A 144,179-nucleotide genomic window follows, 5' to 3' on the forward strand; every position below is an offset into this window, starting at 1 on the left:
GGCCGAGCCTGCCTTCCGTCTCTTAGACGCTTCATATCTCCAGTCGATTCTAGGGAGAAAATGCCTGTCGGTTAGAGCCTGCCTGTCTTAACTAGGAGTATTAATACCCTCCCCCTATCCTGCTTGAGCGGTGCGAGTAAGATGATGTTTACATTGGGTGTAAAACTTATCTTATCCCATAAGGGAATGTAAACGTAGCTTACGGTTTCGTGGGTCGCGCACCTTCCGGGGCGAGGACGTTACGGTAGCGCGCTACCGCAAGTGGCCCTTGCGGAGTCGGCAGGTCATTTGGGTCTCTCCAGCGTCGTTGGGTTCTCCTCGGGGTGGTCCACTCCGTGGAATGCCTTTAAGTCAGCTAAACTCGCTGTTTTCCTTTGTTTGCCATGATGAATCTGTAGTCGAACTATGTTGGGCGATAAGAATTGGGTTACCTTGTACGGTCCGTCGTACTTAGGGGCCAACTTTGCCGCGAAACCGTCTGCGGCTTTGGATAGGTGATACTGCCGGAGGAGGACTATGGTTCCTAGTTCGGGCCGCCACTCGCGCCGTCGAAGGTCGTATGTCCTCTTCTGCTCTTGGGATGCACGTTGGGTGTTCTCCTGACGACCTTGAATATTTCCTGTAGTCGTGTCGCCTTCTCGTGGGCAGGCTCCGGTTCACTTTCTAATCCTGGAGTCACTTCGTCGTACAAGGCTCCTGGTAGCCTTGGTTCTCGTCCGAGTACCAAGAAGGCCGGGCTGAAGCCCGTGGCGTCCGACGTGCTGCTGTTTATGGCCAAGCTCAACTCGGGGAGGAGATCGTCCCAGGTCCGTTGGTCCTCGTCAACGTATTGTGCAATCATTGTCTTGATGGTCCGGCTTGCCCTCTCAGTCGGATTTTGCTGAGGGGTATACGGCGCGGTGTGCTCGAGTTCCACTCCCGCCACCACGCAAAATTTCCGGAAGGACCGGCTAGTGAATTGTGTTCCGTTGTTGCACACAAACTTCCACGGGACCCCGAATCGGCAAAGTATCCTCTCTCGGAACGCCTTCTCCAAGTGGGCGGTTGTGGCCTTCCGGAGTGGCACAAGTTCTACCCATTTGCAGAATGAGTCGAAGAATACGAGGAGCATCGTGTTGCCGTGCGTTGAGCAGGGTAGTGGGCCTATGAAATCCGCGCAAAGGATGTCGAACGTGCCCTTAGCCTGGCGCGTATACATGTGTTCTGCGGGTTTTTTCTGGCTCACCTTAAATTTTTGGCAGCTTTCGCAATGTTTCACGTATCGGGCCACGTCTCTGTAGAGTCCTGGCCAGTAATATCGTTGGGTTACCCGAGTGGCGGTCTTCCGTATTCCTAGGTGTCCGGCGGTCGGGTGATCGTGGCATTCTTCCAACACTCGTCTACGACGGTCACGGGCGGCGCATAACTTCCACTGGTGAGATTCTTCCCCGATTGGTCGGTGTCCAGGCTGCCGGTTGATCTGTCCGTTCTCGATTATGAATTCTCTGCATTCCTCAGGTCGTGACTGGATAGGTTTAGACAACCTTTGTCAGGTGGGGCAGGTGGGCGGTTCTTCTAAGGTTCGCTGTATGGTGTCGATAGGTTGCCGGGAAAGAGCGTCTGCTAAGATGTTTTGGCTTCCGCGTCGGTAAAGCACGTCAAAGCGGTACTGTTGGAGTTCCAGAACCCAACGAGCGATGCGACGAGTCGGATTATTGATCGAGTTTAACCACTTCAAGGCGAGGTGGTCGGTGATGACGTCGAAGTGGTAGCCCTCCAGGTAGCATCGTAATTTCCTGATGGCCCAGACGATAGCTAAGCACTCCTTTTCCGTGGCCGAGTAGTTTTCTTCTGCTTTCAAGAGCCTTCGACTGGCGTAGGCTATGACCCTCTCCTCTCCGCTGATCTGTTGCGTCAGGGCTGCACCTAGACCGTAGTCGCTTGCGTCAGTTTGTAGAGCGAACCTCTCCGTGAAATCCGAGCAGGCTAAAACGGGGGCTTGGGTTAACTTCTCCTTCAGTTCCTCGAAAGCGGCCTGCTGTTCGTCACTCTAGATCCACCTTTTCTCCTTCTTCAGGAGGTTAGTCATTGGTTGTACAATCGTCGCGAAGTTTGGGACAAACCTCCGGTACCACGATGCCATCCCTAGGCAGCGTCGAAGCTCCTTTATTGAACTGGGTGGGGCCAACTTCCGGACGGCGACGATCTTATCTGGGTCGGTGTGTATACCCTGCTCACTAATGACATGTCCCAGGTATACGATGCTTTTCTGGAAGAAGCTGTATTTCTTTTGGTTCAATCTTAGGTTTGCTTCCCGTAGTCTTAGGAACACCTCTCGCAGATGGTCGACGTGTTCTTTCAACGCCGCTCCGATGACAATGATGTCATCGAGGTAAGCGAAGTAAGCGAAAGCGTTGGGTTCCATCTGTGGTCCGATGACGATGTCCAAGGCTCGCTGGAACGTGGCCGATGCTGAGTGCAGCCCGAACGGCTTACCTTCCAATGGAAGAGTCCTCTGCCCGGAACGGTGAAGGCGGTACATTCTCGGCTCCCCTCGGCCATAGGGATCTGCCCATACCCGTTCTTGAGGTCCAAAGTCGAGATGTAACGTGCGTTACGGAGGCTCTCGATGATGTGGTTGATCCTGGGCAGTGGGTAGGCGTCGGGTATCGATTGTGCGTTGAGTTGTCGGTAGTCTACGCACATCCGAATCTCGCCTATCTTCTTTCCCACCAGTACGATGGGTGCGCTGTGTGGGCTTTTTGAAGCTTCGATTCGCCCGTCTTGCAGCAACTCGTCGACCTGAGCATTGATGATTTTCTGCATGGCCGGATTTTTGGGGAAGTACCTCTGCTTTATCGGTGTGTCGACTTTCAGAGTGATGGTATGCTCAGCTACGTGTGACACGCCCTCCAATCCCTCGAACTTGGCCAATTCTTGCTTCAAGAACTCGGCTACCCACGGCGGGAATTCTTCGAGCAGGGCACATGTAATGATGGCGAGGTTCACGGTGACTGGGTTAGTCGAGTCTGATCTTCGAAAAGGGTTGCGTTGTCGACCGGCCGCGGCATCGGCTAACGGGGCGAGTTGATAATCCGTTGAAACCCGCCCATGTCCTTCGGGGCCGTGGTCTTCCAGGCGTAGCGGGTCGTGGTGTAGAGCGATGCTGGTTTCCCGTGGGGTCGTTCGCTCTGACTGAGCCGCACGGCTGGGCATGTCTGATTTGGCTCGCGTCGATCGTGTTATATTTTTAGCGCCGCCGGGTCCGTCTCGGTCGGGGCTTAGATGCGTTGTCCTTGTATTGCTGCTGGGTCTGGCGTGGTCGAGGCTTGGATACGTTGTCCTTGTGTTGCTGCTAGGTCTGGCGTGGTCGAGGCTTAGTTCCGTTGTCTTGGTAGGGATACTCTGTGTGGTTTTCGAGGCAGACGGACTGGCCCTGGGTGCGTCCAGCGGTGTCGCAGTCGTCTCCGTCGAATCTTCGTTGCTCTTGGTGTTCTTCGAGGCGGACGGACTGGCCCTGGGTGTGTCCAGCGGTGTCGCAGTCGTCTCCGTCGTAGCTTTGTTGATGAGTCCGGTGTGGTCGTATCGCATCGTGGGTTTGGTTCTGGTGGCGTCGCTGGGTCTGGCGTGGTCGAGGCTCAGATGCGACCTGGACGCCGCAAAGGAAATCGAGCCCCAGTATGATGTCGTCCACTACCGTGGGAAGGACTAATAGAACCACCCGCGTTTCCTGTTGATCCAGACGTACCTTGACTGACACTGCTTGCGTCACCTCCTTTGCTGTACCGTCCGCCAGGCGGATGGTAGTCCTTATATTCCGCGCATTCCCTCCGGTAGTTAATTCCTGGGCGATGCGTTGGCTGATGAACGACCGCGTTGCTGCCGTGTCGAGGGTGGCTGTCAGTGGTACTCCTTCGATGGCTACTAGCGCGGCAATCCTGCCTCCTTCCAGACTTAGGGGATGAGTTACTCCTGGGGGCCCTGGAGGTACATCTCCGATCGGTTCCCTGACGAGCGGAGACTTGATCCGTTTCCCGACTCTGATAGCCTACAGCAGTCGATCGTCCGGATGCCGCGGCGGCCGCACTCCCAACAGAATAACACTCGCCGATTCCTGCATGAACTGCTGAAATGACCTTCTTCCCCACAATTCCGGCAGGCCCGTCCTGCGTTCACCGGCCAGTCTCCGTCCGGGGTCGCCACGCGGCTTGCCGTCTCGGCGTTCCGGGAAGGCCCGGTGTCGTCTGGAGTAGCATGCTGCGGGGTGGATAATCTGGGTCCTTGGTATGATGGTGTTCTGGTTTTCGTATATGGGCGGTCGCTAGCGGGGTGGGCTTTTTCGCGGTCCCGCGTTGTCTCGTACGCCACTATCAACTGGGTCAGTTCTCGTAACGTCTCGAACTCACGCCTACGGGTGAACAGTTGGTATTCTGGCCGGAGGTTCTCGTAGATCCTATCCAGCTCCCTGTCCGGAGTATACCGAGCTTGTTGCATCATGAGTCGGAGGTCGATCAGGTAGTCCTGAAAGGCTTCTCGGGGTCGTTGGCGACGGCAGCGGATCGTGTCTTCCAAGCGCTGAAAGTATCGCGGGGGTAGAAAGAACTCCAAGAATTCTTACCGGAACTCAGTCCATGGTTTTCCTTGCATCTGGAACGTTCTAAACCATCCTTCTGCCTTGCCAGTTAGTAGCCCAGAGATGGCTCGCGGTAGTTGTGCCGTGCTTCCGCCGTACGAGTCCGCCCTTTCTTCCAACGGTTCGATGAAAGCCAGCGCATCCGAGTGTCCGTCGAACTTCAGGCCCCAATTGCGCAGTTTATCGGCCAGGGCAGCGAAGGAGATTTCCTTCCTTCCGGGTCACGGGGTTCCGACTTCCTCGGGGAAGCGGTGCTAGTGGTGATTGTCACCATGTCGCCGGTCAGTCGTGGTTTCGAGCCGGCCAGAGTCGCCGTACCCAAGACCTTGAGCTGTGCGTGGGAACTCGGGCATTATGATGGATAGGGGCTGTTCCGCACAGATCCCTTCCTTCTGCTCTCGCTGACTCGGTACCGGCGACGGGGACGTGTTCCTCGGGTTTCTCGGGCTGGGCGCGCTGTCGAAGACCATTCCGAGCTCTTTGATCCGTTTTTCGATCGCCGTCGGATGCTCACCGCGCGAGATGAAGGCCGAGATCCGGCTGCGCAGTTCGTCCACTGTACCGGTTTCACCGAGGCCAAATTCCGCGGAGATGGCTTGCAGTTCATCCTTACGCCGATACGAAATCCACTGTACACCCATGTCGACGCACGCATGTAGAACTGGCAGTTAGCGGTCTTTCGCGTTTCCGGCGGTAGTGTCACGTATTGACCCTCCGGTAGAGTCTTTACTTAGGTAACGCACTGGGTACCAGAGTCCTCGAGGTTAGTCACGGCGGCACGGCGTATGTACGGTTAACACGGTTGCCTCAGTGGAGGGCGCGTCCTGCTGTTGCGTCTTGGAGTCCTTGCTGCTTGGGGTCCTGGTCGATGGTCGTTGTTGTCGTTGGTCTTTATAGTAACATAGGCATCGACCCTTGCTAGGCAATGCTCCTTGCTGTAGTTGTCCTTGTAGTCATCCGGACTGTTGATCCTTGCTAGGCTCGTCAATAGTCCTTGCTATCGTTGTCCTTGTAATTGTCCTTGTGGTCTTGGTCGTGCTGGGCTCGTTTCTTTGCTATCGTTTTGCAGGCCAGGCATTGACTGACTGCTCTGAAGACCGGGCATTGACTGCTCGCGCTGAGGGCAGGGCATTGACTGATCGCGCTGAAGACCAGGCATTTACTGATCGCGCTGAAGACAGGGCATTTTTTGATCGCGCTGAAGACCGGGCATTTAGTGATCGCGCTGAAGACCGGGCATTTACTGACTGCTATCGTTTTGAAGGCCGGGCTTCTGGCTCTGAGTCCGAAATATATAGCCGGGACGGTCGGTCTTCGGGAGGTTTCCGATGCTCGCTCGGTTTCTGCAGCTCACAACTCGCTGCTCGCCGCGTGTCGCCCCCTTTTTGCAGCGATTTCTGCCCAGCCTCGGCTCGGTTCTCTTTCTCAGCCGTCTCGCTGCGGTGTTCTCCTCCTTGTGTGGGCGCGGCGGCCATGTGTTGACGCTATGGCTAGGGAGGTTAGGGTGGCCTCACGTGCGGTTTTACAGACACAGCTATTCCTTTGCCTTAATGATGTTGACCGGCCGCGCTTACGCGAGGTACAGTCCCGACGCCCTCTTCTATTCCCCAAAACATAACGGAATTCCGGAGTCCCTGCTCGGGCGCCATCTGAAAGGAAGCGATCTTGGCTGGGGTACATATCTCAATCTACTCCAGGGTCGAAATTTCAGCAATATTTATAATTTGCCGGGACTCCGAATTTCGGACCGACGATGGGGACGGGGAGGCAGCCCCGCAGACGGGAGCGATCGTAGTGGGGGAGAACCGTAGGGGACGTGGCATTCGGTTTCACCGAGAACGCTCAGGCTTTCGCCGGATAGCGCCTTCAGGACCCCATCGAACTCAAAATTAATACGAAGGTCTTTGCTAAGCGAAAATACCGACAGGTATCACCGAGAGTGCCTAGGCTATCGCCGGACAACACTTACGGGACCCTGTCGGACTAAGAATTACTACGAAGCGGGAGGTGTCTTTGCTATGCGGAGATGCCAACAAGTGTCGCCGAGAGCACCTAGGCTATCGCCAGACGGTACTTACGGGACCCTGTCGGCCTAAGAATTACTACGACGCGGAAAGGGGTTCTGCTATGCGGAGACGCCGACAGGTTTCGCCGAGAGTACCTAGGCTATCGCCGGACAGTACTTACGGGACCCCGTCGGCCTAAGAGTTACTACGAAGCGGAAGGGGGTTTTTCTATACAGAAATACCGACAGGTATCGCCGAGATCGTCTAGGCTATCGCCGGACAACACTCACGGGATCCCGTCGGCCTAAGAATTACTACGAAGCGGAAGGGGATCCTCGTGAGCGTGATGTGCTAGTGCGTGGCTGTGAGCATCACTACTGAGATGGTAGCTGTCTGTAATGACCCAACCAAAATTAGTATGAAGTGTAATAGGATATTCAGAACCAAACTCTTTGCGTTGTCCAGTGTAAATGTTCCAAGGCTGATCAGCTCCTAAAATCATGTCGATCTCGCCTGGTTTACCAAATGTAGGGTCCGCTAAGGGTAGATCACGAATCCTTTTCCACATCGGTGTGTTAAACTCGATCCTCTGGGCTGGAATCGAGGAGGTTAAAGTGTTAATAATCAGACCTGTTACCACCACTGAGGCTGAGCTTGCGCGGGAGAGCATCGGGATGTTACGCGATCTCTAGTAACCCCAGCAGGATTTGTGCCTAGACCAACCACTGGTATACGAGCATGCGTGCGCGGCAATCTAATTCGTTGAATAAATGATTAGGCGACCATCGTTATAGTTGAACCAGTATCCAGCAGTATCCTGCAGGTTGTCTCGTTGCCCCAGAAGTCGACTATAGTGGCCAAAATCGTTGGCAATATGGCCTGACTCTTGGCTACGAATTTCCTCTCCAATGTATGATGGCTGACCACGGCAGGATCAGCATCAGCAGGAAAACTGGACGAGCGGACGGTTGAGTCAGCGGATGTATTGACATCAGCGGAAGCCGTGACAGAGCGTATGTCCTCTGGATGAACAAGAGTGTGGTGCCTCAACTTACACAGACGGCACGTGTTTGTGGAATTACACTCTTTGACTTGATGAGATCGGCTTAGACAATTGAAGCACAAATTACCATCCCTTGCGAACTTGCGGCGGTCCACAACCTCCAGAGCCTTGAATTGAGTACACGCATAAAGACTGTGTTGCTCGTGACAATATACACAATCACGAGCAGGCGTATTTGGCACGTTAAAATGATGAGACATTGCACGACGTTTATTCAGCACCGTGTGTGTATCCTGGATTAGCTTTGGATATTGACAAGACTCAAGTGCATCGCAACGGGCGAAGACAAAGCCGAACAGGTCATTTATGGTCACATTTTCCTTGCACGATTCACTGGAGGTGGCCCAAGCTTCCTTGCATTCAGGGTCTAGCTTTGAGAGCAAGATATGGATCAGCCACACATCGTGGCTGTCGCAGCTCAGCGCATGTAGACCACGTATACCTTCGTCGGCGGTGTCGACTATTTTACGCAACTCGGCGATGTTTGAACCCTTTTCGGTTGGCAACGAAAGAAAGTTTTGAATGAACGAACGAGCAATCAGTGACTTTTTGTTATAGCGATTTTCGAGCCTCTCCCATGCGTCCTGGTAATTGGCATCCGATACGGGAATATGTTTTATCAGAGACAACGCTTCACCATCCAGATAGGATTTCAAATAATGAAACTTTTGGCACTTGGACAGACTACTCTTCTTGTCGACTGAGCCTAAGAACAAGTCACTAAACGGACACCAATCCTCGTATCTGCCCGAAAATGTCGGAATGCGTATTTTCTCGAACTGCAGCTCTGTGGTTCCCGATGAGTCCCGAATCCTCTCCAGAAGTTGAGTTTGTCCCTCAAATAGAGTGCCTCCCGAGAGTGCCTAGGCTATCGCCGGACACCACTTACGGGACCCTGTCGGACTAAGAATTACTACGAAGCGGGAGGGGCTTTGCTATGCGGAGATGCCAACAAGTGTCGCCGAGCGCACCTAGGCTATCGCCGGACGTTACTTACGGGATCCTGTCGGCCTAAGAATTACTACGACGCGGAAAGGGGTTCTGCTATGCGGAGACGCCGACAGGTTTCGCCGAGAGTACATAGGCTATCGCCGGACAGTACTTACGGGACCCTGTCAGCCTAAGAATTACTACGAAGCTCTTTGCTATGCGGAGACGCCGACAAGTATCGCCGAGAGTACCTAGGCTATCGCCGGACAGTACTTACGGGACCCTGCCGGCCTAAGAATTACTACGAAGCGGAAAGGGGTTTTTCTATACAGAAATACCGACAGGTATCGCCGAGAGCGTCTAGGCTCTCGCCGGACAACACTCACGGGATCCCGTCGGCCTTAGAATTACTACGAAGCGGAATATATAGCCGGGACGGTCGGTCTTCGGGAGGTTTCCGATGCTCGCTCGGTTTCTGCAGCTCACAACTCGCTGCTCGCCGCGTGTCGCCCCCTTTTTGCAGCGATTTCTGCCCAGCTTCGGCTCGGTTCTCTTTCTCAGCCGTCTCGCTGCGGTGTTCTCCTCCTTGTGTGGGCGCGGCGGCCATGTGTTGACGCTATGGCTAGGGAGGTTAGGGTGGCCTCACGTGCGGTTTTACAGACACAGCTATTCCTTTGCCTTAATGATGTTGACCGGCCGCGCTTACGCGAGGTACAGTCCCGACGCCCTCTTCTATTCCCCAAAACATAACGGAATTCCGGAGTCCCTGCTCGGGCGCCATCTGAAAGGAAGCGATCTTGGCTGGGGTACATATCTCAATCTACTCCAGGGTCGAAATTTCAGCAATATTTATAATTTGCCGGGACTCCGAATTTCGGACCGACGATGGGGACGGGGAGGCAGCCCCGCAGACGGGAGCGATCGTAGTGGGGGAGAACAGTATGGGACGTGGCAGTCGGTTTCACCGAGAACGCTCAGGCTTTCGCCGGATAGCGCCTTCAGGACCCCATCGAACTCAAAATTAATACGAAGGTCTTTGCTAAGCGAAAATACCGACAGGTATCACCGAGAGTGCCTAGGCTATCGCCGGACAACACTTACGGGACCCTGTCGGACTAAGAATTACTACGAAGCGGGAGGTGTCTTTGCTATGCGGAGATGCCAACAAGTGTCGCCGAGAGCACCTAGGCTATCGCCGGACGGTACTTACGGGACCCTGTCGGCCTAAGAATTACTACGACGCGGAAAGGGGTTTTGCTATGCGGAGACGCCGACAGGTTTCGCCGAGAGTACCTAGGCTATCGCCGGACAGTACTTACGGGACCCCGTCGGCCTAAGAGTTACTACAAAGCGGAAGGGGGTTTTTCTATACAGAAATACCGACAGGTATCGCCGAGATCGTCTAGGCTATCGCCGGACAACACTCACGGGATCCCGTCGGCCTAAGAATTACTACGAAGCGGAAGGGGATCCTCGTGAGCGTGATGTGCTAGTGCGTGGCTGTGAGCATCACTACTGAGATGGTAGCTGTCTGTAATGACCCAACCAAAATTAGTATGAAGTGCAATAGGATATTCAGAACCAAACTCTTTGCGTTGTCCAGTGTAAATGTTCCAAGGCTGATCAGCTCCTAAAATCATGTCGATCTCGCCTGGCTTACCAAATGTAGGGTCCGCTAAGGGTAGATCACGAATCCTTTTTCACATCGGTGTGTTAAACTCGATCCTCTGGGCTGGAATCGAGGAGGTTAAAGTGTTAATAATCAGACCTGTTACCACCACTGAGGCTGAGCTTGCGCGGGAGAGCATCGTTAATGTGACGCGATCTCTAGTAACCCCAGCAGGATTTGTGCCTAGACCAACCACTGGTATACGAGCATGCGTGCGTGGCAATCTAATTCGTTGAATAAATGATTAGGCGACCATCGTTATAGTTGAACCAGTATCCAGCAGTATCCTGCAGGTTGTCTCGTTGCCCCAGGAGTCGACTATAGTGGCCAAAATCGTTGGCAATATGGCCTGACTCTTGGCTACGAATTTCCTCTCCAATGTATGATGGCTGACCACGGCAGGATCAGCATCAGCATCAGCATCAGACGGTTGAGTCAGCGGATGTATTGACATCAGCGGAAGCCGTGACAGAGCGTATGTCCTCTGGATGAACAAGAGTGTGGTGCCTCAACTTACACAGACGGCACGTGTTTGTGGAATTACACTCTTTGACTTGATGAGATCGGCTTAGACAATTGAAGCACAAATTACCATCCCTTGCGAACTTGCGGCGGTCCACAACCTCCAGAGCCTTGAATTGAGTACACGCATAAAGACTGTGTTGCTCGTGACAATATACACAATCACGAGCAGGCGTATTTGGCACGTTAACATGATGAGACATTGCACGACGTTTATTTAGCACCGTGTGTGTATCCTGGATTAGCTTTGGATATTGACAAGACTCAAGTGCATCGCAACGGGCGAAGACAAAGCCGAACAGGTCATTTATGGTCACATTTTCCTTGCACGATTCACTGGAGGTGGCCCAAGCTTCCTTGCATTCAGGGTCTAGCTTTGAGAGCAAGATATGGATCAGCCACACATCGCAGCTGTCGCAGCTCAGCGCATGTAGACCACGTATACCTTCGTCGGCGGTGTCGACTATTTTACGCAACTCGGCGATGTTTGAACCCTTTTCGGTTGGCAACGAAAGAAAGTTTTGAATGAACGAACGAGCAATCAGTGACTTTTTGTTATAGCGATTTTCGAGCCTCTCCCATGCGTCCTGGTAATTGGCATCCTATACGGGAATATGTTTTATCAGAGACAACGCTTCACCATCCAGATAGGATTTCAAATAATGAAACTTTTGGCACTTGGACAGACTACTCTTCTTGTCGACTGAGCCTAAGAACAAGTCACTAAACGGACACCAATCCTCGTATCTGCCCGAAAATGTCGGAATGCGTATTTTCTCGAACTGCAGCTCTGTGGTTCCCGATGAGTCCCGAATCCTCTCCAGAAGGTGAGTTTGTCCCTCAAATAGAGTGCCTCCCGAGAGTGCCTAGGCTATCGCCGGACACCACTTACGGGACCCTGTCGGACTAAGAATTACTACGAAGCGGGAGGGGCTTTGCTATGCGGAGATGCCAACAAGTGTCGCCGAGCGCACCTAGGCTATCGCCGGACGGTACTTACGGGATCCTGTCGGCCTAAGAATTACTACGACGCGGAAAGGGGTTCTGCTATGCGGAGACGCCGACAGGTTTCGCCGAGAGTACATAGGCTATCGCCGGACAGTACTTACGGGACCCTGTCAGCCTAAGAATTACTACGAAGCTCTTTGCTATGCGGAGACGCCGACAAGTATCGCCGAGAGTACCTAGGCTATCGCCGGACAGTACTTACGGGACCCTGCCGGCCTAAGAATTACTACGAAGCGGAAAGGGGTTTTTCTATACAGAAATACCGACAGGTATCGCCGAGAGCGTCTAGGCTCTCGCCGGACAACACTCACGGGATCCCGTCGGCCTTAGAATTACTACGAAGCGGAAGGGGACTTTGCCATGCGGAGATGCCGACAAGTATCGCCGAGAGTACCTAGGCTATCGCCGGACAGTACTTACGGGACCCTGTCGGCCTAAGAATTACTACGAAGCTCTTTGCTATGCGGAGACACCGACAAGTATCGCCGAGAGTACCTAGGCTATCGCCGGACAGTACTTACGGGACCTTGCCGGCCTAAGAATTACTACGAAGCGGAAGGGGGTTTTTCTATACAGAAATACCGACAGGTATCGCCGAGAGCGTCTAGGCTATCGCCGGACAACACTCACGGGATCCCGTCGGCCTAAGAATTACTACGAGGCGGAAGGGGACTTTGCCATGCGGAGATGCCGAAAAGTATCGCCGAGAGTACCTAGGATATCGCCGGACAGTACTTACGGGACCCTGTCGGCCTAAGAATTACTACGAAGCTCTTTGCTATGCGGAGACACCGACAAGTATCGCCGAGAGTACTTAGGCTATCGCCGGACAGTACTTACGGGACATTGTCGGTCTACTGGGATCATACAGGGCGCCAACAGGTGTCACCGAGAGCGCCTAGGCAATCGCCGGACAGCGGCCTCGGGATCCTGCTGGGCCACAAACTATGGGAGGGGGATCACGCGGGAGCGCCAACAAGTATCCCTAAGGGCGCCTAGGCAGTCACCGGATAGCGGCCCTGGGATATTGTTGGGTAACGAACTACTGGAGGGAATCATACGGAGGCGGGGCCAACAGGTGTCGCCGAGAACGCCTAGGCTTTCGCCGGACAGCGGCCTCGGGATCCTGCTGGGCCACAAACTACGGGAGGGGATCATGCGGGAGTGCCGACAGGGGTCACGAGAGCGCTTAGGCGATCGCCGGACAGCGGCCTCGGGATCCTGCCGGGCTACGAACTACTGGAGGGGGCCCCGCGGGGTACCGGCGGGCATCTGTAACAAATACGGATCACCACGTGGGCGGGGCAAGAGGAGACTCGGGCCAGAGGCGTAAGGATGTGCAGAGAGGGCGAAGCCCCGGAAATCCAGTTTCCCTAGTGTATAGATTGTTGGTGACCAGGCTATGTTTTCGTTATATCCATTACATTTTCACTTTATTCTCTCATTTCCCTACCTATCGCACCGCTCAGCAGCCCGTATAGACGACTAGAGACTCGCTTACCCCTGAATTCCCACGCTTGTATTCGTCGAAAGCTTCTTCTCCTCCGTAAGTGCGGCGTCTGTGCATGATCTTTTCTCGTTCCACTGATCGCGTTGGCGTGGATCTCGTACGCCACGTGTTTTTACTTTTCGCGAACCACTCAAACTTTCCGCGGGCACGTCTGGCTCCTCTGGGCTTCTCCGATCGACTCCTCATCTCCTCGTTTTCCCAGCTCAGAACTCTGCGTTCTCTCGCTCTGCTGATCCAGCATCAGCGTGGGCGGCTGGCGTCGCCCTCGGCAGACGGCTGACGTCGCTGTTGCCCCTCTCCCCCCTAAGCGGTGCAATACACTCATGAGCGTATGAATAGGGCAGTTTTAATATACATGAACATATTCACGCCATCGTTTCTGCGGGCGTGCGTATGAACGAAGTGTTGCTCAGCGGGATCACTAGCATCAATGGTAGCGTCACTTGGTTGAACTCGTTCCATGTCCATAACCGATCGATCCAAAGTGTCCAGATCCTCGTGAGCGTGATGTGCTAGTGCGTGGCTGTGAGCATCACTACTGAGATGGTAGCTGTCTGTAATGACCCAACCAAAATTAGTATGAAGTGTAATAGGATATTCAGAACCAAACTCTTTGCGTTGTCCAGTGTAAATGTTCCAAGGCTGATCAGCTCCTAAAATCATGTCGATCTCGCCTGGTTTACCAAATGTAGGGTCTGCTAAGGGTAGATCACGAATCCTTTTCCACATCGGTGTGTTAAACTCGATCCTCTGGGCTGGAATCGAGGAGGTTAAAGTGTTAATAATCAGACCTGTTATCACCACTGAGGCTGAGCTTGCGCGGGAGAGCATCGGGATGTGACGCGATCTCTAGTAACCCTAGCAGGATTTGTGCCTAGACCAACCACTGGTATACGAGCATGCGTGCGCGGCAATCTAATTCGTTGAATAAATGATTAGGCGACCATCGTTATAGTTGAACCAGTATCCAGCAGTATCCTGCAGGTTGTCTCGTTGCCCCAGAAGTCGACTATAGTGGCCAAAATCGTTGGCAATATGGCCTGACTCTTGGCTACGAATTTCCTCTCCAATGTATGATGGCTGACCACGGCAGGATCAGCATCAGCAGGAAAACTGGACGAGCGGACGGTTGAGTCAGCGGATGTATTGACATCAGCGGAAGCCGTGACAGAGCGTATGTCCTCTGGATGAACAAGAGTGTGGTGCCTCAACTTACACAGACGGCACGTGTTTGTGGAATTACACTCTTTGACTTGATGAGATCGGCTTAGACAATTGAAGCACAAATTACCATCCCTTGCGAACTTGCGGCGGTCCACAACCTCCAGAGCCTTGAATTGAGTACACGCATAAAGACTGTGTTGCTCGTGACAATATACACAATCACGAGCAGGCGTATTTGGCACGTTAACATGATGAGACATTGCACGACGTTTATTTAGCACCGTGTGTGTATCCTGGATTAGCTTTGGATATTGACAAGACTCAAGTGCATCGCAACGGGCGAAGACAAAGCCGAACAGGTCATTTATGGTCACATTTTCCTTGCACGATTCACTGGAGGTGGCCCAAGCTTCCTTGCATTCAGGGTCTAGCTTTGAGAGCAAGATATGGATCAGCCACACATCGTGGCTGTCGCAGCTCAGCGCATGTAGACCACGTATACCTTCGTCGGCGGTGTCGACTATTTTACGCAACTCGGCGATGTTTGAACCCTTTTCGGTTGGCAACGAAAGAAAGTTTTGAATGAACGAACGAGCAATCAGTGACTTTTTGTTATAGCGATTTTCGAGCCTCTCCAATGCGTCCTGGTAATTGGCATCCGATACGGGAATATGTTTTATCAGAGACAACGCTTCACCATCCAGATAGGATTTCAAATAATGAAACTTTTGGCACTTGGACAGACTACTCTTCTTGTCGACTGAGCCTAAGAACAAGTCACTAAACGGACACCAATCCTCGTATCTGCCCGAAAATGTCGGAATGCGTATTTTCTCGAACTGCAGCTCTGTGGTTCCCGATGAGTCCCGAATCCTCTCCAGAAGTTGAGTTTGTCCCTCAAATAGAGTGCCTCCCGAGAGTGCCTAGGCTATCGCCGGACACCACTTACGGGACCCTGTCGGACTAAGAATTACTACGAAGCGGGAGGGGCTTTGCTATGCGGAGATGCCAACAAGTGTCGCCGAGCGCACCTAGGCTATCGCCGGACGGTACTTACGGGATCCTGTCGGCCTAAGAATTACTACGACGCGGAAAGGGGTTCTGCTATGCGGAGACGCCGACAGGTTTCGCCGAGAGTACATAGGCTATCGCCGGACAGTACTTACGGGACCCTGTCAGCCTAAGAATTACTACGAAGCTCTTTGCTATGCGGAGACGCCGACAAGTATCGCCGAGAGTACCTAGGCTATCGCCGGACAGTACTTACGGGACCCTGCCGGCCTAAGAATTACTACGAAGCGGAAAGGGGTTTTTCTATACAGAAATACCGACAGGTATCGCCGAGAGCGTCTAGGCTCTCGCCAGACAACACTCACGGGATCCCGTCGGCCTTAGAACTACTACGAAGCGGAAGGGGACTTTGCCATGCGGAGATGCCGACAAGTATCGCCGAGAGTACCTAGGCTATCGCCGGACAGTACTTACGGGACCCTGTCGGCCTAAGAATTACTACGAAGCTCTTTGCTATGTGGAGACACCGACAAGTATCGCCGAGAGTACCTAGGCTATCGCCGGACAGTACTTACGGGACCTTGCCGGCCTAAGAATTACTACGAAGCGGAAGGGGGTTTTTCTATACAGAAATACCGACAGGTATCGCCGAGAGCGTCTAGGCTATCGCCGGACAACACTCACGGGATCCCGTCGGCCTAAGAATTACTACGAGGCGGAAGGGGACTTTGCCATGCGGAGATGCCGAAAAGTATCGCCGAGAGTACCTAGGATATCGCCGGACAGTACTTACGGGACCCTGTCGGCCTAAGAATTACTACGAAGCTCTTTTCTATGCGGAGACACCGACAAGTATCGCCGAGAGTACTTAGGCTATCGCCGGACAGTACTTACGGGACATTGTCGGTCTACTGGGATCATACAGGGCGCCAACAGGTGTCACCGAGAGCGCCTAGGCAATCGCCGGACAGCGGCCTCGGGATCCTGCTGGGCCACAAACTATGGGAGGGGGATCACGCGGGAGCGCCAACAAGTATCCCTAAGGGCGCCTAGGCAGTCACCGGATAGCGGCCCTGGGATATTGTTGGGTAACGAACTACTGGAGGGAATCATACGGAGGGGGGGCCAACAGGTGTCGCCGAGAACGCCTAGGCTTTCGCCGGACAGCGGCCTCGGGATCCTGCTGGGCCACAAACTACGGGAGGGGATCATGCGGGAGTGCCGACAGGGGTCACGAGAGCGCTTAGGCGATCGCCGGACAGCGGCCTCGGGATCCTGCCGGGCTACGAACTACTGGAGGGGGCCCAGCGGGGTACCGGCGGGCATCTGTAACGAATACGGATCACCACGTGGGCGGGGCAAGAGGAGACTCGGGCCAGAGGCGTAAGGATGTGCAGAGAGGGCGAAGCCCCGGAAATCCAGTTTCCCTAGTGTATAGATTGTTGGTGACCAGGCTATGTTTTCGTTATATCCATTACATTTTCACTTTATTCTCTCATTTCCCTACCTATCGCACCGCTCAGCAGCCCGTATAGACGACTAGAGGACTCGCTTACCCCTGAATTCCCACGCTTGTATTCGTCGAAAGCTTCTTCTCCTCCGTAAGTGCGGCGTCTGTGCAGGATCTTTTCTCGTTCCACTGATCGCGTTGGCGTGGATCTCGTACGCCACGTGTTTTTACTTTTCGCGAACCACTCAAACTTTCCGCGGGCACGTCTGGCTCCTCTGGGCTTCTCCGATCGACTCCTCATCTCCTCGTTTTCCCAGCTCAGAACTCTGCGTTCTCTCGCTCTGCTGATCCAGCATCAGCGTGGGCGGCTGGCGTCGCCCTCGGCAGACGGCTGACGTCGCTGTTGCCCCTCTCCCCCCTAAGCGGTGCAATACACTCATGAGCGTATGAATAGGGCAGTTGTAATATACATGAACATATTCACGCCATCGTTTCTGCGGGCGTGCGTATGAACGAAGTGTTGCTCAGCGGGATCACTAGCATCAATGGTAGCGTCACTTGGTTGAACTCGTTCCATGTCCATAACCGATCGATCCAAAGTGTCCAGATCCTCGTGAGCGTGATGTGCTAGTGCGTGGCTGTGAGCATCACTACTGAGATGGTAGCTGTCTGTAATGACCCAACCAAAATTAGTATGAAGTGTAATAGGATATTCAGAACCAAACTCTTTGCGTTGTCCAGTGTAAATGTTCCAAGGCTGATCAGCTCCTAAAATCATGTCGATCTCGCCTGGTTTACCAAATGTAGGGTCCGCTAAGGGTAGATCACGAATCCTTTTCCACATCGGTGTGTTAAACTCGATCCTCTGGGCTGGAATCGAGGAGGTTAAAGAGTTAATAATCAGACCTGTTACCACCACTGAGGCTGAGCTTGCGCGGGAGAGCATCGGGATGTGACGCGATCTCTAGTAACCCCAGCAGGATTTGTGCCTAGACCAACCACTGGTATACGAGCATGCGTGCGCGGCAATCTAATTCGTTGAATAAATGATTAGGCGACCATCGTTATAGTTGAACCAGTATCCAGCAGTATCCTGCAGGTTGTCTCGTTGCCCCAGAAGTCGACTATAGTGGCCAAAATCGTTGGCAATATGGCCTGACTCTTGGCTACGAATTTCCTCTCCAATGTATGATGGCTGACCACGGCAGGATCAGCATCAGCAGGAAAACTGGACGAGCGGACGGTTGAGTCAGCGGATGTATTGACATCAGCGGAAGCCGTGACAGAGCGTATGTCCTCTGGATGAACAAGAGTGTGGTGCCTCAACTTACACAGACGGCACGTGTTTGTGGAATTACACTCTTTGACTTGATGAGATCGGCTTAGACAATTGAAGCACAAATTACCATCCCTTGCGAACTTGCGGCGGTCCACAACCTCCAGAGCCTTGAATTGAGTACACGCATAAAGACTGTGTTGCTCGTGACAATATACACAATCACGAGCAGGCGTATTTGGCACGTTAACATGATGAGACATTGCACGACGTTTATTTAGCACCGTGTGTGTATCCTGGATTAGCTTTGGATATTGACAAGACTCAAGTGCATCGCAACGGGCGAAGACAAAGCCGAACAGGTCATTTATGGTCACATTTTCCTTGCACGATTCACTGGAGGTGGCCCAAGCTTCCTTGCATTCAGGGTCTAGCTTTGAGAGCAAGATATGGATCAGCCACACATCGTGGCTGTCGCAGCTCAGCGCATGTAGACCACGTATACCTTCGTCGGCGGTGTCGACTATTTTACGCAACTCGGCGATGTTTGAACCCTTTTCGGTTGGCAACGAAAGAAAGTTTTGAATGAACGAACGAGCAATCAGTGACTTTTTGTTATAGCGATTTTCGAGCCTCTCCCATGCGTCCTGGTAATTGGCATCCGATACGGGAATATGTTTTATCAGAGACAACGCTTCACCATCCAGATAGGATTTCAAATAATGAAACTTTTGGCACTTGGACAGACTACTCTTCTTGTCGACTGAGCCTAAGAACAAGTCACTACACGGACTCCAATCCTCGTATCTGCCCGAAAACGTCGGAATGCGTATTTTCTCGAACTGCAGCTCTGTGGTTCCCGATGAGTCCCGAATCCTCTCCAGAAGTTAAGTTTGTCCCTCAAATAGAGTGCCTCCCGAGAGTGCCTAGGCTATCGCCGGACACCACTTACGGGACCCTGTCGGACTAAGAATTACTACGAAGGGCTTTGCTATGCGGAGATACCGACAAGTATCACCGAGAGTGCCTAGGTTATCGCCGGATAGCGCTCTCGGGACCCGGCCGGACTAAGAACTACTACGAAGCGGAAAAGTGCCGACAAGTATCGCCGAGAGTACCTAGGCTATCGCCGGACAGTACTTACGGGACATTGTCGGTCTACTGGGATCATACAGGGCGCCAACAGGTGTCACCGAGAGCGCCTAGGCAATCGCCGGACAGCGGCCTCGGGATCCTGCTGGGCCACAAACTATGGGAGGGGGATCACGCGGGAGCGCCAACAAGTATCCCTAAGGGCGCCTAGGCAGTCACCGGATAGCGGCCCTGGGATATTGTTGGGTAACGAACTACTGGAGGGAATCATACGGAGGCGGGGCCAACAGGTGTCGCCGAGAACGCCTAGGCTTTCGCCGGACAGCGGCCTCGGGATCCTGCTGGGCCACAAACTACGGGAGGGGATCATGCGGGAGTGCCGACAGGGGTCACGAGAGCGCTTAGGCGATCGCCGGACAGCGGCCTCGGGATCCTGCCGGGCTACGAACTACTGGAGGGTGCCCCGCGGGGTACCGGCGGGCATCTGTAACGAATACGGATCACCACGTGGGCGGGGCAAGAGGAGACTCGGGCCAGAGGCGTAAGGATGTGCAGAGAGGGCGAAGCCCCGGAAATCCAGTTTCCCTAGTGTATAGATTGTTGGTGACCAGGCTATGTTTTCGTTATATCCATTACATTTTCACTTTATTCTCTCATTTCCCTACCTATCGCACCGCTCAGCAGCCCGTATAGACGACTAGAGACTCACTTACCCCTGAATTCCCACGCTTGTATTCGTCGAAAGCTTCTTCTCCTCCGTAAGTGCGGCGTCTGTGCAGGATCTTTTCTCGTTCCACTGATCGCGTTGGCGTGGATCTCGTACGCCACGTGTTTTTACTTTTCGCGAACCACTCAAACTTTCCGCGGGCACGTCTGGCTCCTCTGGGCTTCTCCGATCTACTCCTCATCTCCTCGTTTTCCCAGCTCAGAACTCTGCGTTCTCTCGCTCTGCTGATCCAGCATCAGCGTGGGCGGCTGGCGTCGCCCTCGGCAGACGGCTGACGTCGCTGTTGCCCCTCTCCCCCTAAGCGGTGCAATACACTCATGAGCGTATGAATAGGGCAGTTGTAATATACATGAACATATTCACGCCATCGTTTCTGCGGGCGTGCGTATGAACGAAGTGTTGCTCAGCGGGATCACTAGCATCAATGGTAGCGTCACTTGGTTGAACTCGTTCCATGTCCATAACCGATCGATCCAAAGTGTCCAGATCCTCGTGAGCGTGATGTGCTAGTGCGTGGCTGTGAGCATCACTACTGAGATGGTAGCTGTCTGTAATGACCCAACCAAAATTAGTATGAAGTGTAATAGGATATTCAGAACCAAACTCTTTGCGTTGTCCAGTGTAAATGTTCCAAGGCTGATCAGCTCCTAAAATCATGTCGATCTCGGCTGGTTTACCAAATGTAGGGTCCGCTAAGGGTAGATCACGAATCCTTTTCCACATCGGTGTGTTAAACTCGATCCTCTGGGCTGGAATCGAGGAGGTTAAAGTGTTAATAATCAGACCTGTTACCACCACTGAGGCTGAGCTTGCGCGGGAGAGCATCGGGATGTGACGCGATCTCTAGTAACCCTAGCAGGATTTGTGCCTAGACCAACCACTGGTATACGAGCATGCGTGCGCGGCAATCTAATTCGTTGAATAAATGATTAGGCGACCATCGTTATAGTTGAACCAGTATCCAGCAGTATCCTGCAGGTTGTCTCGTTGCCCCAGAAGTCGACTATAGTGGCCAAAATCGTTGGCAATATGGCCTGACTCTTGGCTACGAATTTCCTCTTCAATGTATGATGGCTGACCACGGCAGGATCAGCATCAGCAGGAAAACTGGACGAGCGGACGGTTGAGTCAGCGGATGTATTGACATCAGCGGAAGCCGTGACAGAGCGTATGTCCTCTGGATGAACAAGAGTGTGGTGCCTCAACTTACACAGACGGCACGTGTTTGTGGAATTACACTCTTTGACTTGATGAGATCGGCTTAGACAATTGAAGCACAAATTACCATCCCTTGCGAACTTGCGGCGGTCCACAACCTCCAGAGCCTTGAATTGAGTACACGCATAAAGACTGTGTTGCTCGTGACAATATACACAATCACGAGCAGGCGTATTTGGCACGTTAACATGATGGGCGAAGACAAAGCCGAACAGGTCATTTATGGTCACATTTTCCTTGCACGATTCACTGGAGGTGGCCCAAGCTTCCTTGCATTCAGGGTCTAGCTTTGAGAGCAAGATATGGATCAGCCACACATCGTGGCTGTCGCAGCTCAGCGCATGTAGACCACGTATACCTTCGTCGGCGGTGTCGATTATTTTACGCAACTCGGCGATGTTTGAACCCTTTTCGGTTGGCAACGAAAGAAAGTTTTGAATGAACGAACGAGCAATCAGTGACTTTTTGTTATAGCGATTTTCGAGCCTCTCCCATGCGTCCTGGTAATTGGCATCCGATACGGGAATATGTTTTATCAGAGACAACGCTTCACCATCCAGATAGGATTTCAAATAATGAAACTTTTGGCACTTGGACAGACTACTCTTCTTGTCGACTGAGCCTAAGAACAAGTCACTAAACGGACACCAATCCTCGTATCTGCCCGAAAATGTCGGAATGCGTATTTTCTCGAACTGCAGCTCTGTGGTTCCCGATGAGTCCCGAATCCTCTCCAGAAGTTGAGTTTGTCCCTCAAATAGAGTGCCTCCCGAGAGTGCCTAGGCTATCGCCGGACACCACTTACGGGACCCTGTCGGACTAAGAATTACTACGAAGCGGGAGGGGCTTTGCTATGCGGAGATGCCAACAAGTGTCGCCGAGCGCACCTAGGCTATCGCCGGACGGTACTTACGGGATCCTGTCGGCCTAAGAATTACTACGACGCGGAAAGGGGTTCTGCTATGCGGAGACGCCGACAGGTTTCGCCGAGAGTACATAGGCTATCGCCGGACAGTACTTACGGGACCCTGTCAGCCTAAGAATTACTACGAAGCTCTTTGCTATGCGGAGACGCCGACAAGTATCGCCGAGAGTACCTAGGCTATCGCCGGACAGTACTTACGGGACCCTGCCGGCCTAAGAATAACTACGAAGCGGAAAGGGGTTTTTCTATACAGAAATACCGACAGGTATCGCCGAGAGCGTCTAGGCTCTCGCCGGACAACACTCACGGGATCCCGTCGGCCTTAGAATTACTACGAAGCGGAAGGGGACTTTGCCATGCGGAGATGCCGACAAGTATCGCCGAGAGTACCTAGGCTATCGCCGGACAGTACTTACGGGACCCTGTCGGCCTAAGAATTACTACGAAGCTCTTTGCTATGTGGAGACACCGACAAGTATCGCCGAGAGTACCTAGGCTATCGCCGGACAGTACTTACGGGACCTTGCCGGCCTAAGAATTACTACGAAGCGGAAGGGGGTTTTTCTATACAGAAATACCGACAGGTATCGCCGAGAGCGTCTAGGCTATCGCCGGACAACACTCACGGGATCCCGTCGGCCTAAGAATTACTACGAGGCGGAAGGGGACTTTGCCATGCGGAGATGCCGAAAAGTATCGCCGAGAGTACCTAGGATATCGCCGGACAGTACTTACGGGACCCTGTCGGCCTAAGAATTACTACGAAGCTCTTTGCTATGCGGAGACACCGACAAGTATCGCCGAGAGTACTTAGGCTATCGCCGGACAGTACTTACGGGACATTGTCGGTCTACTGGGATCATACAGGGCGCCAACAGGTGTCACCGAGAGCGCCAAGGCAATCGCCGGACAGCGGCCTCGGGATCCTGCTGGGCCACAAACTATGGGAGGGGGATCACGCGGGAGCGCCAACAAGTATCCCTAAGGGCGCCTAGGCAGTCACCGGATAGCGGCCCTGGGATATTGTTGGGTAACGAACTACTGGAGGGAATCATACGGAGGGGGGGCCAACAGGTGTCGCCGAGAACGCCTAGGCTTTCGCCGGACAGCGGCCTCGGGATCCTGCTGGGCCACAAACTACGGGAGGGGATCATGCGGGAGTGCCGACAGGGGTCACGAGAGCGCTTAGGCGATCGCCGGACAGCGGCCTCGGGATCCTGCCGGGCTACGAACTACTGGAGGGGGCCCAGCGGGGTACCGGCGGGCATCTGTAACGAATACGGATCACCACGTGGGCGGGGCAAGAGGAGACTCGGGCCAGAGGCGTAAGGATGTGCAGAGAGGGCGAAGCCCCGGAAATCCAGTTTCCCTAGTGTATAGATTGTTGGTGACCAGGCTATGTTTTCGTTATATCCATTACATTTTCACTTTATTCTCTCATTTCCCTACCTATCGCACCGCTCAGCAGCCCGTATAGACGACTAGAGACTCGCTTACCCCTGAATTCCCACGCTTGTATTCGTCGAAAGCTTCTTCTCCTCCGTAAGTGCGGCGTCTGTGCAGGATCTTTTCTCGTTCCACTGATCGCGTTGGCGTGGATCTCGTACGCAACGTGTTTTTACTTTTCGCGAACCACTCAAACTTTCCGCGGGCACGTCTGGCTCCTCTGGGCTTCTCCGATCGACTCCTCATCTCCTCGTTTTCCCAGCTCAGAACTCTGCGTTCTCTCGCTCTGCTGATCCAGCATCAGCGTGGGCGGCTGGCGTCGCCCTCGGCAGACGGCTGACGTCGCTGTTGCCCCTCTCCCCCCTAAGCGGTGCAATACACTCATGAGCGTATGTAATATACATGAACATATTCACGCCGTCGTTTCTGCGGGCGTGCGTATGAACGAAGTGTTGCTCAGCGGGATCACTAGCATCAATGGTAGCGTCACTTGGTTGAACTCGTTCCATGTCCATAACCGATCGATCCAAAGTGTCCAGATCCTCGTGAGCGTGATGTGCTAGTGCGTGGCTGTGAGCATCACTACTGAGATGGTAGCTGTCTGTAATGACCCAACCAAAATTAGTATGAAGTGTAATAGGATATTCAGAACCAAACTCTTTGCGTTGTCCAGTGTAAATGTTCCAAGGCTGATCAGCTCCTAAAATCATGTCGATCTCGCCTGGTTTACCAAATGTAGGGTCCGCTAAGGGTAGATCACGAATCCTTTTCCACATCGGTGTGTTAAACTCGATCCTCTGGGCTGGAATCGAGGAGGTTAAAGTGTTAATAATCAGACCTGTTACCACCACTGAGGCTGAGCTTGCGCGGGAGAGCATCGGGATGTTACGCGATCTCTAGTAACCCCAGCAGGATTTGTGCCTAGACCAACCACTGGTATACGAGCATGCGTGCGCGGCAATCTAATTCGTTGAATAAATGATTAGGCGACCATCGTTATAGTTGAACCAGTATCCAGCAGTATCCTGCAGGTTGTCTCGTTGCCCCAGAAGTCGACTATAGTGGCCAAAATCGTTGGCAATATGGCCTGACTCTTGGCTACGAATTTCCTCTCCAATGTATGATGGCTGACCACGGCAGGATCAGCATCAGCAGGAAAACTGGACGAGCGGACGGTTGAGTCAGCGGATGTATTGACATCAGCGGAAGCCGTGACAGAGCGTATGTCCTCTGGATGAACAAGAGTGTGGTGCCTCAACTTACACAGACGGCACGTGTTTGTGGAATTACACTCTTTGACTTGATGAGATCGGCTTAGACAATTGAAGCACAAATTACCATCCCTTGCGAACTTGCGGCGGTCCACAACCTCCAGAGCCTTGAATTGAGTACACGCATAAAGACTGTGTTGCTCGTGACAATATACACAATCACGAGCAGGCGTATTTGGCACGTTAAAATGATGAGACATTGCACGACGTTTATTCAGCACCGTGTGTGTATCCTGGATTAGCTTTGGATATTGACAAGACTCAAGTGCATCGCAACGGGCGAAGACAAAGCCGAACAGGTCATTTATGGTCACATTTTCCTTGCACGATTCACTGGAGGTGGCCCAAGCTTCCTTGCATTCAGGGTCTAGCTTTGAGAGCAAGATATGGATCAGCCACACATCGTGGCTGTCGCAGCTCAGCGCATGTAGACCACGTATACCTTCGTCGGCGGTGTCGACTATTTTACGCAACTCGGCGATGTTTGAACCCTTTTCGGTTGGCAACGAAAGAAAGTTTTGAATGAACGAACGAGCAATCAGTGACTTTTTGTTATAGCGATTTTCGAGCCTCTCCCATGCGTCCTGGTAATTGGCATCCGATACGGGAATATGTTTTATCAGAGACAACGCTTCACCATCCAGATAGGATTTCAAATAATGAAACTTTTGGCACTTGGACAGACTACTCTTCTTGTCGACTGAGCCTAAGAACAAGTCACTAAACTGACACCAATCCTCGTATCTGCCCGAAAACGTCGGAATGCGAATTTTCTCGAACTGCAGCTCTGTGGTTCCCGATGAGTCCCGAATCCTCTCCAGAAGTTGAGTTTGTCCCTCAAATAAGCGTTCCACAGTGTTTGATAGCAGTTGATTTGAGTTGTCGTGCTCATTATCGTGACTGCTCCGGTCACGTATGGCTTTAGTGAAAATACTATGCGCACTAAAGAACCTTTTCTCATATTCGGGGATATCCAAATCCGGATCCACGTATTCATCTTCATCATTATATTGGACCAGCTCTTCAGAGAGCTCCATAAAGCGGTTGAAAGTTGCAACCAGTTGGTCCAACTTGTGCTCTAATGTTTGCACAGAAGTACATGACTGTACAAACTCTTGAGCCTCCGTAGCCACGCGAGTTAGTTGGGATTTGCAGGCACCACGTTGCTGAATTAGACAATGCACTAGGGCCTTCATGTATATAAAATAAACTCAAACGCGGAAATCCGGCTCGAAGGACCAAAATTTGCTATGTTTATGAATTAGTGGACTGTATAATCTTTTAATATATTGAGCTTATTTATTTTCATATATTGGTTATTTAATATGGGTGGTTGTATATGTATATGAATAGCGGGGGGTGTCTATGATGCGGCTGTATAAACTATGCGTGCGGTTGGTTTCATCTAGAGATTTCGACTAACTTCCACTCCACAAAAGAAGTCGAGCCAAAAGGGAATAGAAAGATCAGGCGATGCGACGGTCCAATGCAAAACGGTACACATCGTTGTATGCGTGTGCAGCTACGTGCAGCTTTAGCTATACGTGTGAGAACATTACAGCTATGTTTTGGATACGAGCAATAACAACACAGCTATGCGCGTAAAAATAGTTACCTAAGCGGTGCAATACACACATGAGCGTATGAATAGGGCAGTTGTAATATACATGAACATTGAATTAAAAACTACGAGGCTCATTTCTCAACAGGAATCATTGGCCAAATATCGTATTTTTGAACTTTGATCTCAAGTCGCCACCTCTAAATGCTGTCGAATCGGACTAAAGCTTTATATTTTATTGTTTTATAACAAAAGGAACATTTTTAGACCTTGAGACTTTAAATTCCGAAACATTTTTTTCGCCCATACAAATAAGCGCAAGCCTAACTACCATGTTTTACTTTACAATCATTACTGGAGAACTCCATGGCCTAATGTATCCATTAGTCCATTTTACATAATGTGAATTTTTTGACTATAAATAAAACAACACCAATTACGTGAAGAAGCTTTAAAAGCTTTTAACGGTACTTTTGCTCTGACCACTGCATTAGAGGAAGCTGAAACTGTTTTTATGGACACCAATGTTGAAAATGTGTAAAATAAATTACAGGAATCTGAGCCCTCCCGGGAATCCGTAAAAAGGCTTGGATCGCCTTTGCTAACTATTGAAGATTCAACATGCATATCTTTGCCATCTTCTGGTGACTTCAATGGTTTTCGTAAGCGAACATAATTGCTATATGTTATACATGTGAGTAATTAATTTATGTATATATATATGTACATGTATTGAATCAATAACAAGGTTATGTTAGGTTAGGTTAACCCGCACGGCCTTCAGCGGGGCCCCACATGGGCCAATTTGGCCCTCTGTTATCCGGATAAGGGAGTATGAACCGTCGCGGTAGTGTTTATGAAATTTTATTTGGGATTCGATTAACCCAGGTTCATCACATTTCCTACAGCTGTCTCGGTTGGTGATGTCTGGCTTTGTTGCATGTGCAGCAGCCAGACAGTGACCTGTGAGTATTCCCACTAACAATCTGCAGTTCTTCCGTGGTAGTTTTAGTATGTAGTGACGTAGTCTCTGATTGCGTTCTTTGAACATGATTTTCGAGGTTCTGCATGTGGTGGTACTCCTTCACCTACTTTCGGCCTGTAGTCTGGCCTACATCTCTAAGTCGCTTAGTAGCGTTCTAAGGGAGAAAGGCACATTCTCGGCTCTCGCATTTGCCAACCCGACGCCTTCCTTAGCCAGGACATCCGCCGCTCCGTTTCCTTCGAAACGCCGCACTGACTTTGTCGTGCTTAGGGTATCTAGTGCCTTCCTGCTCGCCAAGACACTTCTGGAACTGACCGCGGACGACTGCATGGATCTTATCGCCGCTTGGCTGTTGACGAATAGGTTCAATAGGTGTGCTCGTTCTTATATGACAGCCTTATCTCAGGTTCTGTCCAGTATATGCCCGCTCCTACTCCGTCGTCCATCTTGGAGTCGTCTGTGTATATGTTGAGGTGTTCAACTTGGTCCCTTCCCTTTTTCAAGTTTTCGGGTCCCAGAGATGAGGCCGTCAGCATCAGCAATCCCAAGGCACGAATCAGTCCAACCAGAACCACCAGGGAAAAAATCACCATTGTAAAAGCAAAACGGCTACCATAACGCCGATAAAACTCAGGCCGGTGGTGAAGAATGCCCAGAACCTATGGAGAGAGATCCTTCGTCCTCGAAATACAGACAACCAACGAATTGGCAGAAATCTCAAAATAAGGGTCAAGGTCAAGGTAGCAAACGCTCCGCCGGTTCCGACCGTGCAACTGGCCAAAGGCGGCAAAAGATAAACCTCCTTAAGGCAGTCGCTGAACAAGAGGCAAACTACGCACATGTAGCACAGGAAGCGGTAGCCGAAATAGACGACGGCAACGACACAGATATCGAAAACGCTAATTTTTTAGGTCCCTGCTGCCGTTCATTCGGCGCAGAATAGTAGGGATAGACATGTGTTTTGTAAATAACGGCTAAAAAACGTTACCCCTGTCGAGTCCCCTTTCGCGGTGCACTACATCCATGGCTCAAACAACATCACGCAAATGCATGATACCCATGTTTGGACACGACACCTTCTTCTTCCTATTAGATTCCATGACTACATTCGATGGGATCATAGGACTTGACCTACTAAAACAAGTAGGAGCAGTATTATGTCTTGATGAAGGCACAATAAAAATAGGTAAAACTTCGGAGGCGCTGCAGTACCTCAAATTTACTAACGTCAACCACACTAAAAACGAAAATATACAAGCACCACCTGCGGTAAAAGCGGATTTTCTAAAAATGCTTGACCGCTACCAAAAGGCTTTCGCAGACTTTAACGAGTCGCTGCCCTATAATACAGCCGTAGTGGCTACAATCCGTACGACCGACGAAAACACGGTATATGTTACTCAAAGCTGCATCCATACCACAAAAGTGTCGAAGATTTTGTAACTTCAGAGGTCAACGATCTCCTACGAAACGGTATCATCAGAAAGTCCAGTTCCTTATACAACAATCCGGTATGGGTAGTGGACAAAAAGGGTACGGACGAGAAGGGCAATAGGAGGAAGCGCCTAGTAATCGATTTCAGGAAACTGAATATAAAAACCATCTGCGAAACATACCCCATGCCGAGCATCGCCATGATACTGACAAATTTTGGTAAAGCGAAGTACTTCACCACTCTTGATCTCAAATCAGGTTACCACCAGATCACTCTGGCAGAATCTGATCGAGAGAAATCGGCATTCTCAGTTAATGGGTGGAAGTACGAATTTTGTGACTCTCCTTCGATTTAAAAAATGCCGGAGGTATTTTTCAGCGCACGATCGATGATGTTCTACGGGAAAAAATCGTTTAAGTTGACGATTTCATCGTCTTTGGACCACGTCAATCACGTCGGCTGGGTATTTAAGAATCTTCATAGTGCAAACATGAGGGTGGCCCGCGAAAAGTCACAATTTTAAAGAGAGCGTCGAGTACCTCGCCTTTATCGTTACTCAACACGGCGCAAAAACGGACCCTGAAAAGATAAAAGCCATTCAGCACTACTGTTCGGGCGAATCCCGTCTGTAAATTTTGTACCATCTTTCTATTGCCTATCAATTCACTTCTTTCCATTTTGGTCATTATACTAAACTAACGCAACGTAAGCGTAGATTTATCTATGCTCGCTCAGCAGTATGCTCTCATTTAATTATATATTCTTTATCTATGCTCGCTCTTGTTATCTTTTCTTTAGTATGCCGTCGCTAAGCCGTCAGCAGCTGCGCCTGCTCTGGCAGTTACCGCTTGATATAGTTGGAGAACAGACCTTTTTGTCCCCAATCTATTACTTTGGCTCGAGATCGGCTCGCTTGCTTCATCCAAGTGTATCACTGTTTAATACTATTATAAAAGGCTCTGGCATCTGCGGCCACCCTCAACACACAAATCACCTATAATAAAATTTATAAAGTTTCTGAAATTATTAATTTGTGAAATTCTTGAACAATTATAGTCAGCGAAAAAGCTCGTTGTCTCATCATTTGGTGATCCCGACGGGATCGTGAATAAAAATTTGGAAATAAACAATTATAAACTGTGAAAATTATCCACTAAACATAATTGTTCGGACGCGAAACGGTTAATTCCCATTTCTTCGCGCGCTTGCTCACAAACACTAATACGAGCTCGTACAGCTACGTGCATTTGCGGCTTCGGGTTCGCTGCCCTTGCGTTTGCATACCAAAAACATCAAACGGTTGGTTCTTCGATTCTTCTTTGTACTTTGCTCGCTGCTGCCTGTCGAAAATGGATAAGTCCAATGACTTTCCGGAAAACAGGGTGTCTTTTTACAAACGAAAGGCACTCTCAATATACAACAAAGCCGTTTCACTTCGAGATACGGTATTGAGTGATGAAAACAACCCAATCAATGAAGATGCGCTAAGTGTTCATTTAAAATTCTTGGAAAAAATGTCTGACTCATTTAATGTTACTCATTCTAATTTAGAAGAGCTTGATGTGAACGAAATTGGAAGCGACCTAAGCAACAATTTTGAGGATTTGGCTATGCAAAACGAAGTTCGTATTCACTCAGCACTCCGCAGGACTACCCAGAACATGCCGCATCACTCAACGATACGACCCGAGCTCAACGTTGCTGCCTCAGGAAATGAACGGTCAAGATTTTATAGTGCTGACATTAAACTTCCCACTTTCCGTGGAGGTTATACTGAGTGGGCAGACTTTCACTCGATGTTTAGCACAGTAATAGATCAGGAGCTTGTTCTATCAAAGATTGAGAAGTTCCAGCACCTGCGCTTATGTTTGGATGGACCTGCCTTGGAGGCTGTTCGCTCTTTGGAAGTATCGGAGAGCAATTAGGATATTGCTTTAGACATTTTAAACAATCGTTTCAATAATAAACGTTTAATCTTTCAGGCACACGTCGCTGAGATTCTGAGGCATGAGAAGGTTGAAGATAGGTCAACTACAAAGCTGCGTACTTAATCGGACAAGCTTCATTCTCACATGAGAGCGCTTAGGTCGATGGGTACCATGGAGGAAATAGCAGGATGCATCATCGTTCACTCCACATACAAGTATCTCGACTCTGATACCAGGACCAAATGGGAGGAGCTGTCGCCCCCTATGTCATACCAACATGGGACCATTTCTAGGTTGTTTTGGAGAGAATATGTCAAGCCATGCAGACCATGGATCAAGCTATGTTGATTCAAACCCATAGCAGTCAGGTTGGAAAACATAAACGAATCACACATTCAAAACACAGTCTTGTTGCTACAAAAACAATCGTATTGAAATGCGTATTCTGTGATAATAAAAAGCTTAACATTTACAGCTGCACTCGCTTTGAACACCTTTCGCCACCTTTGCGTCTTAGAGAGGTTAGGAAGCTTAGAGTTTGCTTCAACTGTTAGAAGAAGGGACATCGAAATACCTCTTGCAGCTCAGGCTCTTATCGCACATGCGTTGAAAAACATCATACCCTTTTACATATCAACAATCCGCTGCCTACGTCAGTTAACACGGAACCTGCAAACGCTTCTACGTCTCCTATTCAGACAGACTCATGCTCAGGCCCCAATCTTCCAAGTTCTCTTGTTGCCGCTTTATCATCATGCTCGCCTCCTGCTCTGAATCTTAGCTCAGACGTAGTGCTTCTAGCCACGACAGTCATTATAGAGTCGATTTGGTGATCTTCCTCCTTGCCGGGCTCTTCTGGATTCAGGCTCTCAGATTAATTTAATAACATCTCGCTTTGCTCAGAAGCTTCAGCTGAAACGGGTCAGTATCAGTATCCGGTATCGGTGCTGATTCTGCATTTCACACGGAAGGTTCAGTTAATTTGGTCATTCGATCCAGGACTTCCGATTACTTCACGAGTCTCACAGCTCTCGTTTTTCCATGTATTACAGGAAACCAGCCTGCTTCTTCATTTGATGTATCCAAATGGAAAATGCCATCCAATATCAGCCTTGCTGATCCACACTTTAACAAATCTCAGCGCATCGATGTACTTATTGGAGTCAGCTTATTTTACGACATTTTATGCGTTGGACAGATCAAATTGGAGAGGGGACAAAAAATACAAAAAAACCCGTCTCGGCTGAGTTGTCACAGGTGGCGGTCATTACTCCCACAGCTCAGTGCTCCTAGCTGCCTCTAGTTCGGAATTTAGTCAAACGCCTACCGTTGGTTCTGATGAGCTATTGCGAAGGTTCTGGGAAATGGAAAACTCCCACGATCCCGCTACAGAAGCAACAAAGGAGGAAATTGCTTGCGAGGAACATTTTAAAAAACATTGCGGTCGGCTTCCAAGCGGCGAGTACTGCGTTCAATTGCCTTTGAAGCTGAGTGACAGTCTTCTTGGAGATTCATATCAATCTGCGATAGGCTTTGCAGATACCTCAATCTAGAGCGCAAGCTGGTTCGCAAACCACTTCTCAAGACCCAATACGCCGCATTTATAAAGGAATACGTCGATTTGAATCACATGTGCCCTGTCAAAGGTGGACAATGCAAATTTTTTTTTCCTCATCACTGCGTCTTAAGAGAAGACAAAACCAACAAAAAACTCCGAGTAGTTTTCGACGGATCCGCTTGTACATCTACAGGATATTCCCTCAACGATATATTGATGTCAGGCCCAAAAATTCAGCCGAAGTTAGTTGCGACTCTTCTTCGATTTCATACCGTTCGTATAGCATTGACTGGTGACATTTGTAAAAAGTATAGATGCGTCCGTGTCTCGCCCCAAGATAGTTTTCTGCAGTGCATACTGTGGCGTGACTCACCCCTCACCTCTAGGAAAACATTTGTTAAATTTACCGATGGCAGCGATGTAACCAAGACGCTAGGTTTAGCATGGAATCCCACTTCGGATGAGCTATTATTTTCATTCTGTCCCAATCAAGTCCCTTCGTATTGTCAACTATTGCACGATTTTATGATCCACTCGGACTTATAGGGCCAGTAATTACCAAAGCAAAAATATTTCTACAGCAGCTGAGGAAAGAAAAGCTTCATTGCCAGTCTCCTTACGCACAACTTGGATAAACTTTATTCAGCAGTTTGACTCTATGCAACGAATTTCTTTCCCGCGCCTATCGTTCCTTCAAAGCAGCAACCTTGAAATGCATGGATTTTGTGATGCTAGCATGAGTTCTTATGGAACTTGCATCTACGCTGTTTCGCAAGGCGACAATGGAGTCAAGGCAAATCTTCTATATTCCAGATCTCGTGTAGCGCCACTGAAGACTATCACAATACCCAAGTTGGAATTATGTGGTGCAGCGCTACTCGCCCGGCTTATGCATGAAGTGTCTTTGATGAACTTCAATTGCTCTTATTATTGCTGGTGTGACTCCACAGTCGTTTTGGCTTCGATCAAGAATCAACCATCCAACTTCAATGTATTTGTCGCTAATAAACTTTCTGTTATTCAGGAACTCACATCTGGAATGTCTTGGCTGCACGCGCCAACTGATCTAATCCCTGCCGATATGCTTTCTCGAGGATCATTACCAGCTGAGCTCATCAATTCTCATCTTTGGAAGTATGGACCTTCATACTTGACAGCCAGTCAGGATCAATGGCCAAGTACGCCTGCTCTTCCAGAGCCAGTTTTGGAGGCACGAAAAACCATACTAATTACAAACTGGGCGTCAAGATATTTGGTGGAAGAATAAAAGTTTGTAAATTCCTTCCCCAAAATGCAACGAATTTTTGCGTATGTGTGCAAATTCATTAATCGACGAAAGTATGGAATAACTGTGGAGGACTTGCGTTTGGGAACCGAACTATTCTTTGCCTTACTCAGCAATATCGTCTATCTACTGAAATAAGAGACCTGGAAACCCGAAAGGACATCAAAGCTTCAAGCTCGATCGCATCGCTTTCGCCATTTTTAGATGATTGCGGTTTGCTTCGAGTTAGAGGGCGTCTTAAAAACTCTACCTTGGACTTCGAAGCACGGCATCCCATAATATTGCCCAGGAATCATTCCATCACTTCTGCTCTGATACGGCACTTACACGAAAAACACCTTCACGCTGGACCCCAGTCGCTATTAGCCATCATTCGTCAAACGTACTGCCCAATCGGTGGCCGAAAGACCGTAACACACGTAATCAAAAAGTGTGTCAGATGCTTTAGAGTGAAGCCTTGCACTCTCGAGCAAATAGGGCAGATCTTCCGGTGGACAGAGTTAGCGAATCTCGTGCATTTTTAGTTAGCGGCGTTGACTATTGCGGTCCGTTCCTGTATAAATCAGAAGTTCGAAGCCGGCCCCACTAAAGTGCTACATAAGCATTTTTATATGTTTCTTCACTAAGGCGGTTCACATCGAGCTTGTGAAGGATCTTACAACGTCTGCGTTCCTCCCTGCTCTTCGCCGTTTTATTTGCACCCGTGGAAGACCGATTCGTATTTGGTCAGATATTGCCACAAATTTTGTTGGAGTGCGGAACGAACTAACGGAACTTAAGTCGCTATTCCTAAGCGACAGTCATCAAGAGGCCGTGCATCAAACTTGTCTCGACGATTGCATCGATTGGCGTTTCATTCCTCCTAGATCGCCTCATTTTGGAGGATTGTGGGAGGCGTTAGTCAAGATTGCTAAACATCATCTTCGACGTGCCCTTATATCCTCGCTTCTTGGATTTGATGAGCTGTATCATCTGTATCTGTGCAATCATTAATTCAAGGCCATTGTTTCCTCTTTCAGAGAACCCTGCAGATCTCGATGTACTCACGCCCAGCCATTTTCTGGTTGGCGCCCCTATCACAACCTTTTTGGAGCCGGACTTGGTTCATTTAAATGTCGATCGCTTGGACCGTTGGCAGAAGGTCACACAGCTTCAGCAAATCTTTTGGTCTCGCTGGCGCCAATCTTATTTAACCAATCTTCAAGAAAGAACGAAGTGGCGCCCCCGGAATCCTTAGCTTCACCTCAATGATGTCGTTCTTGTTAAGGACGAGAACTTCCCTCCTCTGAAGTGGCCTCTAGCGAGAATCCTCGAGCTCATCCCAGGATCTGATGGCACTTGCAAAATTATGTCTATTGCCTCTACGAGATGAGGTGAAAGGCATGGATCCTTCCACGGGGGAGTATGTTCGGGCGAAGCCCGACTGTAAATTTTGTACCATCTTTCTATTGCCTATCAATTCACTTCTTTCCATTTTGGTCATTATACTAAACTAACGTAACGTAAGCGAAGCTTTATCTATGCTCGCTCAGCAATATGCTCTCATTTAATCATATATTCTTTATCTATGCTCGCTCTTGTTATCCTTTCTTTCGTATGCCGTCGCTAAGCCGTCAGCAGCTGCGCCGGCTCTGGCAGTTACCGCTTGTTATAGTTGGAGAACAGACCTTTTTTGTCCCCAATCTATTACTTTGGCTCGAGATCGTCTCGCTTGCCTCATCCAAGTGTATCACTGTTTAATACTATTGTAAAAGGCTCTGGCATCCTCGGCCACCCTCAACACACAAATCACCTATAATAAAATTTATAACGTTTCTGAAATTATTAATTTGTGAAATTCTTGAACAATTATAGTCAGCGAAAAAGCTCGTTGTCTCAACAACTACGTTGAGCCTAAAACAATATTTAGCGTCGGATCATTCATGGGTCTAGCCAGTTATTACCGTTGTTTCATTAAGGATTTCGCAGCAATCGCTAAACCAATCTCCGACATTCTGAAAGGAGAAAACGGATCCGTCAGCAAGTACAGGTCAAAAAATATCCAGGTACATCCAGATCTACGGTGCGAAAAATATTAACATATTTACCGACCATCAGCCACTCACGTTCTCGGTATCCGAGAGAACTCCAAATATTGAAATCAAGCGCTGGAAAGAGCGAATAGACGAAACAGGGGCCAAGCTCTTTTACAAACCAGGCAAAGAAAACCACGTGGCCGATGCTCTATCGCGCCAAAACGTTAACGATCCACAGTGAGTTGTCCCTGACTTACACAATCGACACGACTGACAAACCGTTGAATTGCTTCCGTAACCAAACAGTGTTGGCAGTCTTATTCGGCGAAAAAACTCGCCACCTATAAACTTCACCGACAAAGAAACTTTAGTGGAGACAGTCAAGTCTGTCATCAACCGAGGCGTAGTAAATGCGATTCACTGCAGCCTGCCAACATTGGCCAAAACTTAACACGATGTGATAAAAGCCTTCCCAGCCAGAAAATTCTGGCACAGGAAGAATTTCGTGCCGAGCCAGAAGGGAAAGATTCACCGAAGAGCATAACAGAGCCCACAGTGCAGAGCAGAAAAATGTCAAACAAATAATGAAAGAATATTATTTCCCCAAAATGTCTAAATTAGCCAACGATTGTAAAGTTTGCGCAAGTGCAAAGTACGAGAGGCACCCAAAAAACCAAGAGCTCGGCCAAACGCCGATTCCCTCACAGGCTGGAGAGATTTTACATGTTGACATCTTCTCCACAGACAAAAATTCTTCCTCACCTGCGTAAACAAACTATCCAAGTTCGTAATGGTGCAACGCATTGCATCCAGGACAATAGAGGACCTACCGACCCCCTCTACTGATACTAATGAACGTCTTTCCCAGAGCAAAGCAAGTCTATTGCGATAATGAGCCTGCTCTTAAGTCCGAGACCATACAATTTTTTCTTTTGAACAATTATGATGTAAACATCGTAAACGCATCACCACTCCACAGCGAATCGAACGGCCAGGTGGAACGGTTCCACAGTACCCTGTTAGAAATAGCCAGGTGCCTGAAACTCCAAAGAGGAATCGTAGACACAGTCGACCTTATCTTTCTTACTTATCTTGCTGTCGAATATAACAGCTCCATTCATTCGGTAACCGAGCAAAGGCCCACGGATGTCGTAGGCACCACTTCGCCGGAATGCATCCAGGGCATTGTAAAAAAGATAGAGGAAGCTCAGATCGAGCAAAATACCAGACTAAATAAAAACCAAATGAACAGGGTCTTCGAAGTAGGCGAAGGAGTCCTAGTGAAAACCAACCGCAGGTTAGGGAACAAACTTTTGCCCCTCTGCGATGAAAAAACGGTTGAAGCGGACTTGGTGACAACGGTCCCCATCAAGGGGAGGGTGGTCCACAAGGACAACCTCCGTCGGTAATTTGTAATTTTAATCATTTTTTCCTTACAAAATTGTAGTCTTGTAATTTGGACACTTTCACTCACTCACATTGGGACCAGTTCCTCATCACGTTCCGTTCATATTCCACCGTCGACAACGCTCGATTTCTAAACCGAAACAGTATTCGGAATCCAGCCCCCGCCGTAGCGGCGTCCGCCCGTCTAAACATCAGCGGCCACGACATGACACTTAGCCTACCCTATATCCACCGGCTGAGCGAGGAGAATCTGAACTTCATCAATGAAGTTAGAGACAACGATATCACTCAGCCTAGTTATAGTGATATGCGCCTTAGGCTCGGGAATATACTACTTCGCAAGAAGACGTCGCATCGCTCTACAAGTCTTCGAAATAGTCCAGAACTATGACGCGACCGAGGGCGGTCGATCTTGAGAGGGAAAGTAGTTAACCACCGACACTGGACGTGTGCTGACCTAGCATATTAGCGTGCTCCACGACCAGAAAAACAGGTGCGGCGGATGTGTCGCAACCATATTGGCAGCCGCTACACCAATCCAACACCACCCACAATGCGCAAGTCAGCAGCTCCCACGGGTGCCGAACAGCTGCCAGCGACGTTGGAGTTCCTGGAACAGCGGTGACGGTTCTACGCCGCTGCAGCACTGACCGCGAAGCCGGCTGCAATCATAGCTTTTAATTTTATTAATGATCTTTCATAAGTTTTAATCTAAATAAATCGCAGCGTATCGCTCGCAGTAGATAACTAGTTCTCATTCATCATATCGGCCAGCTACCGCTACCGAGTTTGATATCAATTACAAACCAATTAATTACATTACTTAGCTAGCTAACGCTTCTATGGAATTGTAACTAACGTAATCAATAAAGAACTTAATACATAAACGCGTTGAGTTTATATAAGTAAACATTTTTTGTAATAGATTACTATATTTAGTTTGATCCATAATTATTTCTCTTGTCTGTGCATAAGATAGAGGCTCTACTCTAGTTATATTTTTTATTAACATATACATTTTGTGCAAAGTCCAGCATGGTATTTGATATTGTAAATTCGTTTAGTTGGATTGAGCAGTTGTACATTTTTATAATGGTATGATTTTTTGGTTTAAATAATTCTGGTTTAGCGTTGTTTTTGGAAGGTTCCATGTGATTAGTATATTACGTTTAATATAGTTTATTTGAACATTTTTGAATATGGACATTTCTTTTATACATTCATCGGTTATTTTCTGTTTAGTTTCCTTAATGTATAAATTATATTTTGACGTTTTTCGGTTGATTCTATTTTTCTTTAGCTTTCTTTGCAGTTTCTCAATCTCTCTCTATGCATTTATCTCTCTTTGGCCGCTTGCAACTTTGACAGTTTTTCTTGCACTGTTTGCCCTGGAAGCGGGTACACTCGTTTTGAGAGAGGCAACAACCAGCACAAAAATGAGAGAAAGAGAGCGCTAGGTGCTTAAGTATTTTTATGTCTTTCTAAAATCGAGTAAACGTTGGTTTTCGATTCAATGAATGCGTTCTTTATTTCATTATTTCATCAATAAGGTAATCGAAGTTCTGCAATTTAATGTTTGTTTTTCACTTTTATACTTTGATATTTAAGTGCACGATGTTTCGCACTGAGTTATTAAGAGTGGCATGGCTACGGTCGACGCGGTTGACTTCTCTAAAATAACTCTTCTCAAGACCTTTTATTATTACAAGTAAGCTAGCCCCAGCATTCCAGACGCTGACGCTACACATTCTGCAACATTGTTGCGCACCCAAGCCTCCGGTGTCGTTGGGCAACATCCGCTGCATAACAGCTGATCGTACGTTTGTTATTTCATTGCGATTCTCTATACGCTCGGCTACTTCTGTTTTGCCGATCGATTGTGTTAACTTATACTTCTTCAACTTGAATATAATATTTGTCATATGTTACATCTGTTAATATATTATTTAGCTCATCCGGATATGGAACCATTTTATAGATAGGGATATTTTTATTTTCTCTAGGAATGTTGGAAATTATTAAGATTTGTTAGTTTCTGATTTTAGCCACGTAGAAGTTTTGATATATAGCATTTTCTCGGAATTAATGTGTTTTAGGCAATCATTTTTTTAAAAATTGCGGATTGAATATGTCGAGTCTAGTTTACTGCATTCCTAGATCTATGTCTTCGATATATTATGTGAAATGTTGTAAGTTGAATTTCAGAATTTTTATTTGTTTGTTCCTATATTTTTCTTTGTTTAATTTTTTAATAATATCTATTCCCTTATTCACGGAATCTACTACCAAATTTAAATTATTCCTTTGAAAACTTTGATTTGCAAGGAGTTCTTACTTGTTTTTATCTTCCTGCTCCAATGTTCCGATAAGATATTTATATGCTGTTCCTACTATATTTGATAGGCCTCGTTTGTTTCGTTTGGCTATTTTAAACTACTCATCTCTCTTTGGAGTTTTTCTACTAAATATTGTAGCTGGTTTATGTCTTTAAATTTAGTAGCTTGTATTATTAATTTTTGGTAAGCTTCTTTTGTTTTTGTTACATTTACTGTGAGATAATGATATTCGTAATTACTGGATATATTAATGGTTCCCGTTTGAAGTATAAGATATCCGTTTTGCGGGTTAATGGGGTTTGTCTCGATGTTTTGTCCATGTGTGATCAGAACAGAAAACGTTAGTAAGATGATAGTTCTAGTTATGTTGAGGTTCGCTGATCCCATTAACTTCCTCCGTTCCTTGGGAATTATTATATTTAGATTAGGTTAGGTTAAGGCGGTAGTCGGGGAGAGAGGATAAAACCCTCGCCCCCCAAGCTCACTGTGACCTATAAAAAGTTTATTGTGTTGCCGCATGGGCGCGTGCCCCTTCTCGTTGCCTGAACCGTGAGAGCAAGCTACTGCAGGTTAAGAGCAGTCCCATACGGAGGCTTGGATGAATTTGGACAAGGTCCACGGTTTGATTTTGGACAGGTAAGAAATGTCCGTGAGGAAAGGGGCCCCCGAGAAGCCGAAGACGACGATTTCCAAGGGCCGGGCAATGGCAGAAGAAGTGGGGGACTGATTCCTCCTCTTCCTCGTCGCGACAACTCCTGTAGAAGTCGTTATGAAGGATTGACAGTCTAGAGGCATGAGTGCCGATCTGCCAGTGTCTCGTGATGGCTCGAGTAACTGCAGAGCACTGTGCTCTGCTGAGGCTATACAGCTCTGCTGAGTCTCGAGCCTTTACAGGAAACGGATTGCTGCCATCTCCTATTTACATCTTGCTCGAACAATTCGTGCGAGAGAAGCCTGCACGTAGCTAACGGCATCGCTACCTGCTCCTATCGGAGAGGAGTCGTAGTACCCTGCCTGGCCAGCTCGTCGGCGGCGTCGTGCCCCTCGATGTCCCTGTGGCTGGGGACCCATATAAGAAAGAGATCTTACTGCTCTGCGATCTCATGCAGCGACCTGCGGCAGTCATTTACAGTCGCTGAGTTCGACGATATTCACGCCAAAGCTTTAATAGCTGCTTGGCTGTCCGAGAAAACGCACACTAAGTGCGTGTTTAGAAGTAGTTTGGAAACGATAGAAATGGCCTCCTTGATGGCTACAACCTCCGCTTGGAACACACTGCAGTGGTCTGGGAGCCTGAAGCAGTGACTGATGTTTAGTTCGCTGCAATAGACTCCGCCTCCCACGCGGCCGCCTAACTTTGAGCCATCAGTGAAGTGAACCGCATTTGCGGGTTCTGGTTCGCCCATCTCCCAGTCCTCCCTAGGTGGGATTGATACCTGGAAAGGCGTCGAGAGGTGATCACTAGGTGTTTGTAGTGGGGCGGATCGAAGCTCAACTCTCCCACAACGCAATTGATGATCCATTGAACCTCCGAGTAGCCGTCATAAGAAATGAAAGCCGTTGTGTTTCGTGGTATATATATAATTATGTGTGTGTATTTGGTTTGGGGGTCGCGCGGTAGATCGGCCGTCTGAAGCGGGGCTGAAATCGTAACTAACTCACACTATGCCTGCCGTGAGCGCCGTGTGGATCCGAGCGTCCCTCCGAGCGCGCGAGAGCGAGTTGGGGCCGGGGCGCACGGAGTTGGCACAGTGCGCGGAAATTGTTTACTGCTGGCCTGAACATCATCCCCCCCCCCTTCCATGATTGCAAAGTATAATGGGGTGGCCTATAGCTGGGCGTACGCCCCGGACCCGATTCATCCAAAAACAACGCTCTGGACTTGACAAGGACGTCGACTCACGGTCGGATAGACGTGCGGATGCGCAAAACGGGGCTTGCTCTTGAGGAATCTATGGATAGCGCCGTGGGTCCTACGACGGGGCGGCTCGCGGGGAGACGAATGTGTCGTTCGTCGTGGGCCGATGTAGATGGCGACGGACCGTTCGTAAAAAGACCCCGAGTCTTCTACCAGTTTGATAGGTCGTCTGGAAATTTAACTCGAAAACGATGAGATTTGATTCATCACCTGAGGCACTGGACCTGTGAGTACCCAGCCGAAAATGGTTTCCTGCCCGAGGAGAGAGCCACAGATGTTTGTCAGTGAGCCACTTAACTGTATGGACGGAAGGATATCCGCTCCAATCAGAACATCTATTTGTGAACTCTCATAGAACGTCGGATCCGCCCATGAGAGGTTCGGCAGGTCTCTCAAGAACCCTTGCGAGATCGGATGCGATGGAATATTCGCGGCCAATTCCGGAATAACGTAGGCTGTGGCATTTAGTTTTAAGCCCGGCTTAGTCGGAGAACGGATGGAAAAACTGCAGAGCTTCTTTGACTGAGCGGATACGGCATTATTTAAGCCGGAGACCTGTGCCTGGATACGTTGGCATGGCAATTTGATCATGACCACAAGACGTTCTGTAATGAACGTCGCCTCTGAGCCAGAGTGGATCAGAGCACGGGCGTGGAAAGTTTTTCCCAGGTGGCAAATATTAACGATGGCCGTGCCTAGAAGGACAGCACTCGTGCCGGAGGCGAAATACGATTGAGCGTTTGGCTGGGCTTCGGACGAACTTGGATTTTGTACGCTTGGTACTCGTAGATGTAGCTCGGGCCACGCTGATTAATTTTGTGCCGTTGTGGAAATCGCCTCGCTGGAGTTTGCTGGATTGCTATGCTGTAGAAGCGTATGGTGCCGGTCTCCACAAGTGATACAATTGTGGGCGCTTTTGCATGCTCGTATCTGGTGGCCCCTTGCAAAGCAGTTCAAACAAAGCTGCTTTTGCTTAATGTAGTCGGAGCGAGCGTCAGCGGGCATTTGAAGGAAGTACGGGCATAAACGGATTGGATGATACTCCTTGGAGCAGAGATCGTTTGATTCACTGTGGTCTCGAACGAGTGGGCACTCCTAGGATAAGGACTTCCTTGAGACCGAAACGGATTGCTTCTGGAATTGTCTGAAGTGCGTATGCTAGCCCCTGGAGTGGGCCTGAGTCTCCATGCCTGGATGGCCGTCCTCGGTCACTTCGAGAGACAGGTACCGCTCAGCCAGGAACTTGTCCATGGCGTGCCAGGTGGGAATTTCGGACTTGTGCGTCACGGATTGCTCCCAAAGCTCTAAGGTCGTCTTTGGCAGCTTAGCGGAAATGAGGTACACTAAAACTCCGTCAGCGAAAACGCTGTCTGTGGATACCTCGGAGTGGGTGAGTGTCGTGAGGCACTTGTGGACGGCCCTCTGGAGCTCTTTTAGCGCTGCTGCTGACTCGGTACGGATTTGGGGCAGACTGAAAAGGATCTTCAGCTGGGCCTTGAGTATCAGCCTCTTGTTTTGGAAACGCTCACGGAGGGCGTTCCATACGGACGCGAAACCCTCGTTCGTAAGTGGAGCCTGTGCCACTATGTCGTGGGCTTCACTGCTTGTCTTTTTGTTGAGGTGGAACAGTTTTTCCACTGGAGCCAAAATTGGGTTTTCTATGTAGATGGCGGTGAACAGGTCTCAGAACGTGGGCCACTGCTGGTAGTCCCCACTGAAAACTTCAGTGTCTCATGGAGGGAGGCGGCAACCGCCGGAAGTCGGGACTTGAACGGCCAGTTGCGGCGTGTGAGGTGGCTCGGCCAGGCATTGCGCGTAGACCGCGAAGCAGTCATCGTACATCTCTTGGACATCAGCTACACCCTCTGGATCCTCTTCCACCATCGTCACCGAACAGGCCTCGAACTCCGCGTCCACCTTTGCCCACAGGCTTCGGAGTTGTTCTCGATGGACTTGGGAGAGCGAGCGGTTTGGTGTGCTAGCATCTGGAGCGCTGAGCTTCTGGTCGAAGCGGGTCAGTCTGCTTGCAGAAAAGGCAAACTTAGACTGTGCGGAACTGGCGGCCGACTGGGCCATAGTGCTAGGAGCCGTGCGAGGGACTCCCGAGGGGAGCAACAAGGCCTCGAAGGCATGTGGTGCGTGAGCCCTGGACGTGGTCGGACCTCGCTCAGCTGGGGCCGGACGGGAAGATGTGGGCGTAGTGACTGAGCCGTTGGAGCTGGGTGGATGGGTCAAACTCAGCGAACTCACCCGCTTAAACTTCTTGCGAGATTTCTTCTCAACAGTGGGCATGTTTTGCTGATGGATTTGCGATAGCGCGTATTAGAGTCGCAAAGGTAGGTGAGCGGAAATGGCGACGTGGAAGTTCAGAACTACGAACCGTGGATATGTGGTTTTGGTGGAATTTATTGCGAGTATTTATATTGTGGAAATAGTACACCGTGGCCGGAATATATAGATATAAATACTACGATCAACAAACAAATGTCCAACCAAGAACGAAAATTGAGGATGGACGATAATATTGAGGCACGAGGTACCAATATATAGAGTCGGTTGCAAACGTCCGTTCAAAACAATATACTCTCGAAATGCAGAGTAGCGCGTCACTTGGCGTTCCGTTACGGTCAAGCGCGGCACCGAAAAATATTCTCCCAACAACTACAACGCTGGCAAAGAAACGGTAGAGAAGCGAAAGCGAAAAAAAAAACGAAAATAATGCAACGGTGCTGCTGCTTGTATGTGTGTATGTGTGGCTGTAAGTGCTATGTACCGCGGCGTGGGTTAACGAACCCCCCCTTTTGGCGAGATTTAAAACAACGGCTAAAGACGGTGTATAACCGTTTTATATACAATACAATACAATATATACAGATGTGCAATAATATGCTAGTTGAAAATGCGTACGTATATGAAAGATCGTGTATATGTTCCGTATATATGGAATCGTGTTTTATTTTTATTGGCAATATAATTAGTTATATAAAGATTGATTGTGATTTGTGATTTGTTATTCGATATCTTAAAAAAAAACGAAAGAACTATAGAACGTTGAGCATGCACGGAATGAACAACAAATGAATTGCAAGAATATGTCTTTTTGTTTGTTGCCAGCCGCTTGGATTGCTTTGCTTACACATTGGACGGTTTTCTAAGGGTTAAAGCTGCAAAGAGAGTGAGAGCTCTCTAACTGCTCTCTCTCGGAGAACAGCTTCGTTTCATGCTTGGGCGGCGTAACCTCGTCTCCGATCACCAAGAACATTCTTCGTTTTGCGTGTCGACGAAATCACAGCGACAATCAAGCAGTTGCAGCCGGCCGCGCTTAGACCCGTATTACCCATTAAATTGTAACCTATACGCGATTACGATTAAAGTTTAAGTTTATTGAAGTCCAAATGAATAAATCTCAAATTTTCTACATCGTGTAGTATATTATTAAACGCAAAGATTCCCCAGAGCATTTTCTGCTCAACATTGAAATCTCGTATCGAGGATTTCACAACATTTTTGGTGGCCCATGGGGGGAACCGCGTTTAATTCGTACTATACGCGTATGATTCTACCTCGTTCCGCGTTCAGTTAAATGTACAGATAAAATCATATTTTACCGGCTGCAACTGTAAACGGCACACAGCGCAAACCAACGGTTTATCCAGCGGCCGCAGTCTCTCGCACGAAGCAGGGACAAAGAAGATCGGACGATAGCTCGGCGCCTGGACAGTAGCCTCACTGCAGCACACACAGGGCAACGCAAGCCGACGGTTAGACAGCAACCTCTCTCTCGTGCAAAGCAGAGACCAAGAAGACAACGATCGTTCGGCTGCTGCACATCATCTCTAGACACAAGGCCTCAACTCAACGCTCACCTCAGAGTGAGTTTCAAACGCGCTTACAAAATTTGCAACGGTTCTTAGGTGAATTTGAGCTAATTTACTAATACTTCGATGTCCAAGTACGCATAGTTGCGTGTCCAGCGAAGTGGCCTTTCGCTTTGATGAAGACTATACAACGGCATTCAGCATCATATCAGAGGCCTACGAAAATGTATGTCCAAGAGCACCACCGGTACAGCAGAATCCAGAGCCAGCAAATCCATATGTATCATCAGTGCAATTGCCCAAGCTACCTGTACCGACATTTACAGGCAAGTTTGTGGATTGGCCGGCATTTCACGATGCATTTGTTCAACTCATCCATAACAACCAGAAACTGTCCGACATCCAAAGGTTTCAATTTCTGAAGCAAGCTCTTCCCTCGGATCGCCACGAAGATATTCAGCAGATGGCGCTTGCGGGAAATAACTATGCAACAGCTTGGAGTCTCGTCCTCAAGCGATACGACAACAAACGGCAGCAGCTTATGTACCATATGAACGGTTTGTATGAACTGCCACAGTTGACAAAGGAGCACTTTGCTAATATAAAACATATGCTACATCTTGCGATAGTTTGTCTCAAAGCTTTCAAGAATCTAGATGTTCAGTACTGGATGGCTTATCATCTAACTTCCAGACTGCCAACCACGACACTGCAAGCATGGGAGCTCCATCTCGGTAGCTCTGCCGAACTTGCCACATTTTCTCAGCTGCACTCATTCTCAACGACCGTCTCGTCAGCATCGATGTGTTCGAGAATCGAGTCCACTCCACGACGCGGACACCTGTGCCGCAGCCTGTCAACCAAAGGCACCCGAAGAAGTCAGTTGGCAACGTAACATACAAGGGCCACAGTTTCCACGCCAAGACTGCGGTTGCCGAACACACTCGCTGCCCGCACTGTAGCGACAGTCACAATCTTCGGCATTGCCCGGACCTTCTGTCCAAGGACTGCTTTGCAAGGAAAGCCATCGTCGATCATGCAAAGGCATGCCTCAACTGTCTGAGCCGTTCCCGTGGACTTTCAAAATGTACCAGTAAAAGGAACTGTACGCAGTGTGGACAAAGACACCATATACTGCTGCACTTTCCAAATCCTGCTGAGGTGGCAACACAGCATCAGGCAGCCTCCCATAGCGCTCGTTCCGGTAACTCCTGGCAGTCTACAACGAGCGACTCATCTGGCAGGGCTACACATACGCAACTCTACGCTGTGACGCCACTTTCTGCTCAGGGCACTGCACAGCCTCTCGTAGTTGTTCACAACACTAGTTTCGGTGGTCATCCACAGAGAGAACACACTCTGCGCAACTAGTCTCCGCTACGCCAGCACATCGCTGACCCAGAACGGTACTTCTCGCCACTGCCCTGGTCACAATTCAAAACCCCCACACTGGCCACTCAGCTGTGATACGGGCGTTAGTGGATTCAGGCTCGGAAGGAGCCCTGCAGTATTACAGAGCACACAGTGCAGGCTCTTACCCTCAAGCGGCATCCAATTTCGGCAGAAATAGCTGGAGTTGGGACCACCTCCAAGAACAGGTGTACCTAAACTACAGTATTGTCATTCTTGTACATCACAGTTTTGTACTATCATAGATACTGCGTTTAAACCTAAAACGCGTACATCGCAATCACCTACACAATCTATCCAATTGCAACAATGTCCTCATCTGAACGGAATAGAGCTCGCCGATCCCAGGTTCTACAAATCACAACAGATTGATCTTCTGCTGGGAGCGGACCAAATCCCACAGATCCTGCTTTCAGATATCCGCGGAGGAAAGGAGAACCAACCAATTGCACAGCGCACTCAGGTTGGCTGGAAAGTTTTTGGTCGAGCCACACGCTCACACGCTTTCACCATAAGATGCCACCACGCCAGGCTAAAGAATCTTGTCAAGAAATTCTTCAAAATGGAGCATCTTGGTTCCACAAAACAGCTCACGCCAGAAGAGCAATGGTGCGTGAAGCATTTTTAACGAACTCACATCCGTCAACGGAACGGCAAGTATTTGGTACGGTTACCACCTAAGCGTTTGTTTGACTCTTCGCAGGTGCTAGGCAAATCACGTCAAATCGCAATTAATCGATTCCAAATGCTTCAACGAAGATTCCAACGGCAGTCGGAGCTGCAAGCCAAATATTCGGAGGTCATGGATGGGAACTTTCAACTAGGCTAGGTGACCAAAATAACAACCAAGGAGCAGCAGCATTGCATCATTAGCAAGGAGAATGGAATCGAGTCCACATGTTGCACCTTGCCTCATCACGCAGTATTCAAGGAGGAAAGTGTCACTACTAAGGTTAGAGTAGTATATGACGCCTCCTGTAAAACGACAAACGGAAAGTCGCTCAATGACGTCCTATGCACCGGACCAGCGCTCCAAAACGATCTAGCCGGCGTGGTCCTGAATTGGCGTTTCCATCGTTTTGTTTTTGCTGCCGACATTCAGAAGATGTATAGATGCATTGACATGAATGCAGAGGATTCGCAATATCAACGCATCTTTTGGCATGACGAACACAACCAGGTAGCTGAGTATTTTCTCAACACAGTTACGTTTGGAACCGCTTCAGCTCCTTACACAGCCATTCGCGTCATACATCAACTGGCGCAGCACCGATACCCACTCGCGGAAAGGGTCCTTCGACATGAAATATACGTTGATGATGTACAAAGCGGATCTTCCACTCGCGAAGGAGCATTAGAAATTCAAAATCAATTGATCGGAGCCTTACGATCAGCAGGAATGGAACTTCGAAAGTGGTCTGCGAATGACGCTTCTCTGCTACAAGACATACCTCCAGACCATTTATGTCGTAAGACATTATTAGAGTTTAAGTACCAAGATCCCGTTAAAACCTTAGGTCTCTATTGGCGTCCACATCAAGACTTTGGTTCAAGATAAACTTTGAAATCAGTCACGCACATACTAAACGTTCTTTACTTTCCACAGTCGCCCGACTGTACGACCCCTTAGGTTTCATCACGCCCTGTGTCATGACCGCGAAGGCGATACTCAAGGACTCATGGATGGCCCGCATCAAACGCAACGATGGCACCCTAGCCCAACTGGACTGGGATGAACCGCTGCCAACCGAACTGCTTGATAGATGGCAGGGATTTATACAGAACTTGCCATATGTCGAGCAAATTCAAGTACCACGATGGCTGCGCTTCAACATCCACGAGCTTGCGTCATTACAGCTACATGTTTTCTGCGATGGATCATCACTGCCGTATGCAGCATATGCATATAATCGTGCAGAACTACCAAACGGAAAGATTCAAACTCATTTGCTAGCTGCACGCAGTCGAGTCACACCCACGAAACCGATCACAATTCCACGAGTCGAACTTTCGGGTGCGCTGCTGGCAGTTAAACTGGCAAAATGGATCCGGGACCAACTTCGCACTGCAGGACCACCTATGTCAACCTTCTATTGGTCAGATGCTACTATCGTTTTGTTTTGGATAAATGGAGATCCCACCGATGGCAAACCTTTGTGTCAAACCGCGTTGGACAGATTTTGGAGCATAGTACATCAACTCAGTGGAGACATGTACCTACTGCGGTAAACACAGCGGACTGCGCAACTCGTGGCTTAACACCACAAGAGTTAGCAGTACATCCATTGTGGTGGTCTGGACCATCATGGCTACAGCAGCCGGAAAGCCAATGGCCGGCAAACGGAGTTCCCAGTCAGGACATCGACAGGACTATAATCGAGGAGAAACCATCAGTTTTGTTCCAAAATGCTGTGCAAGTCTCGGAGGCTCCAGAAACCTTCATCCAAACCTTTTCCTCATACGACAGGTTAATATCAGTCATGGCATATGTTCTACGGTTTATACATAGCATTCAAGCCAAAGGTGACAAACTGTCTGGACCACTGAGTGTGCAGGAGCTCGACAACGCTTTAATTCATCTCGTTCGCAGCATTCAACAGGAGGTCTACGCGACAGAAATATTGAGGTTGAAGGGAAACAAGGCACTATCGGGCACACACAAACTGTGTCAATTATCCCCATTTCTAGATGACCAACAAATTCTACGAGTCAGAGGTCGACTGCGAAATGCTATGCACCTTCCAATAAGCCAGCGACAACCAATGATCATTCCCAATCATCATCATTTTACCGATCTCGTCGTGCGTAATGCCCATCGTCTCGCACTCCACGGTGGCACCGAATTAACGCTGGCCACTATTCGACACAAATTCTAGATAGTCAACGGAAAACAAACTGTCAAACGCATTCTTCGACAATGCGTCCGATGTTTTCGTCACCGACCGAAACCAGCAGTACAATTGATGGCCGATCTTCCCCTACATAGAGTCAATCCGCCAGCTCGTGCATTCATCGCCAGCGGAGTGGACTATGCAGGCGCGTCCAAAATTCAAGCATCCAGATTCCGTGGACACACAAACTACAAGGCGTATATCGCAGTTTTCATCTGTTTGGCTACAAAGGCAATTCATCTGGAAGCGGTCACGGGCTTAACCACCGAACACTTTCTCCTGGCTCTACAACGTTTCATCGCGCGTCGGGGCTACTGTCAACACATGTATAGCGACTGCGGCACGAACTTCATTGGTGCCGACCGGGCTCTTCAAACCTGGCAAATACATTTGAAACGAAAGCTACCCACAACCGTTATACCTGTTTTAGCGGCCCGAAACGTCCAATGGCATTTTAATCCACCGCATAGTCCTAATTTCGGAGGCCTTTGGGAGGCAAATGTAAAGTCTGTCAAAACACATCTCTATCGAGCCTTTTCAGGATATAAAATGACCTACGAACAACTTGCTACCGTGCTAACACAAATTGAAGCCTGTTTAAATTCCAGGCCATTAGGTCCACTAAGCGCTGAACCGGAGGACCTAGCTGTCCTCACCACGGCACATTTTCTTATGGGAGATTCATTGTTAGCGCCGCCGGATGTAACGACAAGAGATGTTCCACAGCCCAATTTCTGGAAGGACAGTAAATGATCCGGCAATTTTGGAATCGTTGGAGTTCGGATTGGCTATCACATCTTTAAGCCCGTCCAAAGTGGCGACATGAAACCGACAATCTACAAGTCAGCGATCTAGTTATGGTCAAAGATGACCGACTGCCACCCAACGAGTGGAAACTGGGAAGGATAATAGAAGTTCACCCTGGAGCTGACGGTTTAGTCAGAGTCGCAACCGTGAAAACAGCATCAGGCGTATACAAACGATCGGTCTCTAAAGTATGTCGGCTACCGTTGCCACAGACCTCAGAATAATCCTACCACCGTTGCTAGCTCCTTTCGACCATACATGTACCATAACGAACACTTTATTTATTTACAGAGCATTAGCATGTGACATCCTTTGGTTTCTAATACTGGTCCCAGTATTGGGGGCGGCATGGACGGTTTTCTAAGGGTTAAAACTACAAAGAGAGTGAGAGCTCTCTAACTGCGATTGCCCACTCGGAGAACAGCTTCGTTTCATGCTAGGGCGGCGTAACCTCGTCTCCGATCACCAAGAACATTCTTCGTTTGCGTGTCGACGAAATCACAGCGACAATCAAGCAGTTACAGCCGGCCGCGCTTAAACCCGTATTACCCATTAAATGGTAACCTATACGCGATTACGATTAAAGTTTAAGTTGATTGAAGTCCATATAAATAAATCTCAATTTTTCTACATCGTGTAGTACATTATTAAACGCAAAGATTCCCCAGAGCATTTTCTGCTCAACATTGAAATCTCGTATCGAGGATTTCACAACACACATATGTATGTATGTTTGTGCGCATGTGCATTTGTCAGCAACGAACGCTCAGCTGGTAGCTGGGAGCGGTAGGAATATTACTTACAGACAGTTTTATATTAATGTGGGCACTGGATCGGAGGAGGAACCCAGGAGCTAGCTCGGATCAAATTAAAACTTTAGAGAAATAGGAGGCCGCAACCGTTGGCAGAACGAAGTATGGTTTAATTTGGAGCTAGAGCGAGTAATGAATACATATGTATGTATGTATGTACATATGCCGCGGGAGCTCGGACTGGGATGGAAAGCTCGCACAAAATCACTGCACTGGTGTTGGGCACAATCTTGCACTTGGAGCGATCCGCCGATGCTGGCTGGGGTGAGCTTCTCCTTATGGGGAAGGCGAAGATCCGGCTCGAAGGACCAAGGTTTGTAGTGGGGCGGATCGAAGCTCAACTCTCCCACAACGCAATTGATGATCCAGTGAACCTCCGAGTAGCCGTCATAAGAAATGAAAACCGTTGTGTTTCGTGGTATATATATAATTATGTGTGTGTATTTGGTTGGGGGGTCGCGCGGCAAATCGGACGTCTGAAGCGGGGGTGAAATCGTAGCTAACTCACTCTATGCCTGCCGTGAGCGCCGTGTGGATCCGAGCGCCCCTCCGAGCGCGCGAGAGCGAGTTGGGACCGGGGCGCACGGAGTTGGCACAGTGCGCGGAAATTGTTTACTGCTGGCCCGAACACTAGGGATACTATAATCTGTCCTCTCAGGTAGTTGCGGGAGTCTCGTTAGGATTCCCGAGTGCCCTACCGCGGACGATTTCCACAGTTTGGCTTCTCTCATTCTGAGGGCAAAAAAAGTTGCCACCTTCTTTCCCATGAGATCTACGGGGAGGAGGTACAGCACGGTATCCAGGGCTTCCCCTGGAAAAGTGCGTAGTCGGTCAGTTATGCAAAGCTCTACTATTCCTTGATCTCTACTGAGTCTGTTGAGACAAGTTCATTTGTCAAGGGCTGGCCACCATACTACCACTACATAGAGCATGATTGGTTGTATGTTGGCGGTGTATAGCCATCGAACTATATACGGGGTCATTCCCCATTTTAGTCGGATTGCTTTCCTGCATGTGTAATGGGCCACTTTGGGCTTCTTTTCTCTATCCTCTATGCTCAGTTTCCAATCGAGCGTTCTGTCGAGGATTAAGCCCAAATAATTGGCATTGTTGCTAAAGGGCAGCGCTTCCCCACAGAGTTTTGGGGGAGTCAGTACTGGAACTTTTTATCTCTTAGTGAAAATTACAAGTTCCGTTTTATACGAGTTGACACCTAGCCCGCATTTGTATGCCGATTTTGACATCTTCATGAGATGTCATGCACTCACACAACGTCTGCGGAAATTTTCCGGAGAATGCTATGGCAACGTCGTACGCATACGGCACCACGCGGCAACCACCCCGCCCTATCTCCCGCACCAGTTCGTTGACTGCCATGTTCCATAGGAGGGGCAAGAGGACTCCGCCCTGCGGGATGCCTCTGCTGACAAATCTGGTGGACGTTGACGTCCCCAGTGATGCCAGTGATCAGGTCCACCGTCCGGGAGTCAATCGCCGAGGGGTGTCAGTGCGCTCGTGATGGCTGTCGAAAGGATGTTATTAAAGACACCTTCTATGTTGAGGAAGGCTACCAAGGTGTACTCCTTAAAGTTAAGGGATGCTTCGATGATCAATGTGATCGAGTGTAGGGCCTTTTCAGTGGATCTTCCCTTCCGATAGGCATGCTGAGAGTCTGAGTTCAGACTGGGCGGAATACACACCGTGAGATGGAGCCCCAGGAACCGTTCCATTGCCTTCAGAAGTAAAGACGATAGACTAATAGGTTTGAAATCTTTTGGGGCAGTGTGCGAGGGCTTGCCTGCCTGGGGAATAAAAACGACTTGGTCTGAAGCCAGGTGTCAGGGATGCACCAGCTGGAGAAGATTCCCTCGTAAATTATTTTGAGCCAATTAATGGCTTTATGTCCCGCACGAGTCAGTTGGGCAGGGAAAATGCCGTCTGGCCTCGAGGACTTGTATGGCTTAAAGCTTTTGATCGCCCTGGCTTATCAGGTTCAGGATAGCATTTGAAGACCACGTACCTGTGGTCCGGGAAGGAGTGTTCTTCCAGGAACCTCCAGGACGTAATGTTCCCCTGTATATCATGAGAGGTAAGCGTGAGGTCCAGAAACTCCTTGCGGTTTTTAATACTGAAGGGGGTGAGACCCTCAGGCTTAGTAAGACCATCTGAGTGGTCAGTAAGTAACAAAAGAGGTACTTACCCCTTTCATTTGTGCCAGTGCTTCCCACTGGCACTGATGTGCGTTGGCGTCGCACCCCACAATTAGGCCGATGTCCTTGGCCGAACAGTCTTCGAGGCTCACTGCGGTGTGGTCTTCATAGCTGAAATTTGGTAGCAAAAATAAGTGCAACTGTCTTCTTGCAAGAATGTAGGTACGAATTTTACCTGCGATTTCAGCTACGTATAGCTTATAATTTAGAGTCCTCAGACGAGAGACCCTGCCTTACAATAGTGGAGGTTTATCTGCAGGAGCGTCAGTAACATTCCCGAGATTCCCCTAAACCATTGTCGTTTCAAGGTCGCGATCGGGGGAATCCAGCTCCTCCCCGACACCGATGTGGCTTAGTCCCCTGGCTAGGTCGCTCTCAGCGGACATGTAGCCGTCCAAGATGTCGTCCGACACCATGGACGCCGAATCCGACGCCGGGTTGAACTCCGCAAACAAGGCCTCTCCCTTCGGGATCTCCGCCAGCTCCAGGTCTGGGTCGACCTCCGATTGCCTGCCCTTGCGGTTGGTCTTGTCGGGGGATATGGTGATTTTCTTGTTGCCATAATCCACTACACCGTCCGTCTTTGGGAGGAGCTCTAAGGACTCCTCATTAAGGACGAGGATGATCTGGCGCATCTGTCCTTGGATATCCTCCGCCTTGGCCACCTTCCAATCGGATGTAGGAAGGTAGGGGTTGCAGCTGGGGACATCTTCCCACTTCACGCCACCTCCTTCATGTATAGGGCTGCAGAGCGAACGTCTTGGCAGGCGATGGCTTTCACCTTGCCTTGATGCCCCCCTGCGTCCTCATACTTTGGCGGTGGTCCGCCATTCTCCTCCAGTTTTAGTTGGAACCGGTCCTTGAGCTCGTCCTCCACCAGATGCCACTTGTGCCGAAGGACATGGCCGTCCTCGGCGCCCCTGCCCAGGACGCCGATTAGGGTCTTGCCCCTCGCCACCATAGCAAACGATCGGCTTGTGAGGTGGGCTTTCATCCGCTTTGCTTGCTGGGCTTGGACTGGCTGTAGCGGGATCCTCCGCTGAGCTGGCTGGAAATGTGGCAGGATTGAGGCGGCCCACGGCGTCTGCTCAATTCCTTCGGCTGACGACCTTTAGTTGGTGTGCTCGTTGGTCAGGATGTAAGCCGCTCGTCTCCTGTCCTGTTACGACGGCTTTCCTCCCCGGGCCCCCGACGCTGCGGCTGCTACTTGAAGACGGTGGACCGACTGAGTCTCCTTCCCCGTCTTCCTTGGAGCTGGTTTCCCAGGCGTTAATGTAGAGGGATGGTCTTGTCCCTCCGGTACTTTAGAAAGAGTACCTAGCTCCATTGCGGTTTTGTTGTTTTTGATATTTAGAGTAGCTGACTTAGTAGCTCCCACAAGTAGACGGGAAGGAGTTGGTCACCCCGAGGCATAGCCCGCTTGCCCCGGGAAGCCTTATTTAAACTGGATGTCGACAGGTAGCCAGAGTCCGCATATTAGCAACCGAGCACCCCCTCGGCCATGCATCCCTCCGCATATAACAGTGTCACCTTGGATTGGGGTCAAAAATAGCCTCGATTCTTTTCTTCATAACGTTTCTCGTCTACGTGTTTGATTTCTCCTTTCTTTTTGAATGGGTAAGTTACTTATCGGGTATATGATTTTTGTTGATTTGAGTGAATTGTCTCACTTTATTAAATCGGGTATTGGACGGTTTTCTAAGGGTTAAACTACAAAGAGAGTGAGAGCGCTCTAACTGCGATTGCCCACTCGGAGAACGGCGTCGTTTCATGCTAGGGCGGCGTAACCTCGTTTCCGATCACCATGAAGAGTCTTCGTTTGCGTTTCGACGAAATCACAACGACAATTAGCAGTTGCAGCCGGCCGCGCTTAAGCCCGTATTACCCATTACATACATACATACTCTATACGCGATTAAGATTAAGGTTTAAGTTGATTGAAGTCCAAATGAATAAATCTCGAATTGTCTATATCGTGTAGTACATTATTAAACGCAAAGATTCCTCAGAGCATTTCTGCTCAACATTGAAATCTCGTATCGAGGATTTCACAACATTTTTGGTGGCCCATGAGGGGAAACGCGTTTAATTCGTACTATACGCATATGATTCTACCTCGTTCCGCGCTCAGTTAAATGTACAAATAAAATCATATTTTACCGGCTGCAACTGTAAACGGCAAACACAACGCAAACCAACGGTTTATCCAACAGCCGCTATCTCTCGCACGAAGCAGGGACAAAGAAGACCAGACGATAGCTCTGCGCCTGGACAGTAGCACACAACAACAACACAAGCCGACGGTTAGACAGCAGCCTCTCTCTCGTTCAAAGCAGAGACCAAGAGACCAACGAGCGTTCTGTTGCTGCACATCATCTCTAGACACAAGGCCTCAACTCAACGCTCACAGTAGCACAGTTTCTGCTCTCCGCTCGGAAAACACCAACAACGAATCGCAAGTTCTCTTAAGCTACGCTTTAAGCAAAGAGAAGCACTCCCGAGTACCAGAGTAAGTGTTTCGTTGTGGGTATTTTGTACAAGGTCAAAGAGAGTGCAACTAAGGGTGAGAAAGGTACATACACATATAACAGCAACATGTCAACAGCCGAGTCCCACTACCTCGAAGCCGATCCTCAGGTGGAGATCGACAATCTCAGTGTTATTCAGACAAATCTCATTGCGAGGGTTAATCAAACGGTGCGTAATTTCAGAAAGGATGGCGCAGATCGGAAAACAAAAGCTTATTTTCAAACGCGCTTACAAACTTTGCAACGGTTCTTAGGTGAATTTGAGCAAAATCATCAACGTTTACTAATACTTCGATGTCCAAGTACGCATAGTTGCGTGTCCAGCGAAGTGGCCTTTCGCTTTGATGAAGACTATACAACGGCATTCAGCATCATATCAGAGGCCTACGAAAATGTATGTCCAAGAGCACCATCGGTACAGCAGAATCCGGAGCCAGCAAATCCATCTGTATCATCAGTGCAATTGCCCAGGCTACCTGTACCGACATTTACAGGCAAGTTTGTGGATTGGCCGGCATTTCACGATGCATTTGTTCAACTCATCCATAACAACCAGAAACTGTCCGACGTCCAAAGGTTTCATTTCCTGAAGCAAGCTCTTCCCTCGGATCGCGACGAGGATATTCAGCAGATGGCGCTTGCGGGAAATAACTATGCAACAGCTTGGAGTCTCGTCCTCAAGCGATACGACAACAAACGGCTGCAGTTTATGTACCATATGAACGGTTTGTATGACTTGCCACAGTTGACAAAGGAGCAGTCTGCTGATATAAAACATATGCTTAATGTTGCGACGGTTTGTCTCAATGCTTTCAAGAATCTAGATGTTCAGCATTGGATGGCTCATCATCTCACTTCCAGACTGCCAACCACGACACTGCAAGCATGGGAGCTCCATCTCGGTAGCTCTGCCGAACTTGCCACATTTTCTCAGCTACAATCATTTCTCAACGACCGTCTCGTCAGCATCGATGTGTTCGAAAATCGAGGCCACTCCACGACGCGGACACCTGTGCCGCAGCCTGTCAATCAAAGGCACCCGAAGAAGTCAGTTGGCAACGTAACATACAAGGGCCACAGTTTCCACGCCAAGACTGCGGTTGCCGAACACACTCGCTGCCCTTACTGTAGCGACAGTCACAATCTTCGGCATTGCCCGGACCCTTTGTCCAAGGACTGCTTTGCAAGGAAAGCCATCGTCGATCATGCAAAGGCATGCCTCAACTGTCTGAGCCGTTCCCATGCACTTTCAAAATGTACCAGTAAAAGGAACTGCACGCAGTGTGGTCAAAGACACCATACACTGCTGCACTACCCAACTCCTGCTCAGGTGGCAACACAGCCTCACGCAGCCTCCCATAGCGCTCGTTCCGGTAACTCCTGGCAGTATACAACGAGCGACTCATCTGGCAGGGCTACACCTACGCAACTCTACGCTAGGACCCCACTTCCTACTCAGAGCACTGCACAGCCTCTCCCAGTTGTTCCCAACACTAGTTCCGGTGGTCATCCACAGTCTGCAGCGACCGACTCGTCTGTGAGAACACACTCTGCGCAACTAGTCTCCGCTACGGCAACGCATCACGGACCCAGCACTGTCCTTCTGGCCACTGCCCTGGTCACAATCCACAACCCCCACACTGGCCAGTCAGCTGTGGTACGTGCGTTAGTGGATTCAGGCTCGGAAGGAACCCTCATTACAGAGCACACAGTGCAGGCTCTCAACCTCAAGCGGCATCCAATTTCGGCAGAAATCGCTGGAGTTGGGACCACCTCCAAGAACAGGTGTACCTACACTACAGAATTGTCATTAAGTTCTTGTACTTCGCAGTTTTGTACTACCATTGATACTGCGTTTATACTTAAAACGCTTACATCGCAATTACCTTCAAAATCCATCAAATTGCAGCAATGTCCTCATTTGAACGGAATAGAACTCGCCGATCCCAGGTTCTACAAATCACAACGGATTGATCTTCTGCTGGGAGCGGACGTAATCCCACAGATCCTGCTTTCAGATATCCGCAGAGGAAAGGAGAACCAACCAATTGCACAGCACACCCAGCTGGGCTGGATAGTCTTTGGTCGAGCCACTTCCACACGCTCACACGCTGTCACCATTAGATGTCACCACAACAGGCTAGAGAATCTCGTCCAGAAATTCTTCGAAATGGAGCATCTCGGTTCTGCAAAACAGCTCACACCAGAAGAGCGATGGTGCGAGGAGCATTTTAAACGAACTCACATCCGTCAACAAAACGGCAAGTATTTGGTACGGTTACCACTTAAGCGTTTGTTTGACCCTTCGCAGGTGCTAGGCAAATCACGTCAAATCGCGATTAATCGATTCCAAATGCTTCAACGAAGATTCCAAAGGCAGCCGGAGCTGCAAGCCAAATATTCGGAAGTCATGAAGGAGTACTTTCAACTAGGCCAGGTGACCAAAGTAACAACCAAGGAGCAGTAGCATTGCATCATTAGCAAGGAGAATGGAATCGAGTCCACATGTTGCACCTTGCCTCATCACGCAGTATTCAAAGAGGAAAGTGTCACTAATAAGGTTAGAGTAGTATATGACGCCCCTTGTAAAACGTCAAACGGAAAATCGCTCAATGACGTCCTATGCACCGGACCAGCGCTCCAAAACGATCTAGCCGGCGTGGTCCTGAATTGGCGTTTCCATCGTTTTGTTTTTGCTGCCGACATTCAGAAGATGTATAGATGCATTGACATGAATGCAGAGGATTCGCAATATCAACGCATCTTTTGGCATGACGAACACAACCAAGTAGCTGAGTATTATCTCAACACAGTTACGTTTGGAACCGCTTCAGCTCCTTACACAGCCATTCGCGTCATACATCAACTGGCGCAGCACCGATACCCACTCGCGGAAAGGGTCCTTCGACACGAAATATACGTGGACGACGTACAAAGCGGAGCTTCCACTCGCGAAGGAGCATTCGAAATTCAAAATCAATTGATCGGAGCCTTACGATCAGCAGGAATGGAGCTTCGAAAGTGGTCTGCGAATGACGCTTCTCTGCTACAAGACATACCTCCAGACCATTTATCTCATAAGACATTATTAGAGTTTGAGTACCAAGATCCCGTTAAAACCTTAGGCCTCTATTGCCATCCACATCAAGACTATTTTGGGTTCAAGATAAATTTTGAAATCAGTCACGCACATACTAAACGTTCTTTACTTTCCACAGTCGCCCGACTGTACGACCCATTAGGTTTCATCACGCCCTGTGTCATGACCGCGAAGGCGATACTCAAGGACTCATGGATGGCCCGCATCAAATGGCAGCCTAGCACAACTGGACTGGGATGAACCGCTGCCAACCGAACTGCTTGATAGATGGCAGGGATTCATACAGAACTTGCCATATGTCGAGCAAATTCAAGTACCACGATGGCTGCGCTTCAACATCCACGAGCTTGCGTCATTACAGCTACATGTTTTCTGCGATGGATCATCACTGGCGTATGCAGAATGTGCATATATTCGTGCAGAGCTACCAAACGGAATGATTCAAACTCATTTGCTAGCTGCACGCAGTCGAGTCACACCCACGAAACCGATCACAATTCCACGAGTCGAACTTTCGGGTGCGCTGCTGGCAGTTAAACTGGCAAAATGGATCCGGGACCAACTTCGAACTGCAGGACCACCTATGTCAACCTTCTATTGGTCAGATGCTACTATCGTTTTGTTTTGGATAAATGGAGATCCCCACCGATGGCAAACCTTTGTGTCAAATCGCGTTGGACAGATTTTGGAGCATAGTACATCAACTCAGTGGAGACATGTACCTACTGCGGTAAACCCAGCGGACTGCGCAACTCGTGGCTTAACACCACAAGAGTTAGCAGTACATCCATTATGGTGGTCTGAACCATCATGGCTACAGCAGCCGGAAAGCCAATGGCCGGCAAACGGAGTTCCCAGTCAGGACATCGACAGGACTATAATCGAGGAGAAACCATCAGTTTTGTTCCAAAATGCTGTGCAAGTCTCGGAGGCTCCAGAAGCCTTCATCCAAAACTCGTCCTCATACGACAGGTTAATAGCAGTCATGGCATATGTTCTACGGTTTATACATAACATTCAAGCCAAAGGGGACAAACTGTCTGGACCACTGAGTGTGCAGGAGCTCGACAACGCTTTAATTCATCTCGTTCGCAGCATTCAACAGGAGGTCTACGCAACAGAGATATTGAGGTTGAAGGGAAACAAGGCACTATCGGGCACACACAAGCTGTGTCAATTATCCCCATTTCTAGATGACCAACAAATTCTACGAGTCAGAGGTCGACTGCGAAATGCAATGCACCTTCCGATAAGCCAGCGACAACCAATGATCATTCCCAATCATCATCATTTTACCGATCTCGTCGTGCGTAATGCCCACCGTCTCGCACTCCACGGCGGCACCGAATTAACGCTGGCCACTATTCGACACAAATTCTGGATAGTCAACGGAAAACAAACTGTCAAACGCATTCTTCGACAATGCGTCCGATGTTTTCATCGCCACCGGAGTGGACTATACAGGCGCGTTCGAAATTCAAGCATCCAGATTCCGTGGACACACAAACTACAAGGCGTATATCGCAGTTTTCATCTGTTGGCTACAAAGGCAATTCATCTTGAAGCGGTCACGGGCTTAACCACCGAACACTTTCTCATGGCCCTACAACGTTTCATCGCGCGTCGGGGCTACTGTCAACACATGTATAGCGACTGCGGCACGAACTTCATTGGTGCCGACCGGGCTCTTCAAACCTGGCAAATACATTTGAAACGAGAGCTACCCACAACTGTAATACCTGCTTTAGCGGCCCGAAACGTCCAATGGCATTTTAATCCACCGCATAGTCCTAATTTCGGAGGCCTTTGGGAGGCAAATGTAAAGTCTGTCAAAACACATCTCTATCGAGCCTTTTCAGGATATAAAATGACCTACGAACAACTTGCTACCGTGCTAACACAAATTGAAGCCTGTTTAAATTCCAGGCCATTAGGTCCACTAAGCGCGGAGCCGGAGGACCTAGCTGTCCTCACCCCGGCACATTTTCTTATTGGAGATTCATTATTAGCACCGCCGGATGTAACGACAAGGGATGTTCCACTCACAGTCCAATTTCTGGAAGGACAGAAAATGATCCGGCAATTTTGGAAACGTTGGAGTTCGGATTGGCTATCACATCTTCAAGCCCGTCCAAAGTGGCGACATGAAACCGACAATCTACAAGTCAGCGATCTAGTAATTGTCAAGGATGACCGACTGCCACCCAACGAGTGGAAACTGGGAAGGATAATAGAAGTTCGACCTGGAGCTGACAGTTTAGTCAGAGTCGCAACTGTTAAAACAGCATCAGGCGTATACAAACGATCGGTCTCTAAACTATGTCGGCTACCGTTGCCACAGACCTCAGAATAATTCTACCACCGTTGCTAGCTCTATTCGACCATACATGTACCATAACGAACACTTTATTTATTCACAGAGCATTCACATGTGACATCCTTTGGTTTCTAATACTGGTCCCAGTATTGGGGGCGGCATGGACGGTTTTCTAAGGGTTAAACTACAAAGAGAGTGAGAGCGCTCTAACTGCGATTGCCCACTCGGTGAACGGCGTCGTTTCATGCTAGGGCGGCGTAACCTCGTTTCCGATCACCATGAAGAGTCTTCGTTTGCGTTTCGACGAAATCACAACGACAATTAGCAGTTGCAGCCGGCCGCGCTTAAACCCGTATTACCCATTACATACATACATACTCTATACGCGATTAAGATTAAGGTTTAAGTTGATTGAAGTTCAAATGAATAAATCTCGAATTGTCTATATCGTGTAGTACATTATTAAACGCAAAGATTCCCCAGAGCATTTCTGCTCAACATTGAAATCTCGTATCGAGGATTTCACAACAGGTATCATAATCTGGACTATTGCCAATCAATTCACTTCTGTACATTTTGGTCATTATACTAAACTAACGTAACGTAAGCGAAGCTTTATCTATGCTCGCTCAGCAATATGCTCTCATTTAATCATATATTCTTTATCTATGCTCGCTCTTGTTATCCTTTCTTTCGTATGCCGTCGCTAAGCCGTCAGCAGCTGCGCCTGCTCTGCCAGTTACCGCTTGATATAGTTGGAGAACAGACATTTTTTGTCCCCAATCTATTACCCCAATCATCCAAGTGCATCACTCTCTAATACTATTGTAAAAGGCTCTGGCATCTTCGGCCACCCTCAACACACAAATCACCTATAATAAAATTTATAACGTTTCTGAAATTATTAATTTGTGAAATTCTTGAACAATTATAGTCAGCGAAAAAGCTCGTTGTCTCAACAACTACGTTGAGCCTAAAACAATATTTAGCGTCGGATCATTCATGGGTCTAGCCAGTTATTACCGTTGTTTCATTAAGGATTTCGCAGCAATCGCTAAACCAATGTCCGACATTCTGAAAGGAGAAAACGGATCCGTCAGCAAGTACAGGTCAAAAAATATCCAGGTACATCCAGATCTACGGTGCGAAAAATATTAACATATTTACCGACCTTCAGCCACTCACGTTCTCGGTATCCGAGAGAACCCCAAATATTGAAATCAAACGCTGGAAAGAGCGAATAGACGAAACAGGGGCCAAGCTCTTTTACAAACCAGGCAAAGAAAACCACGTGGCCGATGCTCTATCGCGCCAAAACGTTAACGATCCACAGTGAGTTGTCCCTGACTTACACAATCGACACGACTGACAAACCGTTGAATTGCTTCCGTAACCAAACAGTGTTGGCAGTCTTATTCGGCGAAAAAACTCGCCACCTATAAACTTCACCGACAAAGAAACTTTAGTGGAGACAGTCAAGTCTGTCATCAACCGAGGCGTAGTAAATGCGATTCACTGCAGCCTGCCAACATTGGCCAAAACTTAACACGATGTGATAAAAGCCTTCCCAGCCAGAAAATTCTGGCACAGGAAGAATTTCGTGCCGAGCCAGAAGGGAAAGATTCACCGAAGAGCATAACAGAGCCCACAGTGCAGCGCAGAAAAATGTCAAACAAATAATGACAGAATATTATTTCCCCAAAATGTCTAAATTAGCCAACGATTGTAAAGTTTGCGCAAGTGCAAAGTACGAGAGGCACCCAAAAAACCAAGAGCTCGGCCAAACGCCGATTCCCTCACAGGCTGGAGAGATTTTACATGTTTACATCTTCTCCACAGACAAAAAATTCTTCCTCACCTGCGTAAACAAACTATTCAAGTTTGTAATGGTGCAACGCATTGCATCCAGGACAATAGAAGACTTACCGACCCCCTCTACTGATACTAATGAACGTCTTTCCCAGAGCAAAGCAAGTCTATTGCGATAATGAGCCTGCTCTTAAGTCCGAGACCAGGTGGAACGGTTCCACAGTACCCTGTTAGAAATAGCCAGGTGCCTGAAACTCCAAAGAGGAGACACAGTCTTTCTTACTTATCTTACTGTCGAATATAACAGCTCCATTCATTCGGTAACCGAGCAAAGGCCCACGGATGTCGTAGGCACCACTTCGCCGGAATGCATCCAGGGCATTGTAAAAAAGATAGAGGAAGCTCAGATCGAGCAAAATACCAGACTAAATAAAAACCAAATGAACAGGGTCTTCGAAGTAGGCGAAGGAGTCCTAGTGAAAACCAACCGCAGGTTAGGGAACAAACTTTTGCCCCTCTGCGATGAAAAAACGGTTGAAGCGGACTTGGTGACAACGGTCCTCATCAAGGGGAGGGTGGTCCACAAGGACAACCTCCGTCGGTAATTTGTAATTTTAATCATTTTTTCCTCGCATCGCTCTACAAGTCTTCGAAATAGTCCAGAACTATGACGCGACCGAGGGCGGTCGATCTTGAGAGGGAAAGTAGTTAACCACCGACACTGGACGTGTGCTGACCTAGCATATTAGCGTGGTCCACGACCAGAGAAACAGGTGCGGCGGATGTGTCGCAACCATATTGGCAGCCGCTGCACCAATCCAACACCACCCACAATCTTTCGTATCTTTCGTAGTGATCAGACGTGTTTTTGTTTTGCGCTCCGCATTTTTTTCCTTTTGTTTTGAATAAACAGCCGGTGTTTTCCTAACTAAATTCTAATTATACTTCCTAACCAGACAACAATCTGGAAACCTATTCTATTACGCGAGTGCATGCCTTTTGATTTGTGTTAAAACATTATTTAACTTTTTATTTTTCGGCGTCGGCTTGTGCTTGTGCTTGTGTTTGTGCTGTTGCAGTGAGTGAGTACGCATTACATTGCATTGCAGTCCGCTCTCGTCTGGTAGCTTTTGTTGTTTTATCACTCTCTCGCTATCACCTCAACTTCAATAACTGTTCTTTCTCTCTCGCTCTTTAAACTTTCTGAGCAATAGCGCTCTCTGCTTAGTAGCTCTCGCTATAACCGCTCTCCACTCTGCTCTCTTTTTTTTACCAATTCCGCTTTGAGCGTTGTCTGGCACATTGGTCTGATACCAATTTGTTTTGCAAATAATAGTATATATATAAATAAATAATAAAATAAAATGGAATACGCTGTGGTCTGTGCCAAAAAAAGCTGTAAGAAGCAGATCACCCACGATCAGCCGAATGTCCCCTGCTGGCTCTGCGACAGCGTAGTGCACGCAAAATGCGCTGGATTTTCTGGCCTCGTGAGTGATGCTATAGCCAAACGTAATGGCATGCATTACAGTTGCGAGGCATGCCGTGCGGTGGAGAAAGACATGGTGGCTTTCATGAGGCAGACGCGGAGTGGCTTTAAGGAGCTGACCGTTGGTTTTAAAAACCAATACGATCGGCTCCTAGCCATGGAGGCTCAGTTTAGCGGTTTAAAACTGCTGAATGAGTCTCCGAGGCGCAAAAAGGTCACTCCGCGGGATCTGCAATTGCCAACCGTCACTCAGCCGTGCGCCGCCGAAAAACTGACTCCGACCACTCCAAGTGTGCAGCAGTTGATCTCGTTTGCCACTCCAAGGGCAACGACAGCTGCTGGCGACGCAGATTCGGTAGCCGAATTCATCGCCTCGGAGAATGTGCAGCCAAGTACGTCTGCAGCGTCCGTGTCCGTGGTGTCCGCAAGTTCGCTAGTTGTCCCGTCTATACCGATCCCACCAGTAAATAGACGTTCCGGACCTCCGGATATTGCCACCACAGGTACTAGGCCTGTGGTGACTAAACCACTGGTGGGAGTCCCACCAAAACGACAAGTTTTTGTTTCACGGCTGGCCCCTGACCTCACATCTAATGATGTAATTGCTTTTATTCAAAGCAAAATAAAAGCCGTGGGTTTAAAGGTGGAGAAATTTAACTTCTCTTATGCCAGGGAGATAGCCTCGTTTAAGATAAGCATCTCCCCAACTCAATTTGACACCATTTGCTCCGCCAAATTTTGGCCGGAGCATTTGGTGGTGAAGGAGTTTAAGGCTAAGAAGAAGAATAGGCCCAACATATCCCTTCCAAACCTTTCCAGTGTGCCACCCTCAACCTCAACCTCAACTTCCTCTTCCTCAACTTCCCGTCTTGCTTCCACCTTTCCAAAAAACTAACTTCTCTTTTAGTAACCTATCAGAATGTAAGAGGCTTGCGTAGTAAGCTCAGCATTCTTTTCCGGGATAGTGTTGCATTTGCTTCCCACGTTATTGTGTTTACTGAAACCTGGTTAAAGCCGGACATTCTTAGTTCCGAGGTTTTGGCAGGTCGGTACACAACTTTTAGAAAGGACCGTTCGTCTCGACGGGCAGGGGGGTTCTAATTGCAGTGGACTCTTACTTCACGTCGGAACACTTCACAGTCCAAGTTCAACAGGAACTGGAATTCCTGTGTGTAAAACTGATTCTTCCCGCTTTCGCTATATTCATTACTTGCTCGTATATCCCACCTTCTTCGGATATTTCAATTTATGAGCAGCACTTGTCCGCTTTAACCGCTGTTTCTTCCTCGCTATCTGATAAAGATCGTATGATAGTTCTTGGTGACTTCAACTTGCCAGGAACTGTTTGGTCTTCGGTAAACGAGTCTAGTATCCTAGTGCCCATGTCACGACATGACTTTGTTGACGGCTTGCTTGACCTATCCCTGTCTCAAGTCAACCATGTGAAAAATTCCTTGGGTCGATTGCTTGATCTGTGCTTTGTATTGGATCCGACCATAGTGTTGTTAACCCGAGCCCTTCCGCTCACTATACATGAAGACGCCTACCACCCTACTTTCGAGGTGTCGCTAGATATAGGACCAACTGTATTGGATCGGTCGAGTAGGCTGCCCGAACGTGTCCGCTGCTTTCGTAAAGCCGAGTTTGCGAAGCTTAATAACCTCATTAGGGATTTTGATTGGTCCGCTTTGTACTTGTGCACTGATATCATAAAAGGCACAAACATTTTTTACAATGCTCTTGGCACATTTTTCGATTCTTGTGTCCCGCTTTCTTGTCCGACTAGATCTGGAAAACCCCCTTGGTTTACCAAAGAGTTATCCAGTCTAAAAAACTTAAAATCAAGACTTTATAAAAAATTTCAAGAAGTGGGTTCTCCTACTTCTCACTCTCGCTATGTATTAGCTCGGTCAAACTTTTCAGTTCTTAATGCTCAATGCTATAAGAACTACCTATCTCGATGCAGGATACGTTTTTCTCAGGACCCTAAACAGTTTTACAGCTTCGTAAACAGTAAGCGTAGAACGTCCGCACACCCATCCTCGCTATCATTTTGTAATACGTCGGCAAATAATGATCAGGCAATTGCCGATCTTTTTGCCCAATTCTTCCAAACTACCTATTCTGAGGAAAGCTACTCTGGTCATCCGTACCCATACGGTTTACCGAGGTCGAACGGCATTTTCAGTCCCTTGTTAAATGAATGTTCCCTACTTCATGATCTTCGACTAGTTAAGCCGGTGTTTTCACCGGGTCCAGACGGGGTTCCAGGTTGTGTACTCAGGTACTGTGCCGAGGCTCTGTGTGGACCTTTGCTTAAACTATTCACCCTATCCATTGATTCTTCTTGCTTCCCCCGATCTGGAAGGAATCGTTTATAATTCCTCTCCATAAAAAAGGTAGCAAGTCTGATGCAAAAAATTATAGAGGTATAGCAAAGTTATCCGCTATTCCTAAAATGTTTGAGAAGGTTTTAACTCCGCACTTGCAACATCTCTGCAAGTCACTTATATCTCCAACTCAGCATGGATTTATAAGGCGGCGATCAACCACCACGAACTTGTTAGAGTTTACCTCTTTCATTATTAAAGGCTTTCAATGTAACTTACAGACGGATGTTATTTACACCGACTTTAGTAAAGCATTCGACTCTGTAAACCATTCCCTTTTAGCGCATAAGCTTGACCTTTTAGGGTTTCCGCCCAACCTCCTGAGATGGATTTCTAGCTATCTTTGTTCTAGGTCTCAAAGAGTCCTCTTCAAAAACTCCCTCTCTTTACCAGTAAAGGTTTCTTCGGGAGTACCACAAGGCAGCCATCTAGGCCCCTTACTCTTCACACTCTTTATTAATGACTTACCTTCAGTATTAACATACTCTCGAGTACTTATGTATGCGGATGATGATAAACTCTGTGTCCAGTACAAGGACATTTCATTTCATTCTCGCTTGCAATCCGATCTCAATAACTTTCAGTCATGGTGTTGTGCAAACTTGTTACACCTTAATGCCTCGAAATGCAAAGTTATGACATTTCATCGTTCTAGCCCTTTGTTGGCTCCCTACACCCTATTTGGTGGTTCTCTTGAGAGAATTACCCTGGTGGATGATCTGGGTGTTATGTTAGACCCCAAGTTAAAGTTTTCCGAACACATTTCTACCATGGTAAATAAGGCCATGAGCGTGCTTGGGTTTAGAAAGAGGTGGTCAAAGGAATTTGACGACCCCTATATAACAAAGACTCTCTATACCTCGCTTGTTCGTCCGATCTTAGAATACGGCTCCTGTGTATGGTGCCCTCAGTACAAAGTACACCAGGACCGTATAGAATCAATACAGAAAAACTTTTTACTCTTTGCTCTGCGGGGCCTTAACTGGGATGCGGGTGTAAGACTCCCATCTTTCTCTAGTAGACTACTATTAGTAAACCTCCCATCCTTAGTTAACCGTAGAAAAATGCTTGGTGTGATATTTATGCACAACTTGATCAGGGGTGACATAGACAGCCCTGATCTGTTGAGCCGCATAAACTTCACGATTCCTATTAGACTGACTAGAAATTTTATACCGTTGTTCCTTCCACTTTGTAGATCGAATTATTCCTTGCATGAACCGTTTAGGGTCTTATGCTCGGATTATAATTCCCTCTACCATATTATATCCACCACTAATTCTCTTCCTCTTATTAAATTATTAATCCTTACACACCTTTCTATTAATTAGTAACTGTAGTGGTATTTGTACTTTGATTGCATGCTTAGTTTCTTAGTAAGTTTAGTACTAATTTTCCTCGAATGTTAGTCTAATAGCTATCTGTCATGCATGTTCGCGTTTGGTTCGGCTACGCACCGCGCGTCATGCGGCAGCGCCCCTCGGTCGGTTGGGCGGGAGGAGGGCTGCGTTTTGCCTGGGATCCGCGCGTAACAGCCTTCTGCTGGTGTCACACGGGCCACTTGACGGTGCAGTAACTGCATCGCCTCTTGAAAGATGCAGTCATTGCATGTCAACGTCCAAAAAAAAAAAAAAAATTAAAAAAAAATAAGATATGTTCGATCAGGTCTACAGCACCGCGAATTGCAAAACAGAATTGTTGCAATGCACTTTTCGACTATGAACAGTTTCGTGATGCAGCTGAATCTTATTTCGTAAATAGAGGTCGGCCAATTGCGAACAAAAAGGAATTCTTATCAAAAGGCAACAACTTCGAGACAAAACAGGACAACGGTGTAAAGCCAATAAAACCGACATTGCATGTCAACGTCCACACAAAAGGCGCAAGTCAGCAGCTCCCACGGGTGCCGAACAGCTACCAGCGACGTTGGTGTTCCTGGAACAGCGGTGACGGTTCTACGCCGCTGCAGCACTGACCGCGAAGCCGGCTGCAATCATAGCTTTTAATTTTATTAATGATCTTTCATAAGTTTTAATCTAAATAAATCGCAGCGTATCGCTCGCAGTAGATAACTAGTTCTCATTCATCATATCGGCCAGCTACCGCTACCGAGTTTGATATCAATTACAAACCAATCAATTATATTACTTAGCTAGCTAACGCTTCTATGGAATTGTAACTAACGTAATCAATAAAGAACTTAATACATAAACGCGTTGAGTTTGTGTAATTAATTCATTTTTATGTGAAGTGGGGAATTGTGGATATGTCACTCCCCCAACGTATGTTTTTAGCCTGTCCCTAGGCGTTTACACTCGGGTACAGTAAGGGGTGTCAAGTATAGTTGTTGAGGTTGGTTCTTCATTCTCTTATATTGTTGGGCTTATGCATTTGTTAGTGGCTACATAGCCTAGTAGTCCTAATATAATTATCATAAATGATATAAGTAAACATATTTTGTAATAGATTACTATATTTAGTTTGTTCCATAATTATTTCTCTTGTCTGTGCATAAGATAGTGGCTCTACTCTAGTTATATTTTTTATTAACATATACATTTTGTGCAAAGTCCAGCATGGTATTAGATATTGTAAATTCGTTTAGTTGGATTGAGCAGATGTACATTTTTATACTGGTATGATTTTTTGGTTTAAATAACCAACAACCAACAGCACAAAAATGAGATAAAGAGAGCGCTTAAGTATTTTTATGTCTTTCTAAAATCGAGTAAACGTTGGTTTTCGATTCAATGAATGCGTTCTTTATTTCATTATTTCATCAATAAGGTAATCGAAGTTCTGCAATTTAATGTTTGTTTTTCACTTTTATACTTTGATATTTAAGTGCACGATGTTTCGCACTGAGTTATTAAGAGTGGCATGGCTACGGTCGACGCGGTTGACTTCTCTAAAATAACTCTTCTCAAGACCTTTTATTATTACAAGTAAGCTAGCCCCAGCATTCCAGACGCTGACGCTACACATTCTGCAACATTGTTGCGCACCCAAGCCTCCGGTGTCGTTGGGCAACATCCGCTGCATAACAGATGATCGTACGTTTGTTATTTCATTGCGATTCTCTATACGCTCGGCTACTTCTGTTTTGCCGATCGATTGTGTTAACTTATACTTCTTCAACTTGAATATAATATTTGTCATATGTTACATCTGTTAATATATTATTTAGCTCATCCGGATATGGAACAATTTTATAGATAGGGATATTTTTATTTTCTCTAGGAATGTTGGAAATTATTAAGATTGTTAGTTTCTGATTTTAGCCACGTAGAAGTTTTGATGTATAGCATTTTCTCGGAATAAATGTGTTTTAGGCAATCATGTTTTAAAAATTGCGGATTGAATATGTCGAGTCTAGTTTACTGCATTCCTAGATCTATGTCTTCGATATATTATGTGAAATGTTGTAAGTTGAATTTCAGAATTTTTATTTGTTTGTTCTGTAGTAGCCAGCACAAAATATAGGGAATTGGTTATCTTCTTTCGTCTCGTGAGACCCCCTAGTGATATTTCGAACGATCAAGCTTTAGCCGCTCTTAAGGTTGGATCAAAGCCTTAGCCGCTCTTAAGTCCGAACGCCCACGAACACATACAAGCGACGGACAGTGGGAAGCATAGACGGCAATCGTACGATTGCACAGTTAAGCTATGCTGTGCATTAGACGATCGTTTTATGCTGCTGCGAATGTTCTGGATCATACGATTGCACAGTTAGTAAAAAGCTCAAAAGCTCTGCTGCACTGGCTACTCAGTCCATCGTCTATTACTGCTTTGAACAATATAAGAAAGTTGATCGATCTGTAAAGACGTGATGATTTCCGAGTGCGAGCAACATACATATTGCACACACATATATATAGTGCTATCCGGAAAATATATATATTTCCACAAATATATGCTGGAAGCATATAGTTACAAGTGCCGTACAGTTCAGTGGTCAGTGAATGACAAGAATTTAGTGCAGATATATTTGGGAAAAGAGGTATATTTTCATATTAGTGCCGTGCACGTGCTGACATAACCTATGTTGCAGGGAGGTGTACCTAAGCTGCCCCATCGCGGTATAGTCTCGAGAAGACTACCCTGGGAGCTGGCTTAGGCGAACAGTTGTCGAGGTTTCTCCAACTCCATCCATAATTCATCTTTTCTGGACCTTATATTGCCACCAAGTCGGAATCTCCAAAGATCCAAGTGGAACAGATCAGCCTTAATCGCCAAGAATATTTAGTGCTGCTCAGACATAAATAACTAAATACAAGCTTGGCGGAAGATTCGTCAGTACGGCCCGGAACCATATACATCGCACCTGTTGACCTCTAACCAACTTCAGGCGGTCAACAGTCTACAAAGCAGCAGCACAGGATCGAGTTTTGTCCAATTTACATTTAATTCATTATCAAGTTCCAACGCATAAACATCACCAGTTTAACGTAATGTAACTGAAACTTTATTAACACCCCTCTTTGATGTTACGCGCGTACATACCTACATACATATGTGCATATGCACACTAAATTGTCTTCGTTTGCTACCTTTTGGTTCAATTTTCGCGATAGAGCATAACAATTAAATTTCTGTCTGTATTATGAAAACCAAAACAACTGACTGATGACTATGCGACGGTGTTTGTAGCGTAATTGTATTGTATGCATTATATATTTATGATTTCCATATTTTAAACAGCTGCGGTCAACATCTACGACATCATTGGGCCCAACGATCAGCGTAAGACAATAACGCCGGAGTGAGTAATTATGTACAGCAAAAAGTAGTTTGGTCAAAAGAGCCTATTAACTTGAAAGTGTAGATATGCATACAGTGTATAATGATTCAAACCCGTCTGCTCAGTGTGTATAATGCACCCCAGTCTGATCTAGCTTTTGTTTACGATTTCGATTCTTATTCTCTCGTTTATATATATATATATATCTATACCCTAATGTTTTTCATGCTTTAAAATAATGAATTTATAACTAAACTTATATGATAATTAGGATTAAGGAAATATTACCCACAAATTAGAAGCTAAGTCAATTGTTGTGTTTCTACAACTGCAACGTAATGAATATTGAAATTGAAGTCTCACATTATATTAAAATATGAATCTTTTTGGATTGAAATGAATCTTTAAAATCATAAAAATGGCCTGTCGAGTATCCGTGCCAGGATCTTATAAAATGTGGTAAACCTTAGTAAAGGATTGATCAAGGGACAATGCAAGAACTCGAACGCAATGTCATGGTAGGGAGGGTACAGAAGAGAGGGACAATCAACACCTAGGTTCTCTCTAAATAGAAATGGTTCAGTAGGGCTTTTTTTTTTTGGCGTGTCGGGGCTATCAGTATTTCAGTTTCCTTTGTTTTATATAATCACTTATAGTTCCCGTAAAGTGCACTAATTAAATGTAGTGGAGTACGATAGTACAATTAGGCGAGGAAGAACCCCGACCATCCGGCGAGCTAGACCCGAGCCTAGCAAGAGTGCACACGACCAACCCTATTTGTACGCCGTCCTTAAGTCAGTCATGGTCATCTGCTGATACCGAGGGCCTATATATCTGTTTACATATATATATATTTAAACTCTGGTACACTACAGTTCCTATATTTTTCTTTGTTTAATTTTTTGATAATATCTATTCCCTTATTCACGGAATCTACTACCAAATTTAAATTATTCCTTTGAAAACTTTGATTTGCAAGGAGTTCTTACTTGTTTTTATCTTCCTGCTCCAATGTTCCGATAAGATATTTATATGCTGTTCCTACTATATTTGATAGGCCTCGTTTGTTTCGTTTGGCTATTTTAAACTACTCATCTCTCTTTGGAGTTTTTCTACTAAATATTGTTGCTGGTTTATGTCTTTAAATTTAGTAGCTTGTATTATTAATTTTTGGTAAGTTTCTTTTGTTTTTGTTACATTTACTGTGAGATAATGATATTCGTAATTACTGGATATATTAATGGTTCCCGTTTGAAGTATAAGATATCCGTTTTGCGGGTTAATGGGGTTTGTCTCGATGTTTTGTCCATGTGTGATCAGAACAGAAAACTAGTTATGTTTAGGTTCGCTGATCCCATTAACTTCCTCCGTTCCTTGGGAATTATTATATTTAGATTAGGTTAGGTTAAGGCGGTATTCGGGGAGAGAGGATAAAACCCTCGCTTCCTCCGTTCCTTGGGAATTATTATATTTAGATTAGGTTAGGTTAAGGCGGTAGTCGGGGAGAGAGGATAAAACCCTCGCCCCCCAAGCTCACTGGGACCTATAAAAAGTTTATTGTGTTGCCGCATGGGCGCGTGCCCCTTCTCGTTGCCTGAACCGTGAGAGCAAGCTACTGCAGGTTAAGAGCAGTCCCATACGGAGGCTTGGATGAATTTGGACAAGGTCCACGGTTTGATTTTGGACAGGTAAGAAATGTCCGTGAGGAAAGGGGCCCCCGAGAAGCCGAAGACGACGATTTCCAAGGGCCGGGCAACGGCAGAAGATGTGGCGGACTGATTCCTCCTCTTCCTCGTCGCGACAACTCCTGTTGAAGTCGTTATGAAGGATTGACAGTCTAGAGGCATGAGTGCCGATCTGCCTGTGTCTCGTGATGGCTCGAGTAACTGCAGAGCAATGTGCTCTGCTGAGGCTATACAGCTCTGCTGAGTCTCGAGCCTTTACAGGAAACGGATTGCTGCCATCTCCTATTTACATCTTGCTCGAACAATTCGTGCGAGAGAAGCCTGCACGTAGCTAACGGCATCGCTACCTGCTTCCTCTCCGATAGGAGAGGAGTCGTAGTACCCTGCCTGGCCAGCTCGTCGGCGGCGTCATGCCCCTCGATGTCCCTGTGGCCGGGGACCCATATAAGGAAGAGATCTAACTGCTCTGCGATCTCATGCGGCAGTCATTTACAGTCGTTGAGTTCATCGATATTGAGCCTAAGACTCTGCCTCCCACGCGGCCGTCTAACTTTGAGCCATCAGTGTAGAAGTGGACCGCATTTGCAGGTCCTGGTTTGCCCATCTCCCAGTCCTAGGTGGGATAAATACCTGGAAAGGCGTCGAGAGGTAATCACTAGGGATACAATAATCAGTCCTCTCCGGTAGCTGCGGGAGTCTCGTCAGGATTCCCGAGTGCCCAACCGTGGACGATTTCCACAGTTTGGCTTCGCTCATTCTGCGGGCGGAAAGTGCTGCCACCTTCTTTCCCATGAGATCTACAGGGAGGAGGTTCGGCACGGTATCCAGGGCTTCCCCCGGAGTAGTGCGTAGCCCGCCAGTTATGCATAGCTCTGCCATGCGTTGAACTCTTCTGAGTCTGTTAAGACAATTACTTTTGTCTAGGGCTGGCCACCATGCTACCACTCCATAGAGCATGATTGGTCGTATGATGGGGGTGTATATATCCACCGAACTATATACGGGATCATTCACCATAAGGGCAGTGTGCGAGGGCTTGCCTGCCTTGGGAATGAAGACGACTTTGGTATGAAGCCAGGTTCCGGGATATATCCATGGGAGAAGATTCCTTCGTATATCCTTTTGAGCCAATTAGTGGAGGGCAGTTGGCAGTCCCAGTTGGGCAGGGATGATGCCATCTGGCCCCGCAGACTTGTATGGTTTGAAGCTTTTGATTGCCCAGGAAATGCTCTCCTGGCTTAACAGGTTCATGATATCACTTGAGGCAACGGAAGGAGCCGCGATGTAGTGTGGTCTGTTTTCATCGCAGCCGGGAAAGTGGGTGTTAAGGAGAAGAATTAGCGATTCACTGCTGGACGTTGTCCACGATTGGTCGGCAATCTTCAGGTAAGAGTCTTTGAAAGAACTTTGCGCAAGCGCGAGGCTTCTGAGTTATTCTCAAGGTCGCTACAGAACTTACGCCATGAGGCGCGTTTGGTTTTCCTCAGTTCTTTATTATAAGTTGACAGTCTGATCTTGTATTCGGCCCAGTTCCGCTCAACGTTCTCAACCTTAGCTGTGTTAAAGAGTCTCCGGCAGGCTTTCCGGAGTTCTCCCAGTTTAGGAGTCCACCATTCAGGTTTCTTCCGGCCTCTGCTCTTGCCAGAGAGGCAGGATTTATCGAGCGCCTCATTGCAGGTGTCAATGAATATATTAACAAGATGAGTCGTGGTCTCCCTGGAGATCTCCTCCTCAGGTGGAGACTCAGGGAGAACACGACAGAGGTGTTCTGAGTACCGAGTCCAGTTTGTCCGCCTGAGGTTCCGGAATTGAGCTGGTCTCGGTAGTGAAAAAGAGAATACGGTTTCCACGTACCTGTGGTCCGAGAAGGAGTGCTCTTCCAGGACCCTCCAGGATACGATGTTCCCATCTATCTCATGAGAGGGAAGTGTAAGGTCCAGGACCTCCTTGCGGTAAGGAGGGGGTAATGAAGGTGGGATCACTCCCCCTATTTAATAGGACCATCTGAGAGGTCAATAAATAGTTGAAAAGGTACTAACCCCTTTCGTTAGTGTCAGTGCTTCCCCACTGGCAGTGGTGTGCATTGGCGTCGCACCCTACGATTAGGCCGGTGTTCTTGGCCTCGCAGTCTGAGATTAGCGCCCTGAGCGCCTGTGGAGGTGGTCTGGTTGGTCGTGACCCATGTACGTGGAGAAGATTCTCTGTGAGCACCCCTGGCCTTCGAGGCTCACTGCTGTTTGGTCTTCATTGCTGAAATTTGGGAGCAAAAATAAGTGCAAATCTCTTTTTGCAAGGATGCAGGTGCGAGTTTTACCTGAGGAGTCAGCTACGTATAGCTTATAGTCAGGAGTCCTCAGACCAGAGACCCTGTTTCCGAGGATCCAGGGCTCCTGAATGAGGACTATGTCGGCTCCACCCTTGGCTAGGTGGAGCAAGAGAGCAGCGCATGCTGCCTTACAATGGTGGAGGTTTATCTGCAGGAGTATCAGTGACATTCCTGAGGTTCACCTCCACCATTGTCCTGTCGTGGTCGCTCTCCGAAGAGTCCAACTCCTCCGCGACCCCGATGTGCTTGAGATCCCTAGTGAGATCGCTCACGTCTGACACGTAACCATCTAGGATGTCATCCGACACCACTGATGCCACGTCTGACACCGCAGGCTTGATCTCCATACTAGGGATCTCCGGGGGCTCCAGGTCTGGCTCGACCGTCGGTTGCATGCCTTTGGAGTCGGACTTGTACGGTACTACGACTACCTTCTTGTAGCCGTAGTCCACAGCGCCCTCCGTGTCGTGGAGAAGTCTGACCGACTCCTCGTTCAGGACGAGGATGATTTGGCGCCTCTGCCCGTTGCTCTCCTCTACCTTGGCCACCTTCCAATCGGCTGTGGGAAGGTGGGGGTTGCAGACCTGCAGAATCCGGAGAATCTTATCCGGCTCTGCAGGCTTCGCCGAGACCCACGCTCTGGCCCTCGGCTTGCTGGGGATGTCCTCCCACTTCACGACCTCCAGCTGGGCTCCTGGGTAGATCTCCTTGAGCGACGCTACCGCCTTCGCGTAGAGGGCCGCCGAGCGAGCATCTTGGCAGGCGATGGCTTTCACCCTGCCTTGGTGCCACCCGGCGTCCTCACACTTGGGCGGTGGTCCTCCATTTTCCTCCAGCTCCTGGAGGAAGCGGTCTTGGAGCTCGTTTTCTACGCGGTGCCATTTGTCCCGAAGAATCTGCCCGCCTTTAGAGCCCCTTTCTAAGACTCCAATTAGGGTTGGCAAACGAGCGGTTGCTCAGTGTTTTCGTCCTCTTGGCCCGTTTGACTCGTGTGGTGGTGTCCTCCGCCGAGCGTTGCCGCTTGCTTGGGGTCTGGCTGCGGCCTTGCCAGCTTTGGCTGGCTGGTAGTCGGGCAGGACCGTCTTGGCCCATCGCTGCGTTTCGATTCCCTGGGCCGACGCCAGGAACACCGGGTCGTCGTTGCCCAGGATGAAGGCCGCACGTCTCTTGTCCTGAAACTTGGGCCTATCTTTCGAGGCAGAGGCGCTGCCTGACAACCCCGGGGTTGTCAAGGGGTCCCCGGTCCCAAGGGGTCTGCCAGCCCCGATATCGCTTTTCATGGCCGCCACCCCGGTAACCGGGTCGCCCTTGGGGTCCCCCGACGTGTATTGGCCCGATTGGCTTTTCGGTCCTCTCCTCGCAGCGCCCGCTGCCTCGACACGGTGGACCGACCTAGTCTCCTTCCCCGTCGATTTTTTGTTGGCATAGTTGGTCCCACGAGTAGGCGGGAAGGGGTTAGTCGCCCGGGGCATAGCCCGCGTGCCCCGGGAAGCCCTATTAAAACTGGAGGTCGGCAGGTATCCAGAGTCCGTATATAAACGACCGAGCACCCCCTCGGCCATGCATCCCTCGGCATATGACAGTGTCACCTTGGATTGGGATTATTTCACTGAGAGTTTTCTTCTCTCCGCCCGACTACAATTAGCCAGCATCCTGGCAGAGTCATGACCGTACCAGGACCTGTTTCCAGCCGCCCTCACGGGGAGAGTATTGTCGCACTTCCGCCGGTGTGTACAGTTACGGCGGGTGCCGGTTCGCTGGAGCCCACCTTTATCGTTTGGCGTGAAGCACAGTCGCCTTGGATCCAGGGCAAACCATGAACCCTGTGCCCCATTCCGAGTCTACAGTTGTGGCGAGCCGACCCGACATCCGTTTATCCCCCTGTAGCAACCGATGGCTACTCACACAACGTCTGCGGAAATTTTCCGGAGAACGCTATGGTAACGTCGTCCGCATACGGCACCACGCGGCAACCACCCCGCCCTATCTCCCGCAGCAGTTCGTTCACTGCCACGTTCCATAGGAGGGGCAAGAGGACTCCGCCCTGCGGTATGCCTCTGCTGACTAATCTGGTGGACATTGACGTCCCCAATGATGCCTTAACCGTCCTGCATTGTAGCATCTGATCGATCAGGCCCACAGTCCGAGAGTCAACCCCCAGGTCTGTCAGTGCTTCGTGATGGCTGTCGGAAGGATGTTATTAAAGGCACCTTCTATGTTGAGGAAGGCTACCAAGGTGTACTCCTTAAAGTTAAGGGATGCTTCGATGATCAATGTGATCGAGTGTAGGGCCGTTTCAGTGGATCTTCCCTTCCGATGGGCATGCTGAGAGTCTGAGTTCAGACTGGGCGGAATACACACCGTGAGATGCAGCCCCAGGAACCGTTCCATTGCCTTCAGAAGTAAAGACGATAGACTAATGGGTTTGAAATCTTTTAGGGCAGTGTGCGAGGGCTTGCCTGCCTGGGGAATAAAAACGACTTGGTCTGAAGCCAGGTGTCAGGGATGCACCAGTTGGAGAAGATTCCCTCGTAAATTATTTTGAGCCAATTAATGGCTTTATGTCCCGCATGAGTCAGTTGGGCAGGGAAAATGCCGTCTGGCCTCGAGGACTTGTATGGCTTAAAGCTTTTGATCGCCCTGGCTTATCAGGTTCAGGATAGCATTTGAAGACCACGTACCTGTGGTCCGGGAAGGAGTGTTCTTCCAGGAACCTCCAGGACGTAATGTTCCCCTGTATATCATGAGAGGCAAGCGTGAGGTCCAGAAACTCCTTGCGGTTTTTAATACTGAAGGGGGTGAGACCCCCAGGCTTAGTAAGACCATCTGAGTGGTCAGTAAGTAACGAAAGAGGTACTCACCCCTTTCATTTGTGCCAGTGCTTCCCACTGGCACTGATGTGCGTTGGCGTCGCACCCCACAATTAGGCCGATGTCCTTGGCCGAACAGTCTTCGAGGCTCACTGCGGTGTGGTCTTCATAGCTGAAACCTCCGCAAACATGGCCTCTCCCTTCGGGATCTCCGCCAGCTCCAGGTCTGGGTCGACCTCCGATTGCCTGCCCTTGCGGTTGGACTTGTCGGGGGTGTTTTCTTTCGTTAGTGTCAGTGCTTCCCCACTGGCAGTGGTGTGCATTGGCGTCGCACCCTACGATTAGGCCGGTGTTCTTGGCCTCGCAGTCTGAGATTAGCGCCCTGAGCGCCTGTGGAGGTGGTCTGGTTGGTCGTGACCCATGTACGTGGAGAAGATTCTCTGTGAGCACCCCTGGCCTTCGAGGCTCACTGCTGTTTGGTCTTCATTGCTGAAATTTGGGAGCAAAAATAAGTGCAAATCTCTTTTTGCAAGGATGCAGGTGCGAGTTTTACCTGAGGAGTCAGCTACGTATAGCTTATAGTCAGGAGTCCTCAGACCAGAGACCCTGTTTCCGAGGATCCAGGGCTCCTGAATGAGGACTATGTCGGCTCCACCCTTGGCTAGGTGGAGCAAGAGAGCAGCGCATGCTGCCTTACAATGGTGGAGGTTTATCTGCAGGAGTATCAGTGACATTCCTGAGGTTCACCTCCACCATTGTCCTGTCGTGGTCGCTCTCCGAAGAGTCCAACTCCTCCGCGACCCCGATGTGCTTGAGATCCCTAGTGAGATCGCTCACGTCTGACACGTAACCATCTAGGATGTCATCCGACACCACTGATGCCACGTCTGACACCGCAGGCTTGATCTCCATACTAGGGATCTCCGGGGGCTCCAGGTCTGGCTCGACCGTCGGTTGCATGCCTTTGGAGTCGGACTTGTACGGTACTACGACTACCTTCTTGTAGCCGTAGTCCACAGCGCCCTCCGTGTCGTGGAGAAGTCTGACCGACTCCTCGTTCAGGACGAGGATGATTTGGCGCCTCTGCCCGTTGCTCTCCTCTACCTTGGCCACCTTCCAATCGGCTGTGGGAAGGTGGGGGTTGCAGACCTGCAGAATCCGGAGAATCTTATCCGGCTCTGCAGGCTTCGCCGAGACCCACGCTCTGGCCCTCGGCTTGCTGGGGATGTCCTCCCACTTCACGACCTCCAGCTGGGCTCCTGGGTAGATCTCCTTGAGCGACGCTACCGCCTTCGCGTAGAGGGCCGCCGAGCGAGCATCTTGGCAGGCGATGGCTTTCACCCTGCCTTGGTGCCACCCGGCGTCCTCACACTTGGGCGGTGGTCCTCCATTTTCCTCCAGCTCCTGGAGGAAGCGGTCTTGGAGCTCGTTTTCTACGCGGTGCCATTTGTCCCGAAGAATCTGCCCGCCTTTAGAGCCCCTTTCTAAGACTCCAATTAGGGTTGGCAAACGAGCGGTTGCTCAGTGTTTTCGTCCTCTTGGCCCGTTTGACTCGTGTGGTGGTGTCCTCCGCCGAGCGTTGCCGCTTGCTTGGGGTCTGGCTGCGGCCTTGCCAGCTTTGGCTGGCTGGTAGTCGGGCAGGACCGTCTTGGCCCATCGCTGCGTTTCGATTCCCTGGGCCGACGCCAGGAACACCGGGTCGTCGTTGCCCAGGATGAAGGCCGCACGTCTCTTGTCCTGAAACTTGGGCCTATCTTTCGAGGCAGAGGCGCTGCCTGACAACCCCGGGGTTGTCAAGGGGTCCCCGGTCCCAAGGGGTCTGCCAGCCCCGATATCGCTTTTCATGGCCGCCACCCCGGTAACCGGGTCGCCCTTGGGGTCCCCCGACGTGTATTGGCCCGATTGGCTTTTCGGTCCTCTCCTCGCAGCGCCCGCTGCCTCGACACGGTGGACCGACCTAGTCTCCTTCCCCGTCGATTTTTTGTTGGCATAGTTGGTCCCACGAGTAGGCGGGAAGGGGTTAGTCGCCCGGGGCATAGCCCGCGTGCCCCGGGAAGCCCTATTAAAACTGGAGGTCGGCAGGTATCCAGAGTCCGTATATAAACGACCGAGCACCCCCTCGGCCATGCATCCCTCGGCATATGACAGTGTCACCTTGGATTGGGATTATTTCACTGAGAGTTTTCTTCTCTCCGCCCGACTACAATTAGCCAGCATCCTGGCAGAGTCATGACCGTACCAGGACCTGTTTCCAGCCGCCCTCACGGGGAGAGTATTGTCGCACTTCCGCCGGTGTGTACAGTTACGGCGGGTGCCGGTTCGCTGGAGCCCACCTTTATCGTTTGGCGTGAAGCACAGTCGCCTTGGATCCAGGGCAAACCATGAACCCTGTGCCCCATTCCGAGTCTACAGTTGTGGCGAGCCGACCCGACATCCGTTTATCCCCCTGTAGCAACCGATGGCTACTCACACAACGTCTGCGGAAATTTTCCGGAGAACGCTATGGTAACGTCGTCCGCATACGGCACCACGCGGCAACCACCCCGCCCTATCTCCCGCAGCAGTTCGTTCACTGCCACGTTCCATAGGAGGGGCAAGAGGACTCCGCCCTGCGGTATGCCTCTGCTGACTAATCTGGTGGACATTGACGTCCCCAATGATGCCTTAACCGTCCTGCATTGTAGCATCTGATCGATCAGGCCCACAGTCCGAGAGTCAACCCCCAGGTCTGTCAGTGCTTCGTGATGGCTGTCGGAAGGATGTTATTAAAGGCACCTTCTATGTTGAGGAAGGCTACCAAGGTGTACTCCTTAAAGTTAAGGGATGCTTCGATGATCAATGTGATCGAGTGTAGGGCCGTTTCAGTGGATCTTCCCTTCCGATGGGCATGCTGAGAGTCTGAGTTCAGACTGGGCGGAATACACACCGTGAGATGCAGCCCCAGGAACCGTTCCATTGCCTTCAGAAGTAAAGACGATAGACTAATGGGTTTGAAATCTTTTAGGGCAGTGTGCGAGGGCTTGCCTGCCTGGGGAATAAAAACGACTTGGTCTGAAGCCAGGTGTCAGGGATGCACCAGTTGGAGAAGATTCCCTCGTAAATTATTTTGAGCCAATTAATGGCTTTATGTCCCGCATGAGTCAGTTGGGCAGGGAAAATGCCGTCTGGCCTCGAGGACTTGTATGGCTTAAAGCTTTTGATCGCCCTGGCTTATCAGGTTCAGGATAGCATTTGAAGACCACGTACCTGTGGTCCGGGAAGGAGTGTTCTTCCAGGAACCTCCAGGACGTAATGTTCCCCTGTATATCATGAGAGGCAAGCGTGAGGTCCAGAAACTCCTTGCGGTTTTTAATACTGAAGGGGGTGAGACCCCCAGGCTTAGTAAGACCATCTGAGTGGTCAGTAAGTAACGAAAGAGGTACTCACCCCTTTCATTTGTGCCAGTGCTTCCCACTGGCACTGATGTGCGTTGGCGTCGCACCCCACAATTAGGCCGATGTCCTTGGCCGAACAGTCTTCGAGGCTCACTGCGGTGTGGTCTTCATAGCTGAAACCTCCGCAAACATGGCCTCTCCCTTCGGGATCTCCGCCAGCTCCAGGTCTGGGTCGACCTCCGATTGCCTGCCCTTGCGGTTGGACTTGTCGGGGGATATGGTGATTTTCTTGTTGCCATAATCCACTACACCGTCCGTCTTTGGGAGGAGCTCTAAGGACTCCTCATTAAGGACGAGGATGATCTGGCGCATCTGTCCTTGGATATCCTCCGCCTTGGCCACCTTCCAATCGGCTGTAGGAAGGTAGGGGTTGCAGACCTGCAGTATCCTGAAGATTTTCTCAGGCTCTGCAGGCTTGGCCGAGACCCATGCTCTTGCTCTCGGTCGGCTGGGGACATCTTCCCACTTCACGCCACCTCCTTCATGGATAGGGCCGCAGAGCGAACGTCTTGGCAGGCGATGGCTTTCACCTTGCCTTGATGCCCCCCTGCGTCCTCATACTTTGGCGGTGGTCCGCCATTCTCCTCCCGGTTTAGTTGGAACCGGTCCTTGAGCTCGTCCTCCACCAGATGCCACTTGTGCCGAAGACATGGCCGTCCTCGGCGCCCCTGCCCAGAACGCCGATTAGGGTCTTGCCCCTCGCCACCATAGCAATTGATCGGCTTGTGAGGTGGCTTTCTTCATAACGTTTCTCGTCTATCTGTTTGATTTTTCCTTTCTTTTTGAATGGGTTAGTTACTTATCGGTTGTACGATTTTTGTTGAGTTGAGTGAATTGTCTCACTTTATTCAATCGGGTATCATAATCTGGACTACCTGCAAAAATGAATATGTGTGCGGGAGCTATATTAGTAGTGTTATGCTTTGTTTTATGATTATAGGTATATATGATTAGTTCGAATGTAGTGAATTTATCTTCTAAATTATCGTCACTAGATAATTAATCTTAATTTTTGTCATTAATGGTATTATGGAATCGTTCTACGTCTGATATTCCATTTTTTTTGGAGGTGATTTCGATATTTACGTTATACGCATTCAGCCATGCTTGAAAGGCTGCGCACATAAAAGCTGAATCTTTGTCGGCTTTAATTTCCAGTGGTTTGCCCATTTCGTTAATAACCTTCATGATGGTTCTTTTGGTTTCTAACTAATCACGACTTTTTACTACTACGAGAGTAGCAAACTTTGAGTATACGTCAATACATGATAGGAACTGTTGATTACCAATCATATCGAAATACGTCATGCTATTTTTCTTTGATATTCAATATCTCTGGCGTGGTTTCGAATGCCAGCTTTGTATTTCTATGCTTTGTTTTTGTGATATTACAAGTGGGACATTCGTTTATGATATTTTGAATTAACTTTTGATAATCTGGGTAATAGTATTTTCCTCTAAGCCAATTGATTGTTTTCTCAATCCCAGGATGGAGTAATCCTTTATAATTTTTTAATATCGTTTCTTTGAATTCAGCGTAATTTGGAATACCTAATAGTTTAGTACTGGATTTAATTGCTTTAGTTATATTGTTTGAGTTAATGATTTCCAAATAAGCTTTTTGGAATGGAGGAAAATCTATTTCATTATGGAAGTAGAATGCGCTCTTTTTGGTGCATAAATGTGCCTTTATTATGTTCTTCGCTAAAGTGTTGGTCATATCTTTATACGTGATCTTAATGATCGGTTTGTGGAAATAGCGATCTGTTTCTACCCTATCTTCATTGCCTTTTATAAACTCAATCTGGCCACTGCAATACTTAATGGGTCTTTCAGTGATAGCAATGTGGTTTTGATTATCTTCCTTTGCGCTATGTACGGTTCCGCCTTGATAATGCATCAGCTACGTTTTCTTTGCCTTATTTAAAAGTTGCAATTTCATATTGGGCTCCTTGAGGTTGTTCAACCAAATCAAGGGTTTATGAGCGCTAAGTATCTGAAATATTCTACCGAATAGGTATGATCGGAAATACTTGGTGGCCCATACTATTGCTAATAGTATAATTCCTGGACAGGACAACCACAAACAGTGATCTCCGTTTCCGAGAATTTGTCATTAAAACTTTTCCTGTTTGTAGCTCGTAAACATATGTTGAATTTGTTGATCTATGGAATTGCATTCTGGAACAATTTTTAGTTTATCGCGTTTTTGGATAGTTTGATATCCACATTGTTAATCGTGAGGAAATTATGAGGGGTGTGAGGGTTTTAATTATGTTGAGGTTCGCCAGTCCCATTTACTTCTCTGGAATTGTCATATTTGCAAAGATTATATTTCTTCTTCTTCTCGAATTTAGATTTTTATGTAAATGTGTTATCTTCCTCCTCTATTCTTTTCTTCGTAATACTTCTCGTGCACCTGTTTAATTTCGACTGTGCTTTTCAAAGGCTTTGTTACCTTGGACTTAACTAGGGGTAACAGCTTATACTGTGTATCAATCTCATAATCTGTACGAATTTTTTCCATTGAGTGATTTTATTCAATTGTATGTCGTAGTCGGGTGTGCCTGCATAAATAAAAATATCTGCCGGGATCCTATTCGTGGTATTATGTTTAGTTTTATGATTGTAAATATAAAGAATTAATTGAAACATGGTGAATCTATCTTCTAGATCATCTTCGCTAGATATTGTTCTCAGGTTTTCGTTTACTGTCTTATGGAATCTCTATACGCCAGATATTCCATTTTTTCTGGATGTGATTTCTATTTTTACATTTTCTATTTCTATTTTGCATCTCTCGATGCCAAAAATTCTTTTTTTGCTGAATGTAATCTCTAATTCTACATTTTCCGCATTCAGCCATGGTTGCAATGCTGCGCTCAAGAAAGCTGAATCTAAAACAATCTGAAACGCTTTGATTTCGAGTGGTTTGCCCATTACGTTAAAAACTTTCATGATGGCTCCTTTGGCTTCGAACCAGTCACGACTTTTTAGTTCTACGAGAGAAGCAAACTTTGAGTATACGTCAATATATGATACGAACTGTTCATTACCTATCATATAGAAATCTAAGACGTATTTTTCTCTGATATTCAGTATTTCTGATGTTATTTCGAATGCCAGATTTGTATCTCTATGCTCCGTTTTGGCGATTTTACAAGTGGGACTTTTGTTTATGATATTTTGGATTAGTTTCTGATAGTCTGGGTAGTAATAATTTCCTCTAAGCCAATTTATTGTTTTCTCAATTCTAGGATAAATCTTTGATAATCCTTTATGATTTTTCAATATAGTTTCCTTGAATTCAGCATAATTTTGAATGTCTAATAGTTTAGTGCTGGATGTAATACCTTTGGTTATATTGCTTGGGTTAATGATTTCTAGATAAGCTTTTTGGAAAATCTATTTCGTTGTGGAAGTATAATGCACTCTTTTTGGTGCATAAATATTCCTATTATACGCCTTTCTTATTATATGCCTAAGGTGTTGGTCATTTCTTTATATGTGATTTTAATGATCAGTTTGTGGAAATAGCGATTTATTTCTACCTTATCCTCATTGCCTTTTATTAACTCAATTAGGCCATTGGAATAGTTAATGGGTCTTTCGGAGATAGCAATGTGCATCTGATTATCTTCCTGTGCGTTATGTACCCTTGCGCCTGCGCTATGGAGAGCTTCTCTTCACGGAGACTTTCATTAATCTTTACCATTGACAATGTTACAGCTACGTGGTTTTCTTTGCCTGGTAGATATCTTATTTTAAAGTCGAGTTCGTACAGTTTTATTTTCCATCTTTGTACCTTCATATTGGACTTCTTGAGGTTGTTCAACCAAACCAAGGGTTTGATCGGAAATACTTAGTGGCCCCCAGTTGATTTCGTGTTCACTTAGGGTTCTGCTCGCGTAGCAGATCGGTTTGTAATCCTGTGATAAAACTGCTCCAAAGGCTATGTTACTAGCATCAGTTGTTACTGTGAACATTTTATCAAAGTCTGGAAATGCAAGGATAGGGTCTGAGGTGATGAGTACTTTTAGTCTCTCAAATGCCTCGACGTAATTTTCTTCTTTGGGATCTATGACAGCTCTTGTCTTTAGTTTCAGTGTCGATATCTTTGCAACGTTTGCAAAGTTAGGAATGAAAGTACAAAGTAGCGGGAGCTGTGGTTAGCCCAAACGGCATATGAGTGAACTCGTAATGATCGTGCTTAGTTGAGAACGCAGTTTTGGGGATTGAGCTAGGTTCCATGGGATTTTGATGGAAGCCCTTAGCTAAATCGATCGTTGTGAAATACTGACATCTACCAAGTTTGTCTAGTATTTCATCCCTTCTAGGGAGAATTCTTGGGAATTTATCTTTAAAGGTTATCTCATTGAGGCTTCTATAGTCTAGAACCATTCTATACTTTTGCTTCCCTGAAGAATCAATTTTCTTTGGAATCATGGATATGGGCGAGCAGTAAGGAGAATTTGACTTTCGAATCATTCCCTGCCTGATCATATCCTTGATTTGCTGGTTTACCTCTAGATCATGTATCTGGGCATGCTTACATGGTCGTCTATAGACCGGGTCTTCGTGCTGATTTAATTGATTACATCCCTTCATTCATTATCCAGGGCAGAAGCGATGTATTAATCTCCCTTTGGAGATGGGTCAAGACACTTATGTGCGATCTTCTCTTCCTTTGAAGATCGTAATCTTGCTCCTTAAGTTACAGTTTCATTTCTGTAATCAATGACGGCTTTACTTCTCATCAAGTATTCTCTTCTCAAAAAAATACTCACCCCTTTCATTTGTGCCAGTGCTTCCCACTGGCACTGATGTGCGTTGGCGTCGCACCCCACAATTAGGCCGATGTCCTTGGCCGAACAGTCTTCGAGGCTCACTGCGGTGTGGTCTTCATAGCTGAAACCTCCGCAAACATGGCCTCTCCCTTCGGGATCTCCGCCAGCTCCAGGTCTGGGTCGACCTCCGATTGCCTGCCCTTGCGGTTGGACTTGTCGGGGGATATGGTGATTTTCTTGTTGCCATAATCCACTACACCGTCCGTCTTTGGGAGGAGCTCTAAGGACTCCTCATTAAGGACGAGGATGATCTGGCGCATCTGTCCTTGGATATCCTCCGCCTTGGCCACCTTCCAATCGGCTGTAGGAAGGTAGGGGTTGCAGACCTGCAGTATCCTGAAGATTTTCTCAGGCTCTGCAGGCTTGGCCGAGACCCATGCTCTTGCTCTCGGTCGGCTGGGGACATCTTCCCACTTCACGCCACCTCCTTCATGGATAGGGCCGCAGAGCGAACGTCTTGGCAGGCGATGGCTTTCACCTTGCCTTGATGCCCCCCTGCGTCCTCATACTTTGGCGGTGGTCCGCCATTCTCCTCCCGGTTTAGTTGGAACCGGTCCTTGAGCTCGTCCTCCACCAGATGCCACTTGTGCCGAAGACATGGCCGTCCTCGGCGCCCCTGCCCAGAACGCCGATTAGGGTCTTGCCCCTCGCCACCATAGCAATTGATCGGCTTGTGAGGTGGCTTTCTTCATAACGTTTCTCGTCTATCTGTTTGATTTTTCCTTTCTTTTTGAATGGGTTAGTTACTTATCGGTTGTACGATTTTTGTTGAGTTGAGTGAATTGTCTCACTTTATTCAATCGGGTATCATAATCTGGACTACCTGCAAAAATGAATATGTGTGCGGGAGCTATATTAGTAGTGTTATGCTTTGTTTTATGATTATAGGTATATATGATTAGTTCGAATGTAGTGAATTTATCTTCTAAATTATCGTCACTAGATAATTAATCTTAATTTTTGTCATTAATGGTATTATGGAATCGTTCTACGTCTGATATTCCATTTTTTTTGGAGGTGATTTCGATATTTACGTTATACGCATTCAGCCATGCTTGAAAGGCTGCGCACATAAAAGCTGAATCTTTGTCGGCTTTAATTTCCAGTGGTTTGCCCATTTCGTTAATAACCTTCATGATGGTTCTTTTGGTTTCTAACTAATCACGACTTTTTACTACTACGAGAGTAGCAAACTTTGAGTATACGTCAATACATGATAGGAACTGTTGATTACCAATCATATCGAAATACGTCATGCTATTTTTCTTTGATATTCAATATCTCTGGCGTGGTTTCGAATGCCAGCTTTGTATTTCTATGCTTTGTTTTTGTGATATTACAAGTGGGACATTCGTTTATGATATTTTGAATTAACTTTTGATAATCTGGGTAATAGTATTTTCCTCTAAGCCAATTGATTGTTTTCTCAATCCCAGGATGGAGTAATCCTTTATAATTTTTTAATATCGTTTCTTTGAATTCAGCGTAATTTGGAATACCTAATAGTTTAGTACTGGATTTAATTGCTTTAGTTATATTGTTTGAGTTAATGATTTCCAAATAAGCTTTTTGGAATGGAGGAAAATCTATTTCATTATGGAAGTAGAATGCGCTCTTTTTGGTGCATAAATGTGCCTTTATTATGTTCTTCGCTAAAGTGTTGGTCATATCTTTATACGTGATCTTAATGATCGGTTTGTGGAAATAGCGATCTGTTTCTACCCTATCTTCATTGCCTTTTATAAACTCAATCTGGCCACTGCAATACTTAATGGGTCTTTCAGTGATAGCAATGTGGTTTTGATTATCTTCCTTTGCGCTATGTACGGTTCCGCCTTGATAATGCATCAGCTACGTTTTCTTTGCCTTATTTAAAAGTTGCAATTTCATATTGGGCTCCTTGAGGTTGTTCAACCAAATCAAGGGTTTATGAGCGCTAAGTATCTGAAATATTCTACCGAATAGGTATGATCGGAAATACTTGGTGGCCCATACTATTGCTAATAGTATAATTCCTGGACAGGACAACCACAAACAGTGATCTCCGTTTCCGAGAATTTGTCATTAAAACTTTTCCTGTTTGTAGCTCGTAAACATATGTTGAATTTGTTGATCTATGGAATTGCATTCTGGAACAATTTTTAGTTTATCGCGTTTTTGGATAGTTTGATATCCACATTGTTAATCGTGAGGAAATTATGAGGGGTGTGAGGGTTTTAATTATGTTGAGGTTCGCCAGTCCCATTTACTTCTCTGGAATTGTCATATTTGCAAAGATTATATTTCTTCTTCTTCTCGAATTTAGATTTTTATGTAAATGTGTTATCTTCCTCCTCTATTCTTTTCTTCGTAATACTTCTCGTGCACCTGTTTAATTTTGACTGTGCTTTTCAAAGGCTTTGTTACCTTGGACTTAACTAGGGGTAACAGCTTATACTGTGTATCAATCTCATAATCTGTACGAATTTTTTCCATTGAGTGATTTTATTCAATTGTATGTCGTAGTCGGGTGTGCCTGCATAAATAAAAATATCTGCCGGGATCCTATTCGTGGTATTATGTTTAGTTTTATGATTGTAAATATAAAGAATTAATTGAAACATGGTGAATCTATCTTCTAGATCATCTTCGCTAGATATTGTTCTCAGGTTTTCGTTTACTGTCTTATGGAATCTCTATACGCCAGATATTCCATTTTTTCTGGATGTGATTTCTATTTTTACATTTTCTATTTCTATTTTGCATCTCTCGATGCCAAAAATTCTTTTTTTGCTGAATGTAATCTCTAATTCTACATTTTCCGCATTCAGCCATGGTTGCAATGCTGCGCTCAAGAAAGCTGAATCTAAAACAATCTGAAACGCTTTGATTTCGAGTGGTTTGCCCATTACGTTAAAAACTTTCATGATGGCTCCTTTGGCTTCGAACCAGTCACGACTTTTTAGTTCTACGAGAGAAGCAAACTTTGAGTATACGTCAATATATGATACGAACTGTTCATTACCTATCATATAGAAATCTAAGACGTATTTTTCTCTGATATTCAGTATTTCTGATGTTATTTCGAATGCCAGATTTGTATCTCTATGCTCCGTTTTGGCGATTTTACAAGTGGGACTTTTGTTTATGATATTTTGGATTAGTTTCTGATAGTCTGGGTAGTAATAATTTCCTCTAAGCCAATTTATTGTTTTCTCAATTCTAGGATAAATCTTTGATAATCCTTTATGATTTTTCAATATAGTTTCCTTGAATTCAGCATAATTTTGAATGTCTAATAGTTTAGTGCTGGATGTAATACCTTTGGTTATATTGCTTGGGTTAATGATTTCTAGATAAGCTTTTTGGAAAATCTATTTCGTTGTGGAAGTATAATGCACTCTTTTTGGTGCATAAATATTCCTATTATACGCCTTTCTTATTATATGCCTAAGGTGTTGGTCATTTCTTTATATGTGATTTTAATGATCAGTTTGTGGAAATAGCGATTTATTTCTACCTTATCCTCATTGCCTTTTATTAACTCAATTAGGCCATTGGAATAGTTAATGGGTCTTTCGGAGATAGCAATGTGCATCTGATTATCTTCCTGTGCGTTATGTACCCTTGCGCCTGCGCTATGGAGAGCTTCTCTCCACGGAGACTTTCATTAATCTTTACCATTGACAATGTTACAGCTACGTGGTTTTCTTTGCCTGGTAGATATCTTATTTTAAAGTCGAGTTCGTACAGTTTTATTTTCCATCTTTGTACCTTCATATTGGACTTCTTGAGGTTGTTCAACCAAACCAAGGGTTTGATCGGAAATACTTAGTGGCCCCCAGTTGATTTCGTGTTCACTTAGGGTTCTGCTCGCGTAGCAGATCGGTTTGTAATCCTGTGATAAAACTGCTCCAAAGGCTATGTTACTAGCATCAGTTGTTACTGTGAACATTTTATCAAAGTCTGGAAATGCAAGGATAGGGTCTGAGGTGATGAGTACTTTTAGTCTCTCAAATGCCTCGACGTAATTTTCTTCTTTGGGATCTATGACAGCTCTTGTCTTTAGTTTCAGTGTCGATATCTTTGCAACGTTTGCAAAGTTAGGAATGAAAGTACAAAGTAGCGGGAGCTGTGGTTAGCCCAAACGGCATATGAGTGAACTCGTAATGATCGTGCTTAGTTGAGAACGCAGTTTTGGGGATTGAGCTAGGTTCCATGGGATTTTGATGGAAGCCCTTAGCTAAATCGATCGTTGTGAAATACTGACATCTACCAAGTTTGTCTAGTATTTCATCCCTTCTAGGGAGAATTCTTGGGAATTTATCTTTAAAGGTTATCTCATTGAGGCTTCTATAGTCTAGAACCATTCTATACTTTTGCTTCCCTGAAGAATCAATTTTCTTTGGAATCATGGATATGGGCGAGCAGTAAGGAGAATTTGACTTTCGAATCATTCCCTGCCTGATCATATCCTTGATTTGCTGGTTTACCTCTAGATCATGTATCTGGGCATGCTTACATGGTCGTCTATAGACCGGGTCTTCGTGCTGATTTAATTGATTACATCCCTTCATTCATTATCCAGGGCAGAAGCGATGTATTAATCTCCCTTTGGAGATGGGTCAAGACACTTATGTGCGATCTTCTCTTCCTTTGAAGATCGTAATCTTGCTCCTTAAGTTACAGTTTCATTTCTGTAATCAATGACGGCTTTACTTCTCATCAAGTATTCTCTTCTCAAAAAAATGTTGTAATTTTCGGAAAAGTTGTAGATGTAGAAAATTTGTTCGGACGGACATGTTTTGCTGGCATTCCTTATTATACTTTTGGTTAATCGGACTGGTCCACTGGTGGACTGTGAGATTATCGTTCTTTATGTCGGAATCTGTGTAATTCTCTTTTATGATGTTAATCGATTATCCCGAATCAGCGATACCCCTTAATATATTATTATTAACAGTTATGGTTATATAGGATCCTGCTCGGTTTCTTCCGAGGCGGCTTGATGCAAATTTACATCCATTTTCTTCTGACCGCTCTGGCTCTTCCTCGTTCTTTCTGTGGGTTGGTTAGGTCTACTACCACTAGCTTGCGTTTGAGAGTTTTGTTGGTTGAATGGGTTCTATTCCCACACCTGATTCAAAGAATTTTTAAACTCATACAATCCGGGATTTTGATTGTTACGATTAATTTGACCTGTCCCAGATGAATTCTGAGTCGGGTTATAATAGATAGTATTATGCTTATTCGTGGACGGTTTTCTAAGAGTGAAACTACAAAGAGAGTGAGAGCTCTCTAATGCCATTTACCCACGGAGGGAACGTCTTCGTTTTCATGCTAGGGCGGCGTAACCTCGTCTCCGATCATCAAGAACAGTCTTCGTTTGCCAGTCGACGAAATCACAGCGATAATCAAGCAGTTGCAGCCGGCCGCGCTTAAACCCGTCGCACCCATTAGATTACGCGATTACGATTAAAGTTTAAGTTGATTGAAGTTCAAATGAATAAATCTCGAATTGTTTATACCATGTAGTTATATTGTTAAACGTAAAGATTCCCCAGAGCATGACTGCTCAACATTGAAATCTCGTATTAAGGATTTCACATCATTTTTTGTGGCCCATGGGGGATCAAAGTTTAATTCGTACTATTCGCAAATGATTCTACCTCGTTCCGCGTTCATACAGATGCACATCGCACAAGCCCGACGTTAGACAGCAGCCTCTCTATCGTGCAAAGCAGAGACCAGGAAGAAAACGATCGTTCTGCTGCACGTCATCTCTAGACACAATGCCTCAACTCAACGCATGACTCTCCGCTCGGAAAACGCCAATAAAAACGACTTGCATGTTCCCTTAAGCTACGCTTTAATCAAAGAGAAGCACGACAGAGTAGCAGAGTAAGTATTTCGTTGTGTGTATTTTGTATAAGGTCAAAGAGAGTGCAACTAAGAGGGTGTAACGAACCTAAAGGGGTTCGATACAATCCTTCCCCCGACATATAATGAGCGTATCACACAACAACCCGCAACCAACGCCCCCTTCACACGTAACCACCGATCGACACGCGCCGACTCCATAACGCTGACCAAAGACATCAGCTCACGCGGACTTCCCGCACTCCAGGCCAAGTGCAGCCTTCCGGGTTCATCGACTGCGGAAAGATGACACCCCGAAAGTCTGCGACGGTCACCAAAAACGGCGAAGTGCACCCCGACGCGGAAGTGCACTTTCGAACCCGCGGACTCAGCAATACGGACGTATAAAAAGACGAAGACCAGAATCAAGAAACAACTTGCGCAGAAACTTGGTTCGGAGTACAGACGTTGTACCAAGAACCTACGGGAAACACCGGCGACCAATCAAACTTAGTTAATTTAAAGTGCTAAGATTTATAATAAAGTGTCAAATTATCAGAGTAACACCCCAATTGCGTAAGTTCATTCCAACTAGCCGAGGCACCGACACTACCCCACCCCGAGTCCACGCGCGCCGTTTCGTATACACGACGAGCGACGCCCACTCTAGCCCCGATCCACCTCTCTACGATAGGCCGCCCCTGACACCGCCCTTAAGGTTCCATCTATTTCTACAAATTTCTTGTGGATTGACCCCTGGACGTGACTGAGCTTACCTCAGCCTGAAATAGGTCCATCACAAGGTTGAGAAGGGTACGTACATTTACAACATGTTAACAGTGGATTCCCACGACCTCGAAGCCGATCCTCAGTTTGAGATCGACAATCTCACTGTTATTCAGAAAAATCTCATTGCGAGAGTGCGTAATTTCAGAAAGAACGGCGCAGATTGATAAACCAAAGCTTATTTTCAAACACGCTTACAAAACTTGCAACGGTTCTTAGGTGAATTTGAGCAAAATCATCAACGTCTACTAATACTTCGATGTCCAAGTACGCATAGTTGCGTGTCCAGCGAAGTGGCCTTTCGCTTTGATGAAGACTATACAACGGCATTCAGCATTATATCAGAGTCCTACGAAAATGTATGTCCAAGAGCACCACCGTTACAGCAGAATCCCGCCCCAGCAAATTCATCGGTATCATCGGTGAAACTACCTGCATCGACATTTACAGGCAAGCTTGTGGATTGGCGGCATTTCACGATGCATTTGTTCAACTCATCCATAACAACCAGAAACTGTCCGACATCCAAAGGTTTCAATTTCTGAAGCAAGCTCTTCCCTCGGATCGCGACGAGGATATTCAGCAGATGGCGCTTGCGGGAAATAACTATGCAACAGCTTGGAGTCTCGTCATCAAGCGATACGACAACAAACGGCAGCAGCTTATGTACCATATGAACGGTTTGTATGACCTGCCACAGTTGGCAAAGGAGCACTTTGCTAATATAAAACATATGCTACATCTTGCGATAGTTTGTCTCAAAGCTTTCAAGAATCTAGATGTTCAGTACTGGATGGCTTATCATCTAACTTCCAGACTGCCAACCACGACACTGCAAGCATGGGAGCTCCATCTCGGTAGCTCTGCCGAACTTGCCACATTTTCTCAGCTGCACTCATTCTCAACGACCGTCTCGTCAGCATCGATGTGTTCGAGAATCGAGTCCACTCCACGACGCGGACACCTGTGCCGCAGCCTGTCAACCAAAGGCACCCGAAGAAGTCAGTTGGCAACGTAACATACAAGGGCAACAGTTTCCACGCCAAGACTGCGGTTGCCGAACACACTCGCTGCCCGCACTGTAGCGACAGTCACAATCTTCGGCATTGCCCGGACCTTCTGTCCAAGGACTGCTTTGCAAGGAAAGCCATCGTCGATCAGGCAAATGCATGCCTCAACTGTCTGAGCCGTTCCCATGGTCTTTCAAAATGTACCAGTAAAAGGAACTGTACGCAGTGTGGACAAAGACACCATATACTGCTGCACTTTCCAACTCCTGCTGAAGTGGCAACACAGCATCAGGCAGCCTCCCATAGCGCTCGTTCCGGTAACCCCTGGCAGTCTACAACGAGCGACTCATCTGGCAGGGCTACGCAACTCTACGCTGTGACGCCACTTTCTGCTCAGGGCACTGCACAGCCTCTCGTAGTTGTTCACAACACTAGTTTCGGTGGTCATCCACAGAGAGAACACACTCTGCGCAACTAGTCTCCGCTACGGCAGCACATCGCTGACCCAGAACGGTACTTCGCCACTGCCCTGGTCACAATTCAAAACCCCCACACTGGCCACTCAGCTGTGATACGGGCGTTAGTGGATTCAGGCTCGGAAGGAGCCCTGCAGTATTACAGAGCACACAGTGCAGGCTCTTACCCTCAAGCGGCATCCAATTTCGGCAGAAATAGCTGGAGTTGGGACCACCTCCAAGAACAGGTGTACCTAAACTACAGTATTGTCATTCTTGTACATCACAGTTTTGTACTATCATAGATACTGCGTTTAAACTTAAAACGCGTACATCGCAATCACCTACACAATCTATCCAATTGCAACAATGTCCTCATCTGAACGGAATAGAGCTCGCCGATCCCAGGTTCTACAAATCACAACAGATTGATCTTCTGCTGGGAGCGGACCAAATCCCACAGATCCTGCTTTCAGATATCCGCGGAGGAAAGGAGAACCAACCAATTGCACAGCGCACTCAGGTTGGCTGGAAAGTTTTTGGTCGAGCCACACGCTCACACGCTCACACGCTTTCACCATAAGATGCCACCACGCCAGGCTAAAGAATCTTGTCAAGAAATTCTTCAAAATGGAGCATCTTGGTTCCACAAAACAGCTCACGCCAGAAGAGCAATGGTGCGTGAAGCATTTTAAGCGAACTCACATCCGTCAACTGAACAGCAAGTATTTGGTACGGCTACCACTGAAGTGTTTGTTTGACCCTTCGAAGGCGCTAGGCAAATCACGTCAAATCGCACTCAATCGATTCCAAATGCTGCAACGAAGATTGCAAAGGCAGCCGGAGCTGCAAGCCTCGGAGCTGCAATACTCGGAGGTCATGAATGAGTACTTTCAACTAGGCCAAGTGACCAAAGTAACAACCAAAGAGCAGCAACATTGCATTGCATTAGCAAGGATTATGGACTCGAGTCCACATGTTGCACCTTGCGCAGTATTCAAGAAGGAAAGTGTTGTTACTAAGGTTATACTACTTTAACTACTACTAAAACGTCAAACGGAAAATTGCTCAATGAGGTCCTATGCACCGGACCAGCGCTCCAAAACGATCTAGCCGGCGTGGTCCTGAGTTGGCGCCTCCATCATTTTGTTTTTGCTGCCGACATTCAGAAGATGTATGGGTGCATTGACATGAATGCAGAGGATTCGCAATATCAACGCATCATTTGGCAATAAGAACACAACCAGATAGCTGAGTATTATCTCAGCATAGTTACCTTTGGAACCGCTTCAGCTCCTTACACAGCCATTCGCGTCATACATTAACTCGCGCATGATGAACGGAGGAACGCAGGAACCGATACCCACTCGCGGAAAGGGTCCTTCGACATGAAATATAAGTTGATGATGTACAAAGCGGATTTTCCACTCGCGAAGGAGCATTAGAAATTCAAAATCAACTGATCGGAGCCTTACGATCAGCAGGAATGGAACTCCGAAAGCGGTCTGCGAATGACGCCTCTCTTCTACAAAAAATACCCCCAGACCATTTGTCTCGTTAGACATTATTAGAGTTTGAGTACCAAGATCCCGTTAAAACATTAGGTCTCTATTGGCATCCACATCAAGACTATTTTGGGTTCAAGATAAATTTTGAAATCAGTCACGCACATACTAACCGTTCTTTACTTTCTACAGTCGCCCTGTATGATCCCTTTCACTACGCCCTGTGTCATGACAGCAAAGGCGCTACTCAAGGACACATGGATGGTCCGCATCAAACGCAACGATGGCAGCCGAGCACAACTGGACTGGGACGAGCCTCTGCCAACCGAACTGCTTGATAGATGGCAGGGATTCATACAGAACTTGCCATATGTCGAGTACATTCAAGTACCACGATGGCTGCGCTTCAACATCCACTATCTTGCATCGTTACAGCTACATGTTTTCTGCGATGGATTATCACTGACGTATGCAGCATGCACATATATTCGCGCTGAACTACCAGACGGAAGGATTCAAACTCATTTACTAGCTACACACACTCTAGTCACACCCACGAAACCGATCATCATTCCACGAGTCGAACTTTCGGGTGCGCTGCTGGCAGATAAGCTTGCAAAATGGATCCTGGACCAACTTCGCACAGCAGGACCACCTATCACAACCTTCTATTGGTCAGATGCTACTATCGTCTTGTTTTGGATAAATGGAGATCCCCACCGATGACAAACTTTTATATCAAACCACATTATACAGATTTTGGGGCATAGTACTCAGTGGAAACATGAACCCACTGCGGTGAACCCGGCGGACTGCGCAAGTCGTGGCTGAACACCGCAAGAGTTAGCATTATATCCACTGTGGTGGTCTGGACCGTCATGGCTACAGCAGCCAGAAATTCAATGGCCTTCAAACCGAGTTTCTTGTCAAGTCTCGGAGGCTCCAGAAACCTTCATCCAAAACTCTTCCTTATACAACAGGTTAGTGTCAGTTATGGCATATGTTTTACGGTTTATACATAACATTCAAGCCAAAGGGGACAAGCTGTCTGGACCACTGAGTGTGCAGGAGCTCGACAAAGCTTTAATTCATCTCGTTCGCAGCATTCAACAGGAGGTCTACGCGATAGAAATATCGAGTTTGAAGGCAAACAAGACACTATCGGGCATGCATGTGTGTGGCCATTGTGTCCCCATTTCTAGAAAACCAATAAATCCTACGCGTCAGAGGTCGACTCAGAAATGCAACCAATGATTCCCAATCATCATCATTTTACCGATCTCGTCGTGCGTAATGCACATCGTCTCGCACTCCACAGCGGCACCGCACTAACGCTAGCCACAACTCGACACAAATTCTGGATAGTCAACGGAAAACAAACTGTCAAACGCATTCTTCGACAATGCCTCCGATGTTTTCGTCACCGACCAAAACCAGCAGCACAATTGATGGCTGATCTTCCCCTACATAGAGTCAATCCTCCAACTCGTGCATTCATCGCCACCGGAGTGGACTATACAGGCGCGTTCAAAATTCAACCATCCAGATTACGTGGACACACAAAGTACAAGGCGTATATCGCAGTTTTCATCTGATTGGCTACAAAGGCAATTCATCTTGAAGCGGTTAGGGCTTAGCCACCGAACACTTTCTCCTGGCTCTACAACGTTTCATCGCGCGTCGGGGCTACTGTCAACACATGTATAGCGACTGCGGCACAAACTTCATTGGTGCCGACCGGGCTCTTCACACCTGGCAAAAAATTTTAAAAGAGAGACCCACAACTGTAATTCCTGCTTTAGCGGCCCGAAACGTCCAATGGCATTTTGGTCCACTTTATAGTCCTAACTTTGGCGGCCTTTGGAAGGCAAATGTAAAGACTGTCAAAACATATCTCTATCGAGCCTATTCAGGATATAAAATGACCTATGAACAACTTGCTACCGTGCTAACACAAATTGAAGCCTGTTTAAATTCTAGGCCATTATGTCCACTAAGCGCTGAACCGGAGTACCTAGCTGTCCTCACCACGGCACATTTTCTTATGGGAGATTCATTGTTAGCGCCGCCGGATGTAACGACAAGAGATGTTCCACAGCCCAATTTCTGGAAGGACAGTAAATGATCCGGCAATTTTGGAATCGTTGGAGTTCGGATTGGCTATCACATCTTTAAGCCCGTCCAAAGTGGCGACATGAAACCGACAATCTACAAGTCAGCGATCTAGTTATGGTCAAATATGACCGACTGCCACCCAACGAGCGGAAGCTTGGGAGGATAATAGAAGTTCACCCCGGAGCTGCCAGTTTAGTTAGAGTCACCACCGTAAAAACAGCATCAAGCGCATATAAACGGTCTGTCTCTAAACTATGTCGGCTACCGTTGCCACAGACCTCAAAATAATCCTATCACCTATCAACGAACACCTTATTTATTCACAGAGCATTAACATTTGATATCTGTTGGTTTCTAATACTGGTCCCAGTATTGGGGGCGGCATGGACGGTTTTCTAGGAGTGAAACTACAACGAGAGTGAGAGCTCTCTAATGCCTTTTACCCACTAGGGCGGCGTAACCTCGTCTCCGATCATCAAGAACAGTCTACGTTTGCCAGTCGACGAAATCACAGCGACAATCAAGCAGTTGCAGCCGGCCGTGCTTAAACCCGTCATACCCAATAAATTGTACCCTTTACGCGATTACGATTAAACTTTAAGTTGATTGAAGTTCAAATGAATAAATCTCGAATTGTTTATACCATATAGTTACATTGTTAAACGTAAAGATACCCCAGAGCATGACTGCTCAACATTGAAATCTCGTATAAAGGACTTCACAACAATTCGGGTAATATTATCCAACATTCGTTCGATTCGATTGAGAGGATTTCGATTGTTCTTTATTGGTATTCATATCTGTTGTATTAGATTCGTACAGTCCCTCTTCTTGAGCTTCTTTCTTAAGGTGAGAAAATGTAGTTATATCCTTTTAGCTAAGGTCATAAATATTCCATCTGGAAGTTTTCCTGATGTAACATCCTTAACATCCTGTCCAGTTGAACCGTCTTAGGCGGGTATTTGCCAGATCGACAGCAGTGGCTGGTTCAGGTGGATTTCACTCAGTATTTGTGATGGTAACGCCATGTTGTTGTTTGTGATGATTGGTTTTTTATTAAATTTTTCTGTAGCTTTGAACTTATTTTGGGTTCACTTGCAAGTTTTTGATTTTCAGTTTTTGTGATTCACTACTTCAACTTTCTTCCGTTCACTTAATTTTAGTTTCCTAATCGTAGATTCTTTAGCGGATTTCACAATTTATATTATTACGTGATCACTGTAATTAAAATTACACAAGCTGACCATTACCGAAATATACGCGTTAATTTTACGAGAAAACTACCGACTGCGCCAGATAAATATCCACAACTCAAAATTAGGTTTTTAAAAAAGATTTTATTTTCAAAGAACTTAAGATCTTAATTTTACAGGATGTAGTTGAATTCCCTGACTAAGCCGCTGGTTTTCTCGTCTCAAACGGAACTGATCTTCTGAGCTGTTGGCTACTTTCCATGAGCCTTTCTTTTGGAGCTCTCGACTTTCTCTTCGGGCGTCGCTTTCCTCGGCTGCATTTTCGTGGCGATGACGTTCGTGCCTGGACCAATATTTGGGGATGTGTCGGCACTGATGAAAGGCGACTGCTGCTGGTGATCGGTGTTGCATTACATGAGGGAGCTAGGAGTGTGAGCATCCATGGTATTATGGTTAGCTCGGATTGGTCCTCATGTGTGGCGTGATTTTAGGAAATCGATCTCTTGAGAGTGTCGTGATACTAAAGAGGATGAATCAATGGGGTCTGTTGTTCATAATTGGTGACTCCAGCTTGGAGTGTGGGAAGAATCATTTGTGGATTCTAGGCAGTGTCCTGTTACTCGCGGTTAGGGTGTGTGAATAGGACGTAAGCATAATGTGTGTTAAGACCTTAAAAGGAAAGTCTAGACATTTGCGAGTTGAGTTGTAAATTCAAACTAAATTTTATTCTTTTAAACGGAGGAGGTACAATTTTGTATTCTATAATTATCGTTAGACCTACGCAAAGGATTCATTTTACTGCGGGTGTCTATTTGAGTGCATGCTTACATTGGTGTTATTTTGCTTGTGTTTTGTTGTATTTTTTTTTAATGGGTTACAGATCTTTGTTTACTCCCGAACTGTCATTACTTATCTACTTTATGTGATTTCTTTACAGATCAGTTTTTTGGATACATGAGTGAATGTGTACAATAATATGTTTATGTTTGAACATTCTGCAAGGGGCCGAAAATGCCATGGTGTCGACGGTAATATGTTCATGTTTGAACATGTGTATGTGAAGTGGGGAATTATGGATATGTTACTATACATGTATATTTTTATTTCCGAGTAAAGCACAAAAAGTCTGCTTTGATCAATCGATTTTTTGCTAATACCCCTAGCCAAACATCTGTAAATTCAGCTAGGGTGTACTGACCATTTATCTCGAAGATCGAATGATGTGTGGAACTTAAGTTGCATAATCGGATAATCGAAAGATCTTTCGCCCATTTGAGTGGAATTTTGGTCAAACTTGAATCTATGCTCTCCCTACGCTACTCTCTTGGTCAAGGTAAACGCGCCGTCTTTTGCTTAAATGTGGGCGCTGTGTGCCGACTCTCTCCAGAAAGCATTTCGGAGAGCTTGCAGCTTACGATCCACTTTCGGAGTCACTTTTAGGCATTACGAAAGAAAACTATGCTTATCCGTGTTCCATACTCTTTCCCTAAGCTTGGCCCCTACAGCTGTCCGAGAAGAGGCACACTAAGTGAGTGTCTACGGGTAGTTTCGAGACAATGGAAATGGCCATTTTGATTGCATTAACCTCCGCTTGGAACACACAACAGCGATCCGAAAGCCTGAAACAGTAGCTGATATTTAGCACGCTCCGGAGACTTTCAGCCGTCAGTGTAGAAGTCCACCGCATGGGCGAACCATGGCGCATATCCCAGTCCTCCATATGTGGGATTGATACCTGAAAAGGCGTCGAGAGGTGATCACTGGGATACAGTAATCTGTCCTCTCCGGTAATTGCGGGAGTCTCGTCAGTATTCCCGAGTGTCCAAACGCGAATGCTTTCCATAGTTTGGCTTCTGTCATTCTGAGGGAGGAAAGTGTTTCAACCTACTTTCCCACGAGATCTATGGGAAGGAGGTCCAGCATGGTATCCAGGAGTACCACCTGGAGTATCCAGTTCACCTGGAATAGCCCGTCAGTTATGCATAGCTCTGCCATGTGTTGAAATCTACTGAGTTTGTTGAGACAAGTTTTTTTATATAAGGCTGGCCACCATATTACCACTCCATAGAGCGTGAGTTTTTGTATATTGGCGGAGTATATCCATCGAACTATATACAGGGATTTCCCATTTTAGTCCGATTGCTTTTCTGCATGTATAGGGGGTCTACTGGGGCCTTACTTACTCTATCCTCTATGCTCAGTTTCCAATCGAGCTTTCTGTCGAGGATTAGGCCAAGATACTTGGCATTGTCGCTAAAGCTTAGTGTTAAGTGACATGGCCGCAATTCTTAATAATTTAAATTGTTAATCATAATTATGAAGTCTAGTGTAATTAAGGCTAGGGCAAAGCGAGAGCGCAATAAAAGCTCGCTTTTTCGATCTGGGAAAATTCGTCCCGCTTTTCCACCGTAGGTTAGCTAGACTAAGAGATTAAATTGTGAAGAAATATAAGGCATTCGTTGAAATTGAAGAAGATCGAGCGCACCTAATATTTTTCGTCCCGCCAATATATATCAAGATACAGCCAACCAAAGTTTTAGGTTATTTCGTATTAGAAAAACTCTTCTAATTTTTCATGGCGCCCTGGGTGGACTGTAAATTGATTATAGGCAACAGCAAAGTGACAGTGACACAAAGAAATTACAGTATATGTAAATATAATCGTTGCCCGCGTCGTGGTCTGTGTGTGTCTACCACCAATCAATTTGCATAATATCATCGCGTCGGTCACGCCAAATTCTGTACATAATTTCTGCGACCGCCGAGGGATGCCCTGTGATACTACAAGGAAAGTAGCACCTGTAGTATCCAGTTCACCTGGAACAGCCCGTCAGTTATCCATAGCTCTGCCATGCGTTGAACTCTACTGAGTTTGTTGAGACAAGCTCTTTTGTTTAACGCTGGCCACGATAATACCACTCCATAGAGCGTGATTTTTTGTATAGTGGCGGAGTAAATCCATCGAACTATATACGGGGTCATTCCCCATTTAAGTCCGATTGCTTTTCTGCATGTATTTATTTAACTGGCTAGGCTAACTTATTTCTATCTTAACAAATAACAAAAAATAACATTAATAAATTAATTATGTAACAGGAAGAAATCCACAAGCAGCCGTCTGGCGGCTCCCTTTCCCTGGCAAAAGTCGAAACGCATCCCAGCTGGCAGCGCATTGTGCTGCCGAAGCCCCCTACAGATGGGCTCATAAAAGCCATAATTGGTCCGGTGGAGATCAACTGCAAAGGGTGCATGGGTCCTGAGGCTCCTGGCGGGCGTAGTGAAGCTAATCCTACTAAGTAGGTCAGGGCAATCGATATTACCGACTAAAAGGTCATAAATAAATATTTAAGCCGCAATGGTCCTATGATCCTCGAGAGAGGAGAGATGCACGAGGCGACATCTGCACTCATAGGACGGCATCGGAATGGAAAATGGCAGAGGCTGGAGTGCAAATTTCAGAAACTTTCTGTGCAGTCTCTCGGTGCGCGAAATTTGAACGACCCCGGTGGGATTCCAGACCATGGAAGCGTACTCAAGGCGCGAGCGCACAAGGAATGCGTACAGACTTAGCCTCGTATATGGGTCCCTGAATTGGGATGAATTGCGCTTAACAAAGCCGAACATTGCATGGGCTTTTGGCAATATTAAATTCATATGCCCTGCAAAAATAAATCTAGAGTCAAATAAGACCCCGAGGTCAAGTATCTCCGTCTGCTTTAAGAGAGGATGGCCATCTATTGAATATGAGGCCAGCACATTGAAGACACACTTGCTAAAAGAAACAAAGTAACATTTACTAATGTGGAGTGGGAGCGAATTAAGTCTGCACCAACGAGCAACTCTATCCAGATCGCGCTGCAGAATGATACTGTCGCCTAAGGTTTTGACAGATCGGAAGATTTTAAGATCATCAGCATAAAGCAGATGCTCAGAAGCTTGAATGCTGAGACATATGTCGTTAATAAAAATTAAGAACAGAGGTGAATCAAGTGCACTTCCCTGCCTGAAGTAGCCAAGAATGGGTCCGAAGGCTTTCCATTTATCAATACGGCATACTCTCGCCGCTCAAGATATGACCTAAACCAACTGAGCAGGCAGGAATGAATCCCTAACCGATGCAGCTTGGCTATTAAAGCACAGTGGGAGACTTTGTCAAAGGCTTTAGCAAAGTCAGTACACATAACATCTACTTGAGAGTGCGATTAGTGGTTGTTGATCTACCCGGCATAAAACCATGCTGATTTGGGCTAATGTACGATTTCATGAGGAAGGTGATCTTTCTGGAAATGATTCGCTCTAGAAGTTTTAAAACATTGCTGAGTTTGGCAATTGGTCTATAATTGGAAATGAGATTTTTGGTACCTCTCTTACCAATAAGCTGACCCGTTAACAGCGAATTTGTGAATAGAATTTCGAGAGGTTCACAGAACGCTACAACACAGTTGCGAAGCAGGAAGGCAGAAATGCCATCACAGTCGGCTTTATTAGAATTATCGAATTGATCAATTGCCTCCAAAATGTCCTCTTCCGATACATCGAGTGTGCCAATATTGACCACCGAGGGAATAGAGTTTAAGACATCGAAACTGTGCCAAGCTGCGTATGGCTTAAAATTTGAGCTAAAGAAAGAAGCAAAAAGGTTCGCTATACCATTATGCGTATTAGCGCTCAAGCTGCCCAGGTTCATAACGGAAGGAAGAGAGCTCGTTGACCTTTTGGAGTTTATAAAATGCCAAAAAGACCTGGGATTGACTTTAAGCTCCCTCTCAACGTCGGCAATATATTGGTTATACAAAAATTTGCTTAAAAAAGCAAACTCCCTCTTATGTTACACATACCTCGCCCAATCTACAGGGTCCCGGGTCTTACCAAATCGCTTAAAGTACTTATTACGAAGATTCTTATATTTCATAAGACTCTTCGTATACCACGGCAGTCTATAGGAGCCATGCACCCTTTTGGAAGCATTGTTACCAATAATACGACGGACCGTATGCAGGAAAACATTATAGGACGTGTCTACACTAGGATGCGAGAGAACAGAAGCCCAATTAACATTTAACATACTATCCCTAATAGCATTCAGGCTTACACTAGAAAAGAAGCATTCATAATATGGTTCCGCCCAGGCGAATAAAAATGGAAATTGAATAAGAATTCCGCGAAGGGGAGTTCGCAACATGTAACATGGCAATCTATATCCGAACTAACAAAAGTTAAGTCTAGAATCTTATATAGCCTATTAAAAACATTATTTACGTGGGATAAGCCCATACTAAAACAGTCATCTAGGAAAAGAATCTCGTCCGGCAAATGTACATTACTAGGTATCATAGCCGACGATTGCGGATCGCCGGACCATAACAACGAACCCAAATTGAAGTCGCCAACAACGCAGAGGTGCTGACGGTCTCGCAGATTACTATAAATGTTAGCAATGTTCTGTGTGTGCGCCTTTTATATTTCATAGCTGCTATTTGGTGGAATGTAGGATGCGCTAATAAATAGCGTCTCCAACTGGCCAGCCACCGCCACACCAATCTGATGCAGAACAGAGTCTCCATCCAGGAGACAATCCGATCGCAGCGTAGGTTGCGTCTGACGGCCACAATTCCCCACCTCCTCTGCAGCACTTCGTTTTGGCACAATCTCTGTCCTTGGGAACCACCTGGAAAAGGCTAGGATCGAAGTATTCGTTGTCAAAAAAGTTAGAATTGAGCCAGGTTTCAACCAAAATGGCAATGTCGAAGTCACACGTAGAGGTAGCCACGATGACAGCCTGAGCCTTGGTGCGCATGCCCGCTATATTTTGGAAAAAAATTCGTATAGACTTGGCACCATCCATCGGCACGGTCTCAGAAAGTGGCGGTGCCGTCCTGTTAGCGGCCACGGAAGATGGGTCCAGACGAGGGTCAGCCATATCCAACTGAGTCAGAGGACCGAGGCCCATGCCTAGAGCCTGCCTAAGCGTTGAAGTCCGAATCAGTAGCACACCATCCTTGTCCATAAAAGAGGGCAGGGAAGCAGCCGGGAGAGCCAATCTCTGTGACGATGCTGAAGAGAGTGTTGAAGAGAGTGTTTCACATAAGAGAGCACGACGGGCTGCTGACTCTTCCCAAATGTCGAGAGCAGCGACGACGCAAGCATAGCATACGGAGCAATGCATTTGCGTTTGTTGTTGTAAGAGCATCGTCATCTGATCCAACAATAGCCGAGCGAATATCGCACAAAGCGCAGATCGAAAAGTCAATGTTTTGTTGTTGTGTCGAAGAGGATTGCCAAAAATGAAACAACGGGCTGTTTCTCATAGCAAAAAGGCGAAAAAGTGCAAGTAGAATATGTTGCGGAGAAGCGGCGATCATAAAACCAGAGGCGCCGCTCACTGGGGGTTTTTTGAAGTGGATGGAACTGGAGCTTTCTGAGTCGGCGTGGACCTCCGCAATGGCACAGCTGCACACAGATTAACTGCCGTCAAATCAGCTTCCGGCCTCTGGCTATGCACAAAGCGGGAAACCCTTACCGATACTGGCCAGAATCTTTCATCAAAGACCACGGGGAATAGAGGTTCAGGGACCCCAAGTTTGAAATTTACGAACTTCAACGCAGATAAATCAGCATCTCGCTTGACCAATTTCACGCAAGAAATTTCCGCCTCCGGCACCTTGAGCTTATCAGCAACGAATTTCACCACCGCCTCTGGACCCGTTGCGGTAGAAAATTTACCAATATGCAGGTATTTGCTGCTCTGCATCACACTCAGCTGTTCGCAGCTCGGAGCAACACCAACAAGACGGTTGGCATGCTTCTTCCGATTCTTCCTCTCCCTCCTTCTGACTGTGACGAAGCCCTCCAAATCGGGTGGGGGAGCAGCAGCTGATCCCAAGTCAATGACCTCAGTCGAGGTGGCGGCCACTAACCGTGGAGACATTAAGTCGGTCGCCGGTTTTTTCCTATTGGAATGCTTTCTTGGAGCAATCGGCTTCACCCGCTCATGAGAATTGATCGAAAGGTCTGAAAATCAGACTTCAGACCCCGATAAAGGTTTTCAAGCTTTAGAACCATGTCGTTATGCTCATCTATTTTCGAATGCGAGTCATTCGCAACCACACAATTATCACACTCCCATAACAAATTAGGCAGATTTGTTAAAAATTTAACTGCGTCTGCATGCAAATCGATGTACGTCAAATGAAACGCTCGGCGGCACAAAGAAGAACAGCGGACAGCCTCAAAGCAACGAAGCTGAGCGGCAGTTACGTCCGAATTGCATTCCGAGCAATAATAAAGCGACATAGCAAAAACACGACCGAACGCAGTGAGAGCTAACTAATCACTGTGTGACCACTGTGTCCTTACTTACTCTATGCTCAGTTTCCAATCGAGCTTTCATTCGAGGATTAGGCCAAGATACTTGGCATTGCCGCTAAAGGGGATCGCAAACCCCACAGAGTTTTGGGAAGTCAGTACTGGAACTTTGTACTTCTTAGTGAAGAGCGCAAGTTCCGTTTTAGACGGGTTGACTCCTAGCCCGCTTTTATCTGACCATCTCGACATCTTCGTGAGAGTACTTGTCATGCACTCACACAACGTCTGCGGAAATTTTCCGGAGAATGCTATATGATGCCTCAACCGTCCTGCATTGTAGCATCTGATCGATTAGGCTCGCCGTCCGGGAGTCAACCCCCAGGTCTGTCTGTGCGACCGTGATGGCGGTCGGGAGGATGCTATTAAAGGTACCTTCTATGTCGAGGAAACCTTCCAGGGTGTACTCCTTAAAGTTACAGGACACTTCGATTATCGATGTGATCGAGTGCAGGACCGTTTCGACGGATCTTCCCTTTCGGTAGGCGTGCTGGGAGTCTGAGATCAGGGGGAATACTCACCGTGAGATGAAAACCCAGGAGCCGTTCCATCGTCTTCAGAAGGAAAGATGATGCCTTGGAATTAAAAACGACTTTGGTCTGTAGCCAGGTGTCAGGGATGCACCCGTGCAAGAAGACTCTCTCGTAAATTATTTTGAACCAATTAATGACTTTTTTTCCAGCTTGAATCAGTTAGTCAGGGTTGCTATCTGGTCCCGCAGACTTGCATACCTTGAAGCTATTGATCGCCCAGGAAATTTTCTCCTGGCTTAGAAGGTTCAGGATAGCATTTCAGGCAACACAAGGAGGAGCGAAGTAGTTGGGTCTGTTTCCATCGCAGCCAGGGAAGTGGGTGTTAACGAGAAGATTTAGCAAATTGAATTGAATTGATTCCGGATTTGAACTGGTTTCGGTAATGAAAAGGAAAATACAGTTTCCACGTACCTGCGTTCCGAGAAGAAGTGTTCTTCCAGGACCCTCCAGGAGACAATGCTCCCGGACATCCTTGCGGTTTTTAATAATAAGAGTGTGATAACTCCCCCAGTCTAATATGACCACCTGAGGGCTCCGTAAGTAACTGAAGAGGTACTCACCCCTTTCGTGTGTGTCAGTGCTTCCCCACTGACAGTGATGTGCGTTGGCGTCGTACCCCACGCCTCGGGTTCAGGGCAAGCGATTCCGAGTCTAACGTTGTGGCAAGCCGACCCGCCAGAAAGTTTGTAAGACTTGGGTGACTTTTCCTCATCCCATGGGGGACCTGTATCTAACTCAGAGACACTTTCGATTATGAGTCGATCAGCAATTTTTAATTTTCTAAAAAAGTCTATGTAATAGTCGATGTAATAATGCTCTCAACCGATCATTTGTTTCCGCCAGCTGTTTTTACTCTTCTCGAACATTTACGTGATTTCGAAAGGTTAAGGAGAGCACGTGCGGCATTGTTTCCAACGTTGTAATAAATCGTTTTAAACATTGTCCTCAATCGTGATGGGTATGAGCACGATTGTCTCCTTTACTGATTAAAGAAGAAATTGAGCGATGTCGTGTACTAGCAACTGTTCTCCAAAACAGAGGGTTATCCTTATGATTTTGTCGATGTTGATATGTTACAAAGATTACGAAATATGCTATCTCTCGCTTTCTTGTAATTTGTCAGTTAAAATGAAAGGGAAAATACCTAGTTGGTAGTTTATCAGATGCAAATTCTGAATCAATAGCGGTTAACCGTTATGTTTCGCTATGGATGTGTCTACAGAGGGTTCGTTGGCACATCCCGCGGCCGGTTATTCGATGGATGGCACTTGGAGTAACGTGGCTTAAATACGTTCCTGGTTCCGCAATCATAACCATATATGCCCCATCTTCTCACAATTCCAGCAGAGCATCTTATTACTCATGATCGAATGGTTCATGCTTCTCAAGGTGCTCCGTCTCCGGAGAAATCTCCGATATGGTGCGCCTGTTTTGAAAAGGCATTTTATAAGAATTGTTCCGAGGTCCCGTATGAAATTGATTGTGCTTTTTAACTTCCAAAAGTAATTTTTTTATCGAAATTATATTCAGATGTAGTAGCTCGTAATGAAGTGAACTTTTCGAGTTATCAATCAACAGCTTAACCAGTTCGCGTCCTGGTAAACTACACATGAGTCTATTCACCAACACTCCCATACTATTCTATCGATTCCTAGAAAGGTTAGTGGCAGCATCGGCATATTTATCCAAAAATGACAGACATAAAGTCTCCCACGCGAATTTCGATGGAATTGTCTGCTTTGCGGATAACAATAAGTGCAAGTGATCGCAAACTAGCTGGAAATTGCTTCCCAGAGTCTGTGCTGTCAAAAAACGTACCCAGTAAATTAATTCTGTGGCCGATAGACCATCCTTACTACCATCAAACCTAATTCTTAATAACATTCCTTAAGTCGACAACTTGGCTTGCCCAACTTCTAGCGTCGACTGGTACATTCTGATAATTCCCGATCTCAATTGAAACTCAGCTGATGGCCCAATGCTGTTTCCATGTGGGCAAAAAGCTTTTCCAACAACGTCTTTTGTTGGCTGACCATCATTCACCTTACCAAATTAACAATTTTACTTTTATCCATGGTTTTAGATGAATTCAGTGATTGGGGTAGGATTTCCCTACCTCTGTTTGGATCTCGTAACTATATTTTACTTGGGAATAGTATCTCAAATTCCAAAAGGTGACTTCACCTCTCTCTGCTAAGATGTAACGAATTCTTCTAAATAAAAGGTTAGTGGATGTATTAGATCTTAACCGTGAAACACGAAGGTTACTCAAACGTTTCGATTTTATCCTCATCTAGAGCTTATCGTAGCTTTTCTACAGTCTTCACGATTGTAACACGTCATTTTGGGCCCCACGTTGCGCGATCATAATGTTATGGCTCGGCTAGCTCAGTCTTGTTTCATCGCAGCCTCGGCAGGAAAGGGAATCGGGCTCAGCTCGTCGGATGGGTTCAGGGTCTATCCTATCCCTATAATTTCTCGTGCTCGCCATATTACAATAAAAATTGTATGCACTTACTTGAATCAAAAAAAAACGAGGTGGAACGTTGTGAGTTGCTGCGGACACCGCAACTCTAAAGTTATACCCGATACTAAGTCAGTATGGCTTCAGTCAGAAAATCAGTCTGAGCGTGACGTCGGGCGCTGCGTAGCCACTGAAAATTGATTTCTTGCTTTTGGCTAAAAAAATGCTCCGATCTGATCCAGATTCAGCAATCTGATAGATATGGTCATTATCTATGATTCTGCGTTTTTAGTTTTCTCGAATGTGCAATATTGTGGATGCAACAGATTTTCGTCTTTTGTGCTGGCGGAAGGGGGTGGGGCGAAATTCTGAGATATACGTTTTATAGTGAGATCTAACAGAAGTGCGGATACCAAATTTGGTTACTCTAGCCTTAATAGTCTCTGAGATTTGTGGATGCCCCAGATTTTCGTCCTTTGCGGGGGCGGAAGGGGGTGTGGCGAAATTTGGACACGAAACGGTCAAGGTCCGATATCACAGGAGTGTGGATACCAAATTTGGTTGCTCTGGCTCTTATAGGTTCTGAGATCCTTGAACTCATATTTTGCAATTGACAAAACTGACCATGAAACCTGTGTGTTAGAGAGAGACAGAGCGAGAAAGAATGAAATTGTTTTCTTGATTCTGGCTATAATCATTATACGATCTGGTTCAGATTGCACTGTAGAAGATATGGTCATCCTCACCGATTCTGCGTTTTTGGTTTTATCGTATCTTTAAAAATGTGGATGCCACAGATTTTCGTCCTTTGTGGGGGCGGAAGTGGGCGGGGCGAAGTTTTGAAATATTTTTGTAGCAGTGACATATCACAGAAGTCTGGATCCAAAACATCGTTGCTCTAGCTCTTATAGTCTTTGAGCACTAGGCGCTGAAGTGGACGGACGGACGGACGGACGGACGGACGGACGGACGGACAGACGGACAGACAGACAGGGCTCAATCGACTCGGCTATTGATGCTGATCAAGAATATATATACTTTATGGGGTCGGAAACGATTCCTTCTGGACGTTACACACATCCACTTTTACCACAAATCTAATATACCCCAATACTCATTTTGAGTATCGGGTATAAAAAGCAACAAATTTAATCAGTCCGCGAGCGGCATACATGGCAAGAAGGAATCCGGTAGTCGCGTTTTAAAGTTATTGATCATAGTTGTAGGAGATCACAAGTTTCTCTAGAACCACGCTACCTTCGGCAATGCATGGAACGATTCATTATTACACTCTATATATCAGTGGTGTAGCACCATTTGGCTTATAATTTGTATTATAATAATATTAGGATCGAATTTTATGAAGTCTAGTGTAAGTTAGGCTAGGGCAAAGCGGGAGCGCAATAAAAGCTCGCTCTCTCGCTCTTGGCGAATTCGCCCCGCTTTGCCACCGTAGGTACGATAGGCTTAAAAGAAATTATTTGAATATAGAGGAGTCGAAAAAATCTATTGAAAACGAACGCACGCACTTATTAGTTTTTCGTCGTAAAATACATTAATTTGCAGCCACCCAAAATTTTCGGTATTTCATATTTAGAAAAACTATTCTAAAATTTAATGGCGCCCCCAGGTGGACTCGCGAATTAAAAGTATTAATTAAAAGTGGGAGGCAAAAGTGACAGTGACACGAGTGAAAAATAAATAAAATTTATCAACCTACATATGTATGAATGGACATATGTACATATGCCCAAATCTAAATTGCCAAATTGACCGCGACGTGTGTGCAAGAAAACAGCAAACAAACTGAAAATCACCGCGCCAGAAGAGGAGAGTACAGCACCTGGATTTTCCGATCTGATAAAGAGGTAGGTTAGGTTAGGTTCAGGCGGTAGCCTGGGGGAGTGATGAAACCCTCCCAAGCTCACTTGGACCTGTAGAAGGTCCGTTGTGGTGCCGCATGGGCGTGTGCCCCTTCCCAGTGCCTAAAAAACCGTGGAGAAACAGGCTGTTGCAAATTAAGGGCAGTCCCATCCGGAGGCTTGGATGAATCTGGACAAGGTCCCCGGTTTGATTTCGGACAGGTCCGAAATGTCTGTGAGGAAAGCGGCCCCGAGAATAAAGAGGTATCTATGCAAAAAATTGAAAGCTCGAGTGAAGACGCAAAGATTACAAAACTCGCAATTATTGTCTTGTGCTGAAACAATTGCACCTCGCTTTCAATTCTTGGCAAATACGTATGACATAGTAGAGCTAGATTTGCATGCTGTAGGTAGAGTTGAGCATACATATACATATATTAATACATATACATACACCTAACCATCTTGGACGCAACACATATATGTAACTCATTTAACTACAATCGCTGTCACCCCTTCCCCCTTTCTCGTTTTCGTTGTGTTAAATATACATACTTATAGCTGGGTCGTTGGCCAAGCACGCATACTAATACGCAGCTGCAGAGGTGAATTTTTCGTTTCGCTTTCGCTCATCACCGTTGCTTATTGCTGTTCTTTTTCTTTGGTGCGCTTGATCCAAACCAAACACCAAGTGACGCGCTACCCTGTTTTCGTCGGGTATATTCGTTTTGGTGTCAGTAGGATCCAACTATCAATTAAGACAAAGTCGTGCTTCGCAAATCAATTTAGCGTCGATCGTCGTCGGTGCATACGTAAAAACTACATCCAGTTTTCAGAACCACAGCGGTGAATTTTTCGTTTCGCTTTCGCTCCTCACCGTTGCTTATCGCTGTTCTTTTTGTTTGGTTTTCGTTTACGCGCCAGCCAAGCGACGCTCTACCCTAAATTTGTCGGGTATATTGATTTTCAGCTCGTTGGGTACAACCACGAACTAGATACGTAAGCTCTTGAGCTACGTGACGCAATACCCTAAATTTGTCGGGAATAATGGTTTTTTACCTTGTTTGGGTACAATTACCCATTATTTCATTGAGTGCCTCGGCATTGAATACGATTATTAGAACTTATTATTAGACCTTTCACCTTCAGTTGCTTGTAATGAGAATCAAAGCAGGAGCAGAAAGCTGTGCCAAGCAAGCCGCATAATCGGAGCTCATTCACGTGTTCATCATTCATCTTTGCATCACTCTCAGACGCAACAGCCACCCCAATCATCAGCAGGACAATCTTCAACTACTGAACCGGTACTCCAGACAGCGCAACCCTCCTGGCAAACGGCTCATCAAGCTTGTTCACACTCTCATATGGAGATCGCAGCAGATGATCAAATTTTGTTGGCAACAGCTATGGTTTTGGTAAAGGATGCCACAGGTGAATACAAACTCGGTAGAGCGTTGCTTGATTCATGTTCTCAGGTTAATTTTGTAACCGAAACCTTTGCACAAAAGCTTCGACTTCGTCGTGAAAAACACCACATTGGAGTTCGCAGTATAGGAGACTCCCTTACTAGTTTGAAGTCTCGTACGACTACCTCTATTAAGTCACGTACTTCCGGCTATCAGCTCACTCTCCAGTTTGGAATCACATCCCATATTGCCTACCAGCCAGATAGTGAGATCGACATATCGAATTGGAACCTACCAGCTAACACTCCATTGGCTGACGAATCGTTCTATAGGACTAAACGTATTGATTTGTTACTGGGGACCGAAGCCTTCTATGGAGCTCTAGCTGTTGGCCAGATTCGCATTGGTCCAAATCTTCCCATTTTGCAGAAGACTCTTTTTGGTTGGGTTGTTGCTGGGAGGTACCAGCGGCAATATAACAGACAGCCACCATTGTGCTTGGCGACTGTAGAAGAGTCGATCGACAAGAATTTGCAGCAATTATGGAAAGTGGACTCATTTGTCGATCCAAGCGCTAGAATGCTCCCAAATCATCGTCGCTGTGAGGACCATTTCAGGGACACAACACATCAGGATGCCAGTGGGCGGATTGTCGTTCGCTTGCCATTTCAAGAAGATCCAAGTTGTCTTGGAAGTTCCTTCGATACAGCTCGAACTCGATTTTTTGCCATCGAGAGACGTCTCGCTCGTCTACCGGAAATTCGCTCGCAGTATATCTCGTTCATGCAGTAATATAAAAGTCTCGGCCATATGTCCCTCCTACCGAATCCTAACTTGGACGCATTATTATATACCCCACCACTTCGTTCTCAAACCAAGCAGTACCTCGACAAAGCTCAGAGTTGTCTTTGACGCATCTTGCCGTACAACATCTTAAAGGTCACTTAACGATCTACTTTTAGTCGGCCCTACCATTCAGGATGAGTTGTACTTGCAAAATTCCAGTACATTTTGAGGCGAGCATCTCCAAATACGGATCTTCAAACCTACCAACTCAATACAGTGACATATGGGACTGCGTCTGCCCCATTTCTCGCAACTCATAGTTTGCATTACTTGGCTGAGGATTGTAAGGATGCATGGCCATTAGGGGCTGCTGCTGTTAAAACTGCATTTTATGTTGATGACCTTTTGTGTGGGGCTGATGATATAGATACACTCTTCAAACTAAAAACTGAAATCACATCAACTCTCGCTCGTGGTCAGTTTCCATTATGCAAGTGGCATTCAAATCATCCAGGCGTGATGGAAGACGAATCTACCAAGGAATTAAACATTTCAGAAAACTCAGTCAGCAGCACACTCGGCGTAACTTGGCATCAACGAAGTGATGCATTTAGTTTCACATTTAATCTAAAGGAAGTCTATCCCACTACCACAAAACGAACAATTTTGTCTACTGCGTCGTCGCTTTTCGATCCAATCGGTCTGCTATCACCGTTAGTCATTGTCTCTAAGATCATTCTTCAGGAGTTGTGGCTTTTGAAACTCGACTGGGACGAGTCTGTCCCCCAGAATTTAAGCCACGCATGGAGCAAGTGTTTGGATTCGCTGAATTCACTGTCGTCACTAGCGGTACCTCGTTTTTGTTTGCAGCCTGATACTAGGAGCATTCAAATACATGGATTTTGCGATGCATCGATTCGGGCATACGGCTGCTGTGCTTATGTGCGCACGGAGAATTCGCTTGGACAGGTCACAGTGAAATTGTTCACTTCTAAGTCTAGAGTAGCACCAGTGAAGAAACAGTCTCTTCCGAACTCTTGAACTCTGCGGTGCACATCTACTTTCTCAGTTGTATAACAAAGTCAAGGCCATATTCAGTAAACACACTATCACATCTTATTTTTGGAGCGACTCACAGCTCGTATTGCATTGGCTGCAACAACACTCAGTCACCTTATCGACCTTTGTTGGAAATCGAGTGTCCGATATTCAGGATTTAACGTCTGATGGAAAATGGCGCTATGTGCCAACACATCAAAACCCTGCTGATATTCTGTCGCGAGGCTGTAACGTGAGCGAGTTGATTAAGTCTCCATGGTTTTCGGGTCCTACGTTTCTAGTCGAAGATGCACTAAACTGGCCCGCCACTGGTGGAAAACTTGATATTGACATGGACGTGGTTAACTCGGAGAATCGGAAAAGTTTGTTTGCTGCCGTACACGAGACAAATAATATCCTCAACATCGTCGATAATATCAGCTCGTACACTCACAGTATGCGCCTCATTGCTTGGATGATTAGGTTCATAAGGAGATGTCGGAAGCAATCGACGTTTACCACAACCTCACCGACGCCAGATGAACTTCGTTTTGCTTCACATTGCCTTATTTGGAACATTCAGCAAACTCATTTTGTAGAGGACATCCGTTTACTTCAGAAGCAAAAACCATTAAAAAGCAGCTTAAAGTTTCTTACTCCCTTTTTAGAAGTCGTGAACGGATTCGAACTTATCAAGGTTGGTGGACGTTTGGAGTACTCAGACCTACAAGACGGTCAAAAACATCCGTTGCTGCTGCCTAGTCAGTCCAAATTTGTATGGAACTATATTCGCCATTTGCATCTTCGGAACTATCACGCTGGACCTAAAGCCCTAGTCGCTCTCATTCGTTTTGAGTATTGGATCGTTAACGCCAGAGACTTGGCACGTAGAATTGTTCCCTCCTGTGTACACTGCGTTCGCTACAGACCGAAGCTGCTACAACAACTCATGGGCTCATTACCGCCTACGCGACTCGCTCCGGCTCGACCCTTTGAACGCTGTGGAGTTGACTTTTGTGGACCCATCAACACATATCTACGCATTCGAGGAAAGGGACCTACAAAAGCATACATAGCCGTGTTCGTTTGCCTTCTCACCAAGGCCGTTCACATCGAAGTAGTCTCTGATTTGTCAACAAAGGCGTTCTTAAACGCATTGAAACGGATGGGAGGTCGTCGCAAGCTGCCGACAGACATCTTCTGCGATAATGCCACTAACTTTGTAGGGGCATCGAATCAACTGCAGGAACTAAAAAAGTGTATGTTTTTAAAGCAGACCCAAGATGAAATCTATAAATTTTGCGCATCTGACTTTATTAATTTCCATTTTATTCCCCCCAGGGCACCTCATTTCGGAGGCCTTTGGGAAGCGGCAGTCAAGAGTGCAAAGGGGCTGTTAAATCGTACGCTGGCCAACACCAGGTTCACCTTTGAAGAGTTGAGCACTGTCGTCGTCGAGATAGAATCGATCCTCAACTCGCGCCCGCTATCGCCGCTTTCGTCAGACCCAAATGACTATAGCACTCTCACGGCTGGTCATCTCTTGGTTGGCGAATCATTGCGATCACTACCTGAAAGGTCCCTCGAGAATATCAAGCTGTCAAGTATGGACCGCTACGATGCGATTACGGCCGTCAAGCAACGGTTTTGGAAGCAATGGTCTGCTGACTATGTCAACGAATTGCGATCGCGCACGAAGTGGACAGCACCATCAACGAACCTCACCGAGGGCACGTTGGTCATCATCCATGAGGACAACCTGCCACCGCTACGCTGGAAACTAGGCCGAGTGCAGTCTACTATGCTTGGGAAGGATGGACTTGTACGGGTGGTGCACCTCCGCACTGCAAATGGAACATGTTGCAGGCCAATACACAAGTGGCAATTCTTGAGCGCCGCTCAAGACGAAAACGCTCCCAAGGCTTGAGTTATGTGCCGCTCATCTTCTTGCAGACCTTTGTCACCGAATCAAATGGCTACTCCAATTGAAAAAATAATATACTGGTCAGATTCAGAAGTTACTCTTCATTGGATCCGATCCCACCCTTCGTCGTTGTCAACATTCGTTGCGAACCGAGTAGCGCAGATTCAAGAGTGGTCAAGTGAAGCTACGTGGCGGCATGTGCCAACAAAACAGAACCCAGAAGATATAGTTTCGAGAGGTTGTGACGTAGAGGAAATCGTGCAGTCGATCTGGTTTGGTGGACCAGCGTTCCTTAAGTTTGAAGAAGAGAGCTGGCCCAGAAATCCACACTTCGAGCTTTCCGAAGAAGAGCTACAGATGGAAAGTCGGAAGAAATCGGTCGGACTGACCATCGCGGCCAAGCCAAATTATTTAGTGGATGTAATCGAGGGATACTCGTCACACCTCAAACTGCTAAGAGTGTTCGTTTTCGTGTTCCGCTTCATCCAAAAATGCAAAGACAAAAGTCTCAACTTTGAGAAAATTCCGTCATCCGTAGAATGCGACGAGGCGTTTCTAAAAATAGTCGAAATAACGCAGAAAAAAGAGTCTCAAGAAGATATTGAAAGGGTTCGTAAAGGCACCAAGTTAGGCCCCAGTCTTCAGCGTTTGAATCCCTTCATCCATGAAGAGGCTGGGACTTGGTGCTCTTTTTCGTTGATGCGAGTTGGGGGGCGACTAGTTAACGCTCCTATGTCATATAATGCCAAGTTTCCTTTGTTATTGACAAAACGCTCGCAGTTTGTGCAGACATCCGTTCGCCATCTGCATCAAACGAATTGTTATGCCGGCCCACGAGCACTCGTGAGTATCCTTAGACAGCGTATTTGGATAGTGAACGCTCGGGCGGTCTGCAGGGCGACAGTTAGGTCGTGTATTCGTTGCTTTAAATGCAAGCCTCTGCTCCAGACCCAAATGATGGGCAACTTACCCGCAGACCGGCTCCGTGCTCTCCGCCCAATTTCAGTATGTGGCGTTGATTTTTGTGGCCCAGTCTATACGACTCTGAAAATTCGTGGAAGGCCGCCTTATAAGTCCTACATAGCGTTATTTGTCTGTTTTGCGTCCAAGGCGGTTCATTTAGAAATTGTCTCCGATTTGACGACTAATTCCTTCTTGTTGGCATTCCAAAGGTTCGTCGGTCGTCGAGGATGTCCGCAACGCGTGAACTGCGACAACGCGACAAATTTCGTCGGAGCAAGTCGCCACTTCAGCGAGCTGCGGAGGAAGATAGAGGCGGAAGCGGACGCGATACGCGAATTCGCGTCAAGAAGCGGGTGCGAGTTTGCCTTCATACCGCCTCGAGCACCGCACATGGGCGGACTTTGGGAGGACGGTGTGAAATCTGCCAAGGGACTACTCCTACGGGCAGTCGGAAGCGCTCTCCTCACCGCAGAGGAGCTGGAGACCGTGCTGGTCGGGATCGAGGCGGTACTCAACTCGCGCCCGCTAGGACCCCTAAGCCCAGACCCAAGCGACGGAGACGCGCTGACTCCCGGGCACCTGCTGACAGGCGGGCCGCTTATCGCACCCCCAGCACCCAGGACCCCGGACCAGGAGGGTCTGAGCTGCTTAAAGCGATGGAAGCTTGTCTCGTCAGCCAGGCAAATGTTCTAGCAGCGATGGTCCCGGGAGTATGTGCTGGGCTTGCAAATAAGATGCAAGTGGCACCAGGAGGAACCCAACATCAAGGAAGGCGCCCTCGTAATCGTCGCCGAGGACAACCTGCCCCCTCAAAAGTGGCTGCTCGGAAGAGTGGTCGGAACAACCGCAGGGCAGGACGGAAGGGTCAGAGTGATCGACCTAAGGACAAGCAGCGGAGCCACGTTCAGGAGGCCAATCCACAAGTTGGCGCTTCTGCCACTGGCTTGAAGCCTTCCAGGCCTTCGACGGGGCCGGTGTAGCGCCATTTGGCTTATAATTTGTATTCGAATAAGATTAGGATCGAATTTGATGATTTAGGAAGTTAGCCTAGGGCAAAGCGGGAGCGCAATAAAAGCTCGCTCTCTCGCTCTTGGCGAATTCACCCCGCTTTGCCACCGTAAGTACGATAGGCTTAAAAGAAATTGTTTGAATATACAGGAGTCGACAAAATCTATTGAAAACGAACGCACGCACTTATTAGTTTTTCGTCGTAAAATACATTAATTTGCAGCCACCCAAAGTTTTCGGTATTTCATATTTAGAAAAACTATTCTAAAATTTCAGAGTGGGACGGCTTTTCACAAATATTTTGTGAATTAATTCATAACAGAAATGGTGTGAGTGCATCTCTAAACTTCTGACTAAGCGGTATGAAAATAAACGAACAATTTTGTCGAATCAGCTGAATCGTTTGCTAGGCTAACCAATGCTAGATCACTATTCAGCAAAACATATTAAATGGTTTTCTGATTCTTTAAGTGAGTCAATACATTTAATCAAATTAAAGTCACAATTAACAGAAGAAATTGATGTGATTTTCGCGTACATAGTGTTACAAAAATTCAACAAAGATGCTTTACAATTATATGATAGTCATATAAGTCTCCGGCTCTGATGCATTGGATTAACATCTCGGTGGTGCGACTAACTCTGCTGTATGGAGTCTTAGTGTGGTGGCAAGCGACAGGAAAGAAAACGTATCATAAGCTTATGGAAACGACTCAGCGACAGGCTCTTCTCTGTATTACAGGGGCAATGAGGTCAACCCCAACAAAAGCACTCGAAACCCTACTTGGAAAGGAACCCCTAGACATCCACGCTCGTCTGACTGCAGGAAAGGCAGCACAACGCCTCATCGCTTCAGGAAATCTGTCGCCACAAGGATACGGGCATAGTTCAATTGGAAGGGAAATGACCAGATCAACTGATTATATGACCCCCCAAACTTGCCTCGACGTAAAAACAACCGCATCTTTGGGACCTAAAGACTGGAAAATTGGAAGGGACCAAACTGAGCATCTCAATATATACACAGACGGCTCCAAGATGGAAGGAGGAGTAGGAGCGGGCCTATACTGTACAGACCCTGAGATAAGGATGCCATATAAGCTACCGGACCATTGCAGCATATTCCATCAGGAAAGCAGCCGAGGTCGCTCTTCTCACTGAAAGAGCACACGATGCGGTCAACCTATTCGTCGACAGCCAAGCGGAGTTCCAAAAGTGTCTTGGCGAGCAGGAAGGCACTAGATACCCTAAGCACGACAAAGTCAGTGCGGATCTACTGGGTTCCCAGCCAGATTCGAAGGAAACGAGACGGCGGACGTACTAGCTAAGGAAGGCGTCGGGCTGGCGAATACGGGAACCGGGAACGTGCCTGTCTCCCTTAGAACGCTGCAAAGCGATCTAGAAAAGCAGGCCGGATCACAAACCGAAATAGGTGGAGGAGTACCACCGCCTGCAGAACCTCGAAAATCATGTGCAAGCACCGCAATGAGAAACTCAGCCACTACCTGCTGCACCTACCACGGAAGGACTGCACATTATTAGTGGGAATATTAACGGGCCATTGTCTGGCTGCGGCGCATGCAACAAAGCTAGGCATCACAAACAGAGACAGTTGTAGGAAGCGTGACGAGTCTGAGGCAACCGAAACCCTGGAACATCTCATCTGCAACTGTCCTGCTCTCTTAAGGGCAAGGTGGAAGTACCTGGGCGCGCCAGTGCTCGACGGTCAAGGTCCGATATCACAGGAGTGTGGATACCAAATTTAGTTTCTCTGCCTCTTAAAGGTTCTGAGATCCTTGAACTCATATTTTGCAATTGGCAAAACCGACCATGAAACCTGTGTGTTAAAGAATGAAATTGTTTTCTTTACGATCTGGTTCAGACTTTGCACTCTAGAAGATAAAGTCATCCTCTACGATTCTGCGTTTTCAGTTTTCTTGTATCTTTGAAATTGTGGATGCCACAGATTATAGCCCTTTGTGGGGGCGGAAATGGGCAGGGCAAAGTTTTGAAATATACTTGTAGCAGTGACATATCACAGAAGTCCGGATATAAAACGTCGTTGCTCTAGCTCTTATAGTCTTTGAGCACTAGGCGCTGATAGGGACGGACAGACGGACAGGCAGACAGGGCCCAATCGACTCTGCTATTGATGCTGATCAAGAATATATATACTTTATGGGGTCGGAAACGATTACTTCTGGACGTTACACACATCCACTTTTACCACAAATCTAATATACCCCAATACTCATTTTGAGTATCGGGTATAAAAAGGACAAAAGAGATCCAAGCCTTGCCAGATGTAATGAAATTTAAAGAACAACGGTGCACTTCCCTCTATACACGTCGAAGGATAAAGAATGGAAACCGTTGTAAAACGAAGTGCAATATGGCAAAATAAAAGAAAATTGTCCGCTATGTAAAATGGCAGGACATACCATAATTTACTGCTATAAGTTTAAGGGAATGAGTCCGATAGATAGAGGCTAGTTAATTAAAAAGCAGGCCAAATTTTGAGATATACGTTTTATAGTGAGATCAAACAGGAGTGTGGATACCAAATTTGGTTACTCTAGCCTTAATAGTCTCTGAGATTTGTGGATGCCCCAGATTTTCGTCCTTTGTGCGGGCGGAAGGGGGTGTGGCGAGATCTTTGAACTCACATTTTGCAACTGGTAAAACCGACCATGAAACCTGTGTGTTAGAGAGAGACAGAGCGAGAAAGAATGAAATTGTTTTCTTCATTCTGGCTATAATAATTATACGATCCAATTTAGTGGAAGTGGGAAGTGGGCGGGGCGAAATTTAAAAAAAAATTTAAAATTTTAAAATCTGGATCCAAAACATCGTTGCTCTAGCTCTTATAGTCTTTGAACACTAAGCGCTTATAGGGACGGACAGACGGACAGACGGACGGACGGAAAGACGGACAGACGGACGGACGGACAGACAGACATGGCTCAATCGACTTGGCTATTAATGCTGATCAAGAATATATATACTTTATGGGGTCGGAAACGATTCCTTCTGGACGTTACACATGTCCACTTTCACCGCAAGTCTAATATGCCCATATTCATTTTGAGTATCGGGAATAAAAAAGAAAAAAAGAAAAATAATAGAATATTTAGCTAAAAATAATATAATAAGTAAATACAATTTTAAAAAAGTAATATAACTCAAAAATGTTAAAAAAAAAAACAATTATAAGTATAATCTTCTCTATAAAATGCTAAATTATATTTATTAGATTTGAGTAAATAATTTGACTACCGCAATAAACATAAGTGTAAACTTGTAGCGCTAAAACCGAAGCCCACGGACAGCAAGCGACACCACAAGAAGGTCGAGCAGCAGACGGGCGGCGTCAAGAGCGAGGTGGCCATCGGTTTTGTGGGCGACATCACAATGATGCTGATTGTCTACACGCTGCACTGCACGAAGGTCACCTCGGAGGCCTAATCCTCGCCTAGCATCTTGCTGAGTGCTCGCTCTTTGACGATTTTCGAGAGGCCTACTACTGGCTGCAGATGAAAATACCAGAGGATGCCCGTATTATGTCCTGGTGGGACTATGGCTATCAGATCAGGGCCATAGCCAATCGCATCATTATGTTGGACAACAACTTTAAGCCAGGCCATGGCATCGTCCGAGGAGAAGGCCTACGAGATAATGCGCGAACTGGACATCGACTATGTCCTGGTGATCTTTGGCGGCCTCACGGCCTCATTACGGAAACCGCATTTAGCACGGCACTTAGTTTTAGCCTCTAGTATTTTTGTCTATCTGTAAATGATGGTTCAGCATAGAAGAGCCCTGCATGAGCACAAACACACACACTGTCTCTCTCTCTCACTTTGGCACTGTTATTACTCTCTGTTCGTTCTCTTTCCCTTTTGAGTGGTGAGTGTCGAATATACTGTGTGTACTCATGAAAGGGCTCTGCCCTCGAAGGCGAGTCCTATATCCTACATTGTGTAGGCGAAAAGATCGAAATATATATTATATATAATCTCTGATGAAAAATCTGATAGAGCATGAAAATAAATAAATAAATAATGTATAATGAACATCTTGAATCTTTATTAATAGATCCCTTAAGACCTTAGACCTTTTTTGAATAAATATGAATTTCAAATAAATAAACACAATTCTGTCTAAGTACATAGTGCCACTTGAAATTTTAGAATAGTTTTTCTAAATATGAAATACCGAAAACTTTGAGTGGCTGCAAATTAATGTATTTTACGACGAAAAACTAATAAGTGCGTGCGTTCGTTTTCAATAGATTTTGTCGACTCCTGTATATTCAAACAATTTCTTTTAAGTCTATCGTGCCTACGGTGGCAAAGCGGGGCGAATTCGCCAAGAGCGAGAGAGCGAGCTTTTATTGCGCTCCCGCTTTGCCCTAGCCTAACTTACACTAGACTTCATCAAATTCGATCCTAATATTATTCTAATACAAATTATAAGCCAAATGGCGCTACACCGACCCCGTTGAAGGCCTGGAAGGCTTCAAGCCAGTGGCAGAAGCGCCAACTTGTGGATTGGCCTCCTGAACGTGGCTCCGCTGCTTGTCCTTAGGTCGATCACTCTGACCCTTCCGTCCTGCCCTGCGGTTGTTCCGACCACTCTTCCGAGCAGCCACTTTTGAGGGGGCAGGTTGTCCTCGGCGACGATTACGAGGGCGCCTTCCTTGATGTTGGGTTCCTCCTGGTGCCACTTGTATCTTATTTGCAAGCCCAGCACATACTCCCGGGACCATCGCTGCCAGAACATTTGCCTGGCTGACGAGACAAGCCGCCATCGCTTTAAGCAGCTCAGACCCTCCTGGTCCGGGGTCCTGGGTGCTGGGGGTGCGATTAGCGGCCCGCCTGTCAGCAGGTGCCCGGGAGTCAGCGCGTCTCCGTCGCTTGGGTCTGGGCTTAGGGGTCCTAGCGGGCGCGAGTTGAGTACCGCCTCGATCCCGACCAGCACGGTCTCCAGCTCCTCTGCGGTGAGGAGAGCGCTTCCGACTGCCCGTAGGAGTAGTCCCTTGGCAGATTTCACACCGTCCTCCCAAAGTCCGCCCATGTGCGGTGCTCGAGGCGGTATGAAGGCAAACTCGCACCCGCTTCTTGACGCGAATTCGCGTATCGCGTCCGCTTCCGCCTCTATCTTCCTCCGCAGCTCGCTGAAGTGGCGACTTGCTCCGACGAAATTTGTCGCGTTGTCGCAGTTCACGCGTTGCGGACATCCTCGACGACCGACGAACCTTTGGAATGCCAACAAGAAGGAATTAGTCGTCAAATCGGAGACAATTTCTAAATGAACCGCCTTGGACGCAAAACAGACAAATAACGCTATGTAGGACTTATAAGGCGGCCTTCCACGAATTTTCAGAGTCGTATAGACTGGGCCACAAAAATCAACGCCACATACTGAAATTGGGCGGAGAGCACGGAGCCGGTCTGCGGGTAAGTTGCCCATCATTTGGGTCTGGAGCAGAGGCTTCCATTTAAAGCAACGAATACACGACCTAACTGTCGCCCTGCAGAACGCCCGAGCGTTCACTATCCAAATACGCTGTCTAAGGATACTCACGAGTGCTCGTGGGCCGGCATAACAATTCGTTTGATGCAGATGGCGAACGGATGTCTGCACAAACTGCGAGCGTTTTGTCAATAACAAAGGAAACTTGGCATTATATGACATAGGAGCGTTAACTAGTCGCCCCCCAACTCGCATCAACAAAAAAGAGCACCAAGTCCCAGCCTCTTCATGGATGAAGGGATTCAAACGCTGAAGACTGGGGCCTAACTTGGTGCCTTTACGAACCCTTTCAATATCTTCTTGAGACTCTTTTTTCTGCGTTATTTCGACTATTTTTAGAAACGCCTCGTCGCATTCTACGGATGACGGAATTTTCTCAAAGTTGAGACTTTTGTCTTTGCATTTTTGGATGAAGCGGAACACGAAAACGAACACTCTTAGCAGTTTGAGGTGTGACGAGTATCCCTCGATTACATCCACTAAATAATTTGGCTTGGCCGCGACGGTCAGTCCGACCGATTTCTTCCGACTTTCCATCTGTAGCTCTTCTTCGGAAAGCTCGAAGTGTGGATTTCTGGGCCAGCTCTCTTCTTCAAACTTAAGGAACGCTGGTCCACCAAACCAGATCGACTGCACGATTTCCTCTACGTCACAACCTCTCGAAACTATATCTTCTGGGTTCTGTTTTGTTGGCACATGCCGCCACGTTGCTTCACTTGACCACTCTTGAATCTGCGCTACTCGGTTCGCAACGAATGTTGACAACGACGAAGGGTGGGATCGGATCCAATGAAGAGTAACTTCTGAATCTGACCAGTATATTATTTTTTCAATTGGAGTAGCGATTTGATTCGGTGACAAAGGTCTGCAAGAAGGTGAGCGGCACATAACTCAAGCCTTGGGAGCGTTTTCGTCTTGAGCGGCGCTACTTTCGACTTTGCAGTCAACAAGGAGACCTCGAAACCTTCTGCAGTCTTTCATAAGCTCCATAAGATCTCATGGATGCGTCGGCAAAGGCATGTACTTGAATCGGTGACATGGGATCAGTTTGCACAAATCGAGGTATGGTAATCTTCCCCAACTGACCCAAGGATTCTTTTAATAAGTTCCATGCTGTTTCCAAGTTCATTGGAATTGACTCATCCCAATCTAGCTTGTTAAGCCAAAGCTCCTGCAGTAGGATCTTTCCTTTAATTACTAGAGGACTTAACAAGCCAAGGGGGTAAAACAGCTCGGATGTCACCGATAATATGTTCCGTTTTGTCGCTCGGAGACCCATAACTGACGTGTCAATTTGGAACTTAAAGATGTCTTCGTGTGGCAGCCACGATATTCCTAACGCCTTAGTTGACTCTGAGTCCGAGATCGTTATCGGCTTAACTGTGCTCTCGGATGCGGTGACCTCAGGTAAGTTCGAAAACCATTTAGTCAATTCAAACCCAGCAGTTTGAAGAACCTGAGCCACTTAATTGTCTTTAGCTCCTCTACGCAACCAGCACCAGTCAACATGTCATCGACATAGAAGTCGGAGTCAATAACTTCAGCAGCTTTAGGGAATGAGAGTTTTGCAGACTCACTTACTTTTGGGTCCTCAACACACACTGATGTGGAATGAAATAATGTGGAGTTTTAGGGATTGTGTTGTCTGTGGTAGACATGTGACCCAAGGAGAGGTACTCTTCCATGAACTCCAAGTACATTTTCTGTAACTCGGGGTCACGAGACAATCATTTTTCAAGCGATAAAAACCGCCGTTTAGCCACTTCAAAGGAGTTGCCTAAGATACTGGGATCTGATTTGAACGGCAGTTTTACTTCAAACCGACCTGGAGGCACGACCTGAGTAGTCCTTCTATAATGCTCTTCACATAACTTGTGTTCAGGAGATAATGATTTTTTAGAAGACGGCAATTCTTCCAGTGACCAAAACTTTTGTAATGTGTTGTCGATGTGTATCACTGACTCTTCTCGACAACTCAAACAGGGTGATCAGGGTGATACCCCAAAATGGACCTTAAAATCCAGAAATCGACCGTAAACTCACTACCAGTAATTTTCGACTTCACCACCGTGTGTATCTTTTTCTTGACTTGTGAATTGGATTCACCAATACCAAGCAAGTTGATACACGACTCCTCCCTACGGATCTGTAAGCGCTGTGCTAAGTCCTCAGTTATAAAATTGGTTTGAGACCCCGAGTCAAGCAGAGCTCGGGCCAAAACATGTTCACCATTATTTGTTCGGACGCTTACGATCGACGTAGCCAGAATAACTCTATCCATAGCTGTCGCATGGAGAGCATGCGAAGTGGAAGGTTGATTCTGATTGGGAGGAGGAGAAGAATTCTCTGGGGGTGATGGTAACGCTAGACTTTTATTCGCCACTGTGTATCTATGCAATAAGGTATGGTGTGAGCAGCCACACACTCGACACTTCTTAGCTTTGCAGAGTGGCCTTGTTGCAGACAATTGATGCACAGGGATGCAGTTTTTGCGAATTCGAACCTTTGCATTACTGCCAGCCGACCAAATGGACTGCAATCGGTCAACAAATGGCCTTTTGCATTGCAGTAGCTGCATTGTTGGTTTGTGGTATTCGCGGTAGAACACGCGAATGAGCTCCGAATATGCGGCTTGCTTGGCATAGCTTTCTGCTCCTGCTTTGGTTTGTCCGAATTTTCGGCGAAAAGATGCTGATGTCTGCGATTAAGCAACTTTTCACAGTCAGCCCAAAGTGGCAGCTTCTCATAATCGAGCTGTTCTTCCCATTTCTCTTTGGTCACCGGATCGACTCTGGTCAAGACGAAATGAATAATCATCGCATTCGAGATCTTTTTATAATCGCCTATCGACAACAATGAACCATATATGGATGAGGCGGTTTCGATAAGGTTCCTTAAGGACGACTAAATAGGGCATCAATGTGATTTTTAAAGATCAGACAATCATTATCGTAGACCCGTTTTAAGCTAGCCATTGCTTTCTCATAGTTGGTCTCGGTTACTTGGAAAGCCCTAACTGTTCCCAACGCTTCACCAGAGAAACACGAAAGCAAATGGTTGAACTTTTCGATAATTGGAATGCTTTCGTCATTGTGAACCAGAGTCTCAAATAAACCTATGAAGTTTTTAAAGTCCGAAAAGTTGCCGCTGAACTGCGGCAGTGCTAACTTCGGAAGGCGAGCACGAGTTGGGCCACCATAAGCTGGTACTGCAGGTTTTATCTCATCAGCTGTCTTCAAGGCGCAAATGAGAGACATTAATTTTGCCTTTGTGACAATTGAGAGTTCTTCCAACTCGACTCCAAATTCATCGTCAGGGGCTATATCTTCAATCTTCTCTTGAAGTTCGCGTGCCGTGTCAATGCTACGCAAAAGCGTTTCGAGTCTGCACTCGAGCTCCGTCAATACCAGCGGAATATCTCCCGCTTCTAAACGGTCGGCTGTATATTCAAACAATTTCTTTTAAGCCTATCGTAGCTACGGTTTCAAAGCGGGGCGAATTCGCCAAGAGCGAGAGAGCGAGCTTTTATTGCGCTCCCGCTTTGCCCTAGCCTAACTTACACTAGACTTCATCAAATTCGATCCTAATCTTATTCTAATACAAATTATAAGCCAAATGGTACGCGAAAATCACATCAATTTCTTTTGTTAATTGTGACTTTATTTTGATTAAATGTATTGACTCATTTAAAGAATCAGAAAACCATTTAATATTTTTCGCTGAATCATGATCTAGTATTGGTTAGTCTAGCAAACGATTCAGCTGATTCGAAAAAATTGTTCGTTCATTTTCATACCGCTTGGTCAGAAGTTTAGAGATGTACTCACACCATTTCTGCTATGAATTAATTCACAAAATATTTGTGAAAGCCGTCCCACTCTTTATCTTCGCCCGAGAATGTGGGTACTTCTAATTTCGGAAGATCAGGCAAATCGATATCTTCTTTTTCTACCCGATACTCAAAATAAGTATGGGGGTATATTAGATTTGTGGTGAAAATGGATGTGTGTAACGTCCAGGAGGAATCGTTTTAGACCCCATAAAGTATATATATTCTTGATCAGCATCCATAGGCGAGTCGATTGAGCCCCGTGTGTCTGTCCGTCCCTATCAGCGCCTAGTGCTCAAAGACTATAAGAGCTAGAGAAACGACATTTTATATCCCGACTTTTGTTATGTCACTGTTACAAGAGTATTTTAAAACTTCGCCCCGCCCTATTCCGCCTACGCAAAGAACGAAAATCTGTGGCATCCACAATATTAAAGATACGAGAAAACTAAAAACGCACAATCATATAGAATGACCATATCTACCAGATTTCCGAATCTAGATCAGATCGCATTATTATTATAGTCAAAATGAACAAATCAATTTGCAGTGGTTAAGCAGCTCCCGACGACACGCTCAGACTGATTTTCTGTCTCTCTCGCACGCACTCTTTGTCGTGTCGTGTAATATTAGCCGGAGGAGAGCCTTACTGACTAAGTATCGGGTATAAATGTAGAGTTGCGGTGTCCGCAGCAACTCACAACTTTCCCCCTCGGTTGTTGTTTCCTGTGTTATTTTTGGAAGCTCTAGTTCTGTGTCAGCGTAATTACACTACACAACAAAATGACGACGCTTGAAGATTTAAAACGCCAACGGAGCAATATAAAACGCATAACTCGTTCGTTCTCTTTCGTAGATCAGACGCGTGTTTGTTTTGCGCTCCGCATATTTTCCTTTTGTTTTGTATAAACAGCCGGTGTTTTCATAAATAAACTTTAACTGTTCTTTCTCCCTCGCTCTCGTCACTTTCTGTTCAGTAGCTCTCTCTCTCATTAGCTGCTGCTGCAACTGTTCGCCTCTCCTTCTATTAGCGTTTGTCTGGCACACTGGTTTGATATCCATTTGTTTTTAAATATTATTTGATTTTAGTTTTGTTCAAAGTTTTATTATGGAGTTTTCTGTGGTATGTGCCACAAAATCCTGTCGGAAAGAGATCACCCATGATCAGCCGAGTATCCCCTGCTGGCTCTGCGATAGCGTAGTGCACGCAAAATGTGCTGGGTTTACGGGCCTCGTGGGCGATGCCATATCAAAACGTAATGGCTTGCACTATAGTTGTGAAGCATGCCGTGGGGTTGAGACTGACATGGTCATATTTATGAGGCAGACGCGGAAGGGCTTTAAGGAGCTGACCGTTAGCTTTAGAAATCAGTACGATCGGCTCCTAGCCATGGAGTCGCAATTTGGCAGTCTGCAACTGCTGAATGGGTCTCAGAGGCCGTCACTCAGCCGTTCGCGGCCGAAAAACTGACTCCGACCACTCCAAGTGTACAGCAGTTAATCTCGTTTGCCACTCCAAAGGCAAAGACAGCTGCTGGCGATGCAGATTCGGTACGTGCAGCCAAGTACGTCTGCAGCGTCCGTGTCCGTGGAGTCCGCAAAGTCGCTAGCTGTCCCGTTTATAAGCAACCGGATAGATATGGTCATTCTATATGATTGTGCGTTTTTAGTTTTCTCGAATCTGCAATATAATGGATGCTACAGATTTTCGTTCTTTGTGGTGGCGAAAGGGGGTGGGACGAAATTTTGAGATATACGTTTTATAGTGAGATCTAACAGGAGTGCGGATACCAAATTTGGTTACTCTAGCCTTAATAGTTTCTGAGATTTCTGGATGCAACAGTTTTTGTCCTTTGCGGGGGCGGAAGGGGGTGTGGCGAAATTTTGACGCAAAACGGTCAAGGTCCGATATCAAACTCCTCTGCGATCTCGTGCAGAGACCTGCGGCAGTCATTTACAGTCGCTGAGTTCGACGATATTGAACTCAAAGCTTTAATAGCTGCTTGGCTGTCCGAGAAAATGCACACTGAGTGCGTGTCTAGAAGTAGTTGGGAGACGATAAAAATGGCCTCCTTGATGGCTACAACCTCCGCTTGGAACACACTGCAGTGGTTCGGGAGCCTGAAGCAGTGACTGATGTTCAGCTCGCTAGACTCCACCTCCAACGCGGCCGTCTAACTTTGAGCCATCAGTGTAGAAGTGAACCGCATTTGCAGGTCCTGGCTCGCCCATCTCCCAGTCCTCCCTAGGTGGGATTGATACCTGGAAGGGCGCCGAGAGGTGATCACTAGGAATACAGTAATCTGTCCTCTCTAGTAGTCTGGGAGCGGGAGTCTCGTCAGGATTCCCGAGTGCCCAACCATGGACGGCTTCCACAGTTTGGCTTCTCTCATTCTAAGTGCAGAAAGTGTTGCCACCTTCCTACCCATGAGATCTACAAGGAGGAGGTTCAGCACGGTATCCAGGGCTTCCCCCGGAGTAGTGCGTAGCCCGCCAGTTATGCATAGCTCTGCCATGCGTTGAATTCTACTGAGTCTGTTAAGACAATTACTTTTGTCTAGGGCTGGCCACCATGCTACCACTCCATAGAGCAAGATTGGTCGTATGATGGGGGTGTATATATCCAACGAACTATATACGGGGTCATTCCCCATTTCAGTCCGATTGCTTTCCTGCATGTATAAAGGGCCACTGTGGCCTTCTTTACTCTATCCTCTATGCTCAGTTTCCAATCGAGCTTTCTGTCGAGGATTAGGCCAAGATATTTGGCATTATTGCTCAAAACTAGCGCCTCCCCACAGAGTTTTGGGGGTGTCAGTACCGGAACTTTGTACTTCTTAGTGAAAAGGACAAGTTTCGTTTTAGACGGACTAACTCCTAACCCGCATTTGTCTGCCCATCTCGAAATTTTCGTGAGAGTACTTGTCATGCACTCACACAACGTCTGCGGAAATTTTTCGGAGAGTGCTATAGCAACATCGTCCGCATACGCCACCACACCAAACGGCAGTCACCCCCCTCTATCTCCCGCTGCAGTGCGTTCACTGCCACGTTCCATAGGAGGAGCGAGAGGACCCTACGCTGTGCCTCTGCTGACAAATCTGGTGCACGTTGACGTCCCCAGTGATGCCTCAACCGTCCTGCATTGTAGCATCTGATCGATCAGGCTCACCGTGCTGGAGTCAACGCCCAGATCCGTCAGTGCGCCCGTGATGGCGGTCGGAAGGATATTATTAAAGGCGCATTTTATGTCCAGGAAGGCTACCATTCCTTAAAGTTAAGGGACGCTTCGATGATCGATGTGATCGAGTGTAGGGCCGTTTTGACATCTTCCCTTCCGATAGGCATTCTGGGAATCTGAGATCAGACTGGGCGGAATACGCGGCGTGAGATACAGCCCCAAGAGCCGTTCCATCGCCTTCAGAAGAAAAGACGATAGACTAATGGGTTTGAAATCTTTTGGGGCAGTGTGCGAGGGCTTGCCTGCCTTGGGTATGAATACGACTTTGGTCTGAAGCCAGGTGTCAGGAATGAGCCAATTAATGGCTTTATGTCCCGCGTGAATCAGTTGGGCAGGGAAAATGCCGTCTGGCCCCGCGGATCGCCCCGGAAATGTTCTCCTGGCCTAGCAGGCTCAGGACGGCATTTGAGACGACAGAAGGAGGCGCGAAGTAGTTGGGTCTGTTTTCATCGCAGCCAGGGAAGTGAGTATTTAGGAGAAGATTTAGCGACTCATCGCTGGACGTAGTCCACGACTGGTCGGTATTCTTCAAGTAACACAGGGTGGGTGTTGTCTTCGAGAGAACTCTGCGCAAGCGCGAAGCTTCTGAGTTGTTCTCGATTTCGCTTCAGAACTTACGCCAGGAGGCGCGTTTGACTTTCCTAAGTTCTTTGTTGTAGGTTGACAAGGCCAGTCTGGCCTTGTATTCGGCCCAGTTTTGCTCAACGTTTTCAGCCTTAGCTTTATTGAAGAGTCTCCGGGAGGCTTTCCGGAGCTCCCCCCGTTTCGGATTCCACCATTCAGGTTTCCTCCGGCCTCTGCTCTTGGCCGAGGGGCAGGCTTTGTCGAGCGCCTTATTGCAGGCGTCGGTAAAGATCTAAATAAGACGAGTCGTGGCCTCCGTGGAAAGCTCCTCCTCAGGTGGGGGCTCAGCGAGAACACGACAGAGGTACTCAGAGTACCGAGTCCAGTTTGTCCGCCTGATGTTCCGGAATCGAACTGGCTTCTGTACTGAGAAAAAGAAAACAGTTTCCACGTACCTGTGGTCCGAGAAGGAGTGCTCTTCCCGGACCCTCCAGGATACAGTGTTACTCTGTATCTCATGAGAGCATAGCTCGCAAACAACGGTCAACACTTTTTCCCTTTGCTGTCTCGTCACTGACAAAACAGAAAAAGACCACGCAGACACGGTCTCTCACTGAGCAGAACACTTTTTGTCTCTTCGCTTGTGTTATGTGTTTCGTGTTTTCGGTTGAGCCCGACACACGATCGTGTCTCACAACTTAGAGAGACACTTTGGTCAAGCGCTCACAGCAAAAGTGTCTTTAGATGAGCAGAACCAAAAAAGTGTCTGAGTAAAGTGTTTTTAGTTTTTTTTCGTGTATATGTTTATTTATTCATGTTTTCCGCATCTTTTGGGCTATTGTATTGTAATATGTATATTTATTTGCAAAATTGGCAAACGAACATTTTCGTTTTGCTTTTCACGATTCATTTTAAGCTCCAATAGTCAAACCGTATAGAATTCATAAAAATTGATCGTTGCCATAAGCATCACAAGTACAAGCACGCATAAATACGCAAAAGACACTTTTTTCGTTCACTTGCGACAAGATGCTCAGTGAAAAACAGGAACAAAAGAGAAGTGAAGAAATCGGTCTTTGCTTGAGCGAAGAGCGAGTTGAGCAAAAACAGAAGACCATCTGAGTAAGTAACTGAAAAGGTACTCACCCTTTTCGTTTGTGTCAGTGCTTCCCAACTGACAGTGATGTGCATTGGCGTCGCACCCCACAATTAGGCCGATGTCCTTGGCCGAACAATCTGTGATTAGAGCCCGGAGAGGCACGTGTGGAGGGGGGTCACAGACCCCTAACATGGTTAATGAATTTTAAAGAACCTAACTCCAAACTAGTACGCTGGAAACTACAACTATAAGAATACAACTACGACGTAGAATATCGTGGACTTTGACATGCAATGACTGCATCTTTCAAGAGGCGATGCAATTACTGCACCGTCAAGTGGCCCGTGTGACACCAGCAGAAGGTTGTTATGCGAGCATGCAGGAAAGATAGCTGTTAGACTAATATTCGAGGAAGATTAGCACAAAAGTTTCTAAGAGAACTAGACATGCATTCAAAATAAACATAAAAATACCACTACAATTACTAATTACTAATTACTAGAAAGGTGTGTAAGGATTAGTAATTTAATAAGAGGAAGAGAATTAGTGGTGGATATGATTTGGCAGAGGGAATTATAGTCCGAGCATAAGACCCTAAACGGTTCATGCAAGGAATAATTCGATCTACAAAGTGGAAGGAAACACGGTATAAAATGTCTAGTAAGACTAATAGGAATCGTGAAGTTAATGCGGCTCAACAGATCAGGGCTGTCTATGTCACCCCTGATCAAGTTGTGCATAAATATCACACCAAGCATTTTTCTACGGTTAACTAAGGATGGGAGGTTTACTAATAGCAGTCCACTAGAGTAAGATGGGAGTCTCACACCCGCATCCTAGTAAAGGCCCCGCAGAGCAAAGAGTAAAAGTTTTTCTGTACTGATTCTATACGGTTCTATACAGTACTTTGTACTGAGGGCACCATACACAGGACCCGTATTCTAAGATCGGACAAACAAGCGAGGTATAGAGAGTCTTTGTTATATAGGGGTCGTCAAATTCCTTTGGCCACCTCTTTATAAACCCAAGCACGCACATGGCCTTATTTACTATGGTAAAAATTTGTTCGGAAAACTTTAACTTGGGGTCTAACATAGCACCAAGATCATCCACCAGGGTAATTCTTTCAGGAGAACCACCAAATAGGGTATAGGGAGCCAACAAAAGGCTAGAACGATGAAATGTCATTACTTTGCATTTCGAGGCATTAAGGTGTAACAAGTTTGCACAACAGCATGACTGAAAGTTATTGAGATCGGATTGCAAGCGAGAATTAAATGAAATGTCCTTATACTGGAAACAGAGTTTAACATCATCCGCATACATAAGTACTCGAGAGTATGTTAATACCGAAGGCAAGTCATTAATAAAGAGTGTGAAGAGTATGGGGTCTAGATGGCTGCCCTGTGGTACTCCCGAAGAAACCTTTACTGGTAAGGAGAGGGAGTTTTTGAAAAGGACTCTTTGAGACCTGGAACAAAGATAGCTAGAAATCCATCTCAGGAGGTTGGGCGGAAACCCTAAAAGGTCAAGTTTATGCGCTAAAAGGGAATGGTTTACAGAGTCGAATGCTTTACTAAAGTCGGTGTAAGTAACATCCGTCTGTAAGTTACCTTGAAAGCCTTTAATAATGAAAGAGGTAAACTCTAACAAGTTCGTAGTGGTTGATCGCCGCCTTATAAATCCATGCTGAGTGGGAGATATAAGTGACTTGCAAAGATGTTGCAAGTGCGGAGCTAATACCTTCTCAAACATTTTATGAATAGCGGATAACTTTGCTATACCTCTATAATGTTTTGCATCAGACTTGCTACCTTTTTTATGGAGAGGAATTATAAACGATTCCTTCCAGATGGGGGGAAGCAAGAAGAATCGATGGACAGGTTGAATATTTTAAGCAAGGGTCCACACAGAGCCTTGGCGCAGTACCTGAGTACACAACCTGGAACCCCGTCTGGACCCGGTGTAACATCGGCTTAACTAGTCGAAGATCATGAAGTAAAGAACATTCATTTAACAAGGGACTGAAAATGCCGTTCGACCTCGGTAAACCGTATGGGTACAGATGACGAGAGAAGCATTCCTCAGAATAGGTGGTTTGGAAGAATTGGGCAAAAAGATCGGCAATTGCCTGATCATTATTTGCCGACGTATTACAAAATGATAGCGAGGATGGGTGTGCGGACATTCTACGCTTACTGTTTACGAAGAAGTAAAACTCATTAGGCTCCTGAGAAAAACGTATCCTGCATCGAGATAGGTAGTTCTTATAGCATTGTGCATTAAGAACTAAAAAGATTGACCGAGCTATCACATAGCGAGAGTGAGAAGTAGGAGAACCAACTTCCTGAAATTTCTTATAATGTCTTCATTTTGAGTTTTTTAGGCTGGATAACTCTTTGGTAAACCAAGGGGGTTTTCCAGATCTAATTGGACAAGAAAGCGGGACACAAGAATCAAAACAGACGATATAATGTTTAGAAAAAAAAACAGACGAAACAAATTAACACCTAGATTCACCAAACACGTGGTGCTAGATGACCTCGGAACAAAACTGATCACTAACAAAAATAAAAAGTTAAAAGACTCAAGAAAAGACCATCATAATAACCTAATCATTTCATCTTAAAGATTTCATGTCTGCTGGATAGCAGCACAACCCTTCACCATAACCCAACCCAATCTCAGTACTCCATTTGCGAAGCTAGAATTAGGGGAAGCTAGAGTGACACAAACTTATACAATTTTAAATCATGTTATCGAGTTAGATAACTATGAAAAAAACATAAACTCAATTAAAGAATCCATAGCCCAGCTGAAAGACATTACGTTTTTAATGGAAACTAAAGACATTCTCAACTCAAAGTTGACCCAGTTAGAGCAACGATACTTGAAATTGATCCCCAAAAGAAGAGAAAGAGAGGACTGATCAATGGATTAGGTAGAATTGTTAAAATAGTTACAGGGAACTTGGACGCAAGCGACGAAGAGAAAATAATAATATGAACCGTCGCGGGAGTGTTTAGGTGGTTTTAAAGTCCCCGAGAATCGAGGTGTTTTTAGCACCTTTTGGAGGCATCTTCCAGTGATGCCAGCACTGGGGCGCCCAGGTATCTCCTCCTTGCCCTTGAGAGAGCCGGACAGTAGCAGATGAGATGTTCCAGGGTTTCGATAGCCCCAGGTTCATCACATTTCCTACAAATGTCTCTGTTGGTGATGCCTAGCTTAGCTGCATGTGCAGCAGCCAGACAGTGACCTGTAAGTATTCCCACTAGCAATCTACAGTCTTTTCGTGGTAGGTGCAGTAGGTAGTGGCTAAGTTTCTCGTTGCGTTCCTTGCACATTATCTTCGAGGTTTTGCAGGTGGTGGTACTGTTCCACCTGTTATCAGTCTGTGTTCTAGACTGCTTCTCTAGATCGCATTGCAGCGTTCTAAGTAGACAGGCACGTTCTCGGTTCTCCTATTCTCCAGCCCGACGCCTTCCTTAGCTAGTACGTCCGCCGCTTCGTTTCCTTCGATGGTGGCTGGGAACCCAATAGATCCGCACTGTCTTTGTCGTGCTTAGGAGGTCTAATGCCTCCCTGCTCGCCAAGACACTTCTGGAACTGACCGCGGACGACTGCATGGATCTTATCGCCGCTTGGCTGTCGACGAATAGGTTGACCGCATCGTGTGCTCGTTCTGTTAGGAGAGCGACATCCGCTGCCTTCCCGATGGCAAAAACTTCTGCCTGGAATATGCTGCATTGGTCCGGTAGCTTATACGACAGCATTATCTCAGGGTCTGTACAGTATAGGCCCGCTCCTACTCCTCCTTCCATCTTGGAGCCGTCTGTGTATATATTGAGATGCTCAGTTTGGTCCCTTCCAATTTTCCAGTCTTTAGGTCCCAAAGATGTGGTTGTTTTGACGTCAAGGCAAGTTTGGGGGGTCATGTAATCAGTTGATCTGGTCATGTCCCTGCCAATTGAACTGTGCCCGTATCCTTGTATGGATAGGTTTCCTAATGCTATAAGGCGTTGTGCTGCCTTTCCCGCAATCAGGCGAGCGTGAATGTCCAGGGGGTCGATTCCGAGTATAGTTTCGAGTGCTTTTGTTGGGGTTGACCTCAGCGCCCCTGTAATACAGAGCAGAGCCTGTCGCTGAGTCTTTTCCATAAGCTTATGGTATGTCTTCTTTTCAATAGCCTGCCACCACACTAAGGCTCCATACAGCAGAGTTGGTCGCACCACCGAGATGTAGATCCAGTGCATTAGAGCAGGTGACAGGCCCCATGTGCTGCTGAGCATCTTCTTGGATGCATAAAGCACAATGGTAGCCTTCTTCACCCTTTCCACTACATTGGGCCTCCATGCCAGCTTGCTGTCCAGTACTGTGCCTAGGTATTTCACCTGTGATTTTGGAGTCAGCCTAGTTTGGTCAATTTTCGGGGGGGTCCATATCGGTACCTTGTACCTCTTGGTAAAGAGGATAAGGTCCGTCTTGTCCGCGTTGATACTGAGTCCTACCTCTTCCGCCCACTCACGTATCTCCCTGAGTGTACGTTCCATTATGGAGCTGAGGGTCGATGGACATACATCCGTAATAAGTATGCTTATGTCATCTGCATAGGCTGTTATTTTTGGGGCCTTCCTTTCAAATCTCTTAATGAGGTCGTCGACCACCAAATTCCACAGTAGTGGCGATAGGACTCCACCTTGAGGTGTGCCTCTGTGTGCCCCCTTTACCATGGAAGCGGTGCCCCACTCCGATTGCAGCCGTCTACAACTTAGGAGGTTTTTGATCCAGACGTTGATTGCAGGGTGTATGTTATTCGCTTCTAGGCGACTTGCTATTGCGGTTGTTGCCACGTTGTTGAATGCTCCTGAGATGTCCACAAATGCTCCCAAAGCATACTTTTTGTTGTGAAGGGCGCTCTCGATGGTGGCTACTAGCGAGTATAGTGCCGTCTCCACTGATTTCCCCTTGGTGTAGGCGTGTTGGTTTATTGACATCAGTCCCCCTACCTCATTCCTGATGTGTAAATCCAACAGCTTTTCTAGTGTTTTTAGTAGAAAGGAGGTAAGGCTTATCGGTCTATAGTCCTTGGGACTCGCATGGCTGCACTTTCCTGCCTTTGGGAGGAAGACAACTCTCGAGGTTCTCCATTGGATGGGGATATAGCCCGTACTTAGGCATGCTGAGTATATTGCGAAGAGCCATGGGGTAATAACCTCTTTGGTCAACTGCATCATGGCTGGGAATATCCCGTCCAGTACTGGTGCTTTTATGGCCGCGAAGGAGTCTATGGCCCAGTGGATTCTCTTAGTGGTTAACAGACCTATTGGGGGGCGCTGTTCCTCAGTTGCTAGGTCCTGATGCTCCTTGGCGTCAGTGACCTCGGTGCATCCAGGGAAGTGCGCCTCCATTAGGGCTGTTAGGGCTTCTTTACTGCCCTCTGTCCACTGTCCGTTGTCTAGTTTTAGTTGGCTCTGTACTGTGGGCTGCTTTGAGAGCAGCTTCCGGAGCCTAGCGGTTTCGGGCACTTTCTCAATGTTGGAGCAGAACTTTCTCCACGAGTTCCTTTGTGCCTTACGTATTTCCTTCTTGTAGCTCCTAAGTAGGATTTTATATTCCTCATTGACAATCTCTTCGTTCGCTTGTTTGGCGATCTTGAAGAATTCCTTGAGGTTGTTCCTCTGGAGAGAGAGATCTCGGTTCCACCAGAGTGGCTTGGACCTCCTCTTCGTTCTCGAGGGTTTGCACGATGCATGGTAGGAGTTCAGTAACTCGTTGGATAGGGTCTTTATGGACTTCTCTATATCCTCCGCGGATTTCACTGAGCCCGGATTCGCGAGCTTCGAAGTAACAGTCTTTTTAAACTTTACCCAGTTTGTGTTTCGGGGGTTTCTATAGACTGTTATCTTCGAAGAGTGTTTGAATTCGCACTTGAACTGAATGTACTTATGGTCTGAGAAGGATGGTCTTTCGAGGACTCTCCAGTCAGATACCAAGGTACTCTTTTCCGTGACAAGAGTTAGGTCTAGCACGTTTGACGTGCGGTTCTTCCGGCGGGGCGGGCCTGTCGTGTGCCATGTAGCAGGAAGCTGCCATTAGGCGCTTTTCCTCGCTCTCCAGCATCACCACCGTCAGGTCATCCGTGCTGTAATGAGACATAGGATGAGCATGGATTCCCTTCCGTACGAGTACGGCGGTTCTGTTCCTGCTTACCGATGTTGAGTAGAGAAGGCTGTAATTTGAGGACTTTAGTCCGGCCACAGAGTTGCCTGACGCAATCCACGGCTCCTGGACTAAAGCTATGTCGGCGGGCCCTTGCTCCATGGCAATGAGGAGCTCCGCCGACGCTACCTTGCTTTTATGGAGATTGAGTTGCAGCACCCTTAGTGTCATGGGTGGCTAACTCAACCTCGCACGACGGGTTGACTATGATTGTCAGGTCACCGTCACCGTCTTCCTCCTCCTCCGAGTCGTCCAGCGCAAGACCCTGGGCGGCCTCCACTATGGTCTCCAGACCTAGGTCCTTCTCGACCGGCCTGGAGGGTGTGCGCATCTTTATCCTCGGGGTGGCGCTTTTTCAGCCGTAGGTATACGCTACCTACGCCCCACGCCATCTTCCCGAACTTGGGATACAGGATGTCTCCGCCACCTTGCTGATCTGGAGGATCACGTGCTGGCCCCCCTCGTTGGGTAGTGGGCTACCGGCATGCAGAACCTTCCAATCAGCCGTTGGCACGTCCGGATTTTGCCTCTGCAGCAGCTTCAGTGCTCGCTCCCCCTGGACAGCAATGGGGAAGAGCACCTTCGCCTTTGGTATGGACGGGATCAGCTCCCTGTCTACCACCTCCAGCTTGGCCCCCTCCCACAGAGCTTCCAGTAGGGGCACCTTCTGCACCAGCCACTGCCGCGTTGAACTTGAGGATTTTGACCCCGTTCAGCCATCCCGCTCCATCGAACGTGGGCATGGGAGCGCTAGGGTCCTCCTCCATTCGCGAGAACAGTGCCTCGACGAGCTGCGCGTGGACTAACTTCTACTGCGTCGCCGTCATCTTCCCGTTCTCGTCGCTGCGATCGATCAAGGCCACAATGAGATGTCTCTTGGACACCTCGCTCATGGCCTTCTGCCTCGCCTCGATCGAGCGTTGCCTCTTGGTGGCCAACATCTCCTTGTTGGCGAATCCACCGTTTGTTGCCTTCATCTGCGGCAACTGCGCGTAGTATTCGCGGCCCTCCTGTACCCGTTGCTCAGCCCAGGCTAGCTTGGACTTCCTGGAACGCTTCGGCCCTTCCCTACGCAGGGAGCTGGTACCTGGTTCCGGCGAGCGGAGAAGGCTTTCCTCTTCGGTCTGGCTAAGGGATAGCACGCTCTCCAGGTCCGAGTCTGCATCGACAACGGCACCCGCGCGGCTCACCCTGTAACGCGTCGTTTTTGTGGCAGTAGTATTACAACTGACATGACCTGCTCCCGCCATGCCCGAGGTGTGACCGCTGGCGACACGCAGAGAGGATTGCTCCTCCCCGTGCCCGCCGGTGGTAGCAGTCACGCTTTCCACCGATGTTTGGGTTGACATCCCAACCCGTGTTTGCTCCTTATCTACCTCCATATTTGGCCCAAAGGTCCATACCGGCTAATGTTTTTCGGGGGGACCACCCCCTAGCGTTTTATGCCTGGCCGCCAGGCACCTCTAGCCATGGCGTTGGTTCAGTTCCCCGACTTTAGATCGGGAAGACGATGGACCATAGCCTTAGCTAGACACTGCATTACCCCGGGGAAGGCAAGCGACAGTGCATTATCCTCGCCCGGGATAATGCAGTGTCCATTGCCCAGCCGGCACCCTCGTGGAGGGTTCAGCTAGAGGGTTTTTGCCAGCCATAAGAGCATTAAGATTCAAATCATAAATAATAATTGTATTAGAATAAACATAGATTATATATTCCCTCACGACGCGTCGGTTGGTCAGGAATTTGGTAAAGACTGCTTGGAAGGGATTTTTCAGCAGAAAGCCTCGTCGTGCGAAGCAAAAGAGACTGGAGGGGAGGAAATAATAGTACAAATCGAAGATTTGTAATCAACGCGATTAACGCATCGATAACACCCTCCTGCGGATGGAACTTCCCATTCACCGGAACAGCTATAATTAACACCCGAAACTGTTCCACCCAAATCAACAATCTAACTTACGGAGAAGATTATTTACAGTTCACGGAGGCATTAAAAATTTACCTCCCACCGTTAATACCGATAAAGATCAACAGAACGAATCAGGAATTGAATCTAGATTTGAACTACATCTGTACCAATTAAAAAACTCTATGAGGATAGGGGACTTTAAAAAAACTACCTCACTTACACATATTCATGGCTAATGATAGCCACAATCGTCATAATAATCATTAGTCTATGGAAAAGAAGGACGATCATAATGGCTACTTCAGAACCTCCACCGCAGCGTTTCGTTCCGGCCATCCCTTCATTCTGGCCGTCTCTTCAGATACTCTACGTCTACGCCGTCTGAGCATACAATTGAGCCCTCTACTTCAGCGTCTCTCTCGTCTGCCCTTGTTGCCCAAGATCTCAGCAATGATGTTGTTCTACTTGCCACGGCCACGGTCTTGGTCAAAAATCGTTCCGGAGTTTTAGTTCCCTTCCAAGCGTTGCTGGGTTCCGGCTCCCAGTGGCATCTAGTAACTTCTCGTTTCGCAAATCAGCTTCAGTTTCGAAAAATGAAATCATCGACTGCAGTCTCGGGAATAGGCCACTCTAGCTTCGTCACGGATGGATTTTGGGTCAACGTTAGCCTGCACTCTCTCTCATCGGAATACTCAACTCTCATCACTGCTATTGAAGCCTCTAGCAAAACCGATCGACAGCCAAGCTTTGGAATTGACATTCAAAACCGGAATATTTCATCGAACATACCATTAGCAGATCCGGAGTTTCACAAGCCGCAGCGCGTCGATCTGCTAATTGGCGCAAGTCTGTTTTTTGAACTCCTGTGTATTGGACAGGATTGCCTCCAATTCAGAAAACGCGCTTGGGATGGGTCGTTTCTGGAGGTTGTTCTCGTTTAAAAGGTTCTTCTTTGATAGTCTCTCGCACTCGGGCTCGGCTCGGATCGGCTTGAGGTGCTTCTTTGGAGGTTTTGGGAGGTAGAAAATTGGATCGAGCCAATAGTAAAGTCTACCAAAGAAGAGCTAGATTTTGAAACACACTTTGTGCAGCATTTGTTGGACAGAATTTCGCTGCCGTTGCAAGGGAAGTTCTTGTATCGAAAAGTAAAAACGCAACCATTCATATGTAAGGTTAATTTGTGACTAAAAAATGCTCTGCTCGCAGGCAGATAGAGACCGAACAAAAGGGAAAGCAAAAAGGGAGATAAGAGAACGTCGTTTCGTTACGTCTCTCACTCATACGTCTACATATTCATATGTCTGTCAATACATGCGTGCATTGCTAGAGATGATCATTCTTCAACACCCTTCCTCAATGCGTGCATGTTTACAAATTCCATTTAACTCAATTTAAACTTAACAATTTTGTAAATTCGACATGCTTTCTCTTAGGGAGATTCTTGGTCAAGATATCTGCAATCATATCTGTTGTACTAGCAAATTTTAACTTAACTTGACCTTCTACAATATGCCGTACTGCTGGGAGCAACCTTTTGCCACCAGCCGCGCCTTGAAACGTTCGATTTGACCATCTTTGTCGCGTTTCAGGCTATATACCCATTTGCATCCAACTGCTCGTTGTCCTGCCGGTAAGTCTGCCAACTGCCATGTCTCGTTTGCCATTAATGCCTCATATTCGCGTTGCATCGCTTCGGACCAATGTTATGCATGAATACTGATCAACGCCTCCTCGTAGGATACTGGAATCTTTATGTCGCTGGCAACCAGAGCACCAAGAATGTTGTACTCCTTTCTCGGACGGCCAGGTTTGCCGGTCCGAATCAGCCTTGGTCTGCCAGGTCCAACGCGAGGAGCTGGCTCATCTGACTCAACCTTTTCTGTTGCGCTCTCGTACCCATCAGTACCGCCTCTACTGGGATTCTCCCCGTCAACGCTTGCTCCATGGCTGCTGTCTCCACCGCTGCTGTCTCCACCGCTTCTGTCAATGTCATCAGTATCGCCGCCTGACTGCATGCTAACTTCTGCCTTCGGAAGTTCGAATGTGACTGTATCCTTGTCGTCTTGGATCTCGTCAAAGAGAACATCTCGCCTCTCAATCACTTGATGAGACACAGGGTCATACAGTCGATAGCCCTTAGCCGCTACTGAATATCCAATCATGCGATATTCTTTGCCATTTGGTTGAAGTTTACTCTTCCTTGGACCCTTGTCCAAAGCTACTGCAACGGAGCCAAAAACCTTTAGATGACCAACAAAAGGTTTCTTACCAGTCCACGCTTCCATAGGCGTCATACTGGTCAGCGCCTTGGTCGGTGATCGATTCCGTACATACACAGCTGCGTTGACTGCCTCAGCCCACAAGGATTCGCCTAATCCTGACTGGACCAGCATACATCTTGACATTTCCACCAGAGTGCGGTTTGCCCTCTCAGCAACGCCGTTTTGCTGTGGAGTAAACGCCACTGTCAGCTGCCTCTCGATCCCATTAGTTTTCAGAAATTCATCAAACGATTTGTTGACAAATTCACCGCCATTGTCGCTCCGGATACATTTGAGACTTTTTCCCGTTTGCCGTTCAACCAGGGTTTTGAACTCGAAGAACTTCTGGAAGACTTCATCCTTTGTCCGCAGGAAGGAGCTGACCGTTTGTTTTAAAAACCAATACAATCGGCTCCTAGCCATGGAGGCTCAGTTTAGAGGTTTAAAACTGCTGAATGAGTCTCCGAGGCGCAAAAAGGTCACTCCGCGGGATCTGCAAGTGCCAATAGTCGCTCAGCCGCT

General features: G+C 47.0%; 1 protein-coding gene across 2 annotated transcripts; it reads left to right on the plus strand.

Annotated features, from left to right (window-relative positions):
* Positions 1-115,987: 115,987 nt before the first annotated feature.
* Positions 115,988-117,047, plus strand: LOC117186601. 2 transcript variants are annotated; one of them, XM_033387583.1, is made up of 2 exons: positions 115,988-116,364; positions 116,447-117,000. In XM_033387583.1, exons 1-2 carry the CDS (start codon positions 116,055-116,057, stop codon positions 116,503-116,505), a joined length of 369 nt encoding a protein of 122 aa, XP_033243474.1. In that variant the 5' UTR covers positions 115,988-116,054; the 3' UTR covers positions 116,506-117,000. The 2 variants fall into 2 exon arrangements, with proteins under 2 accessions (XP_033243474.1, XP_033243475.1); XM_033387584.1 differs by having other exon boundaries at positions 115,989-116,327; positions 116,447-117,047.
* The last annotated feature ends 27,132 nt before the right edge of the window (positions 117,048-144,179 follow it).

The sequence above is a fragment of the Drosophila miranda genome, chromosome XR (assembly GCF_003369915.1).
Source record: "Drosophila miranda strain MSH22 chromosome XR, D.miranda_PacBio2.1, whole genome shotgun sequence".
Taxonomy (NCBI): domain Eukaryota; kingdom Metazoa; phylum Arthropoda; class Insecta; order Diptera; family Drosophilidae; genus Drosophila; species Drosophila miranda.